Raw genomic sequence first — 144179 nt, 5'->3', positions numbered from 1 at the left:
AAACGTTGGCAGCTGTCGTGGCAGTAAATCAAAGTGAAACACAGATGTAATACATGGGCTTAAGTCGACACTGATGAGTGTTTAAAATCAGCCTTTAGGAATATCCCATCAACATTTCTATTCAGTCCACCTGCAGAGCACATGCCCACCCACAGTGTAATGAGAGTGCATACCTCGCACTTAATGACACTTTAGTTTCCTCCCTATTCTCACTGTGCAATAAAAACATAATTATGCTATCAAATATTTAACACCTGATAGTAGCTGTACTATATTTAATATGCAAAAACTAAATGAACATGGTACATCTATACTGCATTTAAAATGTCAACAATAGAATCTGTGTTGGAATGCATGTCTTATACTAAAATATAAAGAGGGGTCAAAGAGTCTTGGCTGCATATCTAATAATAGTGGTTTGGATATTCATGAGATAATAGCGCTTTAATTACTACTTTATTTTAGCCAAAGTGATTTTACAGAACTCTTATTACTGGGACAGTCCTCATGGAGCAACCTTAGTGTCTTACTCAAGGGTACAATGGTCAAGAATTACCCCTTTTGGGCTTTGAACCCACAACCTTCCAGTTACCTGCCATAATTTCTATGGTACATTAGGATTCCAATAATAAATACATAATATAAAACAATTCTTGCAAAAGGCGGTTACACAGACTCTTAGAGGTGGCATGAATGCAGTACAGTAATTAACCTATATCTCAACATTAAACGACAATACTAAACAAAAAAAAGAGTAGCAGTCAAAAAAGCCGACTCATTAGTCATTCGAGTCATTGGTTCGAAAATCAGATTAGCTGATTGCACTGTAAGTTTTTGATTAATTAAAAGATCTGACTTGTAAGAGTAATTTGTTTGGGAATTGGGCAACAATGCACTGTCTGTTTCACGCTGAAAATGGCTGACGTTTTCCCCTAAACTAGTTCAGCACAAATCCCACCCTGTAGCCAATTCCATCGGTTTAAGTAGGGTGTAGAGTAGTTAGGGGTTAGTATTTATTGCATCAATGTGTAGGCACTGTGATTGCCATGACCAATGGAATCTTTAGGGGGAAATATCATGCGCTGTAGATTTGCAGTGTGCGGCACCGTAAATGAAGAAATGCTATGAAACTCTATCAGAGTAGTTTAGTATGGTATTTTGCTTGCATCTGCCGATTAATACATGATGGTACGATATATGATCACCCAGACAGCTAGGACATTTTAATGAAATAGCCTGCATTTATAACTTTTATACTTAGCTACATTAAATATTAGCCTATGCCGCTTCATGTCTCAAAATTACCGTTATCAGGTAGCTTACTTGCATTGTACTAGTCTACTCTTCTATCCAGGTCGGTTATTTAAATGCAACCAATCAAATACAGAAACACGCTGCAAATACTCAAAAATCAATCAAATACAGAAATGCGCAGCAAATACTCAAAAATCAACCAAATACAGAAACGTGCTGCAAATACTCACAATGCAACCAAATACAGAAACAAGCTGCAAATAGCACAGAAAGATAAATGTTCCAAGGGGACCCCAAGAAGCATGAAACGGAAGTTGCGATCATCTTCTATTTTGTGACATACTGTATATCCAAGTGAACCTACGATGATGGCTGAGAGCTCAATGCGCTGCAACTGAAGAAAACACATGCAAATAGAAAAACACCAGCAAATTAAGAAAACATCATCAGATTGACAACAAATGTGCTGCAAATACTCACAACTCAACCAAATACAGACACACGCTTCAAATACTCACAACGCAACCAAACTCAGAAATGCACTGCAAATACTCACAATGCAACCAAATACAGAAACGCACTGCAAATCCTCACAATGCAACCAAATACAAAAACGCACTGCAAATACTCACAATGCAACCAAATACAGAAACGCACTGCAAATACTCACAATGCAACCAAATACAAAAACGCACTGCAAATACTCACAATGCAACCAAATACAGAAACGCACTGCAAATACTCACAATGCAACCAAACGCAGAAACGCACTGCAAATACTCAAAAATCAACCAAATACAGAAACGCGCTGCAAATACTCACAATGCAACCAAACGCAGAGACGCACTGCAAATACTCAAAAATCAACCAAATACAGAAATGCGCTGCAAATACTCACAACGTAACCAAATACAGAAACATGCTGCAAATACTCACAATGAAACCAAATACAGAAACATGCTGCAAATACTAACAATGCAACCAAACGCAGAAACGCACTGCAAATACTCAAAAATCTACCAAATACAGAAACGCGCTGCAAATACTCACAATGCAACCAAATACAGAAACATGCTGCAAATACTCACAGTGCAACCAAATACAGAAACGCACTGCAAATACTCACAATGCAACCAAACGCAGAAACGCACTGCAAATACTCACAATGCAACCAAATACAGAAACGCACTGCAAATACTCACAATGCAACCAAACGCAGAAACGCACTGCAAATACTCACAATGCAACCAAATACAGAAACGCACTGCAAATACTCACAACGTAACCAAATACAGAAACTCACTGCAAATACTCACAATGCAACCAAACGCAGAAACGCACTACAAATACTCACAATGCAACCAAATACAGAAACGCACTGCAAATACTCACAATGCAACCAAACGCAGAAACGCACTGCAAATACTCACAATGCAACCAAACGCAGAAACGCATTGCAAATACTCACAATGCAACCAAATACAGAAACGCACTGCAAATACTCACAACGCAACCAAACGCAGAAACGCACTGCAAATACTCACAATGCAACCAAACGCAGAAACGCACTGCAAATACTCAAAAATCAACCAAATACAGAAACGCGCTGCAAATACTCACAACGTAACCAAATACAGAAACGCGCTGCAAATACTCACAATGCAACCAAATACAGAAACGCACTGCAAATACTCACAATGCAACCAAACGCAGAAACGCACTGCAAATACTCACAATGCAACCAAATACAGAAATGCACTGCAAATACTCACAACGCAACCAAACGCAGAAACGCACTGCAAATACTCACAATGCAACCAAATGCAGAAACGCACTGCAAATACTCAAAAATCAACCAAATACAGAAACGCGCTGCAAATACTCACAACGTAACCAAATACAGAAACGCGCTGCAAATACTCACAATGCAACCAAATACAGAAACGCACTGCAATACTCACAATGCAACCAAACGCAGAGACGCACTGCAAATACTAAAAAATCAACCAAATACAGAAACGCGCTGCAAATACTCACAACGTAACCAAATACAGAAACATGCTGCAAATACTCACAATGAAACCAAATACAGAAACATGCTGCAAATACTAACAATGCAACCAAACGCAGAAATGCACTGCAAATACTCAAAAATCTACCAAATACAGAAACGCGCTGCAAATACTCACAACGTAACCAAATACAGAAACGCGCTGCAAATACTCACAATGCAACCAAATACAGAAACATGCTGCAAATACTCACAGTGCAACCAAATATAGAAACGTACTGCAAATATTCACAATGCAACCAAACGCAGAAACGCACTGCAAATACTCACAATGCAACCAAATACAGAAACGCACTGCAAATACTCACAATGCAACCAAACGCAGAAACGCACTGCAAATACTCACAATACAACCAAATACAGAAACGCACTGCAAATACTCACAACGTAACCAAATACAGAAACGCACTGCAAATACTCACAATGCAACCAAATACAGAAACGCACTGCAAATACTCACAATGCAACCAAATACAGAAACGCACTGCAAATACTCACAATGCAACCAAACGCAGAAACGCACTACAAATACTCACAATGCAACCAAATACAGAAACGCACTGCAAATACTCACAATGCAACCAAACGCAGAAACGCACTGCAGATACTCACAATGCAACCAAACGCAGAAACGCACTGGAAATACTCACAATGCAACCAAATACAGAAACGCACTGCAAATACTCACAATGCAACCAAACGCAGAAACGCACTGCAAATACTCACAATGCAACCAAATACAGAAACACGCTGCAAATACTCACAATGCAACCAAACGCAGAAACGCACTGCAAATACTCACAACGCAACCAAATACAGAAACTCACTGCAAATACTCACAACGCAACCAAATACAGAAACGCACTGCAAATACTCACAATGCAACCAAACGCAGAAACGCACTGCAAATACTCACAATGCAACCAAATACAGAAACTCACTGCAAATACTCACAACGCAACCAAACGCAGAAACGCACTGCAAATACTCACAACGCAACCAAATACAGAAACGCACTGCAAATACTCACAATGCAACCAAATACAGAAACGCACTGCAAATACTCACAACGCAACCAAATACAGAAATGCGCTGCAAATAGCACAGAAAGATAAATGTTTAAAGGGGACCCCAAGAAGTGACGAACCTAGCTGGGACCGCTTATTGTTCAATGTCTACTTGTCAGTGGTGTTGTCGATGACCTGTAAGGTGATTTATTTTGTTTATTTTAACATTCTGATCGTATGTGCGTTTTGAGTATTTGCACCGTGTTTCTGTATTTGGTTGCACTGTGAGTATTTGCAGCACATCTGTTGTCAAACTGATGAAGATGTTTACTTAATTTGCTTGTGTTTTTTCTATTTGCATGTGTTTTCTTCAGTTGCAGTGCGTTGAGCTCTCTTGACTACCATATGAACCGGCTTCTCAAGAACATATGTAGGGTGGGGCTTGATTTTCTCCATCAGAAATTGATTGGATCGTTGGATGGTTGTGGTTTGCTATTGCTGTGATGTCATCCCGACCTCACGCCAGTAACCATCCTGACCCCAGTCTAAATAAGATCTCATTTAAGACTACAAATCTTATAATCTCTTGAACGTTCAAAGACAGATGAGAAAATTGATATTTCTAATCTTGTACAATGGTTAGTTTTATCTCAAGTATTAAGACCAATAAGAGTTCATTTAGAAAACACACTGGCTACATTTAGTGAAATAATTAACTCACAGACCTGGCAGCTGTGACCCAACTTGAACACAAGAGGAACATAATAAAAAGAAGAGTATGAGGAGGGAGTCTGAGGCTGCAGACAGGTTCCCCACCCCTCACATTCGGCATTCTCACCAGGACACAGAAAACACTATTCTCATTCCCTTCCTTTGGGCCACTTCCTAACTTGCGTGTTATGGTGGCAATGCTATTGTTCAGAATGAACAGCACTTTAAATGGTCCGAATCAATTCAGTGTAAACACAAGAAGCGCCACATTTTATAGGTTCATATCATATTATTTCACCTTAAAGTACATTAATAATGTTAGTACAGTATCTTAGTGCTACAAAAAGTCATACTTTAGGTTTTTTTTTAACCACACGGCCCAGATGTGGGCCGGATCTGGGCCGACACTATGTTGCTGTCAGTTGTAAAAGCCCCATCATTCAATAACAGCATGAACTACATTGTGACATATTCACAAAACAACCTGTGCTGAAATGTGTTTCTGTTGCTTAAACAGTAGAGCGTGGTGCTAGCAATGCCAAGGTCATGGGTTCGATTTTGAGGGAATGCACTGATAAAATCCAATGTACGTTTTTCTGGATAAATGTCAAATGAGTAAATGTGCAGCTCAAACTGTTAAGATCAGCGGTTTAATTGCTTATTTCTAATGTCAGGATCCTTCCAAAGAGTATTCAGAGCAGTAGATGCTACACAGGGCCAGAAACGGCACAAATTTCTACATACATTTTCATCTGTTTTTCTGGTATTTATGAATAATAGCATCAATACTGCTCAATAGGCATTACTGAAGTTTACATTTGTCATAAGTTCAAATCTATTCATCTGACGTCAGAAAGTCACGTCAGATGAATTTAGTTCAATTAGTTCAAATAGATGCTCGTTTTTACTGTAGAGATTTGACTTCTGACTATTTTCATTGTATGTCAAGCTCTGTTACCTCAATAAATCAAGAAATATTTTAACTCCTCGTGATACACCTTTACCCCCCAAAAAAATGCATTTCAAATCATGCTTTGGAAATGCATAGTGAATCAGTCTTTCTCCAAAAACATTTCTTGCTCATTCTAAGTAAATTTAAAATGCCTGCCCAGTCCCAAACATGTTATTCCAAATCATATCCATCTTATCCTTGTCACAAGTGTGAATGCTATGTTGGAAATCTGAGTAGGGCTCTAGAGTCCAATACAAAGTCTCCTCCCGCAAAACTCACTTATAAACATTCCAGTTCCCTCCATGAAGAGCCAGTCTGCAAGGCTGTGGTGTCTAATTTGGATACAGACACACAGCCAGAGTTATTCAAATATCTGAGCTCTGGCCTCCAGCCAGATAGAGAATTTGGTCTGGGCATGGTCAGTGCTTATAAGCTTTAAGAGAGGGATTCCTCTTTCCTCCCAAGAGCTGCAGACCAAACATTTTCATTAGTGGTGCTAATCACTGAGACTCACGGTCATCTGACGAGAGGAAGACATTCATTAGGAGGCCTTCTCCCGTTCATAGACGGGCACCTCTGTTTCCTTTGCTCATGTCTAAACTTTCTGTGTTCTGCTGATGGATGAAGTGAGCAGGTGGAAGTCTGATTCTTCAACAGGTTTATCATCTCACTCACTCTATCTTCACTCCACTGCTGGGTCAGTTCAATCTCTCTTGCCTGTCTAAAATCTCTGTTTCTAAATGTGTGTCATTTCTGTGCAACTAGTGGCAACAATGCAAATTGCAATGTGTTTGTTTGAGCAGCCTGACTGGGCCGAATGCAGGACTTCTACTAACATGGAGAAAGCTATCTGTTAACATTCCCCTTATTACAGTTATTTACAGAATCTGAAATCGGCATCTTTGCTTCATGCGTGCTCCAAGGGCTCAAGGTTTGTGCCCTGTCAACCACAGACTTTCTTCAGTGGAACACATTTAAAGATTTTTAGGAGAACTACCCCTTTAAGACTAAAGGGATGCTTTAAGAGCTTTGGAAGTAAAAATCCCATTTGTTTTCTTCATAGAGGAATTTTAATGATAACTTATACACCTTTAAAGACTTTAAAGATTACTGTGGTTGTTAATCATTAATGGTCTATGCTTTTACTGAAGCCATCAGCCTGCCTTATTTTAACTTTTTTTTTTAAAATAATCACGTTTTTAAGGTGGAAGAAAAACTACATTAACCATGATTCTGCAGAGTAATCTCCAGAAATGTGACAAGCAAACATCACCAAAAGCTACACGCAAACTATTTAAATATTTGTAAATATATGCATATATTGCAATACACATCAAATACATTGTTTCTATATATATAATCAACACCTTTAAATCAATAGTTTTATATTTCTCCATCAATGTCGTTCGCAATGCCTCATGGGATTGTAGTTCTTTTCCTCATTAGAGTCGTTAAGACAGTCTTGTACACTTGTCAAGACAAATTTTCAAATGCTCTTTTGCTTCAAATCAAAGTGTGATTTACCTTGTTGCTGGTTAGTTTAGTTCATTCAGACCCTTTAAAAATCCCTATGGGAAAAAAACGACTGTGGGGGAAAATAATTCCAGAACCAAGGCCGTTGAAAACGTGGACGGACACTGTTGCGTTCTCGAGATAAATGCTCCTTTACACAACATGGCTAATCAGGTAGCATAGGTTTTGCTTTTCTCTGAATGACATGTCATCGATATGTGAGCTGTGTGGGGTAAAATTTACTTCATTTTTCAAATGGCCAATTTTCCATGGGAGCGTGATTTACCATGGGAGAAGCACTGCATGACTTTTCTCTGGTCTGTTTTCCCTCTTAGCCAGAGGCACTTAACTAAGCCTGTGAGCCCTGGCTGTTAGGTAATGAAAGGCAGTGCTCAGCCAAAGGCTAGAATAACAGAGCGGAGCATATGCATAGCTAAAATATTTCTCCTCTTTAATAAGAGATTAGTAGGCACCCTCCACCTGTTTCTAGGGTTCAGGCGCTTGGCAACGGGCAGAGTGGGCTCAGCAAGAGTGCAGCCCCTACATCTGTTTGGCATGTTGCGCTTTTCAATCACAGTGCCGGGCCACAGGCTTCTCATGCTCACAATGAGATCACTGTGTTCTCCGAGGCCTAAACCGGCCCTCAACAACCACCGCAGCAAAGTAAACAAACTCAGGGGAATGTAAATTCACAACACCACCATGTATTTAAAATCTACTTACAAGCGGCAATTACATTGTTGGCTAAAAAGGGAAAACAACTGTCATGCTGGTGAGATATAAATGATACTGTAGAGTAGACCGTGTTCAAAATTAACTGAGGGAGAATTGAGAACATTTAAATATCAAAAACATTTTTATTGTTTTATTTATGACAATGGTATTATTTTTCCTTGTATATTTGTGACAAACAGCACAGGTCACTCACAGCATCTTATACTACGGGGCTGTTGACTGCTTGAATCTGATTGGTTTACGAACGTTCTGAGGTGTGCAATTATTTTCAGGGAAACGCACGGCTAAAGTTTGGAATTAACAACAGAGGCTTGGGATGAGATGCGTAAGAAATTAGTCCTACACACAAGAGCGTTTTAATGACAAAAACTTGACAAATGTCTTAAAATACATCATCTGAACAATGTTTTGAGGTGTGGTAACCGTAGTATAAGCAGAATAATTTAGCAAAAAATTGCCCATCGTCAATGATTAAGGAACAATTGTAAAATTGTTAAATCCAACTGTAATTTTGTTACGTATATACAGTATATATATACATATATTGGCAGCTTAAAGGGTTAGTTCACCCAAAAATGAAAATTCTGTCATCAATTACTCATGGTCAGGTCAGGTCAGGTCAAGTCATCTTCATTTATATAGCGCTTTTAACAATGGAGATTGTTTCAAAGCAGCTTTACAGAGATAAACATACAATTTACGGTAACAGAGATTGTTTTGGCTTTATAGCGATATAATGTCGATATCATGTCGTTCCAAACCCGTAAGACTGTCGTTCATCTTCGGAATACAAATGAAGATGTTTTTGATGAAATATGAGAGCTTTCTGTCCCTCCATTGACAGCTATGCAACTACCACTTTTGATGCTTTAGAAAGTTCATAAAGAGATAAAACTAATCCATATTAATTGGTTTAGTCCAAATTTTCTGAAGAGACTCAATTGCTTTATATGATGAACAGATTGAATTTAGGCTTTTATTCACATTCACATTCTTTTATTCACATTCATCAACACACATCTGTTGCGTTAAACGACATGAGGGTGAGTAATTAATTAAAAGAATTTTCATTTTTGGGTGAACTAACCCTTAAATCTAAGCCGTTACTTGGCTCACTGAGGTGGTCCGCTCATTGGGGATGGAGGGCCCTCCAATAAAATGTTTGTTTAGGGGCCAATAATTTTAAGCAATGGCACAATGTAATGAGTATTTCCAACGCTATCTCACGACCAATTCGTATGAATTTGTACGAGTGATTAAAAGGTGGCTAATTCGCACGAATTCGTACGACCTCACTCGTACGAATTTGTACGATTTGTCTAAACCCACGTGATGGGTAGGTTTAGGGGCGGGGTCAGGGGTAGGTCATTTGTACGAATTCATACGAATTGGGCAACTCGTAAAATATGTACGATTTAGCAAAAATCTCACTGATTCGTACGAGTGAGGTCGTACGAATTGTTACGCATTAGTCACCTCGTAAAATTCGTACGAATTGCCTTGAGATCGGGTTGGTATTTCACATATATGTGTTACCTCATGGAGAAAGGTTTTCTGATGTTGACGGATGTTTTCGTTATTAGACAGTTTGTATGTCTATGATTTGAATCATGTACACCACTGACATCAGCAAGTGTTTGATTTTTGTTCTTACTTAAACCAGGGACCCTATTGATGCTGCTCCTATAAACTAACTGTCAACTACAGGCAAGTCAATCCATTTTATCTACTCACCAAAGCAATTTTACTCACATTTGGACTGATAATTGATGGTCTACATAGAAGGCGTTGTGCACAACAGGAAAATGCCATACAATAAAAGCCATGTAAAATTTAAGATGGTACTTGACATGGGAGTTTAGGACAGACATGAGTACCAGACAGGCATCTGAAATCACTTAGAGGTCGTGGCTGAGCAGCGCTGAGGTATGTAGCAGACAGAGGAATGCTGCATTGACTCTGACATTGCAGTCTCTCACATAAACCAAACAAACACATGCAATGACTCAACGCAGGTAATAAGGAAGAGTTCACCAGCCAGAGCTCCACTGTAATATGTAGCCCAGTCATTCATCATTGGCCTGTAGTATGTAGCCCAGTCATTCATCACTAGCTTCCTTAAGACCTCCTAGGGAAAGAGGCTGAGACCGTTGCCCAGGCCATACAGGATTAGAGCAGCTTTAAGGTACAAGCAGCATGACAAATAAATTAAGTCCGGCATTGCATATCTCATTCATATGGCAGTGACATGAACTATCATAAATTGCTTCACCTGTTGATGGACAGTTTTACTGGAATAAGTCGACACTGCTCACATTTCACTATGTTGAATACAAAACAAAAGCATAATAAACCCTTAAAATGGCCACTTGTTAAATGATATTGTGTCACATTCTTGATAAAAACACCATAAAAAGTAGAATACGATATTACTTGTGCTGGAAAAAGACAGTCATAGAGGTTTGGAATGACATTAAGGAAAGCAAATGAAGTCAGAATTTTCATTTTTGGGTGAACTATTCCTTTAATAATGATGGAAAGATACAATGTCTGTGTCACTGTTGTGTTGGGTGGGGGGTGCTCTTTTCCTCCCCTTGTCATTGACCTGCTGGTTTCTGACGGCCCCCTGTAGATCCGAATCAGCCTAAATCTACAAACTGCCAATGCACTCCCACAGTGGTCCCACACTCCACCCTATCCCTACAAATACGGCCATTGTCAACTAACTGAGTTAGAACAGACGCTAAGGTTCATGCAGGAAGCGATCCGTCAAAATCCTTTCTTGTCCCCAATTAGGCTCATCAACTGGACCGGCCATTAGCCATTCAACTTTGCAATTTAATAATGCACAGCATCTACTGCCTGTGCTGTTCATCCGCTCTGATATACTTCGGACCAAGACTCTGGTAGAAGCTCCAGGATCCCCGCGACCCTATAGAGTGTTGCAGGGATGACATATTGTTGTAGGCCAAACCCCGGAAACGAGTTTGCATTTTAGCACTGAAATCAATCTGATTTTTTTATGGGTTTTTGGCTAAATGCATGAAATAAGGTATGTGATTAACACAAGCTTAAGATAGTATTATGTTTTATTCAATGACATTAAATACATCTGTAATACCTCCTCATGATTTTTTTTAAAGCCTTAACTTGTTTTTATAATGGTGGTTGCTAAAGTGGCTAAATGGGACTACAGAGGCTTTTAGGGACATGAAACGGACAACAAACAGGAAAACTCATCTACTCACTGGTCTGCTTTTTACAAGCTCATTGTGTTTATGATTGTGCTCTTGCAAACTATTCTAACTCAAACTTTCAGGGAAAATGCAACCATGTTGTAGTTTGTTTACAGCCTACATTTAGCTTTTTACTTCTGCCAACAGTTGTATATTTGTGAAGATTATCATAATGAACTAAACATGTAAGAATCGATAACTTTTGTTGGTCACAGAGTTTATTTCCTGATCCTATTTGAGGGCACCAGGGTAATGCTAACCTCCAAATTGGCCTACAGAAATCACTGCAGAACTCTAAGTAGTTTTGAATAGATGGATGGATCTTGTTAAGTAATCCTTCCTCTATTCCTGATTCAGGCTTAAACGCCTACTTTTTTCAGAGTCTTCCAAAAGAGGAGTCGTTCATTCCTGTAGCTCAAACAGTAGAGCATTACGCTTGTAATGCCAAGATAATGGGTTTGACTCCCAGGGTCAGGGAATGCTTTAACTTACACCTTCAATGCAATGCAAATCACTTTAGATAACAGTGTCAGCCAAATGCATAAATGGAAATTACTACATTCCTGTTTCCCAAAAGCACTGAAAGCCATAAGAAGATCATAGAAACCATTGGCACCAGTGGTCTCTACGATCTACTTATACTTACAATGATTTTGGTAAATGCAGCCCTGATGAGGTCACCCTTGTTCATCACCTCGTTCATTCTGCACTGATATTTACTCACTTCATAACCCATGCCGCCACCTGCACCCATTAACACAGTCAGGAGAGCCAGGGGAGGGAAGACATGACAGGAAGGAGGCATCTCACATATGTCAAATGTCTTCGTGAAGCCAGGCCCCTTTAAACAAGTGTCAATCAGTTGCTCTAGGAGCCCAGAGGAAGTTGAGTTGAGGAGGTGGGTGTGTGTAGAGCTGGGCCGGGGCTCCTGTCGCTCACTCTAAGACAAGCCCGGCAGGGAATCTGATCCAGACCCTACCCCAACCCAGCAGGCTGGGCAAGCAAGGAACAAGCTCTCAGTGGGTAGGCCAAGCCCTAAACAAGCAAACCTGCCAGGACCCTGAGAGAGCAACCCTGTTGCTGTCGAGGACTGAAGCTGGATGGCAAGACAATGCCTGGGTGAATACAGGACAATGGAATTAGCTCCCAATTTGTATCACTTCCCCGAAGGATTGAGATGTCTTATCCTGTTAGGAGCTCCTCTCTGCTGAGCGACACATCCCTGCTTTGAAGCATGAGAGGGATAAGCAGGCTAAAGCCCTTGTTATCCCACTTTTTCCTCAAAGAGATTACAATCTTAGCTGCGGTGCGGCTTTTGGGTGGCGTGCGCACGTCGACTGGTGCTTCCCACGCTTGACTGACACCGTGCCCCGGGAGGCGTCATTCCTCCAGGACACATCAGCTGTCATGGGACTTTGAGAGAGCGCAACTCTGTTCAGGTGCTGAGCGCTCTTTGCGACACCCAGGAACCGCCGCTTTCCGGCAGCGTCCGCCCCGTTTCTTGCACGACAGCTGGAGACAGGTGTAATAAAGAAGGGCCGAGAGAGATCGGCCCCACTCGAGGAGAGGGTGAATGGAGGGGAATGCACTCTCTTGTGCATCAGGGGGCAGCATGAGTGGAATGTGTTGGTGATAAAGACTCTTGGCGGGTTGGTTCTGTTCGGCTCATGCCACAATGGCGTCTTTGACAGCTGAGAGAACAGCGCTTTTGTGGGGCCCTTCCAGTGACACTACACATTGTTGTGAATGCTCCGCATAGCCGGCATTCTCCATCATGCCTTCCTCTGTGCTCAAGGCTTATCAAGAATTCCTTCTTCTTTCTCTCTCGCACTTCTTTTTGTGAGTCTGTACATTGTGTTGCCAGCTACTGTGGAGGCTGAAGGACTAGCACAGAATGCCAGCTCCTGCTGATGACCTCATTCACACATGGACAGTACAGTAAAAGACTGGCTAATATGCTGCCATTACAGATCTCAGATACTATGTCCAACGAACTAAAGACAAGTTTAGCAAGTTAAATTTGATCTTAATCAGCTCTAAAACAGGGTGTCCTCAAGTACTTGATAACAGTGTTTCTTTTAACAGAAATTACTCTTGATGTCACTTAGCATTTTCACTGATGTTATTAAAATGGTCATTACAGTGGTTCATTTTTTTTATTAAACAGACTTGGACTCACTAGCGTCTTTTCAAACAAACAAATAAATAATTACTAAGTAAGTAAATAAATAAATAAATTCCCTGTGTGTGTATTCTGCTACAACTGTCAGCCATGGACAAAACACAAATTATTATTTTCATCATCTTCATCATCACCACCACCATCATCATTATTATGTCTTATTTATTTATATATTTAACCCATTGTGTTGTTTATTTTAAAAAACACATGATCAATTGGTTTTATGTATATTAATCTCTTGACCACCCAAATATTTTAATAGCATTTTCATATTTTAGGGGTAACAAAGCAAAAACAGCAATCTTTCAAATTTCCCTTTTACATGAAAACACATTAACTTGTATTAACTTGGTTAATAATCAATGCTTGGAAACATCTCTGGAAGAAATGTTTATATATTTCAGAGAAACTTATCTCAGCTACAGATGTGTTCATGCTGCATCCATCTGTGACCCACAGCTGCTGAACGGGAAAAACAGGATTATTAATAAAATAGAAGATTATATTGTTTATGCCAGTCTACCATGAAGCTGGGAAGTAGCCGAAAACACTTCAGTGTTCTTCTTTTATAACATCTCTGGATGTTTCTGATTAGAAGTAGTCAGATCCTCAGTGCAACCACAAGGGGCAAAGCTAATTGAGTTTCCATCTTATGTCTTTTGAGTGGATTTGATCACTCTCTCTCACACACACACACACACACACACACACACACACACACGCATGCAACTTTCTGCATTTTTACATTTTCAAAAAACATCAATTAGTATGTTTTTTTATTTTTCCTGTTTTCCTCATGGGGAGCAAAAAGTCTCCCCACAAGGTCAAGGATTTCAGATAATGCCACATTTTGTCACCATAACATGATGATTTAACATTGGTTCATAATAACGTTTTAAATAAATGGAGTCTAAAGTAATGCTCTGTACAGTAAGTACTGTCTCCACCTTAACTTTTAAAATCTTGATATTTGGAAAGAACATGTGTTAATAAGAGTATAAATAATAGCACTTGCAACAATTGCATACTGGGTAAGGGGGAATTAAATGAATAAACAAGTGTAAACTTGTTTTGTATTACATGTTTTCCAAAATGCCATGTTGAAATATGCAAATAATATACAAATGTACTCATTTGCATACATTTCCAGGTCAAAAATCTAAACAATGGCCAGGTTCAAAATTCTTGTTTTTTACGCAGGGGATTTTGGATATTTCATTGTATTACTCAATAAAATAAAAAAAATACCGTCAACAGCCAGACAAAAAATTTGCCATATTTTTTAGAAATAAAATGGTGAATGATACAAGAAAAAAACTATAAAAACCTTCTGAATAGATCAGAATAAAAATTTAAAGTTTGGTGCGTGTAAGTGATTTGGCACAGTGTATGAGAAAAAAAAATCCTCTTGACAAAATAAGAGATGTATTGTAACGGAAATCTACAGACGCAAATAGATAATCCTCCGGTTTCACAGAAAAGGCTAAAGCCTGGTCCAGACTAAAATGCATGTCTAAACTGTTTTAACAGTAAAGGAAAGTAACTTGCACAGACATATCTAAAATATGTCATTGCCATTGTTTTGTCTCAAGATTTTTTTTTCAAAGGCAGGTTTATAAAAGCTACTTAAATGTTGAACTAAGGCTTAATCCTGGCTTAATCTAAGCCCTTTTTGTGAGACCGCGCGAAAGTGTTATAAAATAATGTTTTTGATGCTTCTTTTTCCACTAGTCTGAAAGAAGACAAAAAGCAAAAAAGCTCAAAACCTCAACCAAAAACAAAACAAAACAAAAAACAGCGCTTTTGGCTGCCTGTAATGTTTTGCCTTAAAAGCACTTAATAAACAGATTCAAACAAATGTATTCATCTAAGGTCACAATGGTCACAGCTCCTCTGATTCTTCTTTAAATACTTTGACGAAAGCCTCTGAATACAGTCTCAATGCAAGTTGTTAGTGAACAGTTTGGCCCTGCTCTTGTGAGGAGTCACACTGTGCAAATTGAAGCTTTGCCAACAGAGCTGACATTATAGTATCTGAACCCTATCTAAAAGGGCATGGCTATGAGGCTAGAATTGGGTCGGCTTCGTGTCCTTTCACCATGCGACAGAAAACAAGGGATTTTATGAAGAGAAAACATCATTTTTTGCCATGTTCCAGGACTCCTCTATTTCTCATGTTGCATAGCTCAATGTGAGCCAGACTCCAGCCTGATGTGTATGACACCCACATGTGTGCTTTCTCTCTCTCGGGTGTACAGCTACGAGGATGCTGAAGTTTCTGATGTCATGTTCACAGCACTTCTGTTAATGTGCTTGGAGCAAACGCACCATATTCGCTAAATTAGAAACTAATGAGATTCTGCACATTAGGGAATAAAATACATAAAATGGTGACAATATCGATGGATAATTGACATGATACACGCATAAATCGCTAACAAGTGTTCCCAAACACATGCAATCACGCTCAAGCCTGGCAAACATACACCTCCAGCTGCTGGAGTTTGACCCCTTTGCCAGCTTGCTGATGGGCGCATTGTTTGATCTTTTCGATTGTGCAGCTGTAAACTGAATCTGCTCTTATTTAGAGTGTTTATGTCTCATTCACACGTGTTCCCCGATATATGGCACAGATGTGACAGATAAAGGACATCAAAGACTCTGTGCAATACCAGTAATAATACTGCACTGAAAGAGACACACAATGCAATGCTCTTCCTTTTAAACTTGGTTCTCCAAACCAGGTCACTTCTGGGGGAATCTAATTAAAACGTTCATATTTTTGTATACTTTCAAAAACATTATTAAGCATGTTGTTAACCTTTGTTCTACTGAAGTGATGTTTTAATTGTTAACGGAAATTCACTAATAAAGCCATAAACTATAGGCTATAGTAGTATTCATAGTATTCTCAATGTTAGAGGCTCAGCTGGCACAGGCTATTTGAAATTTCCATCTTTGCTCATGTGAACTCAGTTTTTTTGACAGCCAATCATGGAGCTGCAGTAAAATCACGACTATGCTGACTGGCTAATGGATTTCACATGACCTCACATCCTTATAGAAATGCCCACATGGATGGCAAAACAAGGCTTCCTCCGCTGCCCACCAGTTATTTTTACCAAGTGCAGTTCTGATGTACTAAAACAGTGATATTAAATGACCAAACTCAGTATACACCTAATGGACCATGCATATAATATACAGGCATTGCACCCAGAATATAGGAAGAACCGAGGGCGAATCCGATTTTTGGGTCAAATATGGACAAACCCTAATGTTGGGTTAAAAATGCAATTAAAAAATTTACAGTTGAAAGTGAAAGTTGAAGTTGGGTTAAAATTTGAAATTACATTTTTAACCCAACATTTGGGTTTGTCCATATTTTACCCAAATTTGGGTTAAAACAACCCAGCATTGTTTAGAGTGAGGGAGGAGCCAAGGTGGAGCCTTGGCGCATGGTCTGGGTGGAAACCTCGGGACCGACTGACTGAGGTGGAGCAGGACGAGGTGGACACCCAGGCGGAGCAGAAGGCCCAGGGTGATGCCGCTGGTTTGGAAGGCCTGTGGAGGACCAGGTCAACACCGGAGGGAGCAAGGTGGAGCAAGAGGGAAGAAGGAGCACAGTGGAGCCGAAAGGGTGGAGGGCTGGAGGCACTGCCGGAGGCACAGAAGTGCACGTCGGAACCAAGGCGATGATTGATCAAGGCAGAGCTGGGGGATCGAGGGAGCCCTGTGGAGCCCAAGGAAGGACGGACCACGGTAGAGCCGAGGGTGCGCAGAGCCAAGGCGAAGCCGACGAGCTGACAGGCCTAGGTAGAGTCATGGGCCTGGAGGCCGAGGTGAAGCCAGGGGATCCATCTCACAAGGCTGAGCTGCTGGTGGAGAAGCCCAAGGCGGAGCTGGAGAGCTGGAGGGGATCAGCAGCAAGGCTAGAGGAAGTGAGTCCTTCGGATGAGACGTTAAACCGAGGCCCTGACTCTCTGTGGTCATTAAAAATCCCAGGATGTCTTTCGAAAGAGTAGGGGTGTAACCCCGGCATCCTGGCCAAATTTGCCCAGTGGCCTCTGTCCATCATGGCTCCTAATCATCCTCATATACACTAATTGGCTTTATCACTCTGTCTCCTCTCCACCAGTAAGCTGGTGTGTGGTGGGCGTTCTGGCGCAATATGGCTGCCGTCGCATCATCCAAGTGGATGCTGCACATTGGTGGTGGTTGAGGAGATTCCCCCTTCTATGTGAAGCGCTTTGAGTGCCTAGAAAAGCGCTATATAAATGTAATGAATTATTATTAATTATTATTAATTATAGAGGAGCCAGCAGAGGGGATGGGGACAGTGGAGGAAGCCAGGTCATCCAAGTAGAGGGACCTCGGACAAGGAGAGAATTCGAGGGTGGGGACAAAGGCAGGACCTGGGTCCGCAGACCACAAATCAGTAAGGTCGTGGCCTGCTCCTGGCTTGGGGATGGACTGGGCCGCAAGCACCGCCTCCTGGACGGACCTGGCATAGGCTCTGGCCTCGGGCCGGTAATGGTGGCGGGCTCTGGGTCCGGGTCAACATAACCACAAAAAGCAAAGACGATAACCAACAAACTAAGACTGCAAACTGAGGGCTATAAATACACATAACAAACAAGGGAACTAAACTAGACACAGGAGACAGCAATACATAAGTATAGAAACAAACGAGGACATAATCAGTAACCAAGGAAACTGAAACTGAAAGGAACTAAAGGAAATGGAACAGAATGTAAAAATAAAAGCAAACAGAATGGAACATAACCATGATGACACTGCTGTTTTTATTGATTTAAATACTGCAGGTGATTTATATCAATTGGTGGCTTGAAACAGATGTCCTGTGTGGAAGATCTTGATGTTTTACCCTCCAGGACTCCACGGCAGTCATGTGACTGACAACTATGAATTACACACAGTCACAGGTCCTTCATTAGAGCTGTCCTGAGCTGTGACGTCAAAGAAAGTAGACAGGCAAAATAAGTATTTTTCATGATTTTAAGAGCCCTCTGAAAAATTGGGCACTGGTAAACATCTAATATATGATATAATTGCTTGAAAAGAGAAATTTGCTCCACTTTTGAATGACTGATGTAGAAGGCTGCTTTTAGCAGGGGATAGCTGGACCTTACGTAAGCCATGTTTTACAGGTTTCTCAAGCACAATGTGAAGGGCAAACAACAACAATATGACAAAAGACACCACTTTTCAATAAATAGCACTCTAAATGTGTTGTTACTAAATGTGGCTGAGTAACTTGCTGTATTAACTCAGAATGTACACTCAGGTGTGTGTTTATTTGCTATTTAACGACACCTTTAAATGTGACATCTGAATCAAAATAAACTATGCATTTCATAATGTTCATTTGACTGCTCCAATTTCCCACAACCCGCCCTGAGAAAAAGTGAGAAAAAGACGTGCTTAATTGTTTTGAATTGTTTTGAATGTGCACTTGTGTTGTATTGTACTTCACTTTTAAAAAGCACTTTTGTAATAATGTTAAATTACGTTAAGTTTTACTTTAAATAAAATTTTAAATCATTATGGTTTAATCATCTTTTGTTGTGCTTTAAAGAAGTACACACATTTTGATGTGTTGACTAACATACTAAAGCTCATGTAAAGCTCTTGATTATAAGTTTAACTGTACTGTGTTATTCAGTATTACATTTAAAGTTACTGTATTTTAAATGTATTAAATAGCAACTGCATTACAAATGTGTAATTAGAAATGACAAATTATGTGTATTTAAATACATGACACACAAGTTTCAACAGAAATGACATTAAAGTATATTTTAGTTTACAATAAATGCTTAGCACACACTTTAACCGCATTTCAAAGGCAAACGAAGTAATTATGAAATATCAAGTTGTACTTAAGTCCTTAAGTATATTCTTTAAAAGTATATTATTTTCATAATAAGTACTCTTTTAAAATAATGCTAAAGTGTACTTCTTTTTCACAAGGGACAGCTTTTATACTCTGTCACTCTGAAAACAAAGTGTCTGTTAGCCTACCATTAGACAAGTTTATTTCTCCTTTACATAAGATAGTGCTGGAATTTATTTCATTGATTGCAGTGCAGTTTTTTTTAATGCCCACCAAACACAGATTCACTGTGGTGATGATAATGGGCTAATGTTCCACTCCTTTCTCATCCTCCAATAACTGAATGGCCCTTCCCAAAGATAAGATCATGCACGTTCCATTAAACCTTAGGGCTGCCCTGGGAGATTCTGAAATAGTTTCTAGACGACTTTGTTCAATTTATAACCCCCTGCAATGGGAATAAAATAATGAAAGGAATTAACTGTTATTGTCCTTCTGGGATTTGGCTTGTAAGGCAGAGTGTCTGTTTCTGCCTGGGTGACTTTTTATTTGCTGTAAGACATGTTAGGCAGTTTACAGAGCAAGGGGAAATGGTCTTTAAAGACATGTTTTGAAGAAGGAGATGAAGGGAGGTGCTTTGCAGCTACAAGGGACAGTTCACTTTAGTATAGTTATAGCATTAATTTCCTCCTCTGTGGAACACAAAAGGAGATATCTAGAAAAATGTCCAAGCTACTGTTTTCCATAATAATGAATGGCGACCAAAAGAGATATTTATCCAAAATGTCCAGAAAAAGAAAAGAATATATATATATAATTTCTTATTTCTTCTTGTGTTTCCGAAAATGTTTTCATGTTTTGAGTAAATGATGACAGAAGTTTCATTTATGAGTGAATTATCCCTTTCAGATTCCAGTGGGAGATGCTGAAGACTCTTTCTCCATTAGTGTGGACACTTTGCCAAAGGGCATCAAAGCACTGGTCCTGCAACATGAACATCAGCAGCAAATGTCCTCCCTTCAGCAGAAAATAAGAGCTGTCATCAAATGATGGACCTAAGCGTTTCGATTCACAGTATTGCTCAACTGTGATAAAAGCTATTCTTAGAAGTGTTTTTCCGGATTGCATGCGGTGGGAGGAGAAGGATGATCAGCGGTACCTGTCTGGGTGTCCCTGAGAACCCTCTGCTATTCGGCCCGGCTGACTCCAAACACAGCGCTGGCCCTGAGCCGGCTACACATTCCACAACTTCCAGACAGCTCCAACTTTATTTTCAGGCAAAACGGCATCAGCGCTCTCACATGACATTCCCAAAAAAGGCACTGCGGCCCCAGACTACCCTGATTCTCTATATGACTTAACCATTGAGGAATTAAAACAACATGAGTTATGTCAAAACCAGTAGAGGAGAGTGGCCAAAGTCTCCAGTGTACCAATGATACGTTGATGACGCTAATAGATACAGTGGGGTCCAAAAGTCCGGGGCCACTATTTTGCATATATACAGTATATATGTATACAAACACACACAGGTTAATACATTACTAATGTTAACAAATAAAACCTTATTGTCAAATAAAACACAAGCATGATTTCCACACTGAATCTGTTAAACATTCAATCTAAAAGTTGTTTTTTGTTGATTGAAAATCTAAAAAAAAATCGATTGTCCACTCAGTTCCCATCAGATTTATGAATCTTCACAAGTTCATGTTTGTCTATGCAAAAATGAACCTCACAAAATCCTATTATTTTAAAGTCTAACACTTTCTAAGGGCACTTTATAATTCTGTGATTAAAATCACATTTTCTGACAGTCTCTTACAGCTTAAGGGTATAAACTACACATTAAAATATTCATATTCCAATTAAACACAGTAAAATTACTGCCATAAATATAACCTGACAGCATGCATGAACAGCCAATAAATGGTCAAAGTAAATCTTTGAAACCTTAAATATTTAAAAACTTTCATTTCCCCAAATCTGCATGAACGTGCCCATTGCTTTCCCCGAAGAGTCAAGATTTTAAGCCGTCTACAGATTACACATTTGAGTTTTTAAGCAGGATATTGACTGGTTTGCATCATGTATGAGTTTATGAAAGGTCTCACGCATTGACTTTTCTCTATGCCCAAGATAAAAACTGGAAAGAGGCTCATTTTGATAAATCACTCGGAGTCTCATCCCCAGTTTGAAGAATTTAATTGCACTGGGCATTTATGACCCAATGCATCTCTTTTTAGCAGCTCATCTGCATATGCAGCATATCTCTAAGGACACACAATCCAACACTGATTGAAGGACAGTCATTTTTTTAGCCCAGAGTGTAAGCATTTTATTGTAATTGCGTCACTGTTGTATCAAGGGCCGGCAGATAATCGGACAGTCAGCTGAACATGGGGAAGTTGTTGGTAATTTGAGAATTTGATTGCTTTTTCTTGTTATCTCTCAAGTGGATGTACAGTGAGGTGCCTTGAAACAACTGGCACATATTGTTAGCTGTTAGCATCACTGCTGCAGGACATTGCAAATCATAAGTGAAAGGAATAATCGGATAAAAAGCAGGTGCTGAAACATTATAATAGCCAATTTTAAATTATTATGCTAGCCTTCCTTTGTGAAGATCTAATTTAAATGACATTTCTATATATTTTAAGGAATTTTGTCGGTTTTAAATGCATTAGTTCCAGAAGAAAAATCTATCAAAACGTGTCAAATGTGTCTTAGACTCTGTAAGTTCAGACAGTAACGCACTACTGCCCTCATCTGGATATTAGTGTAGGCTATACTGTACAAGTGCTTTAGCCCATTATCTGTTACCAGGCAATGCATAACACAGTCACGTGGCAATCAATACCTAGCATAAAAACAGAAAAGCGGGGGGTTTTAATACAAAATAAGGTCCGTTTACTTTATCTATATCCCGAGGGGGAATGAAATCGGTTGCAATTTGGCTTAATTTTGCCCAGACACTAATTAGACAAAAAGAGGCAGCATTAATCATCTGTCTGTGCTCTAAAAGCCCCCTAAGCACAGTTTTTCAGCATTAGATTAGATTGTGTTTACTAGTTCATGAATTGTTTCAGTATTACGGGGGTTGATGATTAACATTAATTAGTTGGAGGCGGAGCGTCTTATCTTATCTTATCATTCACAGCAGCGTCGATCTTTGATTTTTTTTACGGGAATGAAAGCGAGGCTGTTTACATCTTCATTGTTGTAGCCTACTGATATTATTAAATGTATTTTTGGATTGTTCCGATGACGAAACACTTTTTTTTAATAAGTGAACTTGGCGCTTTATACAGCGGATGCATTTCAGGCTACCTCACAGCCTCGCTTTCATAATCAGACCTGTCATGGCGCTGCTCTGAATAAGGTCTATCCGATTGTATGGCTTGTTGAATAGCACCACCTGCTGAAACTGAGAGCACAGGCAGGACTACTAAACACAGGGAACCTGTCTAGCATCATGTGGCTACATTTATAAAAAGCAGGTTTATGCGATTAAAACATATAGGCTACATGTCATGTGTATTACCATTGAGAATTGTGTGAGATTTACTGCTTTGAGATTTACAAAGCGACGTGGCCATTTTTGCATGGTTTTTGAAAATAGAAAGATAAAATGTCTAGTCTAAAAAATATAATGTAAAACCTACAATGGCTTTCCACTAAATGTGTCTGAAATAGATCAACAGATATTAAATAAATTATTAGTTTAGGAATTTTCTGATTATTCCTCATCCCAAAGCTTTCAAGCTTCATCAAATAGCCTATTCACAGTTGTGTTACACCTAGACACTGCTGAACATTTGTGTAATACTTAGATCTAACTTAAATAAATAAATAATTCTACTTCAACTTTAATTTACTGTTAATTAACTGATGGAAATATAGGTCATTATTTTAGTTTTTTTTAATACATCAACTTAAACTAAATGAAAAATGTTGGAAAGTAACTGAGCTAATAATTTCAGATCAAATCTATCAGCGACAATGACAAATCAAATTTCAAGTCTCAAATATATTTTAATGATTTTGGTAGGCCTATATGAGTGTAATCTCCTGTAGAGGGCGCACATGTCCAGTCGATGGGCGGAGAGAGGCGAGTGATGATGTATTTCCTGCCGCTTTTAAACCCCGGTGTCTTAAGATTTCTCCCCCTTTTCGAAGAAATCCCAGAAGAAGCAGAGGTGGTTGAAGCAGTGGATCTTGAAGTCTTATAATATCAGCGACCGAAATTACTATCCGCTACAATGACTCACCAAGACGGCATAGCAGGTAATCTGAACTTTAACAACAATCTTAAATGCACACGGATCTGGACTGAAGGTTATTAGCTACACGACGGTTGTGGTTTTCCACACTGTTCAGGCTCTGGCCTGCGAAACACGTGTTCACCATCATGCCTGGCCATGCTCGGCCATCGTGAACTACTTGATAATGTGTATTGTTTATAACAAATTATATTCGAAGTAAAAAAAAACATTTTGTCCATTTTTACTTTTTAATGTATAAGCTGAAATGTCTTATTTCAGACAAATATTAGGCTAGTATTTATTCTTGATGCAGTTCAGCTTAATCTGGAGTTTACGTTAATTAAATACTCGGTGTTAAATATCTACATGCTTAATTCTTATAAATTTGGTCTAAAAACAGATTTTATCGAATTGGACCAAAGGTGCACGTGACAAGTTTTTAGATATGTAATCAAATTAGAATCATACACATCGTTGCAAAATGTATGCATCATTTTCTATACCGATAAAATGCAATCCTTTCCACTTTTATCTATTTTATTAACTTAGTAACGTAAACATTTTTTTTTGTTTAGTCTTGTCACCTGAAAAAGCTACCTTTTATAGAACAGATTTGTTGAAGTTATGTTAGCATGAATTGCATGCAGTATGTATAGCATGAATTGCATGCAGTATGTAATGTATTTAATTTTATTAATAATGACAAAAAAAAAATCACTTCCCTGACCCTTAAGAATTTCGTTGTTAGTGCTTATTCATTTGAGAGTAGATTATGGGGAATTAATGATTGAATGGCTGGAGTTATGAAATGACTAATTGACTTTCCTCTCCTTTTCTCACTAGATGTGTTGCAGGACATGGACCGATATGGACCGCTCTCTTACACTGGGGTCCGAGCATCAGTCGAGAACAGAGGGAAGGTGCCCATTAAATGAGAATGCGTTTAACATGGAGGCCGTCAGGTACTGCATTAGCATACAAGTGCTCACTAAGTCAAGAGCCCTTCTGCCTCATGAATATGCATTAAAACTGATATTATACCAGTGTGGCATATATGATGGTCAATGAGCTTAATATTGTTGTTTGTTTGTTTTCCTCTTAGGTTTGCAACATTAAAGCCAAGATGAAGTCAAACTGAATGGCACACAAAGAAAATAATGAATAATGCAAAGGACTGTAAGGTAAGACACTTCAAGCTAACTTGGATGCACCTTTATTGCAAATAGTTCAGCAACATGGACTAAAATGAATGGGATTAACGCGGTAAAGATGTGCAATGATGACTACAAAATTGCTGAGGTCACGACCAGTGAAACTACATAATAGCATGTATTAGCTGAGCACATGTTTTCTCTGCAGGTTTGTATGCCTGAAGGTCTGAGGACTTTATTTTTGACGACTCCTCCTCCTCTGTCAGTTTTTCCACAGGCAGAACTATAAATCCAGATGGCATGGTGGATCCACCCAAGCTGAAGAAAAATAACAGTGGAGGACCGAAAGGCTGAGAAAAACAAATGTATGAAGGTGGTGATGGAATAAGAATTTCACACCTACAGTACCTACCACACTTGGCTCTCACACATCAGATAGGGAGAAAGCACAGATGAACGCATGTAAATGTAGTATACAAGACATTAGGTAATGTTATTGTCTAAAGCTTTCCACTAGATTTCTTCCTGTTTCATGATAAACATCCAGCAAGGAATCCAAACAAAGCATGCTGCAGTTGTTTAATGCTCATTGTAATGACAATATAATTGACTTTGCCTTCATCTTAAAAATTGTAGCTCATTATTGCATGTTTGAAAGAAAACTAATTATATCAGTTTGTACACTACTGTTAAAGGCACAACTAAAACATCCAAAAACCACTAGAACAGCGTTACATATTGTTGACTTGTGTTCTTGAAATTTGTCTTAATGTTTCCAAAAATGTTTAAATCCAGAGAAATCAGCCATTTTAACCAGTGTAACATCTCCTGTCAATGATGTCATATCCGCCTTCCCATCGATTTCCGGTTTTACTTCTGTAGAAACCATGGAAACACCTAAGACACTTTAATGTGTTTTATTAGGTGAACAGTTTGGATACCTTTATCCAATCTAAATGAAATGTTTATTTTCATGACATATCCAAATCCCAAATAAAGTATATGTAGTAAACCTATTTTGTTGCCTTCATGCTAATTTAAATGGAAAAAGGTTTGAGTTAAAACTGTTGAGAATAATGGTGATTGCAGATGGTCTAAAAGATGTTACGATAATGAATTTTGGGGCAATGTGCTTAAGTATAAAGATTAGGGTAACAGTCTGAAGGTCTTTAATTCCTAAATGTTTCAACTTGCAATGCAAAACCCACTTTTTCTGTCAGTTGTGGTGAAGTGGGGCCTGATGTCTAAACCTTTTGTACGCACAAAATAAGGCATTGTCTACGCAATTTTCCACACACCTATCGAGATTAATAAAAAATGCGCACACTCTAGACCTTGTGTATGCACTTTTACTGGAATGAGTGAAGAAATTAAGTAAACGATGATTTTCAACCGTTCTCATTTTGATATACACATTTAGAAATATTTCACTCAATACAGTTAAGCACTCAGATTACATTAAAAAAAACCATTATCCAAAAGGTCAGCAAAAATTATGACTAGATAGAAATATTTGTAGTGGATGTGCTGCTTTTGAACATTTTCTGTGGCACACCACGTTTTAATGTTTGACAGTGAAGAGTGCTAGGTGTGTAATTTCTCTCTGAAAAGGTCAGATGACAAAACTAAACTGTTTATCTTAAAGGTAAAATTGCATAAATTTGATGTTTAAAACAATTAAAAATACTGGTCACACTTTAGTTCCAGTTCTCACTATTAACTACGACTTTTGCCTCAAACTCCTAATTACTGCTCATTTAATAGTAAGGTAGTTACGTTTAGGTATTGGATAGGATTAGGGGATGTAGAATATGGTCATGCAGAATAAGGCATTAATGTGTATATAAGTACTAATAATCAGCCAAAATCCTAGTAATATGCATGCTAATAAGTTAATAGTGAGAATTGGTCCCTAAACTAAAGTGTTAAATACTATTTGGCCAGTGAAAAAGAATAAATCTTCTCTGAAAAGTATTTTATACAATTTTGCTTTTAAAGATATTTTGATAGCCTATATTTATTCTAAAACAAGACAAGGATACTAAATGATTTTTAGAAATGCAATGTAACTGCACAAATAGCATGTATAGTGCTTATCTCAGATTTACCTAATGTCTTGTACCGTTAAACATGGTATTACTTGGAAATACATATGGGAATGATATGCAGATAAGGATATGCATAGCAAACTAGCTTGACAAGCTACTCACAAGTTAAGTATAGTTAAGATTATAGTCAAGCAACCCTTCTGAAAAAGTAGTGCCCTACACTACAAGTTACTATCATAAAGTAGCTAGCTACATTGAAACTACTTCTCTTTTTTTTGCAATGACATTGTACATTACATATAATTGGATAATCGTTAATGAAGAACGTTATAAGTAAAAGATTGGGGTTTAAAACAACAAAGAGTAGCCTATTGTTCTATTTTGTAAACTATCCAAAGATAGCCTACACACAATAATCAGTGTAAGCTCTATATATGGTTATTTCGGGGAAGAGTTGCATGTGCGCACCATCTTCCACTGACTGGGTTTTATAAAGGGAATTTTGTGCAGGTTCTGGTGTACGCATGGTTAATAAGTCTGAAAACATTTGTGCACTTTTTAGGATGAAATCTATGTAAAGTTTTATACACGAGTCCCCTGGGCTTGGTCTTGAGCAATTTACTTGCATGTGATTATTCCTGCCCATTAGAACACATCTGTTCATTTGCACAGCCACTTAAGTATTAACTGACGAGAGTTATGCAAATTATTAAACTAATGGGAAAAAGTCCAAAGGGTATCTGCGGTTTCATTAATACTGTAACCATAACACACAAGTGCTCTTAACTCAGAAGAATGCAAGAGTCATATGCAAATTGAAGTATTCATTTCATAATGCTCTTAGAGAAACACTTTATGTAACCCAAGAAAAAAAGTATATCTTCATTTCTTTTCTACTGACATCCATTCCACCTTAGAGTTAACAAGGTCTACGAATAAGAGACCAAAAAAATCTGGCACAGAAAGAAACAACAGTTGCATGAAACAAAACAGACCCCCAGGCTTATGTAAACTGGATTACTCCATTTTTTCCTCCTCCTCCTCCTGTCCTTCCTCATAGTGGCGATACTCTGATTTCAGCTCCCAGGTGCTCTTATGAGGCCCTCTAGGATTGTACACGCCGATCTCCCTGAGAATCTCCTTCAGGTAAATCTAGAGGAAGAGACAGGGTGAACACATGCTGCCAAAATCCAATCATACATGCAACCATGCTACAATTTTCTATATGTCATAATCACTTGTTAACAGACCAGTATTCATTACTTCAATGAGCTCATTGTTTCTACCTTACATTATTACATTGTTCAAATTTTTAGCTAACTGTGATTAATATATTTACATTTCTGAAATGCATAACTTAGACAGTTACCTCTGATAACAGATCACTCTAAATTGTAATGTGGACTCATGCTTTTTCTGTAAAGCTGCTTTAAAACGATGTAGGCTATATTGTGAAAAGTGCTATACAAATAAATGTGAATTGAATTGAATTGAACCAGGGCGGCAGGGCCTAAAATTAACACTTGCCGAGCGCCAAACCAGAGTAAAATCCGGTGTTAGCAAGTATATGAAACTGTGTGGATCAGCAGTTGGCTGGTAATATTTTTATAAATTCCAACAATGCAATCTTGTGAGATCGTGAACGACGCTCATGACAATTGCTGCATCGTCACGAAAGGTTAAAGCTGCCGTCGGCAACATTTTTTTGATCATATTCAGTGAAATCGACACTATAATCCGACAGAACAACATAAATAAAGTGGTTTTAGAAAAAAACCCGAGCTTCTAACTCCACCTGGAGCGTGTTATTTGTTTTGCAAAAATCCACAGCTCCCGGATCATCGGGTTCAATCAGCGCAGGGGGGGGTGAGATCTGACTGTCAATCACAGATCGAGCACACGCCACCCCTCGTGCACGTTACAATCACATGCACACGCCTGAAGTTCGCGCAGTAACGAAGAGTGATGGCGGATGTATCTCGCTTTCAAAACACTAACAAATCAAGTAAGCTCATTTAGAGTATAAATGACGTTAGCAATTGCAATCTATCGGTAGATTAGCCAGGGCAGCATACCTCCAAATACTCCATGGTGTTGATGGATGCTGATGAGACGGGCGCGTTCAATGATAACCTGGTGACACGCACTGACGAGCACGAACTCGGTGGGAGGGTATCCGTTGATAGTGGGGGAAAAATATCAATTTTTCAATCTTTGCATTTACATGAGAGTTGTAAACATTACAAATTTTGCCTAAGTCCACTCAATCTGCCAGACTTGCCGACTGCGACTTTAAGGCCCCATCCACACTACTGGGTTTTAGTTTAGAAACGGATAATTAAAACGAATACGATCTCCGTCCACACCAGCGTTTTAGCTGCGTATTAGAATTGATCTCCGTCCATATTAAAACGACTGAAAACGCGGATCACGTGACCATTCACCAACACTGGGCATGCGCGTGCCGGTGTAAACACAACTTCATTGATAAAATTATCCCACCATGCTTTGTGTTAACCCCAAACCCGACGCTCCATGTACGGTCAACGCCGCCGCTGCACACACCTCTACTACGTCATCGTTTCTAAAGTCCTCCGTTCTGACCCGTCTACACTAAAACGCCCTCCGGAGATTCAAAACGAAAAACGGGGTCGGCAGCGTTTCTAAACTTCTCCGTTTTGGGTCTCCATTTTTGCCGTTTTAGTGTGGACGGGAGGTGCAAACGTAGCAAAAGGTCTCCGTTTTTAAACGAAAACGCAGTAGTGTGGACGGGGCCTAAGTCTTGCCAATCTTGCCAACAAAAAAACACAGAAAAATCACTCACTGCCCTTGACTGAATAACTTTTGTAACTTTAAAAAGGATTAAACTGTTTAATTTAAACAGTGAAGACTATGCAGTGTTATTTTACATTTGATTACTTTATTAAATTTCTGTTAAAGGCACACTGTGGAACTTTTCAACCTTTATAATATATTACCAAAACCCATTGAGATGGTACATCGACTTACAATAGGTTGAATGACACGTCTGCCGAAGCCTGAAGGTGTCTGTATCGCTTTTACTAGGACTATGTAACTTCGGGTTTCGGGTAGGAACCCGAGCGCAAAAAGAACTACAAAATTCGACCGCTTTACGGCATACGTCACTTCCCCCACCACCCCAACTTCCTCAAATTCTAACGTGAGAGCTCAACTCGCGTTTGATTGCCGGCGTCTGTATGTTGTCGTCATGGCTGAATCAACAGCTACTCGGAAGAAAGCGAAGAAAGCAAAGATTTTGTCAGAGGAGACCAAAAAAAGAAAAAGGGAGAGTTTAAAATAAACATCGGCATAAAAGTGTATATATAATGTAATATTTACTGCGAATTCGTGTAACAAAACTGATATAAGTCACAACATACTGCCGTATACAAATGTAAATGTAAATGTTTTTTTTTTCCTTTCAGCTCATATATGTTTGTATTTGTGTAAAAGGAAAAACAAACTGAAGACTACAAATAACGGAAATATGTAGTGAGTTATATCAGTTTTGTTACACGATTTCCCGACTACTCGATTTCATCTCCAACCCATTGCAAAGAGATCCTGAAGACGTTAATTGTTTGCTTCAGGTGTGTTTGATTAGGGTTGGAGATGAACTGTGCAGGACAGACGATCGGCAGGAGCAGGATTGGGCAACCCTTGTCAATGCGACTTACCTGATCAGACATTGTTTTCTGCGTATGCTACTTTTATTCAATTTGTTTTCTTTATAGGATTTATATTATTAATCTTATATTTATATTATTATTTTGGTCAGTAGTGAATCGATTAACTTTCTCCAACATACAAATCAAATGCCGTCTGAACACACATAAAGACACCGGAGGTTGACCGGTTGACTGTTTGTTGACTTTTGCGACAATGCTGCGGCGCTTGTGGCCTCTAGGGGCACTAGACGTGAAAATTACAGGTCGAGCGCACCCTAGTGGCCAAAAATTCCACAGTGTGCCTTTAATGAAAATTGTGAATTTTCACTGGTATCTTAAATTTTTATGTCATAACTGCCTGTTTTTGCAAATAGTTTCGTGGCTGGTAAAAAATATTTATGGCCGGTGAATCTTCTTAAAGGGGTCCTATTATGCCCTTTTCTTGATTGTGTTTTTAGGGTGTACTAGAAGGATTTCATGCCTGATTGTAAAAAAAAAAAGATTTTTTTTTTAACATTATTACAGCTTCTCTCTCCCCAGTCTCGCTCGAACACGCTGATTTTGATGAAGCCCCTCCTTCCAATTAGCTGGCCTAGTGTGTTGTGATTGGCACCGCTTGGTGTGCGTCCGGGAAATGTCCCGCCCCTCCATAACAGCAAGTTTTTCTCTAGTGTAAATATTGTCAATTACAAACCAATTCGAGCCCGATTCAGACCCTGACAATGTTAATGAACAAGAGGATCGTGCAGAACAGATTTCATGTACAGACTTTGCAAGCACGGATTTCACAGGATGTTTCGGAGTGGTATGTTTTTTGTAATTTTGTCTTACAAAACCAGAAGCTTACAAAAGCAAAAGAACAAGCTGTTCTCCATAAAATGTGCAGCGCACAGATACACTTTGTGGTTATAATGTTCAGGAACAGTGTTTAAAATAAGTTAACCACCTTAAGTTTGTCAGCCTTAGGAAGGTCAAACAAATGAGTTTTTGGAAATGTGGCAAAAACATTGTCTCTTTGACGTAGCGACAACATTGTCTTCTCTAATGCAGCTCAACCAGGCCTCGTCCCCTTTTTGCTTATTCTGTGGGCAGAGATTATTTAAATGAGTAACATTGTGACTTCATAAGATCCGGAAAAATCGTGTTGTAGTCCAAACGAGCCATTCGTCGTAGTTCTTGAAAAATGGATTCTGTTAAATAAAATATCTCCCTTTCCAGTCAACTTTACTATAGTAAACGCTGCACAATGGCAAGTGGAAATACTGGTTTACTTCAGCCATATATGTTTGAACCAGAAACTGATTCAGAAGAAGTGGAAGAGTGAATTATACAGGCTCATCTACAAAGTCGATGTATCAGAATGGTAATGCGGTTTATGTATCGCTCTCTACGACGTCGACACATAACAATAATTAATATGATTAGCCTTTTATTTGACTACGTTATCAAACAGCTAATAATGTGTTGCTAATGTTACACAAACCATGTTCCCGTTCACCATCTCAGAGTCAGACATCTTGGACATCTGCCTTCTGAAAATCAGTATCCTTAGAAATGCTTTGAACAACTTGAACAACTTACAAAGCATGTAGAAGTCTGTCATTTTTATCATAGGAACTCTTCAACTGTGAGTGACGGAATCTAAAACAAAAATCCAGAAAATCACATTGTATGATTTTTAAGTAATTCATTTGCATATTATTGCATGACATAAGTATTTGATCACCTACCAACCAGTAAGAATTCCGGCTCTCACAGACCTGTTAGTTTCTCTTTAAGAAGCCCTCCTGTTCTCCACTCATTACCTGTATTAACTGCACCTGTTTGAAACCGTTACCTGTATAAAAGACACCTATCCACACACTCAATCAAACAGACTCCAACCTCTCCACAATGGCCAAGACCAGAGAGCTGTGTAAGGACATCAGGGATAAAATTGTAGACCTGCACAAGGCTGGGATGGGCTACAGGACAATAGGCAAGCAGCTTGGTGAGAAGGCAACAACAGTTGGCGCAATCATTAGAAAATGGAAGAAGTTAAAGATGACGGTCAATCTCCCTCGGTCTGGGGCTCCATGCAAGATCTCACCTCGTGGGGCATCAATGATCATGAGGAAGGTGAGGGATCAGCCCAGAACTACACGGCAGGACCTGGTCAATGACCTGAAGAGAGCTGGGACCAAAGTCTCAAAGAAAACCACACTACGCCGTCATGGATTAAAACCCTGCAGCGCACGCAAGGTCCCCCTGCTCAAGCCAGCGCATGTCCAGGCCCGTCTGAAGTTTGCCAAAGACCATCTGGATGATCCGGAGGAGGAATGGGAGAAGGTCATGTGGTCTGATGAGACAAAAATAGAGCTTTTTGGTCTAAACTCCACTCGCCGTGTTTGGAGGAAGAAGAAGGATGAGTACAACCCCAAGAACATCATCCCAACCGTGAAGCATGGAGGTGGAAACATTCTTTGGGGATGCTTTTCTGCAAAGGAGACAGGACGACTGCACGGTATTGCGGGGAGGATGGATGGGGCCATGTATCGCGAGATCTTGGCCAACAACCTCCTTCCCTCAGTAAGAGCATTGAAGATGGGTCGTGGCTGGGTCTTCCAGCATGACAATGACCCGAAACACACAGCCAGGATAACCAAGGAGTGGCTCCGTAAGAAGCATCTCAAGGTCCTGGAGTGGCCTAGCCAGTCTCCAGACCTGAACCCAATAGAAAATCTTTGGAGGGAGCTGAAAGTCCGTATTGCCCAGCGACAGCCCAGAAACCTGAAGGATCTGGAGAAGGTCTGTATGGAGGAGTGGGCCAAAATCCCGGCTGCAGTGTGTGCAAACCTGGTCAAGAACTACAGGAAACGTATGATCTCTGTAATTGCAAACAAAGATTTCTGTACCAAATATTAAAGGTCTGCTTTTCTGATGTATCAAATACTTATGTCATGCAATAACATGCTAATTAATTACTTAAAATTCATACAATGTGATTTTCTGGATTTTTGTTTTAGATTCCGTCACTCACAGTTGAAGAGTACCTATGATAAAAATTACAGACTTCTACATGCTTTGTAAGTGGAAAAACCTGCAAAATCGGCAGTGTATCAAATACTTGTTCTCCCCACTGTAGTTAAATGTACTCGATTTCTCATTTCAACAGAAAAATATACTGGGATAATCTGGCTTCTCTTGAGAATCCCCTGCTTCGCAGTATAGTTAATGATATGCTAAAGTTTACGTGATTTGTTACAACATATTTCTGATGTTTGACTTTCCTGTAGCTCAAACAGTAGGGCGTTGGCACTTACAACGCCATGGTCATGGGTTTGATTCAAGCAAGAACTGATTAATGTGTACCTTAATGCAATGTTAGTCGCTTTGGATAAAAGCGTCTGCAAAAATGCATAAATGTAAATAAACGTAAATGAGAACGTTGAATGAGACGTTTTTGACAGTTTTTGGTTCACTGCAGTTTTAAGGAGAAAATACTCAGCAATGGTTTTGACTTATGAATTTGCACATGGTTTGTCTTAAAGCAGTGAAACACTAAAAACGTGTCATAGACATAAACAACCTTAAAAACTTGATTTCACCAGAGGGGGTCTTAAATCAAGTCTCTCTTTGTGAAAAGTAATAAATTCTTTATTTAGCCTCACTAGTGTAATCTATCCACTAAATGGCAAAATCACTGTGGGAAGTAATTTTCCTACTCAGTTTAGTTTCTTTTTAGTTATGACTCATCTAACTTCAATCACATTTATATTTCTCCAATCCTTCAGGGAGACAGAGGCAGCAGTCAAGTGGCATTTATTCATAGGAGCTCACTTATCTATGATAATATAATCAAGACCAAGTCCATGTTAAATATTTGTGATTTCTTGTTATTTGGTTTAATCTCTCTCAGAGAAGACAGAGAAACAAATGAGATTTACCACTGCCATCATTAATGTTGTCAGAAAAAACCCTTGTGAAAAAGAAGAGATACATTGCACACTTGCACACTTATAGTGTACATTGCACAAATGCACACTTATAGTGTACAGCACCTCAAAGTATATTAAAAAAAGCACACTTTCATGACTTTTTATCAACACACTTAGGTACACTTAAAAAGTGCACTTTCCAATAATATCACCTTAAAATGTTTAATTTAAAAGGTGCAGTATGTAATATTGACAGATAACAGTTAAAATGGGTACTGCAGTCCACATTAAAAATACTGGAGAGAGCCGTTTCTGTTCCTGGCACAGTGTTTGCACGTTTAATCATCTTGAGCTGAATAACTCACCACCGGTTGCTTTGTGATGTCCACCAGGTCTCTGATGTTGTAGTACTGGTGCTTCTCAAAGGCAGAGAAGAGCATTTCCAGAACCTTCTGTTTGTCAGCTCTTGCGCGCTTGCCTTCTTCTTTCTTTTTCTTCTCATATTCCAACTGAACAGAAGCATAAGCAAAACAGAGCATTCATTAATTCGCTCAAGTTATGATATCTCTCTAAAACTCAAACCGGTCCGCATGAAAATAGTTGTACACACGTTGGGTTTCCATGTTTTATGGGGACTTTCCATTGACATCATATTTTTATACTGCAAAAACTGTATATTCTATCCCCTAACCCTAAACCGGGGGTAGGCAAGTTCGGTCCTAGAGAGCCGCTGTCCTGCAAAATTTAGTTCCAACCCTAATCAAACGCACCTGAACAAGCTAATCAATGTCTTCAGGATTACTAAGGCAGGAGAGGTTTTTTTTCAGTGTTGGAGCTAAACTCTGCAGGACAGCAGCTCTCTAGGACCGAACTTGCCTACCCCTACCCTAAACCTACCAATCACAGCAAACTTTCTGCCTTTTTACATTTTCAAAAAACATAATTTAGTATCATTTATGCCATCCTTGTAGGGATATCATATTTTTTACCCCATAACGTAGGAAATACCTGAACCACACACACACTTACATTATAGCTGTGGTTGGACACAGGTTTGTAATTGGTTGTGATTGCTTTCTCAAGCTTCTGAGAAAAACGAAGAGGTTTGGTGGATTCTTCAATCTGCAGCCTGTGAATAAAACATGAATAAAAGATGATCAGATCAAATACATTTGACAGGATCAAAGTATTCTGAACAGTTTTGACTTACTTCTTTAATTTCATGTAGCTCTCACTGACTGCAGGTCTGCATTCAGCTCGCTGAACAACCATGCCTTCAAGAGCCAGCTTGTCTTAAAAACAACAACATTCGACTTGGTACCAAAAAATTACTTTTTTGTGTTATGCATTACACACTCATACATAAGCAAACCCAATTAAAAATGTCAGAATTTTGCGAGGACAACTAATGGCCTTTTCTTTCAACTAAAACATTAACATACTTCAACAGCAAGCGCTCTCTAATAAAGCGTTGGCACAAAACCCCTCTTTTTAGGTGACAATTGAAATACTGTGATTCAACCAGGTGGTTTTTATGGCACTATTCTGAAGTGTTTGACTCTTGTATGAAAAACGATGGGGTCAACCAGACATGAGTGATGATTTTAATCAGACCCAAATGAGCCTCCCTCCTGCAGAGCATCATTGTGTTGCACCGCTGCCATTTGTTGGCGCACTGTGAAGCCAGTCTAATGGTTCAGCTTGCTTCTATTGATTGTATTAAATGTACAGCGGTGCCTGTAATACCTTGTGGTTATTGTCCCACAGGCCTTTTTAAAGGGCAGAAATATTTCACTCACAAAATCCATCAGAGCAGCACTAATGTGCACAATTATTGGCAATTATTGCCAGATGAGTGTTAGAGCACTTGTTGGAGTAACTCCATAAAAACGCCCACTTGTGTTTCACAACTTCAACAAAGCATCCATTTTCCTCGCAATTACCCGGAGGCTATGAAGAGGGGTCAGGGCAAACCAAGACCTCAAGGTTCGCATCTCCTCTGCGCGGTCCCTCCCCAAAGATCACATGACTCGCGCATCTTACGAGGCCAGTAACGTTACATAAGCATTTCCATAGAGGAATCCATTTAAATCAGCCGGAGTTGCATTAACGCCGGCTCTGAATGGAGTAGGACTGTGTTTGGGGGTGGCGTGAGTTGCTCAACCCGTTGGTGGGCAGCAGATCCGATGCTGAGATGATAGAGAGGTTACGGGGGTCGGTCTTCCACCTCCTCACAAGATCCCACCAGTTTGACTTCCTCAGAGACACCGAACAAGAGCAATAACATCCCGAGCCCTCAGCAGGACACAGCCTCTATACCTCCACTCACACACACACACACACCCACCTGTAGGCAGATCTTCAATCCCTTCATGTCTCTTCATCAGCATACAGCAGCAGAGAAAGAAGCCTTTCAAATGCCTCAAGGTCTCTTAAACTCACTCACTCGGTGCCGGTTTATTTTGAAATGTGTCTAGCACATGGGCGCCATCCAAATACTGCATTGTACCATTTAATTTATGCGTTTCAAATTAAGATTTTTCATAAGGTATCACTTACTGATTGACTATCAGCCTCGTTCTTTTCAACACCGAAATTTGTGAAGAGCCATAACACTGAGAAGATTTGCCAAAGCATAATAACAGTTGTAATCTGTTTAAAGGACTCTGAGGGAGTAGAGGGAGATATTTTGGGACAAGATATGACAGTAAAATAATAATAAGACTCTTAATCATATGCCTCAGGGGCTTTTAAAATCATGTTTCTCCCGCTCTCTCTCTCTCTACTGGCTCCATTTCCACATCTGTTTTGAAATACTGTGCATTTAATACTCTAGTGTCTGCAAGCACTATGCAAATATAACAAACATCAAGCAATTGTACTTTTTCACAAACTCCATACAATGGCATGTATGGCAGCCCCAAATGTATTTAGACACTTAAGTCACAATTAAAAATGCATGAATTTCATTGCATTCGTTTTAAAAGCTTCCCTTTCACAATTGGTCTCAAGGCGATTCTAATATCCGAAGGGCAGATCATTTGAAGTGAGTGCAAGGCATTACTGTCTCATACAGCCATACGTCACTGCCACTTTATTTTGAATCGGAATGTTTCCATGACAACAACATAAAAGCTAAATTCATACTTAAAGGGATAGTTCACCCACAAATGAAATTTCTGTCATTTATTTCTCACCCTCATGTCGTTCCAAACCGGAAGAGAAGAAATTGTTGAATAAAGTAGTTATTTTGGGGGGTTTATGTCCACAAAAGGTATTCCCGTCCCTTCATAACATTAAGGTTTAACCACTGTAGTCACATAGACTATTTTAACTGTCTTTACTACCTTTCTGGGCCTTGAAAGTGGTAATAACGTTGCAGTCTGTCTATGGGGGGTCACAAAGCTCTTGGATTTCGTCAAAAATATCTTAATTTGATCTGAAGATGAATGAAGGTCTTATGGGTTTGGAATGACATGATGGTGAGCAATTAATGACAGAATTTTTATTTTTGGGTGAACTGTCCCTTTAGGATAGGATAATGTAATCATAAATGATAAAATTGCTTCCTTGTACCTCATAGAGGTACCCTTCCTGAAGAGATATGGTTGCTTGCTTTCTTTTGGAATGACTAAGTTGCGCCCTTTTCTTGCAGTTCCCTGCAAGGTGAGAAAAAGCAATTTTGAGATTTGCTTTTAGTACTGTATGGAGTTCAGTGGTGAATTTCTCCTCAGCATTTAACTATGAACAAGCAAACGTTTGACAACCACATAGTATCACACAATATTTGTGTCTTCATTTTGGACTGCATTATGGAATATGAATATATATACATATATATATATATATATATATATATATATATATACACTCACCTAAAGGATTATTAGGAACACCTGTTCAATATCTCATTAATGCAATTATCTAATCAACCAATCACACGGCAGTTGCTTCAATGCATTTAGGGGTGTGTTCCTGGTCAAGACAATCTCCTGAACTCCAAACTGAATGTCAGAATGGGAAAGAAAGGTGATTTAAGCAATTTTGAGCGTGGCATGGTTGTTGGTGCCAGACGGGCCGGTCTGAGTATTTCACAATCTGCTCAGTTACTGGGATTTTCACGCACAACCATTTCTAGGGTTTACAAAGAATGGCATGAAAAGGGAAAAACATCCAGTATGCGGCAGTCCTGCGGGCGAAAATGCCTTGTTGATGCTAGAGGTCAGAGGAGAATGGGCCGACTGATTCAAGCTGATAGAAGAGCAACTTTGACTGAAATAACCACTCGTTACAACCAAGGTATGCAGCAAAGCATTAGTGAAGCCACAACACGCACAACCTTGAGGCGGATGGGCTACAACCAGGGTTCTAAATTAACTTTTTTTGATCACCAGCCAATGTGGCTGGTAACTTTCTAAAGTGACCAGCCATTTAGAATTTCCACTAGCCAAATTTTTTCCGGTGAAAATAAGAGAAATTATGAGTGCCACTGAATGCATTTGATAATTTTATTAACATTGTTGGCATGAAAAACACATATAAAGTACAATACAAGACAGAAAGTGCAAACATTTCATTTCAAGTTTGGGATCTATATCTCTATTAGGGATGTGCACGAATATTCGAATTTTCGCTCTGTAATTATTATTAAAAAAAATAAAATACTAATACTAATACTTTTTTTCTTCATTTTTTTTCCACAGTTATAATTAAATGCACTGGGTGGAGCATTTAACAAGTGGATTGTGTTTTTGATCACATAATGTCGTTGTCTGCCTCGCGAAGTTTGGAATTACTTGAATGAAAATGATAGCCTATTACAAAATGGAATTACGTTTAATCAATTATTAATTATTATTATTATCATAATATCACCACCACAATGAGAAATCACATGAAATCCAAAGAAACAGCAGTCGACTGAGGAAGCAGCTGTCCATCACTGCATTAACGACTGCAGGTCAGCAGCTGTACCCCGATATCTTCTGGTAGCAAAATGATTTTGACATATGCTTCCTTTAAGTTTCGTTGAGGGAGACAGGTTTAAGAACAGAAAACGCAAAGTGCTGTTACTTCACTTTGCACACACACACACGCGCGCGCGTCTCTGCAACGCCTGTGTGTCAGCGCAGCGCGTTTTCTCACTCGAGCATGTGGATATTATTGTTTTTCTCAACATGAACGTGAAACAATATAAACACGATAATCATATGCTGACTCGAGTATGCTGACTACGTTCTGTACGATAACTGCGCAGTCTGCTTCTTTTTTTTCCCGTTTTTTCCCCGTTTGCGCTGCCTGAGCTTAAATGCTTTTGTTGTTTATATATTTTGTTTACACATATTGTTTAATGTTTTCAACTAAAAGAAAACCTTAAGATATATAGTAAGCTTGTTGTGTATAGGCTATTGCCTAATGTATAAGCTTGTAAGAAATAATGACAAAAACCTTAAACTTAAAAAAAATAACGTAGGCTATCTCTCGTTAAACGACATTTAAATTTAAACCCAGAAGTCTGTCCCAATCACCGCCGCATTTAGTTTAATCTTAACTTTTTACTTTAGCTACTTTACTAGCTTCCTCCTCTTTCAGTCTATGCTCCCTGCTCTGACTCGTTCTTCATCTTCCTTGTGTTTTCTGGTGGACGGACGCGTACTGGTTTCACTGCAAACTGCGCGCAGCCAATGGGCGTATGAAACGTCATCACGTAGCATTACGGCACAGTGTTTATGAGAAATGTAGGAAGTACTGCCAGGGGGATAAATGACCGAGAACAGAACCTTATGCATCACCGGCCAAACTGGCTAGTAAGTTTTTATTAACACCCGCCAAAATGAATTTTAACCCGCATTTGGCGGGTTGGCGGGTGTTAATTTAGAACCCTGGCTACAACAGCAGAAGACCCCACCGGGTACCACTCATCTCCACTACAAATAGGAAAAAGAGGCTACAATTTCCAAGAGCTCACCAAAATTGGACAGTTGAAGACTGGAAAAATGTTGCCTGGTCTGATGAGTCTCGATTTCTGTTGAGACATTCAGATGTTAGAGTCAGAATTTGGCGTAAACAGAATGAGAACATGGATCCATCATGCCTTGTTACCACTGTGCAGGCTGGTGGTGGTGGTGTAATGGTGTGGGGGATGTTTTCTTGGCACACTTTAACTGGGCATCGTTTAAATGCCACGGCCTACCTGAGCATTGTTTCTGACCATGTCCATCCCTTTATGGCCACCATGTACCCATCCTCTGATGGCTACTTCCAGCAGGATAATGCACCATGTCACAAAGCTCGAATCATTTCAAATTGGTTTCTTGAACATGACAATGAGTTCACTGTACTAAAATGGCCCCCACAGTCACCAGATCTCAACCCAATAGAGCATCTTTGGGATGTGGTGGAACGAGAGCTTCGTGCCCTGGATGTGCATCCCACAAATCTCCATCAACTCCAAGATGCTATCCTATCAATATGGGCCAACATTTCTAAAGAATGCTTTCAGCACCTTGTTGAATCAATGCCACGTAGAATTAAGGCAGTTCTGAAGGCGAAAGGGTGTCAAACACAGTATTAGTATGGTGTTCCTAATAATCCCTTAGGTGAGTGTATATATATATATATATCATGGCCACAAATTTACAATTCGTTCTAATGACTTATTCATCTGTTCCCTTGTTGTAGGTAAATTGTTGCCACAATGTTCTAATTTGTTCCATCTTTTGAAAAATCATGGTCATTGTTTAAAATGGTAAAATTTGGTAAACATTGGTAAAATAAGGGAATGAATTAGTACAACATGGTCACGACTCCCGATTTAGCTAAAATGAGGGAACAAATTAATAAAATGTGGAACGAAGGTTTAATTTCTTTTGCATGTCAAGTGTTCCATACAGTATATCTATCATTTAAAAAAAAAAATTGTGTGAAATGTTTGCTTTCAAAAGTGTGCTTGAGCTCTCTTTTTTATAAATTCCACTCACTATTTTGTTTTGTAATGCATGACTTAAGAATTCAAAAAGTTTTGGATACTGTAGTTTCATGAATATGCATAACTAATTATATATCCGGCCAACAAGCACAGCATTTGCTCCAATTTGCCATCATTCATTGTTTCTGTGTTTGTCAAGACTTCATATTCTTTTGCATAGTTTAACTAGAATATTTTCAATCCAAGTGCTCTGATCTACATTTGCCTGCTTTTGCCGGTCTGCCACTGCTGGACTAAAATCAATTTGGGCTTCTTCAAGATGAATTAACAAGTGCACCAATTAAAACAAAAAGATAGATGAGCAAAAGCAGGTCAGCCACCCACTATTTTCTCTGGCATAGTTAATAGTTAAATCTTGTTTGCAATTCAAATGCAGATGAATAAACCCAGTAATCAAATGATGATTAAACCATGACCGAGCTATCGTCTATAACAACTATAATCAGTCATATATGACCATAATGAACTGTCACTGCATCTATAATCAGATGGCTATGTGCACTGGCGGCACAGTTTAAACGAGTAATGAGGACTGTGGCTGCGGTGCACATTTGTGACATCACAACACGGTGAAGGCTTTGCTTCTGAATATTATTTAGGTGATTTTAAAGAATTTAATATAATCTTATACAGTTGTAACAACTGTGACATTTGACATTAATCTAGAGATCTAGTTAACTATAACGATTTGACACGACTCTTTTGATTGTGCCGTTCTTCAAAACTCATCCAGGAATCACTGCCATATCAGTAATTAATGGGGTGTAACAATATATCGTGTCACAATACTGTATATCACAATACAAAAATGCAACAATATGTATATGTAACCCTAACCCTGATAGTGACAATCTGTATTGTGTGTATTTTACCCAAAATGAAAAGTACTTTGTGAGAAATTTTCTTTTTTACAGTGTTTTAGTGTCAGTACTACATTAACCTACTATAATGTTGAATATATTATGCATAATATTGCAATGGGGTGATATATGTGGGTCCTGATAATGCCAAATATCTTATGTTATCAGTAAAAAGTAGCCTACATTATTTTAAATATATCTAGTCAGTGAGCATATTTGTCTAAAATAATTCTGCATTTTCAGCTTCAGAATCATAAATATTCTGGTGTCACCGTTGTCCTGTGAGTTGGGTTACCAGCCTATTCATATCCAGCCCCAATGTAAAACCAATTTAACAGTTTAACCAACAGTACATTTTTTGTTAACCTTTTACCATATGTATTGGAGTACCGCAATGATATCGTATCGTGAGTTCAGTATCGTGATATGTATCGAATCATGACATAAGTGTCTCGTTACATCCCTAGTGATTAATAAACCAAAATATCAGCTGTCAAAGTAGGTATATCAATGTTGTTTGGCAAAATGTAAATTATGCTAGATTTTTAAATTCTAGATTTTTCCTTCAGTAAAAAAAAAAAAAAAAAGTGTGTGAAAAAAAAACAATTTAAACCATCTGATGAATATGTAAAGCCAAATTGACCCCAGCACTCAGACAGTGAATTAGCCTCCACCCCGTCTCAGCTGCTGATGACGTACATAGCACAACATGTGGTTTAGAAGGGTCCATCTCCCCCCGTCCTGGGGCAACAGTAGAAGTGCCGTCATTCAAGAATGATTGACAGGGTGTTATCTGTTAGGGACATCACTGAGAAAGATGTCATGGCGATTCTGCTGCTGTTTAAGGGCACGTCCTCTTTGCAACAGTCGAAGGTTTGAGCTCACGTTTATAAGGAATTGTATTAGAAATATCGATTTTGGGTTCTCTTCTCTAGGTGGTTTATATGGTGACACAGCACGATACATCTTTGTAGCATGTACAACACCCTTAAAGACGGCTTGGGGCCAATTACGAGCTCAGACCCCATGACTTCAAGTGAAGGCATAGGCTTCATTATCAAAGGCTCACTTCTTGGCTTCGTCGATAACTGGGTCATGGACGAGTGCCTCAAAGCGAACCCAGCATCTCAGAAAGAGCGAGAAGGCTTCAATGCATTCATCCCTTTTGATATGAAGACTAACACAATAATTTACATAACTACACCTACACTGTACTCGATATGGCTCGTTTGGCGATAAAGCTGCCAGTTGTCGGCACATCACACAGACGGCTTTTCAAAGCAACGACTTAACACGATAGACGTGAAAGCATTAACATCTCGCTCTTCTCACACTTTTGTTGGAGGGAGTTCATTATGTGGGATCCCTGTGATTTGGCCCTCTCGGTGAGTTCACGTGCCGCCACCCAACCGAGGACTCCTTTCATCAGAGGGCAGTGACGCTAATTGCAGAGCCAGAGAAGCGCTGAAGTGGAAAGGTGATTAAATTCAGCCTTTAGAGCGGAGAGCAGCGAGCAAAGCACTCGCTCCTTCCGAGCCCACACCGCTGACGCAGTAGAGCCCACCCTTAACACCCCTCCTCCCACTGCGAGTGAACGCGCGCACACATATATGTGTTTGCGTGGCTGTGAAAGGCTCAGACACTGTTGGCAGCGCACACTGCTCCCGCGCTTCATGCCAGCGCCGCTCAGCTGCGCTCCTATTTGTCCGCCCGCCCGCCCGCTCACGCGCGCGCTCCCCACACACACTCCGCCAGGCTGGGTGTGAGGAACGGCATGGAATGGAATCTCAGAAGGATGGAGAGCGAACTGAGACAGATCAATCCTGACTTGCTGCAGCCCAGCAAGAGCTTTAAGAAACCTTCCTCCGGCACCATCACCATCAACGTGGGGGGCTACCTGTACGCCGCACAGCGCCAGACCCTGGCCAAGCACCCCGGATCCCTGCTGGAGGAGATGGTAACCGGGAAGAAGCCCGTGCTGCACGTGGACTCCATGGGTAACACCTTCATCGACCGTGACGGGCCCATCTTCCGGCACGTGTTGAATTTCCTGCGCCTGGGCGAGCTGGTGCTGCCCGAGGACTTCAAGGAAGGCGAGCTGCTCCGCCGCGAGGCCGACTTCTACCGGTTGAGCGAGCTGGCCCAAGCCCTGCAGAACTGGGAGCATCAGCAGGCCACGCAGCGCGAGCCCGCCTTCCTGGAGGTGACGGACAGCCACGAGCGCTCGCAGGGTCTGAAGGTCTACAGCAGCGACAACAGCTTCATCGAGAAGGTGAAAAGCCGCCTAGTGCAGATCTCAAAAAGTCGCTTGGATGGCTTTCCGGAGGAGTTCGAGGTGTCGTCCAACGTCATCCAGTTCCGGCATTTCATCAAGTCGGAGCAGGGCTCTCGGCTTGTGCTGAAGCAGGACAGCACGTTTTTGTGTACACTGGAGTGTCTGAAGCTGGAGACGGTGATGCTGGCACTCAAAGGGGGTTTCCGCCTGCTCACCAGCCTAGACAGCAGTCGCGGATCAGTGGTTCAGTGCGAGGCTCTGCATTTTGTCAAGTGACCCGAGCAGAACTGTCACCACTAACCACATGACCTGCCGAAAACCATCTTGCATTAACAAACACCAGCGTCCTCAACCGAAAACCTGTTCTGGAATACTCCGCTAGTCTGCTTCTACGTGACACACTCAATGGACAGCCTTGAGAAACAAGAGAGATGATATGTACTGTACTGTGGGGTTTTGTATGGCTTGTGTATGTAGTCGTCTTCTGTTTGCAGTTGTTTTTACAAGAGTAGCAATGGTTTGTGATAGTGATAATGATAATGGATCTGAATTGCAGAGTGTTGTGGAATCAAAAGGCTGAGTGTGATGATCATTACATTTGTGAGCAAGTTTTGTGATTTCTGGTCATGTGAACACGTAGTAAACAACAGGTTGTAATTTTGAGTCTGTGAATGTTTTGCACAATAAAGCCGCATTATAATTTATTCAAAGCACTGTTGAAATGTTTATGAATGAGACTGTGGTTCATCTTCTAGGTGAAAATATACACTGGCAAACACTGCATATGGTTTTGTCTGTGAACTGTGGAATGTACGCTGACAAATTACTGTGGGCTGTATAAATAGAGCTTTATTTTTTCTTATTTGCAGTAAGTATGCTTGTAAGGAAGATACTCTGCCCTAAATTGAAAGTTTGTTATATTATGCAGCAAAATGTGACCTAAAATTAAATTTCCTCCAGCATTGATCCAAATTCAGATGGGTGTGATCATTTCTAGAGCACATGGCATACATACACATTATTTCATTATGTGTGCACTGATTCATAAACAACATCTGATGCATCTGATGTTCCCAGAAAACTAGGCAAACTCATTTAGCACAGTAAAAAAAAAAACTTGTCAACTTAAAATATATTTTCTTAAGTATTCAAATGTTGCAGATACATTAGTCAGAGCCAAGAACATTGCCGTGGGAAAATATCAAGTTCAAAATAGATCAATCACCTTGTGAATTTGCAACAAAATACATTCAGAGCGCAGTCAATAGCGCTGAGTAATTCTGAAAAACAGCTCTACTCGACACAGCTAAATTCAGTTACAGTCTAAGTCGGCCGTTTCAAAGAAAGGCAAAGGCAGACATATGGTTACACTCACTTTGGATTAGCCGACATCTCCACACACTAGTATCCATCTGTTTTCCATCAAATCTGTCATGCAATATCCCACTAAAATGAGTCAGAAGCACATTTCTGACACAGAGAAAAAAAAAGAAACAACTTCAAATCTCCACAGTCTGTCATGTGGACATCAAAACAGGGTTCTTTTTAATTGCAGATATCAGTCATTCATATTTGATGAGACACAGCAGGGCTTATTAGCCCACCGTCACTGTCTGATGTGTTTCTAAACCGCTGCCAGCAGGGGACTGGAAACCTGCGGGAGGGTGCTGGTAAGCGGGAGCATTTATTTCAAATGGAAGGAATCCATTAACAGCTGAAATATTCATGGATTAGTCTCACATCCAATTGTTGCCAGGCAAATAAGACTCCTACATACCAAAAAAGAAGCCAAAGATTCTCATCGTGTGCTCCCAAGGAGGCATGACTAATGGCTCCCTCTCAATTTGATCAAAATGAATGGTCAGGCGAACATGTGACTTCAAGGACTCATATGCCCTTAAGAGACCAATTTCTCATCCACACAGAGAGAGAATGGAGACAAAGCAAAGAATAAAATCCCTGCTAATGTACTTTTCAAAGTGTGAGCTTGAATAGAGGCACATCGCCATGTTAGAACAACGTGAAATGGGCAATAGTCAAGGCCATCTGTAAAAGAAAAGCACGATGGAACGAATCAAAGTAAATATTAGGAATAAGAAAATGGCAAGTTTCAACTGCTGAAAGAAACAAAGCCTGCAAATCTTCATGCTGACTTTTGATATTCAACAAGTATTCACCAAACCATCTATTATCACTAACACTCAGATTCAAATAAAACATCTGTAACCAAGAATGTGCCAGCTATAAATGCATTAAACATTCTTACAGCATGTTTACGGTGCATATCTAGAAAAAACTACCCTCTCAACCCCCAACATCCAGCCTTGATTACCAGTCACGTGACTCTTTTGTGCAAGCTGAAAAGCGACATCTCTATTTCAAGCCACAGATGGAAATCGGCGCTACTGTGTGCACAGAAAACAGCTTTCGCAACTTTCAAAAGAGTAGCGCACATGTGTGCGCAAGAGTCCAACTCTTTGAGTCTAACTTTAACCTTGCAACATGGAGGCTTTAAGTGCCCATGTCAATCAGTTCAAGCTGCCTCTTCAACCTATCATTGTGAAGGACTTGATAAGAAAAAAAAAAAAACCTTAAAGTCTCAGCAGCTCCTCCACACACCACTGCGCACCTGGTCCATTTATACGCTGCTGCTTTCTGACAGATCGACTGCTTCAAAAAACAGCAAACACTGAAAATCTGCTACAGAAGTCTGTCTCAAAATGAGAGGTTATATAATAATAAAAACATTTACTATTTACCCAAAGTCTGCTGATACATTGCTTTGCAGAACACAAGGCTACAGTATGTCTATCTTAAAGGTATGGTTGACCAAAAAATGAAAATTTTGCCATCAGTTACTGACTCTCATGTTTTTCCAAACCCATAAGACTTTTGTTAATTTTTAAAACACAAATGAAGCTATTGTTAATGAAATCTGAGAGACTAAACCGAAAATCTTAACTGTACAAACTTGACATGTGAGAATGAACCTTACTGGCTTGAGCTTGCATTTACCATCTTTGAGTTCTCGATGTACGTTCGCTGATAAATGTTTATATGTGAATAAAAGCCTATATTAAATCTATTCATCACATAAAGTGAAAGTGTATCTTCAGAAGCCTTGGATTAAATCGCTCAATTCTTATTGATTTGTTTTACAATCTCTTTTTTGAACAGTTTTGTGTGAACAGACTTTCAATGGAGGGACAGACATCTCTCAGATTTCATTATAATTATCTTCATTTGTGTTCCGAAGAGGAACAAAAGTCTTCCATGTTTGAAACAACATGAGTGTGAGAGTAAATGACAGAATTTAAATTTTTTGCCGAACGATCTCTTTAAATCAGTGAGCTTAAAGCCAAGGACACGTGTCTTAATCACATGCATCCCAGCTAGGGTTACTACTATTAAAACACATAGATGTGCAGTTCAAATCAATCTCTAAACATGCACACCCTCGTTGTGAAGGTTTTGTTTTGGCCTTTATGACAGAAAATACAAAAACGTGATCTTTCTGCCACCTGATTGCATGACCTCAATCTCTCAAATAGCCCTCTGTGTCCTCTTAAACACCAAAAAAGAAACTAATACCAAAGAAAAGTCTTTATGCTTGCATTAGCCAATAGAGAGCAGATCATACCCTGAACCATTTCAATTCATAACTTACTGAGAAAAAGACACTGTTACCCTTCCACCCCCAGAAAAAGCTTTTAACTGTACAAGTAGAGCCTCTATTCATTGCCAACTTCTGTGGCCAACCTGTTGCTAAGCAACCACTTAATCAATACCTGGGGCTTGTGAGCGCTAAGCAGACAACTGGAGAAAAAATATATCATAAGTGAACAAAAGCGCACAACACAATGATTGCAATTCTGCACTTAGCCTTGTGTGATTTTCAGTAAGACTGCAATTATTAAGCTGTGCATATGAGCTGTAGTTATACAGCGATCTTCAGTGGGGTCACTTATTAAAGATCTTTATCTGTCAGCTTGCAATGGGAAGTAAGAGGATGGCCCTTCAAGTCCGCAAGTTTATACAGTGTACAATGAATCCAGCTTTGAGGAGTTTGTCTGTCCATAATGAATGATAAAATGCTGCATGGCATGATACCGTCGCAGCAACACAATTAAAACAGTAAAATATCTTATTACAATTAAAAATAATTGTTTTCTATTTTAATATATTTGTCAAGTTGCATTTTCAGCATCATTACTCCAGTCTTTAGTGTCACATGATCATTCAGAAATCATTCTAATATGCTGATTTGATGCTCAAGAAACATTTCTTCTTCTTATAAATTGTTGAGGATTCTCTGATCAATAGAAAGTTCAAAGGAACAGCATTTGTTTGAAATAGAAATCGTTTGTAACATTATAAATGTCTTTACTGTCACTTTTGATCAATTTAATGTCTCTTTGTTGAATAAAAGTATTGTTTCCTTTCAGAAACGTTTGAATGATAATGTGCCTTTTTTCATTTGTTGCATCCTGTCGTTAAACACAGTGAAGGCTCCTAAAACTCCTACAGATTTTTTTTGTGGCCGATGCTGATTTCAATAGAGAACAAGGAGCCAGTATAACATTTATTCTAGCAATAATATGTACAAAAACAAACTGCTAAATAGATTAAGCAAGCAAATGTGTTAAATAAAAAACACATTTTTAAATGATCCTTTAACAAGTCTGTTTTTGAATTATTCGCACACACACATTGGATTTGGCACAGGTATTATGCCGGATGCCCTTCCTAACTGAGAGTGCTGCTGGGACACACTCACACGCACACAGACCCCTACCTTCCACTTATCCTGCATGTCTTTAGAATCGGGAGAACATGCAAACTCCACACAGAAAGGACTCCTGGCTCCGGCGGGCTCGACCCGTGGACCTTCTTGCTCTGAGGCGACAGTGCTACGCACTGAGCCACCGTGCCACCCTCAGAAGGATGATTAATTTATGCCGATAATCTCAACATATCCAAATATCATCCAATTATTTGGACTGGCTGATGTAACGGCTTACTGGATATTAACACAGACTTACGTGCTTCAGACTTCAGACTTATGCCTGGATATAAACACTTCAGACTTATGTGCGTTCCGGAAGCTTGCGTTCTGCAAGTGAACGGCGCCTTGTGGTGGCATCCCAGAGAGGCACAAAATCACTTCCACTGACCTTTAACTTGACTGTTCCCTGCTGGTGGAAGGACCTTCCTAACTCAACCCGAGCTGCTGAGTTGTCAAGAAAAGGCTAAGGACGAATCTTTTTCACTAAAGGGTTAGTTCACCCAATAGTGAAAATTCTGCCATTAATTACTCACCCTCATGTCATTCCAAAACCCGTAAGACTTTCTTTCATCTTCTGAACACAAATGAAGATATTTTTGATGAAATCTGAGAGATTTCTGTCCCTCCATTGACAGCTACGCAACTACCACTTTAATGCTTCAAAAAGTTCATTAAGAGAGCATAAAAAAACATCTATATAAATTGAGCGGCTTAGTCCGATTAGAGACTCAATCGCTTTATATGATAAACAGATTTAATTTTGGCTTTGATTCACATATAAACATTGATCAGTGAACATAAACAGAAACTCAATCGAACCTGACTGATGCACAAGAACAAACCTCATTAGTTCAACTTCTTGCAGAAGCTCAAACGTGCTACGTAACACGAGAATGAACCTCATTGGTTCTTGCAGAAGCTCAAACGTGCTGTGTAACACGAGAATGAATCTCATTGGTTCTTGCAGAAGCTCAAACGTGCAGCGTAACATGAGAATGAACCTCATTGGTTCTTGCAGAAGCTCAAACGTGCTGCGTAACATGAGAATGAACCTCATTGGTTCTTGCAGAAGCTCAAACGTGCTGTGTAACACGAGAATGAATCTCATTGGTTCTTGCAGAAGCACAAACGTGCTGTGTAACACGAGAATGAATCTCATTGGTTCTTGCAGAAGCACAAACGTGCTGTGTAACACGAGAATGAACCTCATTGGTTCTTGCAGAAGCTCAAACGTGCTGCGTAACACGAGAATGAATCTCATTGGTTCTTGCAGAAGCTCAAACGTGCTGCGTAACACAAGAATGAACCTCATTGGTTCTTGCGGGGGGGGTGCAGGACAGGTTTGAGAAGCACTGTGCTAGATTAACTGGGACTTGTCATTGCACTTACATATTGTTGCCCTATTGTTGGTTCGATTGCTTCTATTGTTCTCTTCATTTGCATGTCGCTTTGGATGAAAGCGTCTGCTAAGTGATTAAATGTAAATATTGAGGAATTGGCTACTCTCACTTAACCGTTTATGTCGATCTTGGACATTAAGGTGACACAGTTTCCTAAACCAATTAGTCTTCACAGTATCAGAAGCCATCGTTATACTGACCTGAGCTCTCTGTAAAGACAGCGAGGCTCTGACCTCCCACCGTCTGCATGGTGAAGGGATGTTCTCTAGGGCTGCGCACAGACGAAACCTTCTCCCCAGAGCACTCCACAACTGTCAGATCCTCACTCAGATTGAAAGACACCTGAGGAAACAACAAATCAATCAGTGTCTGCAACAGCACCATCATAAAATGATCTCTCTCTCCAGCCCAGGGTCTGATCACAGTAATTATGCAAATAAACTGTGACATCTGAATAAAACATGAGCAAATACTTCCCCTCCACAGTGCAGGCCTTTAATGACATTAATAAAACTTACCACAGTCTTTCCTTGAGCTCTAGAAGACAGGAAAAAAGCATGAGTGGAAAGATTTCAGACAATAATTTCCATTTTGAATGGGGTTTAAAAATAATACTTCCATACTTCCCAATTTTGAGTTTGCCTACTTCTCCTCGCCCAGATGCTTTTGCCCATTGCTGAGAAAGATATTTGGGAACCTAAAGAAAAGTGAATAAGAAATTGTATCTATTGCTCTGTTTCCTCATATTTGTCTGAGTATAACTAAATATTGCCTTAGTTTATTAATTCAACTATATGTTTGAAGCAAATGATAGTGTAAACTTGCTACAACAATGATCCATGTAGTGTGAGATTGCCATGGCATTGCTGTTGCTAATGTGGTTCTTAGCACATTGCTATGGTTTTCCGGGTTGTTTTTAGCTGGTTACTTGCTAGTACAAGAAGTTTAAAAAAATACCACAAAGTCTCAATAATTCTGGTCTTTGGCTACAGCTTGGGTCCATCCCTCAATGTTAATCTAAGACATCTAATCACTAGCATCTCTGATCACTAGCATACCTCTCTCTTTAAAACACCTCCCAATTTGAAGTTTTACTACCATCAATTTAAACAATAAGACAAGAGCTACAAGGGTATAATCACTGATGACTCGGTGTATTAATATAATAGATTTACAAAAATAACAATTTTGAGATTTAAAAAAAATGGCACACCATCTATTGTTTTTTTTTAAATTGTCGAGTTTTGAATTTTTGTCAATGTTTTTTCCAACTTGCTCTTCTTAGTTAAAGTGTCCTCTGTTTGTTTCCTTTTTTAATTTAAAATGCTTAAAAACAAATGAGTGTAAACTGAGGATTGTATAAAAATATGATTAAAATAATTTAATCTGATTTCCATGTTTCTCTCAATCCTGTTGTTTACATCTCTCACCTACTGACAACTAAGTTAATTTTTGGGGCAGGTTTAAACAACAGCACTCTTTAATTTACATACTTTTGGGATTCGTTGAAGACGGTTTAACAGCCTTCCAAAGGTTTAATTTAACTTAGGTTATGTAAAATTGGAGAAATCATATCAAAGTTTGAGACTAATGACGGCACCTTCTATCATTCATGTCTACCGTATAAAGTGTTAGTTACGTGCCATAGTTCAATATTCCAGAGTTTGTGTAAATGTTCAGCAGTGAAACCCAGAAGCAACTTCTGACTGATAAATCACCGACCTTCACCAGCCAGACTCCCGTATTTTGTTTGGCTCTGGTTAAATCGACGTCTTTTCCTTTGTCTGACATGACTGAAGGGCTCTGTGTTATGAACAAAAATCTATTAGGCCTACTGAAAATAAGTAAATGTGTCGTTGGTTTATGAAAGGCAAATCGCACGAATACATAGACAACACAAACACTCTAGTTCATAAACCTGCTGGCCACCTCAGAGACTTATATATCTATTTACCCCCATCTAGTGGCCATGTGAGGAAATTATATTTACTTTACATTGCATCAATCTAAAGATAATCACAAAACCAGAAGTTTTTAAGCGAGTTAGTGTAGATTAGACTGCCAAGTTTCATAAGCAGTTAAATGAATTTAACTACAAACTATGTAGCAGGCAGAATATAGGCTAAGTAGCCTACGTATGTTAAACCTTATACTTCTCACTACTAATATTATAGGCTAGGCTAAGAGTGCAAAGCTAATATGAATATCACAAATCCTCAAAAACCCATATGGAATTTTTTCTCTGTTTGAGTTTTCAAAGCAAGCAATTTGTCTACGATAAACACAAAATAATCAATTTTCACATTCTAATATTTTATCACTGTCAAATGACTCTTGACGATATAGCCTACAACTAATTAGTTCAGTGGAAATGTATACTTTCCTAAACAGCTAAAACTTATAGTATTCAACTGTGGTTTCAACTGTGAACTGTTCAGGAAAACCTCATGAAAATGTTAAATCTCATGAAAATGGGAAATCTAATGAAAATCTCATGAAAATGGGAAATCTCATGAAGTCACCACTAGATGAAGCAGTTTGACCCTCTTTTGTTTCAATAGTCCTCAAATCCAGGGCCTGTTTCTAAAGGCATGAGATCAACTGAATTCAGCATTTATTCCTCCATTCAAATATCAAGTGAAGACTTAATTATAGTATTTAGAAAGTGTTAATAGTGGTGACTACATTTGTATCATCAGATATAGGCACTTAAATATATCCCAAAAAGATAGTTAGATAAAATAGTATTCAAAGAGAAGCTTAAAACCTCAAACAGGCTGATTTACATTTTACATTAAACACTTACTAATTAATAATATGTCTTAAAAATGTCTTTTTGATTTCAATTCAATAAATCTATCTGGTTTGAGAACGTATAGTTTACCTTTGACACAGGTGGTTTACACATCCTTCATAGGCCAAAATGCTTGCCTTTCACCACATGTTCATATTTCATGTGAATTCAAACCTTTTCTGAACAAGTAGTTTTGCGAAGATTATTCACATATTACAGAGTGCTGAAATGTAGGGAGTGCCGTCCTTGCTTTCACTGTCAAGGACATCAACTCATGAGGCAGAGGAGACTGGAATGAAATACATTCACATTCATTTATCCATAACCATAAAAGTTTACAGACTCAGTATTTTAAGATCATTACAAGCAAGGTTATGATTGAAACAAAGTGACTAAATAATACAAAAGTGAATGTTACCCAGCAGGCCTCACAAAGTACAGAAGAGGAATTTATCAGGTTTTCAAGCAAAAAAACAAACAAACAGATAATGCCATTTAATGCCCCTAATCCTTCACTTGCCTTGCCTATTCACGTGCCCTATAAATAAACCGGATCAAGTTAGTAAACTTGCAAAACCTGCTTGAGTATGTTGCATATTCATCATCACTAACTTTCATGCAAATTACAAAGTTAGATGATCATATTCATAATTGACCTTTCTTGCTCAGTTTGCTTATGAAAGACTTATTCACAGCTTGCGTATTCACAGCTTCCTGAGCCTCTAAGAATTGAATAGCATACTGTTGCGGATTTATGTCAGAGGTATTAGGATGCTTTGTCTTGAAAGTTCCTAAAGAAATGTATGAAACTACTTTAAAACAGTTGCATTTCCTCATAGAGGCATAACGGGGGTCCAGGTCAAACACGTATGATTCATTTGCAAAGGGAAGAGTCACTGTAAAGTCAGCTATAAGCATTTCCTCTTAACCACATAATACAGTAGTATTATAAACTGACACTTCAGGTGCTATGGGGGGTTTCATTTAGAAAAAGACTAATCAAAACAAGTCAAGTCAAATCAGAAACATTAAAATAACAGAGTTGCACAATTCATCAGTTTTGAAATTACTTCAATTTCACCTATAAAGCAGCTCTACAGAATATGATAGTATCATTATTCAGCTCAAATCAGTTCAATATTGTTTCAATTCAGCTAAATGAAAATGTTGGAAAGTTCAGTTCTGAAATGGATTCAACTCAGCTAAAGCTCCACAGAAGACAAAAAAGTGTCATTATTCAGCTCAATTTAGTTCAATGTTGATACATCTCAGTTCACAACAGTCAATCTTGCCAAGTTCATCAATTATGAAACTCAATTTAGCAATAAAGCAGCTCCAAAGAAGACAATTATAATTTTTCAGCTCAAGTCAGTTGATTCAGTTCAGTTAAATGAAAGTGTCTTTCAGCTCAATTTAGTTTAGTGTTGATTAAATTCAGCTAACAGTGTCAATGTTGCAAAGTTCAATAATTATGAAACAACTTCAAAAGCAGCTAAACAGAAGACAGTTTAAGTTTTGTTATCATCTGATAATCAGTATAGTTAAATCGATATTATTACTGAATATTGAGTGTTTTGGACCCTGAAGTGAGCAAACCAAAGCCGACAGTGACAATGAACCAAAACTCCATCAGGGGTGTTCAGAGTATGGAGAAAAACATTGGGAGAAACCCCAGCATGTTTACCTTATAATTATCGCTGTTTACAAAGTTCATATCATGCATGATTTAGTTTTTTAAAGATCCGTCCTTCCACCCTTTATTAAACTTATATGTAAACACCTTCTTGTCACCATTATGTTCAGTTTTTTTTTTTTGTTCATGGACTTTTAATTTGTAATTCTTTAGTTCCTGGTTTCCTGTCTTATTATCCAGTCCGATTTTTACTTTGTTTGGATTATTGTTATTAAACTTCATGTTGGAACTTACTCCTCATCCTCGTACCTTCTTCTGCAAACACACCATGACACTGATTCACATGTGAATTGAGCAACAGTGCTTTTGGCTCCAGTAGCTATAGTTTATAACTTCCCTATCCTTCAATAACAAACTTTCTGCAAGGCCTAAATTACATTGCGTCCAATCCCAGTTAAAATGTCCCACACAAACTGTTGAGATCGGACTGAAACGATCGGCCGCCTTGTTAAAGTAAACCTCGGCCACCATTGGCATACTCCGGAGGGATAAGCTTTCATTTCGGAGTTAAATTACACAGAACAATGGCAATTCTCATAGAGGATCTCTATTTTTTTTCCCTATATCACCAAAGATACCTGTTTTAATAAGTGTTTACAAAATGAAAGCAGACTCCAGTGTATAAATTGACCATTATTGTTCAGGAGCACAATAGCTCTCTGTGTTTTTTGTTGTGGAGTGCCAGTGTGATTTAAAGCTGCTGACAGCACCAGACGCTTACATTGCAATCAGCTCTCGCTGGCTCTCTCCCTCTGAAATTTGTATGGATGGGCACAGCCTGTCTGCTTGATCTGGACATCAGGGCACACGCCCATTTTGGGACTGTCAGACCCCGTTTCCTCATACTTAATGTGTTACACTGAGATCACTCACTTGTGTCATTCCATTTCACATTCAAGCGCACGGGTTTGGCAAGGGCAATGGGATGTGTCATCCCTATCTAATGGGACACTCATAAATCGCCAATTTGATGTAATAAACAACAAGATGATATGCAAGACATTTGGTACCTTGTCATTGTTAGTCCATATTAGAAAAATCACGAGCAGAGCTGTCAACATACTGCATCATATCAGCTTTTACACAATGCCACATTATATACACATAATCTTATAATAAATGGTACTTTAGGAATGAAGAAATTAGCTTTCTTTTCAACTACAACATCAAATGTCAACTAAATATTAAACCTAATATTAAATATGATCTTTGAATATGCTTTCAGCATAATATTTCTCTTAGTCATACCATTACCCTTTTCTGACAAACTGATTTTTTTTTTTATGTTTACAAATTTCAACAGTTATCTGAAACCCACTATTTCACCCGGTAGAAGTGATGGCAATTCATCAGCGTTAATCTGGTGTTCATACTTTTGAAAATGTCTTCTTCCACACAACAAAGATGCTATTCTCACTGTCACAGCTGAAAGCTAAATATAGCTGGATCAGCGCACATGAGATACATTCCTTGTTGTTATTTTATAACCTAGCTGTTGTTGTCTGAAATAAAACACATATTTTGGAATTAAATTATACATGTTTAAAGTAAAACACATGCATAGTAGACACATAATGTATTTTGTGTAGGTCTGCCGGACCTAGAACTTTACTTCTCATCCCTAAACAGAGGTGAGCAACAAACAGCGTGTGTAAAATAACTGTGTCAGTGCAGATGTGTTTGGTTGTTCTTTTCTGTCTGTGGAAATATCTGGCTACTCTTTCAGACTAGCTGTTTTGCAAAAACAGAACAAATCATTGATGTCACAGCACAGGGTCTGTTTACATCTTGTTGATGTCGCTGCCCTGTACAGGGCAAAAACACACAACAGCACCTAACCTAAAAACTGGTGTTTACTATTATCTTTCTCAGGTTCAAAATTTTTATTTTCTGTTTAATGAGTTTTGAATCAATAAAATCCAAAAATATTTTTTGTACATAGATAAAGCAATATGTCAGCCTTAAATGACCCAGAAATCCGTGCCCTGTCTTTCTCTCCCCCTCTTCAATGTCAAATAATAATAACCACAGCGGACAAAAGATGTTATTCTGAGTGTTTGCTGCCACAGTTACCGAAGGCTATAATAAGAAACATCCCTCAACAACACAGTTGGCTGTACTCGGCTTCATTCGAGGGTTTTCGGAGCTCTTCGCCGGCCGTCTCTAGGACACCTCCCTCCCCCCGTCCTCCGCCCATCATTGCCAGACTCTCTCGGCTTTATGTCTGGCCGCTGTGAACGTGAACTGCCATGCGCGGTCGCCATGTTATCGCGCTCTCCTCCCCCTTTCGGGGACTCGTCACAGGCTGATAGCACTAGCACAGGCTACATTACAAGGAGGCAGCTGGTGAATAGGACCAGAGTGAGAGAGAGACATAGCGCTAACACAGGATTAAAACAAAAGAAAGCACGGGATGGAATAAAGCAGGGCAGCGCTGAGTTGCTCGGTTTCTCTCTGTCAACTGACGCTGGCTGAAGGACTTTGTTTCGTGTGATTTCGTGCTCTGGTGACGGGTGATACAACAATTGAAAATGCGCCTGGCAGTTTGAACTGTGATGGGGAGAGACGCTGTCGTTGTAAGGTTGGATATCGATCAACTCGGGCCGTCTGTGTCGTCTCCTTCACGTTTAAACTTCACCGTTATGCTGTGCTGAATGGTTTTGCGAGGATATACGTTTTGAAAACAACAACAGCTGAAGCGAATCCGTGTCGGCTAGCTCGCTAGCGACTGTTAACTTAGCATTGGCATTAGCCTGCTCCTCATGGTGGACATTTAAATACCACTCCAAGTGGAATTATCGTGGCAGTTAACGTTGCTGGAAAAGTGTTGGTTTTATGTGGAAATTACTCGAGCGGCTTCAAGTTGCTTCCCAAAAAGAGCTTGTTCTCTTGAGCTGTATTTATAACTTTGTCAGAGACTATCCTTCAGAAATGAATCACCACGACCGATCAGGAGACCCCGGCAGCGCCCGAAAAATGGTTTACCCCATGAGTTTACCCAGACGGGACAGCAGTAACAGCACGGTAGGTGGTTCCTCCTCATTGACAACTTCGGGAAGCACCAGCCTTAATAGCAACAACTTAATGCTAGGGGATGAGTATTCACCACCGGTGCTGATTCAGTCTCAAACACCGGCCGCATCCTCGCTTGGGCCCCAGAACCCTCCTCAGAGCCTCAGTATCCCCTTGCAGACCACTATGTTCCCCCAAACTCTGCCCACTGCAGTGGCACAGATGAAGAAGAAAAGTGGCTTTCAGATCACCAGCGTTACCCCCGCTCAGACATCTGTCAGCACCAATAACAGCATTACAGAAGACACAGAGAGTTGTGACGACTTGGATGAGTCCCACACCGAGGACTTATCATCCTCAGAGATCATGGATGTGTCCCTTTCGCAGAACAACAATGCAGGAGGACCGGAAAGGAGCTCCTCAGAGGAGACGCTGAATAACTTCCATGAGGCGGAGACCCCGGGGGCCGTGTCGCCCAACCAGCCACCCATCCTCACCCAAGCACACCTGCATGGCACCATGGTTAATGGGACAGTTCACCATCATCACCATAATCCTGCTTCCTCTAAAAAAGCCCATCCTGCTGGTGGGACACAGATTGGGAATCCTTTGGGAGTTGCAGTCACATCTTCAGTGACTTCAAGCTCTGGAGCTTTAGCTAGCACAGGCCAGAAAATGCCTTCAAATGTGGTAGGATTGATTGCGAATGCCTCTGTTGGCACAACCAGTGTCATCGGCCAGCCTTTGGCTACTGTCGCCTCAGGAACTGGAATGATATCTGTGACTTCAGGTGCCACAATTAGTACTGGTAATCCTTTAACAAATAATGTTTGTATGTTAAATTCCACCAGTGTGCCTACTGTGGGTGGCAAGAGTACCAATATTAGCAGTGTAAACTACTCCCCTGCTTTGAATAGTATTAGTAACCAAACCGTAAACTTGACACACATTCCCAGTGGAATAATCGGCACGGGTGTCACCGCTGCTCCGACAGTTTCTGGTGGTGTTGCTCCGACAGGCGCAGGGCAGGTGGGGCCAGCTGTCGTGGGCCAGCATGCAGTGCCTGCTCCCTCTGCCCCAGTGATGAACGCTCATCCTCCGCAGGCCCAAGTGCCTCCTCCTGCCTCCACCAGCTCACGTTTCAGAGTGGTCAAATTGGACTCTACCTCTGAGCCTTTTAAGAAGGGTAGGTGGACGTGCACCGAGTTTTATGACAAGGAGGTCCCGGGTGCGGCGTCCGCTGAAAATGCCCCCAGCACCAGAACGGTCGAAAGCATTCGCCAGTTTGTGCCTGAGAGTGTTGTGTGTCCAGACAGAGAGTCTGTAAGTGGGAGTTCTGTCAGCAGCTCGGCCAGCCATTACACTGAAAGTCTGGGTAGCGGAGAGACTGGTGGCTCCTCGGCTGCGAAACTGACCTTCCAACAGCCCGCTGCTCAAAAGCATGACTACTCCTCTTCCAGCGTGTCCATGTCTCAGAGGCAACCCCAGGACTTAGTCCATGCTCATCTTAAGACTAATGCGGTAGCTCCGATGCCGGCGAGCATTCAGCAGCCGCCGCCAGGAACTATCGGCGGACTGCAGAACACAATCGGGCATTCGTCTACAGCCGTGCCCACTCATATGCCCAAACTGACATATGCCCAGGCAGCACAATCCTCTCCTGTGGTGACCCAGCAGCAGATGGGCTATTCGCCCGCACCGGCCCAGGTAGCACCAGCACATGTTAACCCCTTAATCCAGGGAGGCAGCCTACCACCTGACTTCCCTCAATCCAAGCAGGTCATGAACACTGTGCCACCTGGGTCAACACAAACACTGCCCCACCTGCCCGCCTCCATCCCGATCGTGGCTTCTCAACCCTCTGCTGCTCAACCACTTCAGCAAGGCCTCCTGCAGCCACAACAGGCACCCACCGCGCAGATGGTCCAGATCGTGTCCCAGCTGGTGCAGTCGGGCACCGGTCTCGTACAGCAGACCCAGGGGCAGCAGCTCGCCCCTCAACCCTCCATGGAGCAGCAGTCACAAGCTCGTGGCACACAGTTTGTCCCGGCCGTGACCTCATCAGGCATTCCTCCTAAACTTCAGAGTGATTCGCAATCCGGTTTGATCCAGAACGGTTCAAAAGAGACCGGGCCGCAGCCTGCATTTATGCCCAGAACGCTGGAGGATGCCCAGCTGCTTCTGTTACAGCACCAGTCTCTGCTCATGCAACCCAAGCCAGCCGGTGGTGAATGTGCCTCCCAGACGGGCACCTCCCGTGGTCCAGAGGGAAGCAGTGGAGTCAGTGCCTTAACTGCCTCCGCCAGCCTGCTGAAGAGCTTACCTGTGGATGGAGAGGATGATGGGTAAGTTTCAGTAATTTTGTTTTTCATTGCATTGCTTATTCACTCTGTTTCCAATTCATTTGACTTTGTAATTACAGTTTGAATAGCTTTATTAAAAATTACAGATGCAGGCAGTGGGTGATGATCAGCGGTATGGCTTAATGCAGTGCTATAAACATAAAGGGTGGTGTTGTGCATTAGATATCACAGCAGACAGGTTTGAAGCAGGGATTTAGGCTTCCGTATAGCATAGCTAGAAGTGTTTTTTCATATAACAAAACTGTAGACTGTTATTGTGGTATTACAGACAGAAAGATAAATGCTTTGCACTACAAAGTATGTCAGCCTGCCTTTAAAGACCCCATGAAATCACTTCAGATGGCTGAATTTTTGTACTGTTGACATTCACTTTTGAAACGGGCCAATAGTCTTTTGTTTACATCACAGCCATAGTTAGGCTAGATGTAGGTGTTTTAGTGGGAGGTTCTTTCTCATTCTAGATAGAATTTGATTGGACAAAATTATTGCATGAGTCATTATTTTTTATCTATTTTGTAAGAGAACATTTGGATATTTTAAATGTGTTGCCTATATCAGCTAAAAGTGACATTTAAGTGTTACACTAGTATCTAAGCTAACATTTTATGGACCAAATGCTGTAAATATGCTTTTTAGGACTCAAATACAGACTAAAAATTTGCTTGCTGCAGATGCTTTTTTTTTTTTTTACTTCAAACTCTAACTCAGTTAAACCCAAAATAGATCAAATCACTGATGTGTGTCTGTGTAAACGTAGCCTAGGTTTTTTTTTTTTTGTGCATACAAATAGCAGTGTACTCTTAGTATATCTCAGCCTTTTTTAAATCCAGAAACTGTAGCTTCAGTCTAGTCCATTTTTTTCTTGTTTTTACTGCAAGGCCAAAAATGTAACCTACATGAAAGCAAGTTATGCATGTCATATACTTAATTAATCCAGGTTGCAATGCATACACACTTTTAAACATACTGCTATAACGGTGTGACATATGTTTGCATTCGTCTTAAGCTGTTCAGAAGAAACAGGCATGCATGTTTATACAGTGCTATATGTTTATGAGTTGTTCATAAGTAAAGTTTCCTGTGCTTGACAGAGCTTGTCTAACAGATGTCTTACTCTGTAATCTAACGCTCCTTTTTGAAACAGACAGTTTTGTGTCAGTGCACACACACAAGTGTGGCACCACTTCTTTCTCTCAGGTGTTAGTCATAATCTTGCTTAAAGCTTTTATTGTCTGGCTTTTCTCTATAACAATGTCAGAGCACAGACCAGATCTGTTCAGAACTTGGCTATATTCAGACATAATGTAAATTAAAATGTGGCGGTCACAAAACATCAGACCCTCGCTGGGAATGAGATCTCACTTGTATTTTACTTAATGACCGTACATTTTTGGTCAGCACTTCTTGTCAGCCACAACTAGATGGTCTTCTAAATTGGTGGCATAGTTTTAAGACTTTTAGCGAGATTTGATGTATTTGCTTTCAAATGGCTTTAAATAGTGGGTTCCCTTCCCAGGTAGATTCATAATGATACATGTAAAATGTGCAACTTTTCAAACATAGTTTAAATATTATTCACTGAGTTTATAAACTCTTAACGTTAAATCAGATGCTTTTAAATTTCTGTCTAAACACGCTAATGCTTGTAAGTATAAAACTAGTCTAATGTAATGGCCATATTAAAATCATCATATGGTAACACTTTATTGTGATGGCCCACCAGGCATTTTATTTCGATGGTTCACTTTAGACATTCTACTAAATAACTTTGCAACTGCATGTCAACTTATTCTAATAACCTCAACAACACCAAACCCTAACTTAAGTCTATTATAAGTTTACTACAGTCTCTACTAATACTCTAATGAGAGTTAGTTGACATAGTTGCAAAGTTACTTAGTAGAATGTCTAAAGTGAACCATCGAAATAAAATGATATTCACAATGTTACTTTGTGTATCACCAGCAAAATCATTGCAAATATGTCCTGAATATTCAATATATTGCCCAGACCTGCAGATAGCCATGACCAAGTTTGCTGTTAAATGTAACTTGGCGTGTTGACAGCTTGACACTTTTAATATCCTTTGAGTTTAATCATGTGATCGACACATCTGTTGGATTCAAGTCCATCCTCCAAGGCTTGCTGTCCTGTGGGAATTGCTGTGTTGTCTCATATATGTGCTTTTTAACCAGTGTCATATTTTCGGTGTGATTGTGTTTGGTTGAAGGACTGTAGGACGGCATACAAGAGAGCCAACCATTCAAAACAAAATACAGGAAAAGCTTTTTCCTCTCAGTGAGCAATCAATTGAATTTCAACCTATTTCTTTGTTGTGAAAGACTATCAGCTGGTGCTGTTTTGGTGTAAAGCATGAGGCCACCTATAGGCTACAGGATGAGATCATTCAGTTTTCTCCCTTTTTGCTCTTGCTCAATAACAGATTAAGTCAGCACAAATTATTTCAATCTTTTTATTAAACTGTTCTTAGGTCACAGTGTAGACTGGCAGACTCATATAGAAAGATTATCTCACATTTCCTTTTTTCAATGTAATCTGCTCTTGGCAGTGATAAAAGCCACACATGTGAGTCTCAATGAGTCACTCATTGTGTAGAGATCAAGTAGATTATCTCTCCAATTAATGACCGCGTGGAACGGGATCGGAGAGGAAATGCTTTCACTCGGCCAGATCGGGCCAGAGCAGATAACGTGGCAGAACTTAAAGCGACAGTTTGTGTATGCTTTCTCTCTTGGTCCCTTAGTGATATTCATTTTCACTGCTCTCCCCATCTCCATAACAGGGATAGGTCATCTAGAAATGAAAATCGTCATTTATTCACTCCCCCCCCCCCCCCCCCCATTGAACATAGAGATGTTGGGCAGAATGTCTGAACTGCTCTTTTCCACAGAACGTTGATGGTACAGTAGTCAAGCTCCAAAAATGACAAAGGCACCATAAAAATGGGAATTGGGTGTTGTCTGAAGCCATACTGTAATTAGAAAGAGAATGAAACTTAAGTTTCTGTATTTCAACGAGATACTCATTTGAGAACATATGATGTTTGCCCTCAATGACGCCACACCTTTAGATGAGTTGCACATTATGAATGAAACTATGCCTAGGGGAACATTATCAGTGAACCAAGTAGGGCCCTATGAAATCCATTCGATTTTTTTTTTTTTTTTTTTTTTTTTTTTGGGTTTTTTATTTTATTTTCGAGACCGATTCTTAAAGGCACACTGTGGAATTTTTGGCCACTAGGGTGCGCTCGACCTGTAATTTTCAAGTCTAGTGCCCCTAGAGGCCACAAGCGCCGCAGCATTGTCGCAAAAGTCAACAGTCAACCGGTCAACCTCCCGTGTCTTTATGTGTGTGCAGACGGCATTTGATTTGTATGTTGGAGAAAGTTAATCGATTCACTACTGACCAAAATAATAATATAAATATAAGATTAATAATATAAATCCTATAAAGAAAACAAATTGAATAAAAGTAGCATACGCAGAAAACAATGTCTGATCAGGTAAGTCGCATTGACAAGGGTTGCCCAATCCTGCTCCTGCCGATCGTCTGTCCTGCACAGTTCATCTCCAACCCTAATCAAACACACCTGAAGCAAACAATTAACGTCTTCAGGATCTCTTTGCAATGGGTTAGAGATGAAATCGAGTAGTCGGGAAATCGTGTAACAAAACTGATATAACTCACTACATATTTCCGTTATTTGTAGTCTTCAGTTTGTTTTTCCTTTTACACAAATACAAACATATATGAGCTGAAAGGAAAAAAAAACATTTACATTTACATTTCTATACGGCAGTATGTTGTGACTTATATCAGTTTTCTTACACGAATTCGCAGTTAATATTACATTATATCTACTTTTATGCCGATGTTTATTTTAAACTCTCCCTTTTTCTTTTTTTGGTCTCCTCTGACAAAATCTTTGCTTTCTTCGCTTTCTTCCGAGTAGCTGTTGATTCAGCCATGACGACAACATACAGACGCCGGCAATCAAACGCGAGTTGAGCTCTCACGTTAGAATTTGAGGAAGTTGGGGTGGTGGGGGAAGTGACGTATGCCGTAAAGCGGTCGAATTTTGTAGTTCTTTTTGTGCTCGGGTTCCTACCCGAAACCCGAAGTTACATAGTGCTAGTAAAAGCGATACAGACACCTTCAGGCTTCGGCAGACGTGTCATTCAACCTATTGTAAGTCGATGTACCATCTCAATGGGTTTTGGTAATGTATTATAAATAGGGATGTCCCGATACCACTTTTTCACTTCCGATACCGATGCCGCAGCTTTGGCTTTTGCCGATACCGATATTGATCCTATATTTTTATTTTATTCTTAAACTAATAAAAAATATAGCAATTTTCTCAATTAGCCACCTAAAATATACCTCCTATATAGTCCACAACAACAGTTGATTATGAAAGATTGCCACCCTTTATTCAAACACTACAAAAAAATAAAGAAATATATAAATGAAAGAAAATACAGATACTTCAGTACTTAAAGCTAGCTAGCTACCAACAGGTTTAAAGTTAAAACAATTTAAACAGCAGCATTCTACATTGTAAATACCAGTACAGTTTTTGTTTTTTAAATCAAGTAGAATTTCTATAACTGTGTTAAACTGATTATCACTCTTGTGTGTGTTAAACACAATCTACTTAATACAGACAGCTTCATTATAAAGATAAACAACAAATCCCCAAAATATATGATCATAATCTATTAGTGGATAATACACATTGCTCTTCTTATTGTTGTAAAATACATTCATGAAAAACAAGGGTAACAAAAATGAAAAAGATAATTATTTTAGATATAGCTAAATCTGCTATAAAATTGAGACATGTTTTAAGTGTATTGCACAGCTATTTAATGAGGCAGCAACATTAATAATTATTAATGTTAATAAGCTTTAATTGCGTCACTGCATTATGATATGAAAGGCTTCAATACAGTGCGGCACAAAGCGCGTATGCGCATCCCGAGCGGAGAATGATGCGCTTGAAGCCACGTGGAGTTACAGCATGCAGCGCGTCGAGTCCGCTTTGAAAAGTTCAAAGCACAACGGAGATACATATTGATGGACAGTGTATTATACAGTATCTATCTATGCAATCGTTTATTGAGCCTTTTCTTTTAACAGTTTTAAATTTTAGTTACTGTGCGCGTGAAGAACAATTATAGTGCTCTGACTCTAGTGTTGTGATCAAACCCTATGGATCAAACCGACAGCGTCCGACACCCGGTAGAGAGTAACACGATTGAGTTACAGCAATAAAGTCCAGCAAGATAAAGTTGTTATATGCGAAAACATAGACCTTTATCTTACAGATCAAGTATAATAGTATTAACATTGAATCATCTTGAAGATAGTTTCATCATTAACTGTAACCGAACGCGACGCGCTGTTTGAATGCTGAATGGAGAATGACTGACAGCCGCGAGAGGGAAAAGTTTACGTGATCTTGAATTTAATGACTTAAATATTAATTTCTCTCTCACATAATGGCTTCAGAACACTTATAATAGAGTGCACGAAAACGTTATGGTACTTTAGAATGTTTTTGTGCCTTTTGTGGGGCTTAACAATAACACATAATAGTATACCCACAATATCGGATTTGGATCGGCCTCGTCTGGTCGATACCCGATCCCGCAAAAATGGCAGTATCGGAGCCGATACCGATCCTGAGTATCGGATCGGGACATCCCTAATTATAAAGGTTGAAAAGTTCCACAGTGTGCCTTTAAATCCCAAGAATAGATCTTTTGGTCTATGCTGTTTTCAGTTGATGAATGAACAAAGCTTTGTAGTGCGCCTCCAATCCAAAATATCGCAATATGTTTTGTTACTGGTTTTGATATGAATCAAAGTCTCAGGTTTCGAGTTCTGTCAATTTTATTATGCAATTCAAACAATAAATACCGTTTTGGCACTCTTTAATGTGGCGTGACATATCGCTCTCGTCGTAAAAAGTGAAGTGGCAGCGCGCCGCGGAGCACACATGAACCAATCTCTTTACTACTAGTTATAGCACGAAATAAACATGAATTAACATCAGATGGTATGTTGAAAGATAGACTGACTTACTGAAATGTCTCATGTAATCGCTCAATCAGTGTTTCAACTGCTGAAAGAAGTCAATAAAACCGCTTGTAAACAATGTCACGTAATATTTACCTCAGAAAAGCCATTTAATGTCCATAAACTCGTTAGTCAGCTAGAAAAGCTGACTATAGAAACAATTATCTGGTTAAAAAAGTTGTTATTATAACATTATTATTATAAAAACTTCCTGATGTTGTCACGCCTGGGAAAGAATATGAAAGCCAGCAGATTGAAACCTGAAAAGAGTTGAGACAAGCGCAAATGTCTGTTGTGAATGTGAGAAACCAGTTCAGCTGAGCTCATGAGGTCTCTGCCCCTATTAGCTTTCAGTCCCTAAAGTACTTCGCTGTGCACTCTGCTCTCAGGTTTGGAAGGACAGGTTCTAATCCAAATGACATCATCCTAAAAAAGAAAGACAAAAAAAAAAAAGAAGACGTGCATACAAAGAGCCTCCTCTAGTCTAAAAAATACTTCAAAGAACAGGATCTTGTCTTGCATTACAGCTGCAGAGCAACCCTTCTGATGTCTGTAATGTGGCTAAAAAAACCACATTAAAGGGAAAGTTCGCAGATAATGAAAATGTTATTATTTATTCACCCCCTCATGTCATTCCAACCCTGTTTTGTCACCCATCTGTGAAAAAAAGTGATGCTAGTCTGAATGTCTGAGCAGTTTTGTTTCATTCAACAACAAAAAAAACTTGATTTTTATCATCAAGCTTCAATAAATAAAGTAATAGAGGAACATTATAAACCTGGCCCATAGGGCTTATGCTCTATATTCCGAGTCTTCTGCAGCCATACGATGGCTTAGTGTGAAGATCAGGCAGAAATGTAAGCCTTTATTAGGGTCCTGTGACACTCCACATGTGTTGGATAAAAACTATCATCATAATCATACACACACAAACTCAAAGTTCTTCACGACAACCCGTAAAAATAAACGTTGGGCTAATTTGAAGTAACTGTGACAGAAATATATTACTATTGTATACTAATAATTATAATAAATACATTATAATAATTAGTATTAAAACATTATTTAAGAAATATCACACTTTTTTCCCCATGTTTTAATTTCAACAGTAAAACTTTAAATGTTATTTACATTTTAAAAGATTTAAATTAACAAACATTTTATAGGACCATATTATTGCAAAACAGTAAACCTTATACATTGTTAAAGTTTGATTAATTAAATTGATTAGACATGCGTTTTGATTATTAAAATTGAATTAAACCATAAATATCCATTACATTGTAAACCGTGAACACCAATTGGCATATTACTATAATATTAAAACTTAAAATTAAATGATTTGTTTACTTAATTTTAAATATCCTTGAATGCTTTGGTGCTTCCTACATCTCCTGATTGCCATTGGTTTTCTCCCATAAATCTCTGATTGTTAGTTCTCTGAATACACAATAGGTACATATTCAACATTTTAGTTCTGAAAACTACAAAGTTGCGTTGAATGTTTCTTTGGCCTTGTTCGGCTCTGTTCAGTTGTCCAGAGAGAATCTCATCTGAACGGCTGCTAAGCAACACATTCACATGTAAACAGTTCATTATTTTGAAGCCTCTAAAAAAAGCGTAAAGGGAAGTGCCAAGGCGCAGCAACACGTTTTATTACTTGTAAAGCATATTTGCCGAGTGGATATTTTCATCTGGCCCATTTAGCCAGCCCGATTTAAGTGCTCTCTGAACAGCAGAACAGAGACCAGGCAAAACAACCTCCTGGCTGTTGCATTGTCATGTTTTAGTCGACTCCTTTGATCTGCTGGGTAAAATGATTGCAGTGCATGGCCTCCTTCATTTTATTTTCATTGCTTTTAATAATGTTTGTTCAGCAGTGGGAGGAATTAGCAGTTTGCTTTCAGAGATTGTTGGGGATGGGTATTGTTTTATTCTCTTCAGTAGATCTGTTTTTAAATGGATGAGGTATTTGCATAACCAAGCCTCGGCTTTTTGTCTGTCTGTTTCATTGTGTCCATGTTTATTTGTTTGTTCTATTATCATCTGAAAATTATTTTGAAATGGACTAAATTAGTGTAAAACAAAAGATCTTATGCTTTTATTGCACAGATTTATTGCAAACTCCAGTGCGCTCATTATTTGACATGTAATGATAAAGATGCATACTTTTACTTAAAGGTCAATCCTCTGCTACCTGATTAATATGCCTACAGAGAAATCCAGATCGCTGCTCTGAAATTAAAGCACTCCCCAGCCCAAGTCGTTATTCATGCCTGAGCTACAGCCTGTAGAAAGTTTGATCCCTTCCTATTTTGGCTTTCTAAGAGCAGTCGGCACGTGAGTCAGCAGAGTTGGAAAGCTGCCTCTCTCTGTGGTTTCAGACTGGGCAGGAAAATCTCGTGTGCAACCTTGAGCATGTGCCCATGCCGCACTCTTGCTCTGTTAAACATGTACAATGAGATATCCTCTTGTATCACCAGGCTGGACAGAGTGAAATGAGGTCACTGTGGAAAACATGGCGACCGCTGAACAACACATTTCCTCAACTCTCTTTTTTTTTTTTTTTTTATTGGACAGCTTCTAATTTAAATAGATAAATGTGAAAGTGTCTTTTCAGCTGACATTTATTTAATTGCCTTTTAGTGCTTAACATAAACTTTTACTGACTATATGAATGGCCTGTCAGTTGAATGATTGAACTTCTTTGGCAGTGGGAATTTTTTCCCACCAATCACCTTGCTGGCTCCCCGAGGCATTGCTCCATCTGCGCAGAGTGCCTTATCTCCACTTCCTCCCCATACCTGCCACAAACACCATGTGTGCCACGGATTATCTACCAGTCCAGTTCTCACCTCTGCACAATTCTAAACTCCTAATACCAGATAAAAAGCAAGCAGCTTGGACTTGTGCAAATTAATCTCTGCTTCAGTCCTTAGACACCTGAGTCTAGATCAGTGGTTCCCAAACTTTTTGAAAGAATGGCACCCCTTTGTAGCATTTTTTTTTTTTTCCACGGCACCCCAACCCAATTAAACTAAACGTACATGTGTACATATACATGTTTAATATTATTATGAAGATTGCATATAAATGATCAAATTGACTTGTTTTATCAAACAACTTGTTGAGAAAAATAAGAATATAAAAAAATTATTTAAATTGTGTCATTTAACCACCTTTTTACACTCACTGAAGTTAGCTGAGCAGCGTATTGGTCATGCCAAGTCACAAACATCCAATCAAAGAAAATGGTATAACATGAGAATCACATTTCAAGAGATTTATCATTGTACTTCTATGTGTGTAAATGTTTGTTGATTTATCATAAAACCTCATAATTTCATAATTTTGCATTGTTTATGATTACTGAGTGATTCTGATGAGGACACCAAAGGCACTTTATAGTGATTTTGACCCATGAATAAAATTAAATCTAGATGAGCAAACAACAAATGAAGGCAGCATGAATTTATTATGAATGCATCACAACAGACATAGTAACACCGTGTCCTAACCAGACGCGACGCCGCGACACGATAAAATGTATCTTTTCCATGTTAATCTGAGTTTTTGTCCTAACCATCCACGACGGCCACACATGATGGTTCTATTTTAGAAACTGTTTCTATCTCTGCGAAGTCGCGGCTGGAACAACAACAGAAATTATGATAAGCTCAGGTACTGTTTATGTGCTTTATTTAATGTTAAAACGTCTGTGTGAGTTTGAATATCATTTTGTGTGTATTTTATAGCCGGAAGGCAACAATTCACCTCAGATCTTCAAAATAAATAAAAGTGAACAAGAACGTTCAAACTGTCAACTCATTGTTAACAGGCAAGTGTATTTTATGACAATGTTTCAGTTAGTGATTTGAACCAATTAGCCTACTTTATGTGGGAATCATTGGAACAAAACACATTTAAAGATTGACACTTAACTCTTTATATAATAACCAACTCCAATTCAATTTTTTTCTTTAGTTTCTCATTTGCTTTGTTCAAACCTGACCTTAAAAAAATGAAACTAAAATATCTGTGTATGGAACTGTGTCGGTGGCATTTTAATGGGATACATGTGCCTGCTTTTGCGAGCACAGCCTCTTGATACGGGGGTAGATTGAGGATAGTGCAACTCGTAGATCGTGCTCCACTGACAGTCGCTGCCTTTTTTTTTTTTTTTCACGTATGCCAGGGATGAGAACGCTAACTCCATCTTTGCCCTATCCTGTCAATATGCGTGAAATATTAAATTGAGCGGTACAGAGGGCGGAGCTGAGCAGAGCGGGGGATTTAAACATGAAATATATTTGAAATAGCCTATATCATTGTTTCGCTTATTTATATTTGGGTGGACATGCTCATATGTTGGTGTTTTGATATATTTTTTAAAATATATGCTATAAGTTATTAAATGGTAGGATAGTTATTTTAGGCTGTTTTAGTTGGAAAAAAGCTGCGATTCTGCGGCACCCCAAGGCCCAAGCCAGTTGTCACGGCACACACTTTGGGAACTACTGGTCTAGATCATTCATCATTTGGGTGCTGTCCACCTATATGTGAATGCGAACATTGTTGATATGCAAAGTTCTGGCATGAAACTCTAGATGGCGCAGGCTAATTGGTCCTCTAACTCCCCTGTTCATAATCACATCGTTATCTATAGGGCGCAGCTGATTGGTTCCTGCCGAATCAGTAGCCAATGAGCTCGATGCTCGACCTTCAAACACTTGGGTAGCATTTGCCTTAGCAGTGCAGCGCTCTTTCAGAAACCTTCCACCTTCCCCAGCTCCACCTGTATAGATCTGCTCCTGGTAATTCATGTACACTATATTGTACAGCAGCAGCATGTCTTACTTGCTCACAGCAGTGTGACGTGTTTGTATTGGCAGTAGCAAGTCCTCTTCAGCAGCAATTAAAGCAGCAACTGCAGATCTACTCCGCCAAGACCAACATTGTCATACCCATTACCATGCCAAACACTCCGAGAGTTGTCATGACAGAAATCTTGTTATTGTTTGGGTTAAAAATATCAATGAACTGATGTAAGAACAAAAGCGTGGAGCTCTAGTGAACTGATCATCACTCCAGGACTACATCTTATGGAGTTGCTTTTATTTGATGCAGTTCCATCCGATGGCAAAGGACTCTTCAGTCACGATGGGGTTTATCATCATTCTCCCAACACTTTGTCCAAAGTAATCCCACTCTCTTATGCGAGGAGGCTGAATGAGTGCCGGGCTCTGTATTTAGCATACAGCGTGCCGCTGTGAGCCATTAGCACTGAGTCATTGTTTCAGCCACACTGCCAGTGTCGCCTGGCCGCCGGCCATCTCGCGCTTTCTGTGCAAACCCCCGCGCGCTTGCCCATCCCTGTCCTTTACACTGGTCTGCCCGCTCGTCTGAGCTGCCACTGAGCTGCTATAGCAACCGGCAGCCCTAAAACCCCCTAGCATAAGGCTTCCAGAGACAATTGTGTCTTCATCACTCTCACACTGGCTCTGGAGAAGCTGCGCTCATTCTGCAGGGGCTACGAGTTCCCATTTTAAAACCACGCTGCTTTGTGCTGGAAAAAAGAATCAAAGGACTTAAGAATTATTGTTTGCTTGGTTGTTTTTGGACTGTTTTTGGACTAGCTGCATAATACATGCAAATTTATGCCTACCCTTAGATCGGAGTCTGGCAGAATAGCAGTTGCTGTGCTCTGTCATGGTGGTTTTCTAGGGAGCATGGATAAAGAACAGATCTCTATTCTCTACAGAGGCTTCTGGGTTGCTTTCTCGTCCGGGGTCATGTCAGTTCAAGAGCTGAATCATTACCAACATTTTGCCTTGTACAATACCAGTATAAATAATATATTTATTACTTGGATAACACAGAAACGGCATCGGGGAATGTCAGTAGATTTAATTCCGTGTCAATAATTTGCAATGAATCTAATTTATTTATATTTTAGTTCCCTTTTTTTTTTTTTTTTTATGGAATGCAGTTTTTGCAGGAGCCATTTTTGTTAGTCATTTTCATAATATGCATTTCATACTTGTTGAGGTTTTATTTAAATTCTTCAATACAAAAAGTGCAATTTATTACTTGGACAACTAACTTACATGGAAAACGATGAATCTTGGGCTGTCAGTCGACTTAACAATTCAGTGTCAATTTGCGATTAATCTAATTATATTTTTAGATATAATTTTTATATTTAATTTAGCATATTTCCTTTTTAGGATAAAACAAAAAATGTGTTCAGTCTGCCGTTTCATTTGGATGACAATGTAAGAAAATTGGGTAACGCTTCCTTTTACAGTCCTGTTACCCATAGTAATTACAATTACTGGGTAATAACTAGGTACTTACCTTGAACCTACCCCTAAACCTACCCCTAACCCATTTACTTACCTTATATTAGCCAGTACTTTCTAGGTAAGTACACTGTAAGTACTGAACTGTAAAAGGAAGCGTTACCGAAAATTGTCAGTGAGAATGCCGCAGTTTTGCAGGAAATGTATTTGTTGCTGTTGTCTTCTCAAATGCTTGTAAAAAAAAGTTTTCATACGTGTTGAGGTTTTATATTTAAATTCCACCATAAAAAGAGTGCAGATGATTTTGCTTTTACCATCTGGATTTTATTATAGATCAATAACAATGCCAAATTTGGTAAATGTAGTAATGATCATGTCACATGACCTGAACTGCAGAACTATCTACAAATTGTCTGAGTCGGGCCACAAAAATTATGATAAAAGGATGTTATTGGAAAATATGGAAATATCCCAGGAGTCAGCAGAGTGTTGATAATTGTCCGTAGTATATCAGTACTTGTTGTCTCGGGCAGTTCTAGCTATGCGGGGTGAATCAGTGGGGCAGTGCCACTGTTTGAAACGGTAACCATGAGCTTGTGTTCTCAGACAACCTCCTGCTACACTGTCCCACGGGTCCTGTGGCCATCTGTATTTGTAGCACTGGTGTCAAACAGGGACTTTCCAGGAATGGCCCCTTTAACAAATCAGGCCCTGTTTTTGTGTTTCTGGCAAGTGGGAAGCTGTTTTTTTGTCCTGTCATGTAGCCTGGCCTTTTTTGGAAGGGTTATAATCCTATTCTAAGTGAAAGATAAATAGTGATGGTACAAAAAAAGAACCGAGTACAACCTCTTCCAAATGACTGAAAGTGTGTGTCCATTGTTCTCCTTCTGATTTGCAAACACAACAGTGTGGTTGTGGCAGAGACGTGCTAAGCGTCCTTGTATCATCCTTAGAGCAGTCCTGATGGATTCTGGCCAGGAAATAAAAGATTAAATAAATTAAGACTTGCAGTGTTAATGCAGCCATACTGACATCGCCACCTTGTCATTCCTCTCTGACGGCCGCAGATGACTGGGGTTTCTGCCTTGGCTTGTTTGAGTGCGCAGTGCCAGAAGCTCCCTGACTCCGCTGGGTTTGGCCCTTGTAAATTAGAGCCATGTCCCCTTAGGCAACCCTCCCACATGCATCAAGAATCCTGCCTTTTCACTTACTCAAACCTGAACCACTGTACACAGAGCCTTTATTAGACCAGACACAAACATTAAAACCTTCTGAAAGAGACTTGTATAGCATTCATTTGCTCAGTCTTGCGCCGCGTCTACCCCAGATTTGAGGCCGTCTACACTGGAAGCTGTCCATCACCTCAGAGCACCAACTAACAATGGATCAGTCAGTTAGACTTGAGCAATACTAAAATGAAAACTAGATTTTTATTTTTATTTTTAGGTGGTTGCCAGGGTGTTCTGACTGGTTACTTACTGGCCTGAATCAAAAGAGCCCACCCACAATTCTGGGATATTCTTTTTTTTTTTTTCTTTTTTTTTTTAAATGGCTCGAGTTTCTCCTTAATCGTCTTTTCTTTTATTTAAAAAAAAATAAATAATGTATGCATGTAATTTTTATTTATGCATGTAATTTTTTTCTTTTGATTTATTTTATATTTATAAATATTGATTTTTAAAATGTATTTTTATTTCAATTTTTTTTTTTTTTTTACTTTCTGTTATTTGTCTGTTATTTGTTTATATTTAAATGTCATTTATTTTATTTCAATTTATCATTTCTGCCAGGTGATAATTAGGTAATTGCCCACCTTGACCCCATGATTTAAGTATCCATCTATTCATCTCCTTAGCTGCCACCATCCATTGGTCTACAAGTAGACATTTGCATGGGCTAATTTTGAATGCTGCAGTGATTTCTCATCTGTGTTATACAGTTGCTTCATACAGCTGTTTCATAGTCTGCAGTGCCACACAGGTGGAGCTGATACAGTGATTACTCTTCTTTATATTGGAATCTGTCATCATGGGCTTTTTTTGTGTTGACTATTGGCTTCCGAAGCTTTTAGTGGCTGTGGTTATCATCTAATCTGCGGTGAAGCTGATGCTTTGAATCACTGGTTAGATTGCAGAGAGTATTTTAAGCCCTCTGTGCTGAAATCTGCTCATTCTGACTGCTGTGAGGGGATGAGTGGATGTGTACAGCCGTATCAGGTAGGCTGTGTGTAAATCGCAGTGAATGGGAGCACGTTGACAGTGAATGGCGTCCGTCCTTTCAAGATGTGCTCTGCCGTGTCAAACGTTTTGTTTTGTTTTTTCACTCTTTCTGTGTGTAGATCTTGTTAAAGATGGGCTGCATCTCAGAATGGTGTTAAACAGAATGAGGTCTAATCCAAGAAATAAATATATCTCGTCTTAGCATTGTGATCCAGCACTGCTTTTGATTTCAAACCAAGCCCAGATCAAGGCTAGTCTAATATGGTTTGTTATGAATGTCCCGACTACTAAATGTGCGCACAAATTGGTTTTCTAGCCTCCAGTTGATTTTGTTTACATGCTGTAGAGTACACACTCAAGTGTGTCCAGCTTTCTCAGAGGAGCATGAACGCACAGATCCAGTGACAGCCATGCAGTATTGATGGAGAACTTTCCTTTGGGCCCAGGGCTTTCATTCACCCAGCCGTGGGGCCGAGTAATGTGAGAGTGTGTGTGTGAATAAGAGAGAGTGAGTTGGACGCGTACACACATGATGTGGTCTGCTCTCACATTTCACTCACTTGTTTCCTCACTTTGTTTGTCTGTCACAAACAGCACATAATCACAATGCACAGAACTGTCCATAATTAGACCAGTACTTCCCTTTGCCATTAAATAAGCTAATTTAATGTGCTTTTACATAAGCCCATCAGTTCCTTCCTCATCAGTCATTCGGATGAAGCAGGCTTGTAATTTAAGCCCACAGATTTGCAAGTCAGCATGTAGGTGCTGGTGGATGTTTTAATGACTGTGTAGATGGCTTTTGGTCCTACTGACTGATCGACCTCTGGCTGTTGTGATGAATCACCATGTCCTCATCCGTCATGATCTGTAAGGTGTCATTTATTGAATGCTTTTCTGCATTTGGCAGTTATATGCAGGTTTTAGTTTTCATCTACGTTTTGGTTTCTATTTTTAGGAGTTATTGAAGCATATGCATCATGCTGTTAGAGAGGGGTGCTGAAATGTCCTGTGAAGTATTAACACCGTTTTAAGGTGAAGTATGTAATTTCTGAGACACTAGTGGCACATAGCGGAATTACAAAAATACAGCATATTTTACAAAGGACCCTTTTGCGTGTTGCTCCTCCCCCAACTCAAACATCACAAACACAACTCTTGCGGTGCTTTTGAAGGCATTTCTCAACAGGCAAAAAAAATAGGCAGAATCAAAAAAAAAAAAAGAAGCCACTAGATTTCAATGAAAGTGGATTTTCAGAGGGAAACAAATAAATTAAAATGACTAATCTCACCAGCGCCGCGCCGACCAATAAAACAGCGCGTTTGGCACCATTCGTTTACATTTGACCCATACTGTTGCAAGCCCCCTTTCTGGTCTAGGGGCAGGAAAGGAGGGTAACAAAAAGTTGCAGGGAGAGAGTGAGAGATTTGACCCATAAACATCTGCTATTATTAACGGAAATCAGTGAGGTCAAATGGCTAGGCGCATTGTAGAAACTATAGGCCTATTAAGTATAGTCCTGACATATTATGGAATGGTCGATTTTCTTTTGTGCTATTTAGTACATTTCCGTATGGGATGTGCTGTTTTATTGGTCAGCGCGGCGCTGGTGAGATTAGTTAGCGCCGCTCTGACCATTGGCTGGCGCAAGCAAACACTTCTCCCTGCCCTGTCGAGTCTGTTGCGACTCGCGCGGCTCGGTCCATTGAGCAGCGCAGATTACAAGTCAGCGCAGCGCGAACTCTGTAACACACCCCGCCGTTTGTCCCACTTTTGGTGTGTTTGGCTTCCCACACTTATGTGTGTTTGTTTGTCAGAGCCTGCCGTTGCTGTGTGACGCGCGTTTGCGGTGGGCATATCATGACGAGCTAGACGCGCTCCGAGAAAAGGCCGTTAACATCGATTCCCTATTCTCCTATTTGACCATTAAAAATTTCGAATAATGAGCGACTAAATGTAGGCTCATACAGACGTATTTCACAAGCAGCCGCGCCGCAGCCATCATCACCGAGCGCGAACCATTGACAGTGAATGAAACGAAGCGAACGCACAGGCCATAGTGTGACATGCGTAAACCAATGGTGTAAACATAATCATAGTAGATGACGCTACGGGTTTTTATTTAAAAGAACGAACGTAGCCTACGCAATTTATATTCACAATACTTACTATAATATATTTTATATTTTATTGCATTTGTATTAGTTGTTTGAAGAGTAAAAAAAAATCGGTCGGTCTTAATGCAAGTTTACAACCGGCAAGTCGGTCGGACTAAAAGGGGAAAAAAATAAATAATTGGGTCGGTCCTAATTTGACAGGGTCGGTCGGGTTACGGCAAACAAGAATATTTTTAAGGATGCCCTAATCTGTCTAGAGCGATCCAGGGATGGGCAAAAAATATTGTATTGAAATATTTGGGCTCATACAAAAACGAAAATTCGTTTATTTAAATGTTTAACGAGAGACTGAGACTGCGGCAGTTATCGTACAGCACGTATATACTCGAGTCGGCATATGGTTATCGTGTTTATATTGTTTTGCATGGTCATGTTGAGAAAAACAATAATATCCATTTGCTCTGTAAAAAAAGGCGCTCAGCTGAGAGACCCAAAGATAACGGTGTGCTATGCAATTGTTTCTAACAGCACTTTGTGTTTTCTATTCTTAAACCTGTCTCCCTCGACGAAACTTGATGGAACCATATGCTCAAGATCATTTTGCTATCTGATAAGATTTCTCCCCTTAGATGCGCTTACCTGCAGTCGTGAATGCAGTGACGGACAGCTGTTTTTCCTCATTCGACTGGTGTTTGCATTTCATGGGATTTCTCATTGTGTTAGTAATATTATAACTCTGTTTCAATAAATTCATTTGATCAAAAGTAATTCCATTTTGTAAGATCATTTAGTAAGATCATTTTCATGTAATTCCAAACTTTGAGGCAGACGACTACGTAATCAAATACAATCAACAGCTCCACAGCGCCACCCAGTTCATTTCATTTTAACTGAGTTTCAGTGCTTGGGATTTATCATGGATTCGCTCCATTTACGGCCAGCAAAGCAACGTAGTAAAATTCGAACAGTGTTTTTATTTTTCAAATAATAATTACAGATCAAATATCCCATTCGTGCACACCCTTAAAGCCGGGGACACACTCAATGACTGTAAGGCCAATTATGAATGTAAATTGATACGTACGACTGTAAAAAGTATGTTCGATACACAGTAGTCAATATTTGAAGTGGATCAAAACCTTTCAGCAAAGTTTTACATGAATTTTGAACAGTAGGCTACCCATTCTTGTCTTAGGACAACTTATGAATAAAATTTTGGCGTACTACATCCGCCATGTTGTTACTGTCACGTCACCTACTAGCGTCAGATGCGTCGCTTCACTTCTATTGACAATTCCTCTCTCGTGGCCTCATGGGATAGTAAAGTGTCCATCGAATGTGCTCTTCAGAATCTCATTGGAAGTAGTAGCTCTTGCAGGCACTTTTCGTCTACTGTTTTTCACATACTATGTATTTGGACAACTCTATTGGTGCACTGTTTTCGCATACTATTTTGGATGCAGCGACTGTCTTTATGAGTGAGTTGTTGATAGTGCTGCCGCGATTAGTCGACTTAGTCGACGGCAATTTTTTTTAGTCGACGTGTCGTTTTACTATTGACCGCTATTTATTTTTGGTCTCCCGTCACAAACGGCTCACTGTAATTCACCTCCACACACCAGTCTGTGCGCCGTGCGCGCCCTGCTGGTTTATCTGCTATCATTTTCCTTCACGTTCCCGCCCACCTTCACTGCTTTGATATGAAAAATTGCGGAGGCAGGTGACGGAGCTTTCACAGTGGGCTCGTTTGCTGCGGTCCGAGATTGTTCCCGGCGCCCCCCGCAGCGTTGGTCTGGTCTCACACTTAATTCTATCGAACCCTGTTGAGTTTGCGTGCATCTTATGCCATCGCAAACGTGCACGGCGCATGATAGAAAACAGAACGCGGGTCAATATATTGTGTTTTTCAAACGGACTCTTTTGAGGAGACAGTGGATTTCCAAATGTGTTGCCCTGATTGCACGCGCAATGCGCCAATACACTGCAGACTCAACTCTCGCGTATCCAAGGTAAATCATCAACACTATCATCCCTTACATGTGTTTTATTTAACTAAATGCATCATAATCAGCTAAAACGCATGGGCAGGTTACTTAACTTCCTGAACAAGCGCTCCCGAGTCCGTGTTACTTTCACATTCACGCGAACCGCGGCACAGGCCCGCCATGCACGCAAGTGTAAACGCGAGCTACATAACTGCGTGCCTGCCTGCTTTCAGCGCGACTCATAGTGGGCTAGTCCAGACTCTTTCAATTCAATTCCAATTTATTTGTATAGCGCTTTTCACTGAAAATGCATTGCATCTACTTTACTATTCAGAGTGATGTTATCAGTTATGCTTTTCAGAAATGTACATAAATTAATCATTATTAGCTTACTGTACATTTTTTAATGCAGAACAAAGAGCTAATTTAAGTAATACATACATGTTTGTTATTAGAGGATTAGATTAGGACTCTGACTAATATGGTATAGCCTAATGGAAATGCAGATACTTAATGCTTAGATTGTTAATACATAATGTTTTTGAACAGGTGACATTTTATGTTTTGGCCCTTCAACGAAATAAACACTTGATTTTTTTTTTTAATTAGTCGTTTAGATTAGTCGACTAATCGAAAAATTAGTCGAAAGATTAGTCGTTAGAAAATTAGTCGTTAGTGGCAGCACTAGTTGTTGAGTCATTCATTAGAGTGATTCGTTCAAAAACATGGTTTCATTCAGTAAGGAAATATTACTGTGTTCGGAGAAGCACAATGGCTGGCTGCATTGTGGATTTTTTGGAATTATTTTAATTGGTGAAATAAGGCAAAAACAGACAATATTCTGAGTCTAAAACGACAATTCAATGTTGGTTAATAAACAAGTTAATATTACCTGTAATTAACTTGTTTATTGAACAGTTGTATTAAATCTATCACATTTTCTCATGCTCGTGTGACATTGCTTAAAGCTATATACTATTTTGGTAATGTTAAGACAGTAATGTTGTAAAGGTGCAACCTAAATTACACGAGAATAAAAAATGTGCATACAGCTATTCATACTGAATATATAATGTTGAAAATTGGATATGTTGAATTGATATTGAACAATCAGGAGTTTAAATATGCATTGAGGTTGTTTTTTTTCTTGACTTGCCCCAAATTCATGCCCAGTGTGCATAAGGCTTTAAATAGAACATTTCTGAGAGTTAAATGAGTGCCCCGGCCTGCCTCCTGTGCCCTCAGCCTCAGCAGAGAGAGAGAGCCTGTGGTTGTTGAGACAGTTGCACACACACCAACACAGACTGTGGCTCCTGGACAGACAGTATTGCATAAGAGTGTTAATGAGGACTAGATGCGACATTCGGGCTCTTTCAGGCTACAGCGATGGCCAGGTCAAGCCCCTCATACTATGAATAGATATTTGTATGCTTTCACATTATGGTCTGTGCCTGGGTTTGAGTTTGAACAATTAAATCTCTGTTTTAGTTCTGATGATTATGTATTTGCTTTTTTTTAAATGTGCTTTTGATCCTTTTTTAATACTTCTTAAATATTTGTATTATATATTATACATTTTAAAAATGCATTTAAAAAGTATAGTTCACCAAAAAATAAACATTGTCATCATTTATTCACCCTCATGTTTTTACAAACATGTATGATCTTCGTTAATCTGAGCACAAAAGAATCTTGTTTTTGTCAATACTGTAATAGTCAATGAGGTCTAACAGTTTCAAGCTCTGAAAGCTTTACTCATGAATGTGAATAAATGACAATTTTCATTCTTGGGTGAGCCATCTCTTTAAATGTGGTTGAACTATGCCGATGTGCTCACTAGCTACTTGGCAGGCAACATAGTTTTCTTATGACAGAGACTGACTCATATCTTTCATTGCTGAGGTCATGAAACAAGTTTTATCAAAGCATTGTTGTGTCAGACTATGATGGCACCAAGGTCTCGTTCACGTGAACATCTATTAGAAATGAAACGCTTGAATTAAAAGCATTCCTATGTGTGACTGGATGTCTTCTGCTTTTGGGGATCGGTTCTGCACCTGAACACAAATGAAGGAGCTCTATTTGTTTTAGGGCCGGTTGTTTCACATTACCTGAAATGAACTCTTAGAGCGCTGCCACTCCCTCCCTCAGTTTATGTAATAGTGTTGAGGCTTTATTGGAAATGGAGACAATGATTTTGGCTTTTGATAAATAAGTTTTGGCAGGAGAGGTCAGTGTTGTCACAATCTGTGGATGTGGCAGCAATGAGTTGAATATGTTAGTGAATATTGCCATCTAATGGCCATTTGGCCATTTATTGTAATAAATCTAAGCAGCTCTTTATTACATGGATAAGCAAACTTTTGTTTGAGATCCAAAAATAATTGGTGGAACCCCTGCAGTGCCTCACAAACTGGGCTGGATCGTACAAACCGAGCAAACTCGAACCCCTAGGATACAGCATGATAATAGGATGATTTGGGTTTGATGTATTTTCCCTCACCCTCTTTCTTTCATGTTCACATTGACATCAACTTCAAATCTGGCAAGGTGTTACAAGTCATTAGTTGTCCAATGTGCTTCCAGCTATAGTGCGTACAGAAACCATTCATACTGCAACAATACTTATGAATCATTAGTGCCAAAATGTTAAAGTATGTGTGATTGTTTTCTCATTATTAAGAGCTGGATATGGATGATTGGTGCAGAGTTTGTCATATTCACCCAAAAAAAGCATCCAATGTGCTTAGTCAGGCATGTAGTATGATCTCAATCACATGCAGGGTGTTATAGTGCCATCTAGTGATGTCTAAAACAACTTGAAGATAACCATAAAATAACACAAAAAAGGAGATAAAAACCAATTTGAAAAATAAAGCACTAAGAAAATGCTCTTGTTAATGATAAAATAATACTAAATGCTTCATACAGAGCTAGTCTGTGTCAAAATAAAAATGTTTTAGGACTGTTTCCAATTTTGCAAAGGCAATGTTATTATTATAGGTGTGACTGTTAAATCGTCATTTGGTGATGAGATGATCTTCATGGTTTAAAAAAAACATCTAAACATCTGAAATAATGATGATCCAAATAGGACTTCTCCATAGATTATAGTGTGTTAAACTAAAAAAAAGTGCTTGTTAAACTTTGTTTACTAGGTCCAACTAGAGGCCAATCATTTGAATCCATCTGAGAAAAGTACGAATTCCTATACAAATTCCTGTAATATTGCAGATATAATGATTTTCAGGTGTTTTGATGGTTTGCTTTTTTTCTGCTGCTTTATTTTAAAGGTGGTCTGTGTAACTTTTGTCCCTCTAGCAGTTAAAAAACAAAACAACCCTCTACAATGCGAGTAAGTCATTCGCATATGCGACTAAATCTTCACTCTGAGCGACTAAATAATGTATATCATTTGCCATTGGCTAATAAATTCTTAGATTTGACTTGCAATGTGTGTGTTTGAGGCTAAGTATGAGTCTCGCATAAATATATTTTTACTCGCTGAACACTCTGAGCGTTTGAGAGCTCAATCGGTGCGTTGACGTACCGTAAACTCTAGTGTTGGTTTGCTGAGAGCAGTAGTAGTATGTTCCTGCACAACCGGAGGCTGCAGTTGCAGGACCCCAGTTCTAGGACCCTAGTTTTTTGTGACAGCGTCACCTACCGAACTGGATGATATAGCGGCGGCTGTGGTTTCAGGACCGCAGTTCTAGGATCCAGGTGGTTTAGTTTGTACATAGTATCAAGATCCACCTATTATCTTAAGTCTTGTTAGGAAAAAAAATAATATATTTTAACAAATAAGATTATGGAATAGAAAAGCTCCTGCAGCAGAGTACCATCAAGCTACATGACACAATTTACGATTTAAAATGTAAAAAGATTAATATTACACTTTTACTTAAAGGTGCAAAACGCAAGTCTCTGAGTTTTTGCAGAACTACGCCCCCTCTGGCGACAAGCGAAACTGCAACCGGAGTTGTGCACGCTCATGGACCACACGCATCTTTTATTGGATATGTTTTATGTTTCATGTTGTACTATTCTTCCGAACACAATTCCTAGTTTATGAAACTGTTCACTAACAATGGTAGTAAAACCAATTCTGATTGTACATGTATCTAGCTTACGCTAAAGCATTACACATTTTACGCATCGTCATTTGTTGTCATACATAGATTGGCTGTATCAAACATTAGAGACTGGGCTATATCTTACCGTTTTATCAATAAAAAAGCCAACTGAGGATCCCGTTTGAGACCAAGAGCAGACCGGAGATCTCTCCATTTGTTGAATGCCTTCCCGAGGTTGACTCTCGTCTTACTCCGACGCCTGTCTGACTCCAATTTGGACCTTTTGGTGGCACTAGACAATTTTCTTTTCTTTACTTTACGTGGAGTTTGCGTTGGGGTTTGGAATGGACTACAAGCCGGTCTCTTTGAATCCATCTTCTACCTTTGACGCACGAGTTGTCTTCGCTGATGCTAAGAATGGCGGCGCCGGCAAATACACAAAAATGCGAGACATAGCCTGGTGAGCGTGAACGCGCATGACGTCACGCCCAGTCTCAAATTCGAGCCCGAATCCCTCTTATATATTTTACTGTACAGGATTATAGAGGCAATCTCAGTGCGCAGAGAAGGGCTCATTCAGCCCATCAGGCAGTTCTTTAAGCATGTATAGGATAGAAAAACATAGTTGTTCCGATTCCGATCCTAGTATCGGAAATACCGCCGATACCAATAAAAATTCTGGCATCGGTATCGGCGAGTACTTCTACCCGCGTACCGATCCGATACCATTTTCTTAAACAATAACTAGTTATGCACGCTAGCTTTGCGTAACGCTGCAAATCGGAGCTCAATTCTTCTTTGCTGCTCTAAACAGTGGTTGCTTGTGGCAACACAGGAAGTCGTGCTGTTGCCACACAAGCAACCACTGTTTAGAGCAGCGAAGAAGAAAACGCACGTGCGCCCTGCAGTATGTCCGCAGTTTTTCAGACTGGACAACCAGCTAGTAAAACGGCGACATGTCTCATATGCCATACTGCAATTTCGAGGGGTGGAACAAGTATTAGCAACTTCAAGTAACACCGAGTAACCCCGCAGAACACGATTACACAAAGGCAAGGGCAGAGAAGGATGAGCCGCGCCAGAATCAACAATCTCTGAAAGCTTCATTCAAACGAAGAGAAATGTTTTCAAAAGACAGCCAACGAGCGATAAATATAACCGACAACATGTAAGTTATTAAGTTTATTATTCTGGATGACCAGCCGATGTCAAAACTGAAATGCCGTTTATTTAACAAAACTGTTTATGGACCTTAAATTATAAAGAGATAATTTTCTTATATTCATATATAATTTTTTTAGATTCCTAGATTCATTTGTTGCACTTTTTTTTTATACAGTTATATATTGTAAATCTAAAATACCTTTTTTCAGTTTACAGTATTAGATGTGTGGCTGCATTTTAAGTTCTTTTTCACTTAAAGTCCCTGTAAAGTCAAAATTAAGTATGCGTTTTGAGTTTGTCACACCACAGAAAAATTAGTTATTAGTCACCCAGCCAAATTTGAATGATAAAAAAAGCCAGCAAGTACATAAAATAAGCTATCAAAATCTTGAAGAAATGAGCAGTAATCTCTGCTCTCAAACGCTGGGGGCGTGTCCACTGGCTGCGCTGAAACCACGCCCACTCGCGGGAAAGCTGCCGTCGACTCGCCACACTCAACTCTACAGCCGGAATAGATGCTCGCACGGTGGGCACGCACTGCCGATGACACCAGTTGTCGGCGCGACGGGAGGATGAAGGCCAGGCGGGAGTCGGTTCGGCCCCATTCACCAGTAACAGCGGATTATCAGTGAATCCCAGACAGTTATCTCCGACGAAAGTTTATAAAACTATCCCGTGTAAAATGATTAATTACAGAGGCGGGTTTTGGCGGTGATCCTCAGCTCTCCATCAAGGTGGCTCTTCACAAAATTAATCCACTTCTTCTTGATGTAATCGTTTTTCGGAAATTTAAATAAGGACACCGATCTGTTTTGTACGTGATCCGGTGATCGCATCCAGGTAGTAGGCCTACGCATTTCCGTGACGAAGGCATAGCTAGCTAGCAATCTGTAGGCTGTGTTACTAATAATAGTGCTGAGCCTGACAGTAACTCGCGATTGAGCGGCAAACTGATGTGAATGTGCTCTATAATATTGTTAGGAGCGGCCAGCCTCAGCGGCTACAGTGCGTCATCAAGTAGGGGCGTGTCCAGGAGCTCAAGGGCTCCAGTGCGTCATCGAGCCCTGTTTTAGCCCCGCCCAGAAAATCCGGAAAATAGCAATGGTGAAAAACTGTTTAACGGTCTAACTCCACAAATCAGTACTTCACAGTTCACAGTCTTTGTAATATGTTTTAGCAATACATTTCTAACATTTATAATGTGTTTAGAATTTTTTTTTGAAATTGCCTTTACAGGGACTTTAAGAAAGATAAATAATATATTGCTGTGAAATGTATGTCAGATAATAAAAATACTCTAGTTCACTTATATGTATTTGTTCACGTTTATTTAAGGGATAAGTCTGAAGCACACCATCAGGGCTCGAATTTCGGCGCGGGATTGCGGGTATTGCGCATAATTCTAATCATTCCCGCAGGTCTCCCATTTATAATGCGGGAAATTCCCGCAATCGTAATCCACACAGATAATAAAATCAAATAATTCTTTTAACAACTATCTTCCAGATGCAATTTCACAAACAGCGTGAGTGTTCAGCGGTGCCGCGCGTCTTCTATCTCTTCTCTCATAATGTGTTGTGCAAGGCAGGCATCAAGCGCTGCGGCGATAATACACACTCGCGTTTTGGAGTCGGGACCATAGACTGTAAGGTCGGGACATGACGGAATATTCACTTGCACAATCGGGCCAGCAGTGCATCGTGACTGAAGTCTTTTTAAGTCTTACCAGTTTAAACATTCAAGCGATTTTAAACTAATCAGTGCTCGCGCGCTCTCTGAGAGATTATTTTCTATGCGCACATTCATAGAAAATCCGCCTCAAAAACAGCTGGCCAGTAACAATTTTTCGCGGATTATATTGCTTTAACACGCAAAATTGTCAATTTCGGTCTTTGTGAGTAGGCTATACTCTAAACATAGTCGGTTTTGTCTTTAATAGGCCTAAGAATAAAACGCATGCCAGTATAATGAACACAGGATCCGTGCACTAGCTCTTAAAGTGACGGAAGCCATATGTGTCTGTCATTAATTTTGTTGTCAAAACAAAAGATAGCTTTAAGTTAAAGGAATCAGGATTAATAGCCTATGTATTTAATTTATTCAGGACTAAAATACTACCCAGTGTTATTTTCCATTTGATTACTTTATTCAGTTTCTGTATATGAATACTAGTGTTAGACCTACTCAACTTTTCTCTTTAATTGTCTTTATTTGTATCTTTATTCTATTGTATTTATTTGTGCTACTTTTTTCAATTTAATTAAACAATTTAAATCAAGCTTCCTTGTGATGTGTAAATTCTTAACAACAATATTACCCCATTGTAAAAATGCACTGAGCGCAAACATTTAGGCAAGATAAATGTAATAATTTTGTTTGGAAAAAATGCCCCCCCTTTCTCCCCCTCAAACAAAAAAAATCCCCCCCATGAGAATCATCTAAGGGGGGATTTCCCCCCCATTTTCCAAAACGAAATTCAGCCCCTGACACCATAAAATAATTCTATCAATTCATACAGTGCTAGTATGAATTGCAGCTGTATAGAATCTGTACAGACCCAGGTATCGGATCAGTACTCGGTATCGGCCGATACCCTGAGTCCAGGTATCGGAATCGGTATCGGGAAGGGAAAAAGGGTATCGGAACATCTCTAGAAAAACAGGTATTTTTAACATGAAAAGTTGCGCAATGCACCTTTAAAGCTAACTTTAAACCACCATCGAGTATTTGTATCATTCCGGTCGAGGTTTAAAATGGTTTTAAGTATAAAAAGATGTTGAAATGTTATATTAAGCATTTTATATGCAGCTAATAACTAATAATCGGTGCTGTAACAGAAAACTAGGGTCCTGAAACTGCGGTCCTAGAACTGGGGGTCCTGAAACTGGGGTCCTGAAATTGCGGTCCTAGAACTGGGGTCCTGAAACTGCGGTCCTGAGACTGCAGCCTCCGGGTTTGCAGGATTACCATTCTCGCTGAGAGCGCTGTTTTTCTCACACACACGCAAAGAAAAAGAGCGAGAGTCTTACCACGCAATCGACACGCTACATGTCGATTATATTTTTTGTTGTATTTTCCTGTCAAAATTATGGAGTTCATTTGTAATTATTCAGCTTATAAAAACAAGTAGAAGATATGCTGGTTATTCCGGTAGTGGGCAGAACTAACGCGCAAACGACAATCTCATTGGCTGGCGTTCATCTATTACCATCCCTGTTCTGATTTCAGCAAATCAGTTTGAGCAAACGCAGACAAAGTGATTTAATATTCATGAAACCAGCAGCTCATCAATCCTTAGTAGTAGTAAAACCAGCAGCTCATCAATCAGTGATAGTGGTAGTGGTAGTGTATGATTAATATCATAATATAATGCTTAATTGACTGATTGGCTGTCACTGGATTCATCGACAAATTACTTTTTTTTGTTAATTAAAACACACCTAAGCAAACAATAGCCTTTTAAATGTCTCAAAATACATATATAAATAATAACGAAGCAATAATAATTGTTTCAAATAAGGTATCAAAATCAAGTAATCATATTATAGTTTTATAGAAAAACACTTAATTCATAATATTATAAAGGCCTACATAATTTTGGCATTCAACTTGTATGCTGTGTATTATAACAAATGCCTGCAGAGGGCACCAACAGCCTGGTGTTGTCCAACTTTACAGTGGATCAAATCCTGGTTTAATATTGGCCAAACAATATTTAATTCCGATGTAAACTTAATCTTTCATATTTGGCAACTTCTTTAAAATAGAAATGCTACAGCCACTGTAATTTCTTGATTAAGAAAATATGGACATCAAAACATGCAAACTCAGAGCGAGGAGTTTAATGTTGTATATAATGTAACATATGTTGTAACATATAATGATGTATTCTCTTGTGTTGGCGTTGGTTTATAAATAATCCACCTTACAAATCCGATGAAATGGCGCGTTGCATTCCCAGATGAACGTTATAACTAAGCAACCCGAACTCCCAGCATGTGCAGAGATGGAGTTTGAGATGCGCTCCACGCATGCAAATGATAACAGTTCATGTGGAGCCAGTGGAGCATCGTCTGTGAACAGAGCTGCTCTGGAACCAATGTAACCTAAACGCATGTAAATAGTTAAATAAATATAAATGTGTGTATATATATATATATATATATATATATATATATATATATATATATATATATATATTTGTAAAGCAGTATCTATTGTAAAGCATTATCTATTTGTAAAGCATTATCTATCTATAAATAAATATAAATGTGTGTATATATATATATATATATATATATATATATATATATATATATATAATGCTTTACAAATATATATATATATATATATATATATATATATATATACATATACACTCACCGGCCACTTTATTAGGTAACCCATGCTAGTAACGGGTTGGACCCCCTTTTGCCTTCAGAACTGCCTTAATTCTTCGTGGCATAGATTCAACAAGGTGCTGGAAGCATTCCTCAGGGAGTTTGGTCCATATTGACATGATGGCATCACACAGTTGCCGCAGATTTGTCGGCTGCACATCCATGATGCGAATCTCCCGTTCCACCACATCCCAAAGATGCTCTATTGGGTTGAGATCTGGTGACTGTGGAGGCCATTTTAGTACAGTGAACTCATTGTCATGTTCAAGAAACCAATTTGAAATGATTAGAGCTTTGTGACATGGTGGAAGTAGCCATCAGAGGATGGGTACATGGTGGCCATAAAGGGATGGACATGGTCAGAAACAATGCTCAGGTAGGCCGTGGCATTTAAACGATGCCCAATTGGCACTAAGGGGCCTAAAGTGTGCCAGGAAAACATCCCCCACACCATTACACCACCACCACCAGCCTGCACAGTGGTAACAAGGCATGATGGTTCCATGTTCTCATTCTGTTTACGCCAAATTCTGACTCTAACATCTGAATGTCTCAACAGAAATCGAGACTCATCAGACCAGGCAACATTTTTCCAGTCTTCAACTGTTCAATTTTGGTGAGCTCTTGCAAATTGTAGCCTCTTTTTCCTATTTGTAGTGGAGATGAGTGGTACCCGGTGGAGTCTTCTGCTGTTGTAGCCCATCCGCCTCAAGGTTGTGCGTGTTGTGGCTTCACAAATGCTTTGCTGCATACCTCGGTTGTAACGAGTGGTTATTTCAGTCACTGTTGCCCTTCTATCAGCTCGAACCAGTCTGGCCATTCTCCTCTGACCTCTGGCATCAACAAGGCATTTCCGCCCACAGAACTGCCGCTCACTGGATGTTTTTTCTTTTTCGGACCATTCTCTGTAAACCCTAGAGATGGTTGTGCGTGAAAATCCCAGTAGATTAGCAGTTTCTGAAATACTCAGACCAGCCCTTCTGGCACCAACAATCATGCCACGTTCAAAGTCACTCAAATCACCTTTCTTCCCCATACTGATGCTCGGTTTGAACTGCAGGAGATTGTCTTGACCATGTCTACATGCCTAAATGCACTGAGTTGCCGCCATGTGATTGGCTGCTTAGAAATTAAGTGTTAACGAGCAGTTGGACAGGTGTACCTAATAAAGTGGCCGGTGAGTGTATATATATATATATATATATTTGTAAAGCATTATCTATTGAGAAGGGTCATATTCATCCGCAAAGTCACCGAGCCGAAGCACAACCAAAACAATGTTCTTCCCCAAAATGCATGCAGTTTTGCAAACCCTCTTCGCACACCTTGGCAATAGAATCACCATTGGCCAGTACATTTCAGGGCTCCAGACTGCGACCAAATGGGCGCATTTTGCGACTAAAATTTGAGAGTGTGCGACTGAATTTTACATCCAGTCGCACATGTGCGACCAGTAAATTTGCCTCACGTTAAACGCATGGTTAAGCGTGGAAGGGGCGCGTCAATGAATCCGGAGTGAGTGTGACAAGAATAGAGAGCGCGCGTGTCTGTGGGAAGGAGACGGAGACAAATATCACAAGCTGCTATGTGCGTCTGAGCAATGAGCGATCTATCGACTCGTTACCAAGCAGCGAATGCAAACAAAATGAAAGTGGAACGAAAATACGCTACTCATTTATGCTTCACGGACCGTTAATTATTCCGGACCAATAATAGACAGAGCAGCGCATAGCCTTTCTTATCAATGGAGCAGCGCCCCGAACCATTGACAGTAAAATAAAGACCCGAACTTGCCAGTCGCGGGCCGATCTCGCTCACGCGACACTGTTACTAGGAGATCCAGTGAAGAAATCCATTGAATTCGCCTCAGAATTAATAACATCATCGCTACGAGATCCAGTGAGAAACATTCCGATTTGGCGCAGAGTTCTGTTATAAACCATAGATATCAGATCAAACAGTGCTGACGTGGAAACCAGGAGAAAAACTTATAGAAGGCTTTCAGTCCACAAATCAGCAATATTCACCATGGATTTAGGCTAATGTAGTAAGTAACTCTAACCATAAATATGATAATGTGACAGAAATAGTCAGACGCAGCCTACACATCTTTTCTAGCACTTCAAAACTATAATATCATATATAAATGCTTTTTTAATTTATTTTTTATGTGATGACCAACACATGTTTTGTTCATCCTTCAAAGATTGTCCTAAAACTAAAAATTAAAGGAGTCATAATGTAGTATTAACTTTGATACCCACGCTCTATTATAGTCATTTCATGCCCTTCTAAAAAAGAAAAATTGGAAAAAAATAAACAGAGAGCTCGTTTGACCCTTATTTCTGAATGCATTATTGTCTCGCGAGATCTGATGCGAGGTTTTGGCTGTCGTGGACGGTCATTTTAATAATGCAAATGAGGGGCGCGTTGATTGGTGGCAGGAAGGAGGGGGCTTGACACCGCAGGTAACTTCAGCATATCATTCCAAAAAGAGATCATGGCGCAAGTTGTTAATGAACCCGACCTGGCCGCGACCTACGGGATTCAACCGTATATGTTTGAGCCAGACTCTGAACCAGAGCTGGAAACGGAAGAGGAACAACAGTCAATTGAAGGATGTCTACATCAACATGTCTCTGAATGGTAAAGACAATTTTTTTTTGACTGAGACATATACATTAACATCAGTAACGAGCTAAAACGTTTTTTGCTATTTTCTCCCACATAAGTTTAGCTTTAATTTAATGTAGATTACATTAACGGAGATGTAGTCTACTTTATTTTCAGCTTACAGTGGTTATAGAGATTAACGTTTGCCAAAATGTGTTGTTTTTGCCTTTTTTGACGTTGTGGTTTTTTAGATATTTAATAATTTTCATCTGCAGACATGTAACGTTATGTTTTTCTTTATGTTTATTAATTCTTGACTGTTTTTTAAATGTATCTATCCTTATCTATTATATAAAAAAATCAATACAATGATATGTTGTCATTATGTTGTATACGATTATATTAAATAATAGCTGTATCATTTTCTAGTCTGTTTAAAGTGGAAAGATGTGGCTAGCATTCGTAGAGTCCATTCCCCGTGTTTACATCACATACATTAACCGCATTAGTTAGCTGCTATTTACACAAAATATAGTAATAAAAACACAGTCTTACCGTTTCAAATTCAGGCAAGTCCCTGATTGTTGGAATGGCACCTTTTTCCAAACGTAGCTTCGATGCCAACTTCGCGTGATATTGCCCCAAATTTGTAAAAGATTCTTTTGTGTAATGTTTAGCGCAGACACCTAACGTTGAGCAAGTTGAGATGGTTGTTGGAACAGCGTCATTGAAAATAAATTTCATCCACTTGTCCCTTGTAGTTTGGTCAGTTTTGGGTAAAGAAAAAACATTAGAATGTGGATTATGACAGTCAACCACAGAGCAACTCACGTGTGCACTACGTTTCTGCATCTTTCTTGACTGAATATGATGGGGAGAGGGGCAGGGCGGGCCTCCTCTGCGGTGTCCATATATGGTATCCGGCCCCGTCTTGACGTCAAGTCGGGGGAGAAATTGAAATCTCGTATTTGAGTGCGCGTGCACGTTGGCTAGTTTAAGAACCCTGGGGTAAACAAACGCTTCACTTTTGAATATCGGCATCCCGGCCAATGTATAATCGTTAGTCAATCATAACATACATTGATTCTCATGGAAAAGTGAAAATTGCACATTATGACTCCTTTAAGATGTTGGATAACTCTCATTTAAACAGTTATTAAAAAAAAAAAAACCCATTGTAAACAGTAGGATGTTTATTGGCCATGTTCACTCCTTAATATAAATTTTTTCACTCCTTTTGTTTTTTAATTAATATTAAGACATTATGAATGATAATAATAACAAAAGTTAATTTCATCTACACCCTAAATCAAGCTTAGTGATTTATTGTCAGCCCCAGTGCTACCAGAATTTTTCTTTTTTCTTTTTGTAGAACTCAGTGTGAGTTCTCATTTGAGGTGATGCTGCCCTCAAATTTGAGTCTGGAGCCCTGTGAACTTAAAATAAAACTGCATATCGTAATATCTGTACGTTAAGTCTCTTTATTATTAAAGAATTTATCAGTATTACAGTTATTTTGGGGGAAATTTGAATAATTGCATTGCAAGCTGATTTAAGGTGTGCCCCTAAATTTTCTGCTTGTGCTCCTAAAATTTTCAGTCAGGGGCAACATCGCTCCTAGTAAAAAAAGTTAGTCTGGAGCCCTGAATGTTAGTCGTGCTGCCAGTGGAAGAATATGGTACACGCACATAGCAGAGCTTGCAAACTGTGGCTTTTTTGAAGCGTGAACGTTGAACGCAAACACGAACGTTGTCAACATACCTCACTGGAAATCCAAAACACTTCCACACCGGCGACTTCAATGAAAGAGTAGGGGGTTCAAGTTCTGTCGATGGGTCTCCTGCATCTGCAGTTGCCATGCTATCTTATGACTGGCTGTAGCTAAGTTAGAGGAGGTTGACTCGCAGCACTTCAACATGCGTGTTTTTTTCCGCTTGGCACGCCGACCGGATGTGACATGGGGGCGTAACGGCATCGACGATTCCAAATTCGAAGTTCGAGATTGTGACTTAATTTCGGTCGATTTCCATTTAAAATCGAAATCGTGACACCCTTATACACTCACCTAAAGGATTATTAGGAAACCCTGTTCAATTTCTCATTAATGCAATTATCTAATCAACCATAGGGCTGTCGCGTTGAAGGAATTTCGCTTGCGGTAATTTTGAGTGGCTCAATAGCGCGATATGCGGTATTACCGCCATTTATTTATTTATATTTATTTGTTGCTATAAATACGTGTTATGACGTGGTCAGCATACACAAAAACAATGTAACCAATGTAACCAAAACTAAACAGCGTCTCTGCGCATTGAAAGACTGTCACTCAGCGCGCAGTTACATTGTTATGCCAACGGACTGTCTTTGAGTGAGTCATTAAACCGTTCATTCAACGAAAACGTTCAAAAAAGCTGATTCCTTAAATGATAGATGTAATGAAACAAGGCGTTAATTCCACTTTTCAAGGCTCAGCTGGCCAGCAATGCCTCACTTTTGGGCAAAGCTGAAGCAATGCTTCACTTAATAGAGACCAATGCGTGACTCGCTGCTTTCCCCCCACGGCTTCCTCGCGCTGTGCTGACCAGTGCTGACGCCATTCATGGTAAATAGCCTACCCTTACACGTTAAAAGGATGATACGACAAATATTTTGCTTTCCTTGGAAACGGCAACCTTTTCACGAATATACAGGACTTGGCTTCAAAGACAGACGCAGGTAATCAATCGCACGCGCTCAGGCGATCTCATTCACTGTCTGTTTAGGCTTAAGTCCAAATCCACAAAGCCTCTGTACAAATCACCATGATAAACAGTCTTGTTACCATTATTAACTTATTTAACTTTCAATACACATGGTACGAACTACGAAGGGTGGCCTTATGAAAAAAGAAAACGCAGTTTGGCGGTTGCTGCGGTTACTTGCATTCCTCTGCGGTTGGCCTGTCAGTAGCGCGGTACCACAATATTGCGGTTATCGCGACAGCCCTAATCAACCAATCACATGGCAGTTGCTTCAATGCATTTAGGGGTGTGGTCCTGGTCAAGACAATCTCCTGAACTCCAAACTGAATGTCAGAATGGGAAAGAAAGGTGATTTAAGCAATTTTGGGCGTGGCATGGTTGTTGGTGCCAGACGGGCTGGTCTGAGTATTTCACAATCTGCTCAGTTACTGGGATTTTCACGCACAACCATTTCTAGGGTTTACAAAGAATGGTGTAAAAAGGGAAAAACATCCAGTATGTGGCAGTCCTGTGGGCGAAAATGCCTTGTTGATGCTAGAGGTCAGAGGAGAATGGGCCGACTGATTCAAGCTGATAGAAGAGCAACTTTGACTGAAATAACCACTCGTTACAACCGAGGTATGCAGCAAAGCATTTGTGAAGCCACAACACGCACAACCTTGAGGCGGATGGGCTACAACAGCAGAAGACCCCACCGGGTACCACTCATCTCCACTACAAATAGGAAAAAAAGGCTACAATTTGCAAGAGCTCGCCAAAATTGGACAGTTGAAGACTGGAAAAATGTTGCCTGGTCTGATGAGTCTCGATTTCTTTAGACATTCAGATGATAGTCAGAATTTGGCTTAAACAGAATGAGGACATGGATCCATCATGTCTTGTTACCACTGTGCAGGCTGGTGGTGGTGGTGTAATGGTGTGGGGGATGTTTTCTTTGCACACTTTAGGTCCCTTAGTGCCAATTGGGCATTGTTTAAATGCCACGGCCTACCTGAGCGTTGTTTCTGACCATGTCCATCCCTTTATGGCCACCATGTACCCATCCTCTGATGGCTACTTCCAGCAGGATAATCAGGGCTCCAGACTGCGACCAAATGGTCACATTTTGCGACCAAAATTTGAGAGTGTGCGACTGAATTTTACATCCAGTCGCACATGTTTTTTTACACGTTAAACGTGGAAGGGGCTTATCAATGAATCCGGAATGTGTGGAAGGCCAATGAGTGTGAGAAGAATAGGGAATGGCCACTGTAAGTGGCTAATGTGTGGAGGGGGAGGGCCCTAGAGATAATCGAGCGCGAATTTAAACATCTGTGTGGGAAGGAGAGGCAGACAACCTGCTATGTGCGTTTGAGCCATAGGGTCTGAGCAATCATGAGCAAGCAAACTATTGACTCGTTCTTCCGACCTGCGGCTAGTGTGCCAGTTAAATTCACTTGCTGGCTTCCCAAATAATACATTACAACAGCGATAATCAAAAAAACGTGAACAAAACGATTACTCGTTGTAAACACTGTTCAATGTGAGTGCCAAATGCTCGAACATGACCTGTCATTTACGCCGTCATCACCCAGGAGTTGGTAGCGCACGAGCGCAGGCGAGACCTGAACTGCAGACGTTACCATCGGTGTTTAAACTAAACTCATTTAAGTTTTGCCAATGTAAACATTCAAGAGCAAGACGCGAAAGAGAACTCGCGTCTAGAAGATTTGTGCGCGTGTGTTTGTGTAGGCTACTCATCTCAGACAGCGCGCAAAATATTGAGTTCTTTCAAGTCTTGCACTTGAATGGACAAATTCACACAAAAAGTATGTCAACATGTCCGTCTTGATGAGTATCCTAGCAGACATTGTTATGCCTTAAGTGAACTTATATGGTCAAGATAGACACTCACAGTATTGTGTAGGCCTACTGAATCAGCTCTAAATTGAATTGCTTTTGTAACTTTATTAAGGATTTATCTTTAATTTATATAGTCAAATATGCAATGTTATTTTATATTTGATTATTTTATTCAATTTCTGTACCTGAAAACTAATGTTAGACCTACCTGAAAAGCATAGTTTATTTTATTAGTATCTTTGCTTTATTGTATTTATTTGTGCTTTTGCTTGTGATTAGATTATTTGTTCATATTTTCTTTATTTTATTTGACAGTAGTCTTTTTTTTTTCCCTGAACATAGCACATACCGAATCATACCGAAACCGTGAACATAAACCCGTCATACAAACTGAACTGTGAGCTATATGAAACGTTGCAGCTAGTACAGTGTCACAGTCGGAAGATGATTCAGAGTGAGAAGTTTTTGTGGGGAAAAGGCCAAACCCACCATTTTCGTGAAGACTGGCTGCGAGAATTCCGCTGGTTAAGGTAGTACTGGAAGGAGACTAATTCCATGACCTGCGAATGTTGCAGTCGCTACCCCATAACTGCGGGGAACACAAAGTTTGCCGACAGTGCAGGCACTTCACAGTTTAAACACAATACGCTAGTTAAACACAATCTTAGCCTCAAACATAGAGTATGCGGTGACATGTTAATAAATCAAAAAGCAACGCCACTGCCGGTTCCTTGTAGAAGACAAGAGGTTGTAACGTTAAATCAGAGCGCAAAGGCATTGTAATTTCTGCATCTATTATCAAAGTATTTATTAGTAATACACTGGAAATTAGTAGAAATGTGAATATTTGGTTAGTGTGGTGATTTACGGTGTGTGCTCCTAAATTTTCTGGTTGTAACCATCGCGATCGCGATGCTGGCTTAATGATATCGGACGATGATATCTTCTATCGGCACAACCCTATTGCATGTGGCATTTTATCTGTTCAATAAAATAACTAGAGTAATAAAAACGTCATCTTCACATGACTTTTACAACATTTCAAACCCCTCAGTTCTCGCCATCTCCGAAAAGTCAAGCCAGTGTTGATTCTCGTTTTATTACGAGCTCTGTCGTGTTCTCTCTTTGCCATCAGACTCTCCTCTGTTTGGCGATTTAGCGTGCTCCATGTCTACATTTCTCTCTCGTTGTGGCAACTAACATATGCCACTCCCAAACCATACACGCAGCAGTAGAGCAACTTTTTTATATTTCCAGATATGGCGAGACTTGCAATTGCAATTTGCATAAATTCGCAATTGCCCGTGAAAAACATCTCGACGGGTCTCAAATAAGCAGCTTAACCATAGTGAATCAGAGTAAGAAAAAAACACGTTTTGGAAGAAGGATTGATGTAACCAGGCCAAATCAGTAGGTCAGATTGCTTAGAAAATTTTTAAATGCAGGACAAGTGACACTGAGGTTTAATTAAGGATATGATTCTTGCCTCACATTCTAGATTCAAGAAATATTTTAGGAAATTAGTAGTTTTAAAATGATCAACACTAAGTTACCGGTATCATTTTATCATTTATATAGTGACATGGTTCTAAATATGTTTATCAAATGGTAATATGTTTATCATATGGTATTACGATATATCATAGTTTGTTCACTTTCCTTTTGCTGTTGCCACCAATGAACACTAGGGGGCAAATGTGACCATCCAAACTGGTGTAGCGACTAACACTCTAGCTGTACTCGAGCCTTTATCCCTTTGTGTGAGGTTATGTTTTAAATGTCTTTTAACCATTAAACCAATGCAGCAGTGCCTCTGTTGGTGACCCATAGGCTATTTACCTCCATATGAGATTTTGACCGAATCAGAGATATGCCCATTCTGGAGAAATGTTCAGTTTTCTTTGACTTGATTTCAGATGAATTGTTTGAAAAAAAGCTCAGCTCATGTCAGATTGATGTTGTGTATGGAAAACCTTTTCAGTGTGTTTTATTGTCTTGTCTTCATGCTATGCTGAGCCTGTGAGATGGAGGAGTGCCGTTTACGGTTAGTTAGATGGCAGGTTCATTCATTCCTAATGAGTTCCTCCTACCTAGAACATGTGTTGCTGTAGAAATAACACACGAGTAGACCTACATTTGTTTTGAACAGTGCGTTATTTTTCTAAATGTTTTGTATGAAATCGCTAATCACCAGAGACGGCATTCTGCTTGTTTCACCAGGTACGTCAGAAGCCGTGCCATTTGGAAAGTCCATTGAAATGAAACACCCCTCACATTATCACAGAATGACGTCTTCCTGCCCCAGCACAGCTCTAAGGTCATTTTAACAGTGCCGCTTTAGATCTTGTGCGTCCAGCTTTCGCTCATGCAGAGAGATACTGTAGAAGGTTTTCAAAAACCGAAAGGTTACTTCTGCATGGTCAACTTTTATGACCAAAACAACGTCAGCTACTTCACGCTGCCCTCCTGTATGGACCTATTTTGCAATCTAGATCTGTGTTACTAGTGTATACCTGCCTGGCTCCATTCCTTGAAATCATATGAAATTCCAGTTTTGTCCTCAGGGAGAACATCTTCTGTGTAGAGACGGCTCATTACACTAGAGTTCCTAGAACTGCTGTGCAAACTTCATGGTTGTTGTTTTGAGTGAGTTCATTGGGTCTAACACAAATTATATTACATGTATATCATGTTAAATACTTAAGTGAAAGAGATTTCCAGGATATGTCTAGCCCCTAAGCATAAACTATGCATCACAATGTACATTTACAAATAGCATGTTTAATTGTTTCCTTAGAGTTTATTGTATCGTAATGTTTGTTACAATAATTTACTTTACTTTATAGAAAGTGCTTAGTCAAGTCAGAGTGAGGCAGTTAAGCCTTTTGTATCATTGAATATGTACTGTTTGATTTGTGCCTCAGTATATAAACTAGCAGCTATTAAATACTACATTCATATAAGGTTTGGTGTGACTGAAACATTATATCACATAAAACTGCAACGGCATATGTCATTTGTATATATATTGTTGCTTGTAATTTAACATTTACTGGGGTGTAACGATAACCTCATGCCACAATTCGATAGAAATTGTGATACTGAGCTCATGATGTGATACTTATCGCAATATTAAGCCAAACAAAGTTTTTTTTTAAATTATCATTATTACAATATTATTTTATTATCAGGACCCTCAAATATTCCCCCATTGCATTATTATACATTATATTAAAAATTTATATATAGTAGTTTTAAAAAAATGTACCCAGCCCTTCTTTACATGTGAAAAGGTTCTTCATTATTTTTTTTATTATCCTTATTATTTGAATGTTTCTTATGGTATCTACTCCTCCAACAGGATAAGATTATTCATTATATCTAAATAAATATGGCATCAATGCAAAAACATCTACTTCGCATTATATAACACTGCTGGAATTAAAAACAAAACCGTAGAAAAACAATATTACTAAACCGTTCCCACTCTGAAATCTGACTGGATGAGCAACATTGTAAAATGATTTTTGTGACCGCATTATCATATTAATGCAGCAACTTTACTTGGCAACAACTAAAGCACTGCAATAATGTTGCTTTAGTTCTTCCGTGGCCTTTTTTTTTTAAAGGACAAATTGCATTCTATATTTTAATCCACATTTTTCATCGCCCAAACATGTGAATTACATAAAGCGGTCCAGCCCAACAAAAGGCACACAAATATGTCCATCTGGAAACAATGTAGCAAAATCTCTACAAGTTGATACATTTCTACTGCCACTCTGTATTATACAATCATGCTGCCCGGCCCTGTATTGTCTTTGTTCTTTTGTTGTTTTTAGCTTCAGTGTTGCTGTCATCTAAGCACTGCTTTTTGTATGACCTTTGTTGGGCCTTTGAGACCTTGTAGTCATGAAGTGAAGCTGCTAGAGCTGGGTGCAAATGACAAAGACAAATAGAAAACTGAGGGATTCGAATAGGGAAAACCCAGCTGCCTTTTTGTAACCGTACTATAGGGACCGACCGTGAGCTCCTCGGAGTCAAGAGGACCGGTTATAACCGGCTGGGCTCTGCCACTCCCCCCTCCATATCGCGGTCTGTTTCTCTCTCCGGCTAGCATGTCTTTCTCTGCGAGCGGTCAACGCATTTATTGGTACACGGTATACTTGAGACTTCTGGTACCTTTTGCATTTATAACTTCATATCCAATGTTATCATATTGGAAGGAAAATGTTGACCATCTTAATTTAGCCACACAATTCACCAGTTTTTTTATACACCCGGGACAGCGCCCAGAGATTAAGTCTTATTACGGTCAAGATGTGGGCGTCATGGATTTGCATCTGACGTAGACTAGTAGTAATCTGGTATATTGGGTTCTGTGATTGAATGTTTAATGAGATGAAGGGGTGATCAGGGTGTGTGGCAGGAAGAGAAGAGCGAACAGGCTAAATATAGCCAGGCTTGAACACTAAACCATGTAGTGTGAGGATAAGAAGTCGCCACAAACAATGACCTTTTAAAACGTTCCTCTGAAACAGCATTATGGTTCATAGTGTTCAGGTCGAAGGTCGCCTTCATCAACAAACACCGTTTTCTTGGCTCCATTAGCGTGAGAGGTAAATTCAATTCCCAGTAGTAATGTAAAGCATTACCCGAGGCATGAGCTTTGCTTGTCATTACAGGAGCACAGAGTGATGAAACTGGCATCTTTCATAGACCAGACATGCTCTCATAAATACCAAGAATGATAGACAGTCTGCCAGTTCGGCGAACTCTCGTGATTCCTGAAAAACATGTTCATCTTAAATCTGTTAGTCTTGGGCTCAAGGCTACATTGCTGAAAAACTTTGCAGGTTTCAGTGTCTGTTATCCTGGTGAACTTACTGATGACATTTTGAACATTACTGCCAACTGTCATTTATGTAAGTGTGACACAAACAGTCATTTGTTTGAATCATCATGGTATAAACCCTGCAAAAGTTTGGGGTCAGTAAAATATTTAAAGAAACTGTCACCCTCCGCTTTGAGCATAGATGTGAAAATGCACTATCCAGACTTAAATGGTTGTAATTCCTGAATGCTTTGGAATATATAACCTAATGTTGGTTGGTCTTTTTAAAGATAGCCAGCAGATTATTGCAGAAGTGAAAACACTTTGAAAATGTGTAAAAAAAAAGAAAAAAAAATTAAAGATGTTTGTTTACTGTAAAGCAAATGTATTGTACTAAACATTTATTGTATACAATTTATATTTTACTAACGGTTTTACCCTAAAATTGCTATGAAATCAAAGCTATATGTCTAACCAAGTTGTGTTCCAAATTTGAAGTTGATATCACAAAAACGTATATTCCTATGTTGTTTAGACGTAATACTGAAAATAATAGGGTTGCACCAGCCGTTCGTAAGGTTTTTTCTTTTTTCTTAAATTGGATCGTAAAGTCCACACTAGAGGCTTAGTAACTACTAGCTAGTTTCTAACTAACTGTACTTTACTCCGTTACACCACTTGTTCTTAAGGCAGAATGTAGCTAGTAGGTTGTAAGCTCTCCGTAAAGTAATGGTACAGTCAAATATGACGATGATCCAATAGCAGCTTTTTCAAATACGTGAGCAGAAGTTGTTGCAATGTCGTGAATTTCAGTTAATCCTTCATTCTAACTACTTTAGCCTCGCATGATTAACTGTAAAAATAAGTTTTCTATTAAATACGATATATATATATATATATGTAAATAACATTCACAAACTGTATTTGAAACAATTTATTAGGATAAATAACTTATAAATAAATAAATAAATAAATTATATTTATTGATTATGACGGATTTTATTTGACATGCACAACACGGACCGATGGAAAAAGGCACACAGCAGAACAGTTAGGACGGGTTCATGTTGAAGAGTACAAAGTAATTTATTCACATTGTTTTCTCTCTTAAAATCTTAAAGTGAGTGTAAGTGCCAGCATTATCATATATGGCTAAAGAATTGAAGTCTGTCTGGTAAAACAAAAGCTTTTTTTCAGTTCAATCTGTCTGCTATTTTATTCTAACATTTACTCCTGATCGGAGGCTTCTTTAAATATTTAGTTTATACTTAGTGTTACGCTTCATCTAAGTTTAATAGAGCAATGCAAAAATATTTAGTAGTGTGAAAGTTGTAACTTAGTGCCCATTTACGTCAAAACTAGGCTAAGTTGTATTTTCCGCACGGCTGGTGCAACCGGCCCCAGGTGAAACCCACATTACATTGAATGTTTTGATGCGTTCTCCTGCAACAATTAAATAAATGTCACAATATCACTTATATCACAAAATATTCCCCAAGTATGGAACCTTGAATCTTTCTGACAAAAAGTGTTTTGTCAAGATTATCAAAAATTTTGATTTATAAAAGTTAAAATAAATGTTGTAATATGACTTTACGGTTGTCGTGCTGGTCCACTGGGGAGACCACACTGTAGTTGCAGCCGTTGTGTGTGCTGACGCGCCAAGTACACTGCATCCGTTAACGCCGGACAGAAGGAGATTCACATCACCATATGGAAGGAAGCGTAAATGGGTGGAGAAGCATAGGTTACTGTAAAGCTACGTCTTAGTTTGTGCTTATCTTGGCGAAAGCCGAGTGCAAATCAGCATGAAGTTTTAACATCTACTCTCGTGTAATGGAAATCATGAAACATGACACCGCCTACTAGGGGGAGGAACCCACTAAAAGGATTTAAAGTATCATTTCCATGGTAACGCAATGTCCGATTTCAAAATGTTTTTTCACAGGATGAATTTTGAGTGTTTAAGTTTTCGTATGATACCTAATGAGTGATGATTACTAAAATATGTTAAAGGCAATAAAAAAAATGCGCCAAGCAATCCCGCTGGCGATTGGACACTTGGTCAAAAGTGTTAAGACTTTTCAGTTTTATTGACGTCGCCATCTTTGATATTCTTTGGTCACTGTCGATTTGGTTACTGGTAAGAGTACGGGCTTGCACGTTCATACACAGACAGTGTTCGAGACTCTGCTTGAATGGGACATTTCGAGACTCGCACCTGTAAGTAAATGCGGTTGTCAATCCCAAAAACTACGTGTGAACGTAGCCTTGGTCCGTACTTCATTTAAGAACACCATAATGTTTGGACACCGCAATATTATGCAAATTAAGGTCACGTTTAGTACTTCGTTGCATATATTTTGCATGCAATGGCTGCTCGAAGTCTGCGGCTCAGATATCACCCTGTGCTTCAGTATCTTCTCTGGTGATTCTCTGTCAGGCCATTTATAGCTCCGGCTTGTTGCGCCCTTAAAATGTGGCTAAAATGCAAAAAACAACAAACCAAAACAATGAAGCAGCTATGCTGAATCATATCAGCTACGCAACACCATACATAGACAAATATCCTGTGTGTAATTTAGTTATGAAAAATCTGCAGTGGAATGCAGTGCATGTGTAGGAGTTGGAGGCCCTGGTGAGACAACAGGAATCTCTCCTCCCAATCGGACGGCACGCATCCCTCTCCCATAACCCCTTTTCTCCATTCAGGCGTAAGTGAACCTGCAGGAGCCTCAAGCCTAGCCTGTCCTCTTTATGCGTTACATAACCGCTGCTTCATTCAGCGAGGGGACCCCCGTTTGCACGAATCACTGTGCGGGAACACGGCTCCGCTCCCTCTGCCAGTCCTTTGTGCCCGTTTGTTTAAACGGGAAAGGGACACGGGTGCAAGGCAAACGGACAGACGTGGCAGCACAACAGACGTGTGCTGTTCGTGCCAGAGGGCAGTGCGCTCAGTGTAGAGGAAATACACCATCAAAGACAGAAGTGGCCGCTGCATTCATACACAGGGCTTGCTAACTGATATCTAGGTCAGATCACACACATTTGTGATAACCATTGTTTTTGTTTGTTTACCACATTTGCACTTAAATTCCGTTCCAATTTTAAGTGAATATGCATTGGCAATATTGTAGAGTTTGACTGGACGTGCATAGTTTGATGTCAACAATAATATATACTGTAAACGAAAAATTTTGGGTGAACTTTAAGGGTGCTTGCCTCCGAAACAAGCAGGAGAAGATACTCTCACTCGCATATTATGATATCCGAGCCGCAGACTTCAAGCAGCCATTACATGCAAAGGGATATGCAACAGAGTACTAAACATGACTTTAATTTGCATAATATTGCTGTTTAAACTAGGGATGGGCATTTTTGTTAATTTCTCATTTTGATCATTGACAGGTCTCAAAAACGAGTACTCGGCTTGTCATTCGTGAAAATTTAGCAGGTCTGATCACAAATATTTGCAATAACCATGTTTGTTTTTTTTGTTTACCACATTTGCACTTAAATTCTATTCTAATTTTAAGTGAATGCTGAACATGCAATGCCATGTTGTAGAGTTTGACTGGACGTGCATGGTTTGATGACAATAATATACAGTAAAAGATTAAATAATTTTAATTTTTGGGTGAACTTTAATTGATGGGATCAGTATTTGTTATTGAAATAGAATTTGAGCAGAAAAGCGGAGAACAGGAGAGGGGAATGACACAAGGTGGAGTTAAACTGGCATCACCTGCATGAGCACTAAGGCTGAGCAGTGTGATGCTGTGTAACAGCTATGCAATACCGTTGGTTTACGTCGTCTTTGACCATTTTCTCTTTATATTTGGAACTTAATCAGTTACCTTTTAATGTGTAAAATGATTGATAAAATGACAAGCATTACCAGATTTTTTTTTATATTAAAAGTTTTATAAAGCTTCTTTCCCAAGCTCAAGGTTGTTGTACAGAAGGGCAATAATATAGACATAACAATATGCTCAAAAACATACAAATACACAGAAGGGTGAGAATAGATTTGAATTGAGACTTGAAGGAACAAATAGTGAGAATGTCCATAGTTTTGGTGCTATGACACTAAATGATCTGCCACCCATGGATGAGAGACAAAAGCGAGGAACAATGAGGAGTTAATAGTCTGATGAACAAAGTTTGTGGACAGGTGTGTAGTGATGCAATAGAACGGCTGTCACTAACGATTATTTGAGTAATTGGTCGATTATTATTTTGACGATTAAGCAAGTAATTGAATTTGTTTGTGGTAATAAAACTAGACCTAAGCAAACGATAGCCTTTAAAATGGCTTGCATATATAACAATAAGGCGATAATATTTGGTTCAAATAAAGTATCAAAAGCAAGATGCCTAATCATCATATGGTTTTATAGAACAACAATTATGTATTGTAACACTTTATAGCATGATCAAATCCTTGTTTAATATTGGCCAAACAACATTTAGCCTAAGTCAAATGTCCACTTAATCTCTAATATTTGCTGTAGTATGGTTTTAATACATTGTGCAGCCTTAAGCCCCGTACACACCGGGACGAATATCGGGGCGCGTTATTCGTCAGCGTTTTTCAACGCGTTTTTTGTGTTCACACCCAAGCGATTTTCGCTGACGATGAGCCGAGTGAACATGCAAATTCATTCCCTGACATTAGATGGCGCTTAATGTAAAACAGAAATAGTCCTATTTTGTAGTCGCTGTCGCGTTTGTCATATAGTTCTTTATGTTCTGACACCAACAGCAGCTCTACATTCATCTTGCCTCGCATCTTCCTCGTCTTATTTCTTCCCGGCAGTGTGTAGACCATAGATATCATAATAAAGGCCATATTTGGCCAGCAGCGCGGACGAGACATCTAGCCTTTATTATGGATATCTATGGTGTAGTAGACGCTACTTGGTGCATCTTCTTCGCCGTTACGTATGTGTGCTCGGCAAGACCGTTTTGTGTTTGAGCGCCCCCAAGTTGTGTTTTACTGTAACTTCAGAAGCTCCAGACACGTGAGCAAAAGCGCCAATCTCATTGGTCGGATAGTTTTTGACGCGGCGCGTCAAACCAAAAAAACGAACCCGAGGCGTTTAAAAAAAAATTACGCTTTTCCGCGTGGCGTTTTTCGCGTCGGTGTGCACACTCACATTGGCGCCCTTTGTTTAGTCACGAGGCGTTAAACGTCGGCGAATATCGCGCGTGAAATTCGTCCCGGTGTGAACAGGCTTTTAGAAAACGGTCTAATAATGCGGTTCATGGATTCTCGTCTGTGGAACGCGCCACTTCTGGCATTTTGCCGGTTACTCGACACCGGTAAATTGCAATCGGTGATTTTTCTTTTTTTTAAATCGAGTACTCGAGTTTAATCGAGAAATTGTGACAGCCCTAAATAGAACAATAAAATATGTATGTGTACCTTTTACCGTGATTTAAAATGGGACTTTGCTATTACGTCCCAGTATTAGAATCTCTTTTCTGCTGTCTCCAACTTTTACTTAATGTATTATTATGACTGCCACCCACCTATCTTTTAGTGTGATAAACAATAAGACACTTCATGTGTCTATGGCTGTAATCAGTAATGCTCCCTTACTCGGCATTCAGTGAGTCAAGCATATAGAGCAGCTCCAGCGCTGATGCAGGTGTGAGTGCTCACACAGGCCAGCACACGACTGCAGAGATGCTTCTGAGGCTTTTAAGCGCTGTGGAGGGAGGGCCTGGAATGCTTCCCACCTCATTGCCCGGACAACTCCGCGCCTCTCATCGCGGGCTCTTTTCCATAAGCAAACTGGATTCTGCCGGTTGGCACTGAGCGTATATATTCTTCTCAGAATTAGGGCAGAGCAGAGAGAGACGAACACTCGTCACAGGCTGACATGACAGATGGAGAGAGGGAGCAGGCGGGGGAGTCCGCTCAGTGAATCTGGAAAAACAGGCAGTGCAGTTTAGGAAGAAAGAGAGCCAACAGAGGCATGGTAAATTATTGGGGAAATGCACAGTGTGGGCCCCAGTGTTGTGTGTGCATTTACGTAAAGCATTTCCCTAGGTGTCTAACATGTAAATATTTGGGATTAGTGGTCGAAACTATGGGATTTTTAATGGCTTGATGCAGCTACCAATATCTAAAGCAGATTGACCTATAATAATGCCTGTGTATTCATTGCATTAAATACTTTTATGGTATGTTCACACTTGGCATGTTTGATAAAAACAGTGTTTTTTTGCTCTGTTTGTGTGGTCCATTTGAATAAGTGTGAACCTTGCCATCCAAACCCTGGTGCGCACAAAAAAGCAGACCAAGACCGCTGAAAAGATGGGTCCTGGTCCGCTTCCAAACGAACTCTGGTGCTCTTTGAATGAAATGTGAACACGGACCAAAGACACGCAAACGAACCAAAAACGGGACATGAGGCCCCTAAATGGACTGGTGGACCAAACGAACCGAACTACACCCTTAAAGTCCCCATGAAATCAAAAGTGACCATACTTACTTTGTTTGCCTAAATTGATCGTTTTGTGGTGAACAATTCATCCATGCAAGACAAGTCAATCCACACAAAAAGATTTTTTGGCTTCGTAATCTTTAATCAAATTTTGAAAATGCCCCTCCCCTCTAGCCTGGCATGCCAGACCTACATCAAGATGTTAGGTCTGGGAACTCTCCATTGACATGCCTCAATCCGAGGGGCGGGATAAACGGTTACCTTTCAAAATCCCTCTGCACGCAATAGGATAACGCTACAACCAACCAGAGCAACGAACGGTTGTGGATGAGTGAGTCCCATGCGTTTTTCCACCAGCGGAGCTAATTGATATATTAAACTTTTGCCGTATCAGGATGGCAAAAATCCGAACACATCTTCCTTTTTTAAGAATGACTTAAGTGACGTTCTCTTAACTCCAAGTCCTCCAGAGTCGCGGCCAAAGCCGATTCGAAAGACCGCTGCATCTTCATTGTTTTCAAGTAGCAGGGAAATCACCTATGGAAATCACGCGGAACGTCATGAACTGTGCCGTCATTGTGTTAAGCCCGCCCGCCGACTCTATACACGATGTGATTGGCCCGACCAGTTTTTGGTTTTTCCAGCTCAAAAGCCTATGGAGAGTTGCTAGATCACACTGGCTGCGAAATAATTTTCGCTGCCGCTAGGGTGCGTCTAGATTTCTAGGCTACCTCCCCTCTGCATCGGAGGACCTTGCCCGATGACGTAGGCTTTACGGTTTTTTACGTCTTTACGGCTTAACATCCATAACCACGCCCCTCCAACTGACAGTAGACAGGCTGAATGAAAACACCTACTTTTCTAGATCCAATCAGGTGCTAGTTGGAAAAAAGCCACGCCCACTATTTTGCCTCATTTAGTATTCCGTTTCTCTCGGAAATGCGTCACAACACTGGAGAAAAGTCGTTTGCAACTTCCGGTTCACGGGGACTTTAAACTCATATAAAAATATTTTTACCACATTAAAACAGAAAATGTTGATATTCTTTTGAACTTTCTATTCATCCAACAATCACCAATATATTAGAGTATATTTCTGATGGATCATGTGAAGACTGGAGTAATGGCTGCTGAAAATTTAGCTTAGCCAAAAAAATAAAATGGCAAAACATATTATCTGCAGATTTTCGCCTTAACACTATTTGAGAGAATTATTAAAAACAAATTGCTTGGTGTTGGCTGTTTGGTATGTAGTTGCACATGAAACTGGAATGATTCGTGTTTTAAAATAAATATGAGCTGAGGGCAGGCCTTTTATCTCTTTTGCTTCTTCAGGGTAATTACTGTTCAGTCTGTGAACATGAACCCTGTTTCACCTGAGAACTGTGTACTTTTGGTCCCCTGCTGTTCACACACTACCTATCCTATAGAGTTACAGTAGGAATGTTTTGTTCCCCGAGTGCAGTCAGGAGGAGATGCTTCTATATCACAGTGGGATGGATGGAGATGACGTGAGATCCTCCTCTGATTATCCCAGTGCTCATACTGATATCAAAATTAGATCAAGCATCAGCCTCAATGCTTTCTCTGCATGCCGTGAAATATCTCATTTGGAAAAACATTCACATAAGTCCATTAAAAGATGGAGGCCTGCTGGGTGCTTTTGATCAGTTGTTTTGTTCGAAAGAAAAGTAGTTGTACAACTTTTTTTTTTTTTCATAAAATATATTTCAAATTAGTTTGTTGTATTTGGATTTGTGGTAAAGCACTTACTTTGTCTCAAAGCACTTATTCAATTCTAATTTATATTGACGCTAGCCATGTGTCAGACGAGGGCCCAAACTTTTTAGTGTGAAAATGTACTAGTTTTACAGGATTCTGCTATATTAATCACATCCTTTTGACAACAAGCGCCATGTGGAGAACAGGCCAGCTTTAGCACGCTTTTCATTTATGGTCTCGGTCCGAAATAATATTGCTACATCTTGACAGTGTCTGCAAACATACCGAAAAGCCCACAAATCGCATTAGGAGCTCGAGTGGAAGTAATACTCGTGCTTGACTGGCCGTGTGCATCAAGAACATAGTGTACTATGTAAACAACCCCCCTCTCAGATCCCCTTCAATTCGCCTATATCCCCGCTATTGTCTCGCTCGATCAGCCCCAACCAACTGGAGCTTAACCGCACCATCAATGGCTGTTTGTCTCCGGCAGTTTGAAGTGTTCACTTGAGAAAAGTGCATTTATAAAGCGGTGAAAGCTACAATATATTGCGTGCAATGGGGCTATAAGGTGCACACAATGCAAAATAACACGGGTGTGTAAATTCCCAGAGTCTTGCGTCTCTACAGTGCCTCGTCTGTCACTTTATATAAAGGCTACAGTGCTTCCAGACAAAGGGAGAGGGCGGACCGGTGCAGATTTGGTGCGTATAACAGCGGCAAGGCAAGAAGGCTTCTACTATTCTAGCCGCAGGCCTTCATGCTTTTTGTAGTGGAAACTACTTCAATGACTCGTCCCAGGTCTTTTCCGTGGCTGTTTTGCTTTTGGGCTAATCCTGTTAATTCCAGGTTTCGCTCCACATTACTTATACCTGTTTCTTCTGTCTGTACAATACTAGAACTGTTACATAACCACAAATGTGTGCGGAAGTCGGTGACCATTCACACTTCCCTAAACACTGGAGGAACATGCTACTCTACGGAAAATAAAACCACTTTCCTCACGAACCCGTGGGACTGTGCTCCATGCAAGATACAACCAGCAGAAGCAAATGATTTTCCCTTTTAAAAGGCACTTTTTACATGCCTATAATCTAAAAAGACATTTCATTGAAATTTTTAAATGCACAAAGTGCACATTGGCCCCTCTTAATACGTCATCGTATTAAGTTATTCTGGGCAGTAAATGTGCACTGTGCACTGAAGCTGTTCTCACATGCTTCTTTTCTTGCTCATGGAGTGAAACTTGCTGAGGTTGTCCAGTCTATTCTGTGTGTGCTGCACTGTCAGAGCTGGAGAATACAGGATGAAGCTCTGTTGTGCAACCTGCTGCTGTCAGCCCAATTGGCAAAATGGCACTTTCTCTCTCCCGCAGAGTGGCCTTCGTTTATTCATGTCGAAATCCCACAATGTGATCTCACCAATCTTCCCAGCTATTCCATGTTCACGAGATGTGCCTCTCAACCAGTTTGCGGTTCATGTAATTTGAATAGCTTTCTTGCATTGTTGATTTAACTTTATTTTTTATTTTTTACCTATTAATTTCCAACTTGTATAGTATTATGCAGGGTACACATTCAGAGTTCTAATACGTGTTATGTTGGTGGACCGTTTCAAATGGCGTTTTGCCGTACTGTTGTGAATCAGGCAAAAACCATAAACTAGGGTCAGGTTGAAGACTGTGGAGAATGGCATCTGCACTCTGACTCTCAGATAAGTTACAGACACTGAGGGTGGCCCGTTGCCTAGGGACAGTCCTGTCTGTCTAAATACACCGTTTGAAACGTGTTACCTTTCTATAAATTCTGTGGCGCTGAAGGCTCGCGAGTATCGGGGAGCTGCCGACTGCAGGGCTTCTGTAAGCATCAGTCCTCATCTGCACAGCTGTTTAAACTGTGTCCATTTCAGCTCCTCTCTCTGCGAAGCTCTCCAGGCTCATATTCAAATCATGGTAGTCTATTTCACATGTAAATATTGAGGCTGCCCAGTTCTCAGCCTTGGACTGCCATGATTATGAAGCGATAAATGGTCACTCATGTCACTTGCTTAATTGCATGTATGTCTTTCACACATAGTCATTTATTTAGATTGACTTTGAAAGCACAAGATGTATGATTTCCTTTAAGGCTTTGTAAACAAATGTTGGGGTTAGGACAATTTAATTTTAAATGCTTCTTGCTGTTCATAGTTAAATAATAATAATGATAATAAATTATCATTAATAATAAATGTTAAACATTTAATTTATTTTTACATTTTTAATTGTTGAAGTGCCGTCATGTCCACTAGAGATGGTAACTGGTAATGCCTTAAAATGTTGGAATTATGCAAAATGTAAAACTGTGAAGCCCGTAAGGAATCATGTGCATTATAAGGCATTATCATAATGCAAGCTGCGCTGTGGACTTTATATGACCTCAAAATAGGCGTGTTTTAAATAGTTCATTTTGAGTGCTCTTATAGTGCACTACTGCATCAGAAACAGAGACAAGTGTGCATTTCGTAGTCTTTTTTATATTCAATTCAAATTCCTTTTGTTCTTTGGCACATAAGAAGTGCTGTATGAAATTAATATAAAACATCAGTTGTTAAATAACATGATTTGAAATTTTAAAGAGCACACTGATTGTTAATATCCGCTTATGTAATGATAGCCACAGGCCTGTTTAGTTATAGTTTTAAATCACTGCATTGCACTGTGAATAAAATACTAATACCGGACAGAAGATCACTTCCTTTTGAGTTAAGATTCTGAAGTATTATGAAGGCTTGATTGTAATCCACTGAGCTTCACTCAGTCAAGTTGAAGTTCTGCAGTGGTGTTCATTCAGATCAGCTGTGTCACTGAGTGTTATTTGAACAGGTAAAATCCCTCCCAATGTTGGGATCCATGTTGTTTTTACTGCAAGCCGCCTAAGCTAAGAGACGTGTGTGCATGTTTCACCAGCCACACACGCTGTAAGCCTGCATCGGGCTACGAGACTGATGAGAAGTGACAAGATAAGTCCCGGCTCAAGTGCAGGGGCCCGTCTCTTCTCTCCACAGGGGAGAAATGCACGCTTCTGTGCCGGGAAAACAGAGGAGAAGAAAAACATTGGGACAGGATAGGTTTGGATAGCCGTTGAGGGTTGTGAGGAAGGCAGCCTCCCCGAGAGCACGGGTGCGTGCGAGAAGCCGTCATTGGGAATATTTTAATCTCTGTTGCTGGTTTATGTAACAGTCACGTGACGATGTCAGTGACGTGACATCACAGCTTGCCCTACTCTTGTTTTCACTCAATCGTTCACGAATCTCTCTATATGCACAAAGGCAGTATAGTGAAGACAAACGGAGACTGGGCCACAGAGCTATAACCAGGTCTTGTGGTGGTGATGGTTCAGCTTTTACGACTGCTGGAGAAGATAAAGGGAGTGAAACAGTGGCCATGCCTCTTTGTGGATGTGCACGTGTGTGTTTTTGAGTCGTGTGAGGAATAGAGGAGCAAGTTCTGTGTTTGGAGGGCCGCTGATCGACATCAATGAGAGAAACAGTCCTCCCGGTTCACGGCCGAGACGAAATGGCCATGAAGCTTTTGTTCTGGGAATTAGAGCAGCATTTGAAAAGGTAAAGTGTGTTTTACACTACCATATATACTGTATATATTAGATGTGAGACAAGGCAGTTTACATAGCATTTTCTATTCATATGCTTCCGATTCTTCCTTGGAAGATATTTTAAACCAAGATGCAAATGCATTTGACATTATGAATGAAAAGTGTGGCATCTATTTGTTGGAGAGTCTCAGGAGGTCTTTGTTCCTCTGAGCATCATATGTGTGTCAGATTAATCTGGTCATTTTAATGAGGAAATCATGTTCAGTCTGTTAATTTACGTGCAAAGAAGATAAATCAAAGTATATTTTGGTTTACAGAAGGAATGTTTTAGTGCAAACTAATATTTGGTGCATTGAAATGCTTTTAGATGGCAATGCATGTCAAACGTCTCCAATATTTAGTCATTTCCTGTCAGGTGTCATTTGATCTCTGTTGAAATTCATTTACATTTACACATATGGCAGAGGCTTTTATCCAAAGAAACCTCCATTGCATTCAACATTTGTTTTTTGTTAATGCATTCCCTGGGTATTGAACTAGAGTCCTGCGCGGGACTGTTTTCTTCATCCCGCTCCCGCCCGCGCCCGCCGAATTTTTGACCATTACCGCCCGCTCCCGCAACGTATGTGTTACACTCCCGCCCGCTCCCGCAATATGTATGTCCACTCCCGCCCGCACCCGCAAAACTCTGAGAATTTATTCCCGCACAATAATAGAGATGCACTGACTTTGTGTCTTCTCCCGTCCTGCAGGAAAAAAACGCGTATTTGTATTGCTATTGTTAAAGAGATTCATGGGGTTGTTGGTTTCGTTTTCCTGGCCTGCATGTATTCTGACGCACTGATCAGGAAGATGAATTAGTAAATGTCAGACTTGCCTTGCTCAGGTTTTGTACTGTAAATACCTCGTTTAAGGTTCTTTTCCACATCATTGACATCTCCATCATGTCGTTAGGCTACCTCCCAATCCCGCAGGGGTTTTATTTGTCCGCCCATTCCCGCCCGCAGCAAAGTTCAAACCGCCCGCTCCCGCGAGATTTGCGTTGGGTCCCGCGGGACCCGGCGGGACTCAATCCCAATGCAGCCCTCTATATTGAACCCATGACTTGGGCGTTTCTAGAGCAATGATATCTTCCGTTCGAGCTACAATTAAACTTTAAGTAGAAAGGGTAGATGGATGATTTGTTCTGTTGACCTTTGAACCAGGTTTCTGGACAGAAGCTTCTTTATCAATGACAACATGTTCTTCTTGTTCATTATGTTGAGTACACACGGTCCAAAGAACCTTCTACTGGTCCAATCAGGTGTTCATATAAATTGTCATAGCTTCAGGTGCTTAGCTGGAGTAATAGTGTGTGCCATGGTCTGTTTTTTAATTGACTGTTTCAATATTGAGATGGCGAACTGTGATCGCCACACAAAGATGTCAATAAATAGGTAGGTGTCGTTTAGTTGAGCGCACTGAATGGTGGTAGTGTGAGGTCAGGTCATGGACAGCAGAGGTATATTTGGACTTCATAATTGCTTAAATCCACTTCCAGTCAAAGAGCCTGGAACAGCTAACAGCGTCCTGAGCAGCTTAGCTTGGGGCTTCATTTGGTGTGCACTTAATTAGGATAAGTGATCTATTTTTACTGGATGCAAGCGTACACTTGGTTTAAACATTACAGCAGTGCTAAATCCCACTGATGTTTTCAAAGGTTTGTCATTAGTGGGCAGGACTTATGCAATGTTTCTGAGGCACTGGGGGTATCTGTTGTCATTTGGTGGGAAATGATCCTGTGAGCGCAATGAAGCATTCCTCTGAGCCTTACCGGTCGGGTGTTTCACCGCCTTTATTATTGTTAATCTATGTGGATGATGGTACACACCTTACAACAGAAATTAACCAACCTAACCACAATCATAACTCAAGATGACGGCGTGTTGAAACTGCAAAGCTGATGTAACTGTGGATTGTGAAATATCCACATCTTCTATGCAAATTAAAGGAGTAGTTCACTTTTAAAAAAACTTTTGCTGATAATTTACTCACCCCCATGTCATCCAAGATGTCCATGTCTTTCTTTCTTCAGTCGAAAAGAAATTAAGGTTTTTGATGAAAACATTCCAGGATTTTTCTCCATATAATGCACTTTGCTGGGCACCAAACGGTTCAAGGTCCAAAAGACAGTTTCAGTGCAAAATGCAAACTGTTCAAAGGGCTTTAAACGATTCCAGACGATGAATAATGGTCTTATCAAGCGAAACGATCGGTCATTTCAAAAATAAATAACAAAGTTTAAGTTGAATAATGTCAAATGCTCGCCTTGCTCTGTTCTGTGATGCACGTTCGTGACTCTCCTGTTCGAACTCGTTCATCAAAATGAACAAATCTTTTTTCGAGTCATTTGGTTCATTTAACGAACGAAATGAACGAATTGACTCGGAAAAAGATTCGTTCATTTTGATGAACGAGTTCGAACAGGAGAGTCACACAGAACAGAGCAAGGCGAGCATTTGAGCTTATAAAACTTACTTTGTTATTTCTTTTTTAAATGAGCGATCATTTCGCTTGATAAGACCCTTATTCATCGTCTGGTGTCGTTTAAAGCCCTTTGAACAGTTTGCAGTTTGCACTGAAACTGTCTTTTGAACCTTGAACCGTTTGGTGCCCTGCAAAGTGCATTATATGGAGAAAAATCCTGGAATGTTTTCATCAAAAACCTTAATTTCTTTTCGACTGAAGAAAGAAAGACATGGACATCTTGGATGACATGGGGGTGAGTAAATTATCAGCAAAAGTTTTTTTTAAAGTGAACTAATCCTTTAAGGCACATTATTAATATTATTATTACACATAATTATCAATTTATTTTTTAAAAAAATTGAAAATTGAAATATCTGACATCAACTTAAATGTTTTGATATATATCATCCCCTTATCTCCAAAAATTGAAGTTTGTGGTTATTGTTGGAGATTTTCACATTTTTCCACCTAGTCTCCATTATGCCTGTAAATACAACTTAGTCATGATATAACTGAAGTAGCGACAGATATTTTCTTCTATATTGTGTCATACATCCAAGTGAAATGGATTATCGGAAAACACAAAAATGTATGGCGGGACTTGGTTCTGTCCATCAGCTCTGCCTCCATTCACAACTGAAGGCGAGCTTGCATTCGATTGTAAGAGAGGCGCGTTTAACCGGACTAAATGATTGGAGAAGTCCAGCATACGTCACTGGAGAGAAGTGTCATTTCACTGAAAGATTGACTAATGACATTTTGATTAAGAATTACAGGTCAGAACATGCATGAATTGTTCACAATAAGATTAATGTGCATTTAGAAAATATCATTTTCATTTCATGCTTTGAAAGCTGTATAGCTGAGTCCCACACTTGGAACATCATGCTTGTTAGCATTAAAAAAAGTTTTAAGTTTGAGATATACCATAGTTTTATCACCATGAGATGTATAGCTGTCCTGTTGAATTAGTGCGTTTGGGTTTAGTTTGCTCATCTGTCTTCTGTCTCTTCTGCAACTGAATTGGCATCACACTGAGCCTTGCAAACCAAGCACATGTGCATTGTGCAGGCGCAGATCATGTGAAGCACGCTGATGTGTAGTTAAACACGTTAATTAAAGCTCACATGAGATTAGTTAGCGTAGGGGACCGAGTTTTATCTAAACATGCTGTAGGCTAGATGCTTTCTGCATTAAGACCAGCTTTCAGCCATACCATACCAGATAGATGAACACACAGGAAAAACATGTACAAATAGCCTAATAGTTTGTATATTTGAAAATGTATGGCAAAATACATTACACAGCAGTATCTGTTAAATTGATAGTTCTCATAAAAGTTCAGTCGTTAATTTCTCTGACATGTCACAGTTTTAGCATATTCAGGGCTTTTCAGAGATACCAAATGTTTGGAGGTTTCACCATGACAATAACTTTTCCTTTGTCTTTAAATATGACTGACATTAATTTAGTTATCAAATTTAGCACTCCTATGGAAATATCATATTTTGTAATTAACATTGAAATCAAGATGTTTTTATAAATCCAACATCTCAGGAAAATGTTATGGGGTTTCTAATCAAAATATGACTTTGGACATGTATAAAATGACCTGTTCACTGGTGGACACGCCAAGACTTAAAGCATGTTTGTCAGACATTTTGGGACATAAGTGAATAGGAAAATAAATTATCTATCAATATTCCTATGAAATATTAGATATTATAAAAATGTTGCCAATTATTACACTTCTCTTTTTATCACATGTTGACATGAGAACATTTAATATGCAAATTAGATGCATTTTATAGATGCATTGTATTGAACAGGACTTCCCATTTATGGCCATTTTATCCACATATTGCATTAAGTAAAATGGTATATTGATTAATTTCGTTATATCTTTCATAACATAGGTGAGAATCATCTTTAAACATACTTTGTTTAAAAAATCCTAAAACCTAAAATTTGATTGAATGAAAAAAAAAATCGCTTTGTGTTTGCCTATACAACTGAGTCCCGGTGTGACGGTGTCCACTACAGTGGATATAGTATAACGTGAATAAAATGTTTAATAAATATATATATATATCTATATATAAAAATCCATTTGTTTCTAATGCTCTAAACAATGTAATTACATAGGGGGAAAATAGTCAATTCCAAAACTTTTTTTCTGGTTCTCAGGAGGATATGACGTTTTATCGATAAAATGTTTCTTATTGGGAGTCCCTGGGACGGGTAAAGGTCCTAATGGGGCTCCAGTGGTCTTTGTAAAGGTGGAAACCCCTGCTTTAGGCATTCAGTCCACTGCAGTTCCACTGGTTGCCGATAAGTGGCGGCATGTAAACGCGGTGCTCAAAGCATAGGCAATTGCCCTTCAAATATTGTTTTGTCCGTGTATTCAAATTAAACAAACCGGAAAATATTTTTTCAGAAATCCGTATAAAATTTTATTTTAAAAAATAAAATAAAAACTTTCTCCCCCAGAAGGACCGTGCAAATGACATAACATGGAGAAACATTATTTCTGCCTGCATTCTGTGGTAAAATAGATGCTGAGTAATAGAAATGGGCTGTTAGGAGCTGTTGGTGCCTTGAGACTTCTGATGGAAATAACATCAACTCGCTTCAACCGGATTGTGGAACAAGGCAAGTCGCGTTTGAATAAATTATCCAGAGCGAGTCGGAAGAGCGTCAAATGGGGCGTCGCTGCATATATTAGTCAAATCCCCCCCGCTCTCCGCCAATGGCGTGCTCAGGTTTGCTGGTGTAAAATATATTATGCAAATAGCCCAGGCTGCAGATATTCACCAGCGCAGAGATGAGCTGACCTTGGAGTTTCTTTGTGCTGCGGCACTGGATGTACGGTCTCTTGATAAAGCGAGCTTTTCTGCTGGGGAGTCACGGCATAATATCCCTGCAAACGCACACAAAGGATGTAATGCTCGAAAGGCTGTAGGAAGGACACGCGCTCGCTTCCCTGCCCGGTTTCATATGGACGCAATAGCATGAATTCTCCATGCTATTCCGTGGCGATGGATCTTGGTGTTTGTCAGCTTAGAAATTTCTCAATATCTTTTCTCTCGTCGTTGTTGGGGACAGAGACTTCGTCCGTCAAGCTCGACAATAGGTAAAATGTCAGACTTGATATGCTCGTAAGAAAGGCTAAAGCTTGTGTCATGTATTGTGCAAAATTAGAGTGGTGAAATTGAAAATATACGCGGTGCCGTTTTGGAGAATTCGTCTCATTTAACGTTAACGTTGTATCGCAGCTGAGCGTTGTGATGGCTGGTTTTGCTTCGGTCGGGTAAAACCCTAAGCTGTAACGTTAAGCAGCTTGCCCTGCTGCTTCAGTTCACTCGCACTCAGTCTCTGAAAGATGGTGCTGAAGGCAGCTTTGAGTATATAAGTGTATCTTTCTGTGTAAGCGACATAATACAGTGGCGCTTTAAACCTTGTTCTAGAGGTTTCTACAGAAAACATTGTAGTATGTGTAATATTACATTATCTTGAAGCGATGATTTTCGACATTTTATGCGTTTAGGGTGATGTTGTTTTACTGTTGCCATAGTTTCTCATGTAATTAAGTAGTGAAGTAACGTTAACGATTCTCTTTCTTTCCCCCACAGCTCATCGGGTGCCAGTGTTGTGGCCATAGACAACAAAATTGAACAAGCGATGGTAAGTCATCTTGCTTTTCTCATCATTAATAGTCCATTTTAAACAGATATTTTGTTTACATGCTGTAAGCAGTCTATCGAGTTGCATCAGTGCAAGGGGACTTAATTATTATGTAATCATTATCAAATGATTGTTGTTCTGTCATTGTGACAGCGTCGATTTAGTGACGTTTTATTGTTTTGAACATGGTAAGCTTTCGCTCTAGACTAGTCCAGGTTTAGTTTGTAATGAAAAGCTGGTAAGAAAACGAGTGAAGTGTTTGTTTGCTGACTTGCCTGGGGTTTTGCCTGCGTGCTCACGCGATCTGTGCGCCTTGTTACTGTTGCTAGGCAAACCCCAAAGCTTTTACACCTAGTTAAAAATATCTCGGCTTCTGATTGGCCTGACGCGGTGTGGGACGGCCATTTTGTCGGTTTGGTGACGCCGAGCAGGGCATAAAGGGAGGGAGGAACTGTGGGTATCGAGTAGAAGCAGGTTAAAGGGATAGTTCACCCGAAAATGAAAATTCTGTCATTTACTCGCCCTCATGTTGTTCCAAACCTGTATGAGTTTCTTTCTTCGGCTGAACATGAAAGAAGATATTTTGAAGAATGATGGTAACAAGGCAGTAGACGGTAGCCATCGACTTCCATAGTAGGGGAAAAAAAACCCTATAGAAGTGGTTATAGGTTGGTTATGGCTACTGTCAACTGTCTGGTTACCAACATTCTTCAAAATATCTTTTGTGTTCAACCGAAGAAAGAAAACTCATACAGGTTTGGAGCAACGTAAGGGCAAGTAAATGATTTTCTAGGCTTTATTCCAAACCTTCCTAACCATGAACACGGCACCTCAGAGGAGATTTGTTTCCACATAACAATATGATACATGTAATAATATGAAGATGTTTTGTTTCAGGTTTGAATAAACAAAAAGAAAGATATGAAAATAACGCTTTGCTGTCCACTTTCAGGATCTTGTGAAGAGTCACTTGATGTATGCTGTCCGTGAGGAAGTGGAGGTGTTGAAAGAACAGATTAAAGAACTGATTGAGAGAAATTCTCAACTGGAACAAGAAAACAACCTGCTGAAGAACCTGGCCAGCCCGGAGCAGCTCGCACAGTTCCAGGCTCAAGTTCAGACCGGCTCGCCCCCGTCGTCCTCCTCCACGCAAGGGGCGCAGCAGCCGCCCGCCCCGTCGGCCCAACTGGCAGCACAAAACTCTGGACCTTCGGCGTAGCACAGGATGAAAGTTCCCGTTGAGGGCGACGGAGTGGCTCGAACCGTATAAAGGAAACGGACTGAAGCTTATGAACAAACATGCCTCACTCACATGTTAGACTTTTGAAATTTGCACACCTTTCAAAACTTGACAAATGAGGTGATTTATACACCGGTGACAATCCAGTTGGCTGAGGTTGGGACGTTTGCAAAATCCACAGAATGTGATTGTCAGGTGGAAGAAAAACGATCGGAGAGGACACGATATAAAGAATCACTGTGCCTGTGTCTAAAGTCATGTTGGTTTTCAGTCATGTCTCCCTTACCTTTGTAGTGTAAATGCTGACAGCGGTCTTTTTAGACTGCGAGCTTCTAGTAAAGCAAGCACTTTTCTGGTGACGAAACTTTGAAGATCTGCCAATCTGTGCCCCAGCTGGCATGGGGAAGGCAGACGCATCGATGACGTTCATAGTTGCATTGGGGTAATCATGATACTCTTTTGAATGAAGAAAACGAGGAGGCATGATGCTTAAAATCTGCATTCGTTCTCTGCGCAGTGAGAATGACGGAAAGCTGAATTTCGAGGTGGACAGGCTGTATATTATTGTATGATTAGTGTAAGTATTTTGTAAAATAGCGATATCATGTGACGCGGTTAAAGAGACACTATATAGGTTGTACATATTTAAAGGGTAGCGAGGTAGTTGGAGGAGACAACATCCTTTTTTTTTATGCTGTTAAGCAGGATCAGTCTTACGATATTTATCTGACAAATGGAAGAAAAAAAACTACTCATCTAACACCCGCTGTACACTACTTTGTTCACTTGAGATGATTTTGAAGTATTACAACCATGTGATTTCTGTTTTCAGTTTGGACAGTTAAGTATTCTGGATCAATCTATTAACTTACAGTTACTCTTGACTATCATATAGCTGACATGGATTTGCATTGTGTACAACTTGTATGCTTATGTTCTGTGCATGTTCTCAAACCAGGAGATAAGTTGTAAAATACTGTAATTGCACTTGCCAGTTGCACTTCACAACTCTCAATAAAGTCATGTTTGTGAGAAAAATCCTTGAGATGCTTTAGCTTGTGTGGCATGCCAGGTGCATTCATTTAACCGGACTTCTGAATAAACTAGAAATGCTTGCCAGGGTTTATCATAGTACAGGTGAGGATGTGGTGAGGGTTTATATCATTGCTGGTTTTTTTTTAGTTCAAATGTTAGTTGGCCAAACAGCTGTAGTCAAGTTAAAATCATTGTTTCTCGAAGACGTGATGAAACGGAAGTATAGACAGATCATTTCTTCTGTATTGTGACGTACACCTGAGTGTAACAGATTATTGTAAAAGGAAAAAGTGTAAATCTAACGTCGTTTTCACTGGGAGATCGAGTTATATTTCCATTAAAAATTGCGAGAATAAAAAATAAAACATGCATAGATTAATCGTTCATAATAAGATCAATAACATGCCTTTAGAAAATGTTAATTTTCATTTCATGACTATTTTAAATTGCATTTTTTTGTTGGCCTTCATAGTAGCATACTGTGTATAATTTAATCTTTTAACTGTACCATGAATAATGGCTATATAACACATCTTATCTAAATAAGTCCCTCTTTATGATGCTTGAAACATTTAAATGATAAACTGAAGAGGAATTATTTTCAATTCAATCAATGTTTTCTTAGGGACTAGATGGTAAAACTGAAAAAATAAGGATCAAGAGTCAAGGTGACACAAACTTCAAGGGATAGTTCATCCGAAAATGAACATTTTATCCTTTACTCATCCTAAACCTGTATGAGTTTCTTTCTTCTGTTGAACACAAAGGAAGATATTTTGAAGATATATTATTTTTTGTTTTCCTGTTATGGAAGTCAATGGGTGCCATCAACTGTTTGACCACCAACACTCTTCAAAATATCATCTTTTTGTGTTCAACAGAAGAAAGAAACTCATACAGGTTTGGAACAACATGAGAGTGAGTAAATGATTTTTGAGTGAGACAGAATTTTCATTTTTGCGTGAACTATCCCTTTCATAAAGATCCCTGATCCAGTGGGGTTGCCTGTGCCGTAGTGTGCGGTCTGCTAATTTTACATGACAAATCATAATCTACTGTCTGTAACATTCATGAATGTTTACACACAAAAAAAACATTTAAATGACAAAGTTTTGACTGCTTTTCAAAAAGCGAAATGTTAATGAGGCATTATCCAAAAGTGTTTGACGTTTATTTGAAAAAGGCTCACGCAAACACAGTTAAATAGAGAAATAGATCATGGCGATCATCAATCACAAATAAATATGATAAAAATGATAAGATGTCAAAAACAAAAATGGTTCTGTAGAAAAGCATGTGTTCCCTTCATCCAGGGAACACTGTAAACATGTGTGACAATGTCATGTAGTTCTGTACACTAGATCCAGCTCAGCATACAAGCCTCTGACCCACGCAGAGGACGACTTCAACCTTCCAGTCTTCCTTCAGATTGTATCCGATCACACGAAGAATCTCATTCAGATGTAGGCCAGGGTATGTGAACAACACTGGGACTCACATTCCCATTCGGATACTTTGAATTATCTGAAAAATGGCTGAGAACAAGAAAGAAAAATGACACAGTTTATTATTACACACACAGGAATAGCAATCAAGCACATATAATCTAAAAAATTCAAACTTTAATATTACCTGATCCACAGACAACAAATACAAAGAGTGCCAGAAGCCATGGCCCCACCGGATATTTCTCCTCCTGCGGTCGCTGAAACAGTGAAAGTCGAAATGTTTCATAAATACAAAATATATATTTCATAAACAAAACAAAGCTGTGGTATCTGTTTACACATGACACACGTGTCTACATGATGCCACAGTGACAAAAAGAAAACAAACACATGAAGACTTGTTGATTTGTCCATACGCAAAATTATTTTTGTGCATCATTTTGTTTGCATCATGATATACCAAAAAGCCATTTTATCTAATACAGCCATTTCAGCCATTTATCTTTATATACAGGGGTTGGACAATGAAACTGAAACACCTGGTTTTAAACCATGCACAATAATGTATTAGTATGATGTAGGCCCATATGTGATGCTGGTGGAAGAAAACGTTTCCAGACTCACTCCTCTAAAATATCCCAAAGTGGCTCAAAAATATTTCGATCTGGTGACTGGTGACATGGGAGATGTTCAACTTCACTTTCATGTTCATCAAAGCATTCTGTCACACGCTGTGTATTGGTGCGTTATCATGCTGATACACTTCAGGGTACAATGTTTGAAACATTAGGTGCACATTATCCTCCAGAATGGTTTGATAGTCCTTGGCAGTGACGACGTGTCCATCAAGCACAGAAGGGAATGCCATGATATTGCAGGCCAAACCATCACTGATCCACCCTGTGCTTCACTCTGGGCAGCAACAGTCCAGGTGTTCAGCCTCTCTGGATCTTCTCCACACCGTAACTCACACAGATGTGGGGAAGACAGTGAAGGTGGACTCATCAGAGAACAATACATGTGTCTGTCCACAGCCCAAGATCTGCACTGTTGGCACCATTGAAACCGACATTTGGCATTGGAACGAGTGACCAAAAGTTTGGCTATAGCAGCCTGACCTTAAAAAGGGGGCTCTGGAGCTCCAGATGAACAGTTTTGGCGGCTACATGAGAGTTGAGGTGCACACTTAATTCTGCAGTGAGTTGGACAGCAGTGGTTTTATGTTTTTTTGGATACGGGTAAGTACCTGGACATCTCTTTCAGACAGCTTCCTCTTGAGTCGACAGTTACTCATGTTGGATGTGGTTCGTCCTGTATGTTGGTATGCTGACATTACCCTGGATCCCACAGCTCTCGATAAACCACAAAGAGTTGCTGTCCTGGTCACAGATTAGCCAGCGAGACGAGCGCCACCAACACATTTATCCTCTTTTGAACTCTGAAATCACGTCTCCCGTTATGTTGTGTGGATTGCAATATTTTATGTACAGCTGTGCTATTGCTCTGCTAATTCAATCTTCACTCTCTACTCTTACTGATGGAATGTAAAATCAGTGAAGATTGTATAGTCGTGAAACCTCCAAACACTATATTGGCCAGTGTTTCAGTTTCACTGATAAACCCCTGTATATATATATATATATAGGAACACAGAATTCAGTTCTCTTTCTTTTCTTATTGTGCTTGAACGGACACGTACGCAAAATTATGTCAAAGTGCCCGTCTCTGCGAGTATCCTTGTAAACACAGTCACTCGTAGGCTAAAACGGATCCACATAAGACATGTTGGATGTTAATAATCCCTATCATATTCCTGTCATGATGGCCGAAATACTCATTAACGTACTTCATCATATGGATCTTCATCAAGCATTAACCCATGCCACATTCTCACAGTAAATACTGCAGCTTGCCATACAGGGCAAAATGATTTCATTGATGCCTGTGACAGATGTAGTGACCCGGTTAAAACTGCACCTGTACAAGAGAGGGTCACTTATGGTCAGATTAGTTATGTGCATCTGTCATCAGTTTGTACAACTGTAGCCATGGCAACAACACAGGCGTCAACGTTAACTAAATCTGGTTTGCAATCATAGTGACTCAATAAAGCTTATTGAGCAGATTGTGATTATGTAAAACAATAGCACGTTTACGCTGCATGCGAGTTAAGCCTAATTTCAGATGATCCCCGATACTGAAAATAATTACTAGGTGAAGAATATAGACTTGCACTCGCCTCATATGATGTTTGAATAAAACCATCGATAAAACTGATAATGGCTTCGAAATGAGTCATGATAACACCAAATCATGCACATTAAAAACGAAATCCATACATAAATGACACGAGCATCATTCGTTTACGTTTATACAGACGACAAACGACCGTCTTACCAGGGTCTTCGCCACGTTCCCCCTCTGAGTGATGTTTTTGCTGTGCTTCTCGTTTGCCATACGGATTCTTTGTTTTGCTACCATCTTCCGAGCCAGCGTATATGTATAAATTAAACGCTACAGTAAATCAAATATATTGCTTTATCTGAGGTGATGCTTCAGTCCCCTTCCCTGCACCTGCTCCCCTAAACCGATTTATGCGGGACGGAAGTGCGCCTCCATGTAGACTAATAACGTCTAGAGGGACGCGCTCGCGCTTTAGCCCAGCTCCATCTCACAGCTCCATTGAACTGCACATATGCTTTTCCTTGATATGGTTTTATTCACAAGTGAACTTAAAACTTTGATTTGTTACACTCTAAAGGTTAATGTACCAATATAATTATGAATAATAATAATTATGAATAATAACAATAATAAATATGAGAACTAATTAAATAAACATGGTATTCCCTGCTGGGAAATCCAGCTGAAACTGGTATTTGTTTTGGAACATGTTTATTAGCTGATTCAAGCTGGTCATAAACTGGTCACTGGCTGGTCATAGTTATTAGCAGGTCTAAGCTGGTCACTATCTAGCCCAAGCTGGTCACTAGATGGACCATGCTGGTTATAGTCCAAAATGATTATTAGGTCTAAGATTATCACTAGACTGGGTCAAGCTGATCAATGCTTAGGATGGTCACTATCTGGTCCAAAATGGTTATAGCTGTTTTTAGTCATGGCTGGTTAAAGTTGGTCACTCGCTGCATGATATAAGCTGGTCACTAGCTGGATCAAGCTGGTCATGGCTGTTCCTGAATGGTCATTAGCTGGTCCAAGATGGTCACTATAGCTGAACAAAGCAGGTCCAAGTCGGCCACAGCAGGATCAAGCTGGTTAATGCTTAGGATGGTCACTAGCTTGTCTACAATGGTTTTAGTTTTTAGGGTGACCATGGCTGGTCCAAGATGGTCACTAGCTGTTTTGGCCATATTCCAGGTTGGATGTTGTCCTGTTGTTATTAGTGGATTGAAGCGGTTTATTCTCTGTGCTAAGCATGTCGTTTTTTATATTAGTATTTTAATTTTAATTTTACATTTAACAAAAAAGCCAAAGAAAAAAAGATACATTTAGAAAATATACAAATCAATGAATGATAATATCAACAATAACAACAACAATATAAATTATTATTAATAATTATTAATATCATCAACCATTAATAATAATATAAAAAGGGGGGGGGGGGGTAAGCTAAAAATAAGCTAAGCATGTAGTTTGCTGTTTTACCAGATACTATGTTGCAAAAAAAAAAAAGAAGAAGGAAAAAACAAATCTTGATCTGGAATATCAAGCTTGTTTGTTGCTGGTTCAAGCTCCATTTTCCAAAACCCAGCTATATAGCATCTCAAGCTGGATTTTCCAGCAGGGATTTCCTTCAACTCCTAAAATTTTATTCCCAAGTAACTTAAGGTTGCAGTGGACTTTTCCATGTCTTTTTAATTATTTCGGGAGTACAGTGCTTTCCCACTGAGTTTCCCCACAACTGTCAAGGTGAATAATGCCCTATTTTTGCTGTATTTTTGAGTTGGTGCCAGTTAGTCATACGAGGTTGCCATCGGCACAGGTCCTACAAGACGATAAAGTGGTTGCTTAGCAACTGCATCAGGGGGGTTGTGCACAGTAGCGCACACCTTCAATGCAAAGAGCTCAGGCGTTCTCTGGGCTCACATTTCACATTACAACGCATGTTGTGAAGCGGGTCCACAGTGCACTTTCCATTTCTGCTGTGTTCAAGACTCAGCCAGCCGTGCAAAATGCCACATTGTGCTAATAGCTGTGCAGTATTGTGCCTGACATTCATTTGAGATGTTCTGACGCATACATATTTGCTTTATCTCTTGTATAATTAATCTCCAAGTCCCTCAGAGCATAAACACAACATCTTTTTAATAAAAGAAATATTAATCAGCATTTTTAAGCTTTGAGCAATGCTTATTTTGAGGGATGAAGCCCTTATTACATTGCGGTGACCCACAAATAAGAGACATTCACTAAGGAACTATACCTTTAAGGGAAACCGAAAGAGAGTTCCGGTTAACGTTGTGTTGTTGTGTCGATCTCACTGCTGTACAGTTCTGATATATTCAAGTGGAGAGTAAACCTGACTCGACCATAGACAGTGAAAGAAATGGACACAGCGACCCTATAGACTTCAACGGAGAAAAATGAAGCCAATTAGAAGCACTCACTTCCTGATTGCCAAGCGCTCTGCGCAGGTTCAAACTGAGCTGGACGACGTAGATGTGACGTGAGCAACCTGTCTCACAGTTGTACGTCTTCTAGTAGCTGTGCCAAGAGGAATCTGAATCATTCTCTTCCGAATCTTGCAGAGCCGGAGAGCGTGAGTATTAGCTGTCCATGAGCTCGCAGCAGGAGCAACTTTATGACTCTCTATGGGCTTCTCCCTTGACTTTATGCCTCCACGTCCCCCCGATTGCGCGCGACCTTCTATTTCTGTCTATACGGTAATTTCTCTACTGTGCGACAGAGAGTCGCGTGTTATGACGCAATCGTTAGCCTATTTTTACAAAAACTGCTTCTATGGGGCCATAACGTAAGATACAAGGTAATGGAGCCTTTTATACATTGTCGTGTTTCTTTAGAAATAAACAATGGACAAATGGAGTCTTTAAACGCCTCAGATGTAAAGTTATTCGCTGTCAAAGTGACGCCAAAATGAATGGGAGTCAATGGAATGCTAACAGTAGGTGAAGGCTTGCTAACCAATGGCAGCCCCCGGGGAGACTTCAGTTTCCGGCTGATGGATTACACTCGACGCATCTCCGTCTCTTGTCTCCTCATTTATTGCACTCCACATTGGTGACCCCGACGCGAGTTGGATAAGATCGAATTATGTCACACAACGACGCTGGCGAAAATGCTGCTGCTGTGGCGCCGGACGCTGTTAGCGGCGTGGCTAATGTCGGCGCTATCTACGCGGCCACCATTAAGTTACCGGACTTTTGCCAGCACAATCCGCGGCCGTGGTTTCAACACATCGAGGCACAGTTCCAGCTGAGAGGAATAACACAGGACGTTACAAAATATTTCCACGTAGTAGTGGCCTTGGATGCCTCGACAACGGCCAGGGCTATGGCGCTGTTAGAGGCTCCTCCGGCTGACGGCAAATACGACGCGCTCAAAACATTCCTGTTGAACCTCTTTGAACTGTCGGAGCTGGAGAAGGCCGATTGCCTGCTGTCCCTGAACGGCCTTGGAGACAGTAAGCCGTCCGAGTTAATGGAGAGGATGCTAGCGGTGCTGGGCGCGGCGGATCCTGCGTTCCTTTTCGCCCATATATTCCTGCGGCAGCTTCCAGCGCCCGTGCGCACCGCATTGGCCAGCTGCCCCTTCCTTCCTCCAGAGACTACCGAGCGCTGGCTGTGGAGGCAGACAGGATTTTCCTGGCCAACCGGCAACAGTTTGTCAATGCACTGCTGCCCCCCCCCCCTGCATGCGGCTGCCCTGCTTCCACCCGCGGCGGACGACCCGGACACCGCAGCTGCTGTGACGGCCCGCCGGCAGCGTGAGGACGGTTGGTGTTATTACCATTCAAGGTTTGGGGCCAAGGCCAAACAGTGTCGCCAGCCTTGCAGTTTTGGAGCCCAGGGAAAAGCCAGGGCCGGCGCTCATTAGCAGCTATGGGCGCTGGCCATGACTGCAAGCTGTTATTCATCACTGACACCTTGTCCGGCCGGCGGCTGCTGGTCGATTCGTGGGCTCAGCGCAGCATCTTGCCGGCGAAGCTGGTGGACACCATGGCTGGCGGGCATGGCCCCCCGATGGATGCCGCCAACGGCACACCCATTCGTACCCATGGCACGAGGTATGTGGAAGTGTGTCTACGTCGCTCCTAGGGGCGGATTTCCTCTGCGCTTACAGACTGTTGGTGGACGTTACAAACAGCCGCTTGATCGACGCCCTCTCTTTTGCTTCGTACCCCTGTATGCTGGGGGGGTTGGGAGCGCTTTGTCTTTCAAACACTCTTGCCACCGGGGACCTGTATCAACGCCTACTCGCTGAGTTCCCTGACATCACCACGCCCACGTCTTCATCGGCGGTGGCTAAGCATGGCGTGGAGCACTACATCACCACGGTGGGCCCCCCAGTCTATGCACGGGCTCGGCGCCTCGACTCTGCCAAGCTCGCGATCGCCAGGGAGGAGTTCGCCACCATGGAGCACCTCGGCATCGTGCGCCGCTCCAACAGCCCGTGGGCTTCCCCCCTGCACATGGTGACAAAGGCTGATGGCAGTTGGTGTCCCTGTGGTGATTTCCGTAGCCTGAACAACGCCACCACCCCCGACCGGTACCCTGTGCCGCACATACAGGACTTCACCGCCCACCTAGCCGGCGCCACCATATTCTCGAAGGTGGACCTGGTGCGCGGTTACCACCTGGTGCCTGTCCACTCACAGGATGTCCCCAAGACAGCGGTCATCACACCCTTTGGCCTTTTCGAATTCCTACGGATGCCTTTCGGGCTCAAGGGGGTAGCGCAAACATTTCAGCGCCTTATGGACTCTGTGCTGAGAGACATGCCGTATCTGTTTGTGTACTTGGACGACATTCTAGTGGCCAGTGCGTCCGCAGACGACCACCTGATGCATCTCCGGCAGCTGTTCGGCAGGCTCAGTGAGCATGGTCTTATCATCAACCCGGCCAAGTGCGAGTTTGGCCGGTCATCCATCACATTCCTCGGCCACCACGTCACACCACAGGGGGCCGTTCCCCTCCCAGCCAAGGTGGACGCCGTCGCCAGTTTCCCACGCCCACGCACTGTGAAGTCCCTGCAGGAGTTCCTGGGCATGGTGAACTTCTACAACCGTTTCCTCCCCCATGCGGCCCAGCTCATGCGACCATTGTACGACGCCTTGCGGGGTGGGCGGCCGGCGGACGTGTTGGATTGGTCCCCAGAGATGACGGGTGCTTTTGATGCTGCCAAAACTGCGCTGGCCAATGCTGCTCTGCTAGCGCACCCGTCTCCGACCGCTCCAGTGGCTTTGACTACGGACACCTCGGACTACGCCGTGGGGGCTGTGTGTGAACAGTGGGTGAGCGGAGCCTGGCAGCCGCTGGCCTTTTTCAGCAGAAAGCTCCGGGTCAACGAGAGGAAATACAGCGCCTTCGACAGGGAGCTCCTGGGTCTTTTCCTCGCCACTCGTCATGTCCGGTTCCTGTTGGAGGACCGGCGGTTCACGGCTTTCGTTGACCACAAGCCGCTGACGTTTGCCATGGCCAAGTCTTCGGAGCCATGGTCTGGTCGCCAGCAGCGTCAGCTCTCTTCCATATCCGAGTATACCACTGACATTCAGCACGTGGCCGGAAAGGACAACTTCGTCGCCGACTGCCTCTCCCGGGTGGTCACTGGTTCCGTCCACTTGGGCCTTGACTATGCAGCTATGGCTAAGGATCAGACCGTGGACTCTGAGGTACAAGCCTACAGGACTGCTCCCACGGCGCTGCTCATGGAGGATGTGGTGTTTGACACGGCCAACGCTACACTCCTCTGCGACGTCACCACTGGCCAATGGTGCCTGCTGGCTGGAGGCGTAAGGTGTTTGACACTATACACGGCCTTTCCCAGCCGGGGGTGAAGGCCTCGACCAAGCTGGTGGGGGCAAAGTTCGTCTGGCCGGGCCTGCGGAGGGACGTCAGGGCCTGGGCTGCTGCCTGTGTGGCGTGCCAGCGCGCAAAGGTGACTCGTCATACCAAGGCCCCTTTGGCACCCTTCAAAGTGCCAGAGAGGCGTTTTGATCATGTGAATGTGGACCTAGTGGGCCCACTTCCCCCCTCCCGTGGTTACTACCTCCTCAATATGGTGGACAGGACCACCAGGTGGCCAGAAGTGGTGCCCCTGGCCTCCACTACATCAGCTGAGGTGGCCCGGGCGTTCATTATGGCTTGGGTGGCCCGTTTCGGTACACCGTCCGACCTCTCCTCGGACCGGGGTCCGCAGTTTACATCGGAGCTTTGGACTGCAGTCTCCGAGGTCCTGGGGGTGAAGGTCCACCGTACCACAGCCTATAACCCACAGAGCAACGGACTTTGTGAGCAGTTTCATCGGGACATGAAGGCTGCACTCCGGGCAGCCTCACGGGCAGCGACTGGGCTGACCGCCTCCCATGGGTTATGCTTGGCCTTCGCTCCGCCCCCAAGGAGGATCTTCAAGCCTCATCGGCCGAGCTGGTGTACGGCCAGCCTCTGCGCGTCCCGGGGGAGTTTCTTCCAGATGCCACGGCCCCTTGGTCGGTTGTCTCCCATCGTGCTGTGTCTCGGGACATTGCCGACGCTTTCGTTCCCATTCCAACGTCACACCATGGCCTCCCTCGGTCCTACGTGCCCAAGGATTTACCGTCAGCCAAGTTGAACTTCTACAACCGTTTCCTCCCCCATGCGGCCCAGCTCATGCGACCATTGTACGACGCCTTGCGGGGTGGGCGGCCGGCGGACGTGTTGGATTGGTCCCCAGAGATGACGGGTGCTTTTGATGCTGCCAAAACTGCGCTGGCCAATGCTGCTCTGCTAGCGCACCCGTCTCCGACCGCTCCAGTGGCTTTGACTACGGACATCTCGGACTACGCCGTGGGGGCTGTGTGTGAACAGTGGGTGAGCCATCGTCCGTGGGCGTTCATTATGGCTTGGGTGGCCCGTTTCGGTACACCGTCCGACCTCTCCTCGGACCGGGGTCCGCAGTTTACATCGTTCTTAGACCCCCTCGTCAGGACTCCGCTGCGGCCCCCCTATGATGGGCCCTTCCGTGTCCTGACGAGGGGGTCTAAGAACTTTGTGGTGGATATGGGAGGCAGGCCTGAGGGGGTGGCTATAGACCGACTCAAGCCACGATGGCCATCGTACTCCGCTGCGGCCCCCCTATGATGGGCCCTTCCGTGTCCTGACGAGGGGGTCTAAGAACTTTGTGGTGGATATGGGAGGCAGGCCTGAGCGGGTGGCTATAGACCGACTCAAGCCACGATGGCCATCGTACTCCGCTGCGGCCCCCCTATGATGGGCCCTTCCGTGTCCTGACGAGGGGGTCTAAGAACTTTGTGGTGGATATGGGAGGCAGGCCTGAGCGGGTGGCTATAGACCGACTCAAGCCTGCTCATGTGGATATTGGCGAACCTCTGCAGTTGGCCCTGCCCCCACGGCGAGGGCGCCCCCCTGCAGCAGCCTCGCACCGTCCGCCTGCCCCGCCCCTTGCCCCTCTCCTGTTAAGCGCAGCCGGTTTGGCCGCCCGGTCCGCCCCCCTATACATTGACTTTTCATAGGGACTGTTATGAGCTGGGTTGTTCTGTTTGGCACTATGGAGTAGTGTCCTATGTTTGTTGGGGGTACCTGTTCGGTCTGGACTTGTTTATGGGTGAATTCTGGGGGGGCCTGTGTGGTGACCCACAAATAAGAGACATTCACTAAGGAACTATACCTTTAAGGGAAACCGAAAGAGAGTTCCGGTTAACGTTGTGTTGTTGTGTCGATCTCACTGCTGTACAGTTCTGATATATTCAAGTGGAGAGTAAAGCTGACTTGACGCATCTCCGACTCTTGTCTCCTCATTTATTGCACTCCACAACATGTTATATATCACAAATGTTCTCAAGGGCATGCTGAGGAACAGCCGTGTTTCACAGCCCTGACTTTCTGCATTCCTCTCATGCTTTACCTTTCAATATGACCGTAGCACATACCACAACACAGGAGAACTGAGATGCATACTAATAACGAAACTGATCCATAAAACATAAACACTGCTTGCAAATAGCACACCCATTCACCAGAAATTTAATAACAGAGCAGACAGCATTCATAAGAAGTCTTATCATTTGATTTTAAGGACAGAAGATGCATTAGTGTTCTGATTTTCTGACGAATGATGGTTAAAAAGTCAAGAAAAGAGGACGTAGTGAGTCCTGTTGTGTGACCATAGCAAAAAGGTTAAGGAAGTAAAACCTTTAACCTAGATGTCACCTCAACAGATGGTTTAACTTCCTCTGTTTGAGCTTGAAATCCTATTTCTTTCTGTCTACCACAAGGGTTTCTCTTTCCCTCCCCTTTGCTTTCCCTCACACACATTTATACATACAAATTGGCACATTCGCTCTCTGTATTCACCTAATTCACAAGTAGGGATCCTCTTTTCCCTCCTCCTCACGTATCCTCAGCACAGTGTCCCTCTGTGTCAGGTGCCAGAACAATGTACTATAAGACGGGTCCTTTATGTTTGCTTTCAAATATTAACCTTCAGGAGAAACACAAAAGTCTTTATTTATTTATTTATTTTATTTATTTTTAACACTCCAAGCAAACTCCTTTGTCCTGAGAGTCAGTGCCGGTGCAGCCGCATTTGAAATTCCTGAGCCAAAAAAGGGCGAGGAAATGTCTGACCTAGATTCAGATCTTATTAGTCCTAAATTACTCGTCCAATTATGCTCTAACTAAATCTTCGTGGGGAAGACAGTGTATTCACAGAATAATATTAAGGTATGGAAAACAGGAGGAGAGATAATCATCTTGGATAGCTTGAGTCATGTGCATGTGTCATGATTTACATAGAATCAGATGCTATTAAAATGAATGGTGGATATAAACAACACTGAGGTAATGTACAGTACTTTATACGCCTGTATGGGCTTGCATGGCACACCATCTCAATTTACATTATTGCAAATATCCTTCAACAACCTTCAGTTCACTGAAAAATGAAAACTCTGACATCATTTACTCAACCTCATGTCCTTTCAACCCTGTTTGACTTTCTTTCTTCTGTGGAACATAAAAAATGTTTTGAAGAATATTTCAACTGTTCTTGTTCATATAATGAAATTCAATGGGGTCCAAATGTTTCAAGATTCAAAAAGGACATAAAGGTATAGCATGAAATAAATCCATACCACTCAACTAGTATATTTAAAGTCTTCTGAAGCACAAACGATGCACAATCTATTTGTACTGTGAACAGATTGAAATTTAAAGACCCTGATTTTTAAAGGATGAATGGGTGTAATGTCCATTCGAACAATATATGTCAGAAATGATTAGTCCTCGCCTCCTCCCAGTTACGTTGATCATCACCCTCCGTGTATTTTAAGGGTTAGTTCACCCAAAGATGAAAATTCAGTCATTAATTACTCACCCTAATGTTATTCCAAACCCGTAAGACATTTGTTCATCATTGGAACACAAATAAAGATCTTTTTGATGAAATCTGAGAGCTTTCTGTTAATCCATTGACAGCTATACGCAACTACCACTTTAACGCTTCAAAAAGTCCATAAAGAGATCGTAAAACTAATCCATTTGAATTAAGCGGTTCAGTCCAAATTTTCTGAAGAGAATCGATCGCTATATATGATGAACAGATTTAATTTAGGCTTTTATTCACATTTAAATATTGATCAGCGAACATAAACAGAAGCTCAACCAAATCTGCTTGACCTGCGAGAATACTTGTAACCTCATTGGCTCTTGCTTAAGCCCAAAAGGTACAGCGTAACTGGAGAATGAACCTCATTGGTTCTTGCAGAAGCTTAAACATGATGTGTAACATGAGAATGAACCTCACTGGTTCTTGCAGAAGCTCAAACGTGCTGCGTAACAAGAATGAACCTCATTGGCTCTTGCGGAAGCTCAAACGTGCTGCGTAACAAGAATGAACCTCATTGGTTCATTCTTGCAGAAGCTTAAACATGATGTGTAACATGAGAATGAACCTCACTGGTTCTTGCAGAAGCTCAAACGTGCTGCGTAACAAGAATGAACCTCATTGGCTCTTGCGGAAGCTCAAACGTGCTGCGTAACAAGAATGAACCTCATTGGTTCTTGCAGAAGCTTAAACATGATGTGTAACATGAGAATGAACCTCATTGGCTCTTGCGGAAGCTCAAACGTGCCACGTTACACGAGAGTGAACCTCATTGGTTCTTGAACCTCATTGGTTCTTGCAGAATCTTAAATGTGCTGCGTAACGCGAGAATGAACCTCATTGGTTCTTGCAGAAGCTCAAACGTGCTGCGTAACGCGAGAATGAACCTCATTGGTTCTTGCAGAAGCTCAAACGTGCTGCGTAACGCGAGAATGAACCTCATTCATTGCTTAAGCTCAAATGTGCTGCGTAACACAAGAATGAACCTCATTGGTTCTTACAGAAGCTCAAACGTGCTGCGTAACATGAGAATGAACCTCATTGGTTCTTGCTTAAGCTCAAACGTGCAGCGTAACACGAGAATGAACCTCATTGGTTCTTGCAGAATCTTAATTGTGCTGCGTAACGCGAGAATGAACCTCATTGGTTCTTGCAGAAGCTCAAACGTGCTGCGTAACGCGAGAATGGACCTCATTGGTTCTTACCGAAGCTCAAACGTGCTGCATAACGCGAGAATGAACCTCATTCATTGCTGAAGCTCAAACGTGCAGCGTAACACGAGAATGAACCTCATTGGTTCTTGCAGAAGCTTAAATGTGCTGCGTAACATGAGAATGAACCTCATTGGTTCTTGCAGAAGCTTAAATGTGCTGCGTAACACGAGAATGAACCTCATTGGTTCTTGCAGAATCTTAAATGTGCTGCGTAACGCGAGAATGAACCTCACTGGTTCTTGCTGAAGCTCAAATGTGCTGCGTAACGCGAGAATGGACCTCATTGGTTCTTGCCGAAGCTCAAATGTGCTGCGTAACGCGAGAATGAACCTCACTGGTTCTTGCTTAAGCTCAAACGTGCAGCATAACACGAGAATGAACCTCATTGGTTCTTGCAGATTCTTAAATGTGCTGCGTAACGCGAGAATGAACCTCATTTGTTCTTGCTGATGCTCAAACGTGCTGCTTAATACAAGAATTAACCTCATTGGTTCTTGCAGAAGCTTAAACGTGCTGCCTAACGCGAGAATGAACCTCATTGGTTCTTGCAGAAGCTCAAACGTGCTGCTTAATACAAGAATTAACCTCATTGGTTCTTGCAGAAGCTTAAACGTGCTGCGTAACATGAGATGAACCTCATTGGTTCTTGCAGAATCTTAAATGTGCTGCGTAACATGAGAATGAACCTCATTGGTTCTTGCAGAATCTTAAATGTGCTGCGTAACGCGAGAATGAACCTCATTGGTTCTTGCAGAAGCTCAAACGTGCTGCGTAACGCGAGAATGAACCTCATTCATTGCTTAAGCTCAAATGTGCTGCGTAACGCTAGAATGAACCTCATTGGTTCTTACAGAAGCTCAAACGTGCTGCGTAACGCGAGAATGGACCTCATTGGTTCTTACCGAAGCTCAAACGTGCTGCGTAACTTGAGAATGAACCTCATTGGTTCTTACCGAAGCTCAAACGTGCTGCGTAACGCTAGAATGAACCTCATTGGTTCTTACAGAAGCTCAAATGTGCTGCGTAACACGAGAATGAACCTCATTGGTTCTTGCCGAAGCTCAAATGTGCTGCGTAACACGAGAATGAACCTCATTGGTTCTTGCTTAAGCTCAAACGTGCAGCGTAACGCGAGAATGAACCTCATTGGTTCTTGCAGAAGCTCAAACGTGCTGCGTAACGCGAGAATGGACCTCATTGGTTCTTACCGAAGCTCAAACGTGCTGCGTAACTTGAGAATGAACCTCATTGGTTCTTACCGAAGCTCAAACGTGCTGCGTAACGCTAGAATGAACCTCATTGGTTCTTACAGAAGCTCAAACGTGCTGCTTAATACAAGAATTAACCTCATTGGTTCTTGCAGAAGCTTAAACGTGCTGCGTAACATGAGATGAACCTCATTGGTTCTTGCAGAATCTTAAATGTGCTGCGTAACATGAGAATGAACCTCATTGGTTCTTGCAGAATCTTAAATGTGCTGCGTAACGCGAGAATGAACCTCATTGGTTCTTGCAGAAGCTCAAACGTGCTGCGTAACGCGAGAATGAACCTCATTCATTGCTTAAGCTCAAATGTGCTGCGTAACGCTAGAATGAACCTCATTGGTTCTTACAGAAGCTCAAACGTGCTGCGTAACGCAAGAATGGACCTCATTGGTTCTTACCGAAGCTCAAACGTGCTGCGTAACTTGAGAATGAACCTCATTGGTTCTTACCGAAGCTCAAACGTGCTGCATAACGCTAGAATGAACCTCATTGGTTCTTACAGAAGCTCAAATGTGCTGCGTAACACGAGAATGAACCTCATTGGTTCTTGCCGAAGCTCAAATGTGCTGCGTAACACGAGAATGAACCTCATTGGTTCTTGCTTAAGCTCAAACGTGCAGCGTAACGCGAGAATGAACCTCATTGGTTCTTGCAGAAGCTCAAACGTGCTGCGTAACGCGAGAATGGACCTCATTGGTTCTTACCGAAGCTCAAACGTGCTGCGTAACTTGAGAATGAACCTCATTGGTTCTTACCGAAGCTCAAACGTGCTGCGTAACGCTAGAATGAACCTCATTGGTTCTTACAGAAGCTCAAATGTACTGCGTAACACGAGAATGAACCTCATTGGTTCTTGCTTAAGCTCAAACGTGCAGCGTAACGCGAGAATGGACCTCATTGGTTCTTACCGAAGCTCAAACGTGCTGCATAACGCGAGAATGAACCTCATTGGTTCTTGCCGAAGCTCAAACGTGCTGCTTAATACAAGAATTAACCTCATTAAGTTCTCATTAAGAGCTTAAGCAAGAACCTCATGGTTCTTGCTTAAGCTCAAATGTACTGCGTAACATGAGGTGAAGTAAACATCTATGCTTTGCCACAAGCTGCCACTGTAGGAACTACTAACTATGATGCAGACCTTCTTTCCGAGATGGTATTCCCTGGAGCATCCACATTGTTGGAACTCTACAGCATCATCAGCAGGGATCTCAGGGTCTCAGGTGTTTCACCCCTTAACCTGAACACCTCACCTGAGTGGGGCCATGAAGACTGACTAGCCTTCACCTGCAGAAGGGTTCCAACTGTGGGCTCTCTTCAGCCATAGCCATCTTGAGCTAGACTCGGCTGCTGCAGCTATGTCCCTGGTGGCTTTCTTCAGCTGTTTAGGCTCCAGGCCCATCCTCTGGAGGAAGTAGCGCACCGATTTTGCTGGGAACCCGCGGCACCCGACTTCAATGGGGTAGCTGGTTGCATGCCACCCCTTTAAAATGGCTTCGTCGACCAGATCTTGGTACTTGGCTTTTTTTAGTTGGTGTGACGTGGCTAGCCTTTCTTCCCAGGGCACCATGAGCTCAGCAACTATGATGGATTTCGTGCTCCTGGATAGCAGGACCATATCTGGTCGGAGGGATGTCGCTGCCACGTCCTGTGGGAAGACAAGCTTCTTCTTCAGGTCCACTCTCAACTCCCAGTCGGAGGCTTGTTGCAAGGTAGAGGGTGGGTTCTTGGCCCCCATGCCGGTCTTATGAGCCTTGTCTCCTTCCCTCACAAAGGTTGTGGCTTGGGGCGGGTAGGCCTGCTTGTTGTTGGCTTTAACTCGCTGCTGTTCCACCCATTTGGCAATTTCCGCGAGGACCTTGTCGTGCCTCCATCTGTACCGGCCTTCTGCCAATGCCCTTGGACAACCGGCCAGAATGTGGTTCAGCGTACAGGAGGCTGCTCCACATTGGTTGCAAGATGGGTCTTCCTCTCCGCCCCAGATCTTTATATTTCTTGGTGTTGGCAGTAGGTCAGTCACTAAGCGCAAGAGAAAGCTTGACTTCCCCTGGTCGGTTTGCCACAGTTCCTTCCAAGACAATGGTCGCTCCTGTGCCTGGTCCCACTGCGTCCATCGACCCTGAGAAGCAAGTCCAATCGCCTTCACCTGACGCTCCTCCTCTGCTGCCTCACGAACTCTTTGCACCACAAGGCCTCTTCTAGCTCTGGTATCAGCCCTGCTCCACCTCTTCTCACTATAGTGTCCAAGGCCCAGGCGTCCCTGGCATACCACGCCTACGATTCCTGGTGTTTCCAGTAGGATTCTGCTTCCATTACGGCTTGCTGAGGCTTCCACTTTCTGCCGCATTTGATGGTCTTACTTGCGAGAATGAACCTCATTGGTTCTCGCACGTCAAGCAAACATCCTTGAGCACACTGTAAACCCTAATGCTCAAAATAATTAATTGGTTTGAGTAGGACAAACTTAAATCAAACAAATTAGTTCAGTCAAATTAACTTTTATGAGTATTTAGCACTTTCTTTTTCTTTCAAGTTCACTGAACTGATATATTTTAAGTAAACTGAACTGTTTCATTGTTTTGAGTTTTATGCAATTATTTATTTTAATTTAGACGAACTTAAGTTTAACTGAAACAGCTGTGATGTCTATTTCCCAGCATGCTTTGCCGATGGCACTCGAAAGGGAGAGTAAATGCTAAAATTAAGTGTAATATAATGTTTTTTTTGTGTGAAAGATTAATGTTATGTGTGAGATTTAGTAGTGATTCATGTTTTGTTATGCTAATTTAGAAGAATTTCTGTTAATGTTGGCTTTAGGATAGTTACCATCATGGTGACAAGTGGTGCATGCAGCTTGATTTGAGAGCAAATATCCATTTATATTGTTGCGCTCATACAGCAAGTGTTTCTGTATAACATACTATTGCTAATATGTTAGCATTTACTATGTTAGCAGATTAGCTTTTTAAAGCTTACTAAGTTTATACTAATAAAAGTATTTTGAGTTCTGCCAACTTATTTGGATTTACAGTGTACTTCATAGATTTAAGTTATTTTAACTGAATGGAATTAGTACTATTAACTTTATTTACCCAAGTTATCTTAACAATAAGTTATTGAGTTACTTGAACACAAATCAAATATTTTTTTAAGCTTAAATTGTTTGAGTTAATAAACTTAAATGATTTAAGGCAATCGGTTTCCTCAAACGGTTTGAGTTGAACTAACTCATCAGGTTTTACAGTGCACAACTGATGTTTGTGTTGATGAATGTTTGTATGCGAATAAAAGCCTAAATTAAATCTGTTCCACATATAAAGGAATCTTGTGTTTTCAGAAAATGTGGACTAAACTGCTCAATTCATATGGATTCGTTTTACAATCTCTTTATGAACTTTTTGAACCGTCAAAGTGGTCGTTGCGTAACTGTCAATGGATCATTAAAAAGATCTTCATTTGTGTTCTGAAGATGAACGAAAGTCTCACAGGTTTGGAACGACATGAGGGTGAGTAACTAATGATAGAATTGACATTTTTGGGTGAACTAACCCTTTAAGCCAGGGGTCTCAAACTCAACTTAACTGGGGGCCGCTGGAGGTAGAGTCGGGGTCAGGCGGGGCCGCATCAAGTATTCCACAAAAAATAGTATTCAAGTATTCCAAAAAAGGAGCACAACTGATCCAATCTTCTCAATATTTATTATTAACGTTTCTTCTGAACTGTTCCTCTGAATTTGAACATTCCTTTCTGTACATGATTGGTTCTTCATGAGCTGTCCTTCTGACAGTTGAAGTTCATTTTACAAACTTCCTATCGTCGATAACACATATTTGTGATATTTATATTTGCTTATGTCCTTTTTATTTTCTTTATACAACACATTAATGATATTGAATGTTTTTTTTGGAAGGCACATTTCCTTTTATTATACTTAGAAAAACAATTATTGCTTTTGAAATACAAATATTTGCAGTCATGTCTGCCCGTCTTATTAAATTTCTTCTACACATGTATAGTGTCTCAAATTACTGACTGCACAAATCAAAGCAAACCTTCTTATCAACCTGTTGGACACATATTACAAGCTCAAAATGATTATTCTCACATTGTTTTAGAGCAGGGGTCTCCAACACGTCGCTCGCGAGCTACCAGTAGCTCGTGGCCTGATTGGTGGTAGCTCGCCAAGGGGGCGTTCACATATCGCGCTCACATATTTTGCGCGCTCAAGTTCGTTATTTCAAATGTAGGCGCGCGGCAAGCGTGCTCATAATTGAAGCGACGCGCTCATTTTTTCCAGGCGCAGTATGTTTGTACTTCGCGGTTGTCTATGACAACTATTGACAACAAACCCACCGTAAGCTGTCACGAGACTATCTATGGTAGCCCATAAGGGATAATTTTATTTTATTTTTTAAACGCGGCACACGCAACGACGGGCCGCACTAACATTAAACTTTAATGTCAAGTAGGGGGCCACAAAATATCACCCCGCGGGCCGCAAATGGCCCGCGGGCCGCGAGTTTGAGACCTCTGCTTTAAGCCCTTAGTTCTCCTTTGTGTTAACGTCACATTGTTACGTGTAAGCTAGTGTTCTTCGTGTTCATTAAAAGTCTATTATTATCAGTGGAAAAAAATCATTTCTGAACTGCCGCAGTACAAATAACAACTATAAAACTATTATCAACTACTGTAACATCAAACCTCAAAGGTCATGACACCATATTTGTCAATGAGAAAATCACTGAGACATTTCGGAACAGAACTATAAATATTCAGATTCAGTTCAATATCATTAGCACAATATTTTGTGTAAAATCTGTCTATTAAAGCAAAAGCATGTGAGAGCCACTGAGAAGAAGATCAGAGGCAAGCACCATCCCCCTCCAGCAGCCCATGAACTAGAGGCACGCATGTCTCAGACGGAGCTGCAGCAGATATGTAGGTCATCATCGTGAAAAGTACTTCCGTTCACCCCGACGCACCTCCTCAAAAGTCACATCCCAGGTCTTTGTCTTCCCATCTTTATGCTGGTGGATCTGACACTGCAGATGCGTCCCTCAGGAGCAGACTGAACAAGAGGGGCCTATCAGAGACCCTTTACATCTCTGTAGAGCTTTTTGTGGAAGGCTGTGCCGTCTCGGGTTTTTGGAGCCAGGGGGAGTCCTCTCTGGGACAGTCAGATTACAGGTGACCTGTTTGGCCTGGGTGGAAGAACAAACAGTAATGTCCTCCTTTCAGCTCCATTAACCATGTAAAGCCTGACACATGAAATAATAGGCAGAAAACTCATTTTTTGAACATGTTATTTAATCTTTAGACAAAATATTAAAAATAAAAGATCTAAAAATGTTTGCATGTGTGTTTTTTGTTGAGTAAATCAATGAGATCTTAATAACAGTATAACAGAGATAAATATCAACTGTCACAAAATATATCTCCCAATAATATTCTTATCAAAGCTTTGTAGATATTATTGTGGGGGCAACACATATAATGCAATAAACAATGATGAATGAGAGATGTACAAATAAACATTCTTCATAAGCCTGATGTATCATATTTGATATTCACATTTTAATATGATGTTCATAAAAAAACAATGCAAGAATAATCAAGTGAACTTAAGTTGCATCAGTCCAGAAAGTGTTCATCTTGAAATATTAGGTTACACTATATTTTAAGGTGTCATTGTTACAGTGTAATTACATATTTAAGAACTGAGTAATAATAATTAACAACATATACTATAGGGTTATAGGATTAGGTTTTGGTTGAGGGTTAATTGCATGTAATTATGCATAATTTACTGTTAATAATACGGTAAGTACATGCAACATAGGTAATAAGGACAAAGTGTTAACAAATATTACTAACAATATAGAAGTTATTCTTACATTTACTTCAGAAAAAGACACGCATACCATGACCTGAAGGTGGACGTTTTAACAATTAAAGGCCTTTTACTTGCTAAAAAACCAGAGCCGGACAGTAACGGAGTACATTTACTTGAGTACAGTACTTAAGTACAATTTTGAGGGATCTGTACTTTACTCGAGTATCATTTTTGGGGAGTACTCGTGACTTTACTCAAGTACATTTGAGAGGCAAATATTGTACTCTTTACTCCAATACATTTCTATCCATAACCGTGAGTACCCGAGTAAAAAAAAAAAGAAAGTAAGAAAAAATCTCAGAAACCCTCAATTTGTTGTTTCCCTCTCAAACGTGATTGGATTGTGCAGGCGCCACTGATTGGGACAGCCTATCAGCAATCACTTTCAGCTTTCCGCCAAAGTCAACTCCATGGTCAGATTTTATATTACACATTAATGTAAGCCAAGCATTTGGTTTGATGTTCTTGAGTATGTGGTGTGTTTAACACAGTCAGGTTCAAATGTGGCAGTGGCGTAGCCACGAGGGATTTCTGATTTCTTAAAAAAAAAACTTTAGGAGGCAAAATATATTTTAACTGATTATGTGAATTACACTGCGCAAACCAAAGTAGGCTACTACCCAGCGAATGAAGAAGGGTTGGCGCTCAGTCTCCACAGTACATAAAATATTAATTTTGTTTTATTTTATTTTTCGGGTTTGCATTTATGAGTAAAAAACAATGTTATGGACGTGTTCTCCGTTACGGACGTGAGCGCTCTGAAAGCGGCATAAAAAATGCTTTAAAACTTTCACAGAGACATCAAACAGAAAACACAAAACCTTTCTTTAACCTGAATTTCGTTTTGCATTAATTGTATCTTAATTTGAATCAATGTTTCATCAACCAATTGCCTGGGTTTAATAAATAAGAAGTAAATAGCAGACGATAGATAAGAAACGGAGGCGCCGGTGCGTGAACTGGAGCTCGTCTCATAAATGAACCGAAACACAGTGTATAAGGTAGCCTACTTGCCTCACATGTCTACTCTTAAACAGAAAAATTCAAAACGAAAGAAAACAGACTACAGACTGCTCTCTGCTTATGTAATCCGTATGAAATGTGCATTTCTCTCTGGCGCGTTCACTACTGAAGATCGCGAGTCAGCATCGTCAACTTCATCTAGTCGACATTGACAAAGAAAACACTTGTTTATTAACAAGTGTTAATTAATAAACAATTAAAATATCTCCTTGCTATATTTTACATATTCATAATCATTCCTTTTGCCGGTTCTTTGTGACAGCTTTTAGGTGCTTTATTGGCAGCGCCACCCTTACATGTGGTGTGTGTGTGTGTGTGTGTGTGTGTTGTCCCCGCATTTAAAGATGGGACCCCCCAAA

The 144179-nt window shown here is 40.4% G+C and overlaps 4 protein-coding genes and 1 long non-coding RNA gene across 7 annotated transcripts; 3 read left to right on the top strand and 2 right to left on the bottom strand.

Moving 5' to 3' along the window:
• The first annotated feature begins 23677 nt into the window (after window positions 1-23677).
• Window positions 23678-25947, top strand: LOC130076861 (uncharacterized). The gene is made up of 4 exons (XR_008805694.1): window positions 23678-23804; window positions 24626-24744; window positions 24885-24963; window positions 25200-25947. It is a non-coding gene; the product is annotated as an uncharacterized LOC130076861 (long non-coding RNA).
• A 1797-nt stretch (window positions 25948-27744) lies between these two features.
• gtf2f2b (general transcription factor IIF, polypeptide 2b) lies at window positions 27745-52716 on the bottom strand. Its single transcript, XM_056240638.1, has 8 exons — window positions 52619-52716; window positions 51520-51593; window positions 51415-51433; window positions 51097-51238; window positions 35798-35879; window positions 35617-35716; window positions 34953-35096; window positions 27745-28133 (listed from the first exon to the last, which is right to left on the bottom strand). The coding sequence occupies exons 1-8, from the start codon at window positions 52685-52687 to the stop codon at window positions 27999-28001; spliced, it is 765 nt and encodes a 254-aa protein (XP_056096613.1). The 5' UTR covers window positions 52688-52716; the 3' UTR covers window positions 27745-27998.
• Window positions 44064-45676, top strand: kctd4 (potassium channel tetramerization domain containing 4). The gene has a single exon (XM_056240626.1). The coding sequence runs from the start codon at window positions 44210-44212 to the stop codon at window positions 44984-44986; it is 777 nt and encodes a 258-aa protein (XP_056096601.1). The 5' UTR covers window positions 44064-44209; the 3' UTR covers window positions 44987-45676.
• A 4966-nt stretch (window positions 52717-57682) lies between the features above and the next one.
• On the top strand, window positions 57683-121402 carry tsc22d1 (TSC22 domain family, member 1). 3 transcript variants are annotated; one of them, XM_056240597.1, is made up of 3 exons: window positions 57683-60740; window positions 119071-119122; window positions 120075-121402. In XM_056240597.1, the coding sequence occupies exons 1-3, from the start codon at window positions 58219-58221 to the stop codon at window positions 120339-120341; spliced, it is 2841 nt and encodes a 946-aa protein (XP_056096572.1). In that variant the 5' UTR covers window positions 57683-58218; the 3' UTR covers window positions 120342-121402. The 3 variants fall into 3 exon arrangements, with proteins under 3 accessions (XP_056096572.1, XP_056096589.1, XP_056096581.1); XM_056240614.1 differs by lacking the exon at window positions 57683-60740 and adding an exon at window positions 112624-112940; XM_056240606.1 differs by lacking the exon at window positions 57683-60740 and adding an exon at window positions 118241-118571.
• Window positions 121403-122546: 1144 nt separating this feature from the next.
• Window positions 122547-125521, bottom strand: serp2 (stress-associated endoplasmic reticulum protein family member 2). The gene is made up of 3 exons (XM_056240651.1): window positions 125243-125521; window positions 123030-123102; window positions 122547-122932 (listed from the first exon to the last, which is right to left on the bottom strand). The coding sequence occupies exons 1-3, from the start codon at window positions 125324-125326 to the stop codon at window positions 122892-122894; spliced, it is 198 nt and encodes a 65-aa protein (XP_056096626.1). The 5' UTR covers window positions 125327-125521; the 3' UTR covers window positions 122547-122891.
• Between the last annotated feature and the right edge of the window lie 18658 nt (window positions 125522-144179).

The sequence above is a fragment of the Rhinichthys klamathensis genome, unplaced genomic scaffold, assembly GCF_029890125.1.
Source record: "Rhinichthys klamathensis goyatoka isolate OS25496 unplaced genomic scaffold, OSU_Roscu_1.1 h1tg000021l_1, whole genome shotgun sequence".
In the NCBI taxonomy this organism is placed as follows: Eukaryota; Metazoa; Chordata; class Actinopteri; order Cypriniformes; family Leuciscidae; genus Rhinichthys; species Rhinichthys klamathensis.
This window is presented reverse-complemented; position numbering and strand designations above follow the sequence as displayed.

Coding starts and splice junctions, on each gene's coding strand:
- kctd4 (XM_056240626.1), top strand. CDS start 44,210: ATGGAATGGAATCTCAGAAGGATGGAGAGCGAACTGAGACAGATCAAT.
- gtf2f2b (XM_056240638.1), bottom strand. CDS start 52,687: ATGTCAGACAAAGGAAAAGACGTCGATTTAACCAGAGCCAAACAAAAT. Junction 35,880..51,096: donor TGTCTTTACAGAGAGCTCAG/GTCAGTATAACG, acceptor GTTGTTTTTAAG/ACAAGCTGGCTCTTGAAGGC. Junction 28,134..34,952: donor ACATCACAAAGCAACCGGTG/GTGAGTTATTCA, acceptor CTCTTCCTCTAG/ATTTACCTGAAGGAGATTCT.
- tsc22d1 (XM_056240597.1), top strand. CDS start 58,219: ATGTGGAAATTACTCGAGCGGCTTCAAGTTGCTTCCCAAAAAGAGCTT. Junction 60,741..119,070: donor GTGGATGGAGAGGATGATGG/GTAAGTTTCAGT, acceptor TTTCCCCCACAG/CTCATCGGGTGCCAGTGTTG. Junction 119,123..120,074: donor ACAAAATTGAACAAGCGATG/GTAAGTCATCTT, acceptor GTCCACTTTCAG/GATCTTGTGAAGAGTCACTT.
- serp2 (XM_056240651.1), bottom strand. CDS start 125,326: ATGGTAGCAAAACAAAGAATCCGTATGGCAAACGAGAAGCACAGCAAA. Junction 123,103..125,242: donor GGAACGTGGCGAAGACCCTG/GTAAGACGGTCG, acceptor TCACTGTTTCAG/CGACCGCAGGAGGAGAAATA. Junction 122,933..123,029: donor ATTTGTTGTCTGTGGATCAG/GTAATATTAAAG, acceptor TCTTGTTCTCAG/CCATTTTTCAGATAATTCAA.